This window comes from Oreochromis niloticus, linkage group LG3 (genome assembly GCF_001858045.2).
Source record: "Oreochromis niloticus isolate F11D_XX linkage group LG3, O_niloticus_UMD_NMBU, whole genome shotgun sequence".
NCBI classification, from domain to species: Eukaryota; Metazoa; Chordata; class Actinopteri; order Cichliformes; family Cichlidae; genus Oreochromis; species Oreochromis niloticus.
In genome coordinates this window covers 3,011,059-3,125,318 of record NC_031967.2, presented here as the reverse complement: position 1 = coordinate 3,125,318, position 114,260 = coordinate 3,011,059, and the positions used below count along the sequence as shown (strand labels likewise).

At 41.4% G+C, this 114,260-nt stretch overlaps 2 protein-coding genes across 11 annotated transcripts; both read left to right on the top strand.

The window, feature by feature from the left end:
• Positions 1–12,307: 12,307 nt before the first annotated feature.
• ehbp1l1a (EH domain binding protein 1-like 1a) lies at positions 12,308–56,589 on the top strand. 10 transcript variants are annotated; one of them, XM_025905517.1, is made up of 30 exons: positions 12,357–12,676; positions 20,128–20,185; positions 20,484–20,579; positions 20,681–20,734; positions 22,112–22,290; positions 22,623–22,768; positions 25,967–26,035; positions 28,224–28,415; positions 30,523–30,585; positions 32,735–32,950; positions 33,067–33,210; positions 33,337–33,495; positions 33,620–33,679; positions 33,761–33,866; positions 36,377–39,468; positions 39,555–39,609; positions 39,814–40,020; positions 42,161–42,487; positions 42,788–44,359; positions 44,596–44,746; positions 49,150–49,316; positions 50,336–50,384; positions 50,489–50,995; positions 51,094–51,121; positions 51,215–51,258; positions 51,378–51,489; positions 51,591–51,690; positions 53,824–53,897; positions 54,905–55,019; positions 55,569–56,589. In XM_025905517.1, the coding sequence occupies exons 1-30, from the start codon at positions 12,573–12,575 to the stop codon at positions 55,660–55,662; spliced, it is 8,340 nt and encodes a 2,779-aa protein (XP_025761302.1). In that variant the 5' UTR covers positions 12,357–12,572; the 3' UTR covers positions 55,663–56,589. The 10 variants fall into 10 exon arrangements, with proteins under 10 accessions (XP_025761304.1, XP_025761302.1, XP_019204518.1 ...); XM_019348973.2 differs by having other exon boundaries at positions 28,170–28,415; XM_019348976.2 differs by lacking the exon at positions 25,967–26,035 and having other exon boundaries at positions 28,170–28,415.
• A 27,510-nt stretch (positions 56,590–84,099) lies between these two features.
• Positions 84,100–112,110, top strand: ache (acetylcholinesterase (Yt blood group)). Its single transcript, XM_003458395.5, has 9 exons — positions 84,100–84,324; positions 97,132–97,658; positions 97,905–98,128; positions 98,226–98,486; positions 100,560–100,782; positions 101,065–101,307; positions 101,752–101,944; positions 102,884–103,053; positions 108,912–112,110. The coding sequence occupies exons 2-9, from the start codon at positions 97,172–97,174 to the stop codon at positions 109,031–109,033; spliced, it is 1,923 nt and encodes a 640-aa protein (XP_003458443.2). The 5' UTR covers positions 84,100–84,324; positions 97,132–97,171; the 3' UTR covers positions 109,034–112,110.
• The last annotated feature ends 2,150 nt before the right edge of the window (positions 112,111–114,260 follow it).

The window sequence follows — 114,260 nt, the reverse complement described above, 5'->3', positions numbered from 1 at the left end:
CTCTGGAGCTGATCACTGGATGCTGCCATTCTTGTTATTCTATGATCCAGGCGGATAGCAGTGTTCCTTTTTCTCCCACGTTTTTCGGGGTCCCCCCATTTCAAAGCGTTTGAGATCTTTTTAGCTGAGCAGCCAATTATTTTCTGCAGTTCTCTCCAATCAACCTTTTAATCAAAGTTCTTTCTCCCTCTGTGCAACGTCTGGAACGACCCATTTTACTCAGCAGGGCTAAAAGCAGCAGGTACAACATCTGCTGCCTTCCTTCCTTAAATAAGGGCCATAATTGACACCCGTTTCCTCTTTCACTGAACGAGTCAGTTACACCCAGTTACAGCATGCATGGCTGTTTAGTCTGTTGGTTGGCCATTACTCTGCTACACCGAGTCATGACTTGTTCCCATGTTGTATCATCCTTTCTGCTAAAATCAGGACTTAAACACATTATTAATGTTAGATTTATTATTTTGCTCATAACTGTACTTTGTTGCTATAATTAAGTAGAATTTTCAGGTACCTGTACTTTAGTTGGGTGGTTATATTTCTTAAATCTGTTTATTTTTACTCCCTGGAGTTTTAAACAAATATCTGTAATTTCTGCTATCGTTTTCAAAACTCGTTTGGCAGACTCGGGCACAACATCGGAACAGTATAGAAAGCGTTTTCTTACTTTAAATGTTTGTTTATTATTATTTAGGTTATTTTTTATTTTGCTTTGGACTGTTGGAGAAGCCAAAGTACCCGGAGAGAAGCCGTGCAGACACAGGAAGAACATGCAAGGCTTAAGCTATGAAGCAACAGTGCTGAGTCACTGTGTCATTATTCCAACCAAGGATAACCAAGCGCCGTTCTCTATAAATGAAAGTTTTTATAGCTGTGATGCACCAACACTGATGTAACTCTACTGGTTATATTAAGTAGAGAAAATACAAAATGACTCCCCTGCTGAATTTGTGAGTCTGCTCACTTATGAATGAACAGCCTCTAATTAATGGAGAGGTTTCCTGGCTGCCACTTGGCAATTGGAAGGTTGAGCTCTCTTCACAGATTTCTCTATAGGGCTGAGGTCTGGAGACTGGCTAGGCCACTCTATGACCTTCATGTGCTTATTTTTTATCCACTCCTTTGCTGTCTTGGTGGTCATGCTGGAAGACCCATCTTCAGTGCTGTGGCTGAGGCAAGGAGGTAGGAATTCACATCAATCCTCAATCTAATCAACAGTACGCAGTGCAAGAGTTGCACGCTTTGCACGTTTAGAGGAAAATGTCAATCATACATATTTAATCTCTGTAATATTCTGGATATTTATAACTGAGCTATTTGTATATATTAGAGTTTTCTATTATATTTTAACTTTGTAATATATTTGACTATTTAATTTATTTCAGTCTGTTATTGTTCTTATTCTGAGCAACTGTAACCACATAACTTCCTTAGGGAATAATAAAGTGTTCTTATCTCATCCAAGATTTCCCGATAAACAGTCCCACCCACTGGTCTCTGTGCGGTGAACTTATCTTGTATCCTTAACAGAAAACAGGATGGTGTTCTTTGGGTCACGTGCAGCATTTCTGTTCCCCAAACGTGGCGAGTTGAGTCGATGCCAAAGCGCTAAACTTTGCTTTCATCTGACCGCATCACTTTCTCTCAAGCTTCTCTGAATTATTTAGATGTTTACTGGCAAACTGAAGTAGCGCCTGTACGTGTCCCCTCTTGAACAGGACATAGTGTTAGCAGTGGTGTTCTTGGTGACTGCCTTTAACAGAATCATTAACAAACGCCTGCTGTGTAGTTTTGGGCTGATCCAGCACCATCATCATCCTCACCCTGCATTCAGTATCAGCTGTGTCAGCCGACCTCCTTTAGCGTTGCCCCTGAGCTCCCTGCACCACCACCCTGCAGCTGCACCACAGACCACAGCCCGCCACACATACAAATCAACTGTTATACAATGTGTTTTTTATTTTCCGGATTTTGGTAAATATTTATTTTCTTACCATTAAAATGAAACTACCACAATAATTAAATACTATTTATTTCTTTTTTAGTGAGCAAACTTACAAATTCAGCAGGAATCAAATAATTATTACAGTGAACTTGTTCGTGTCACTTGTTCCACATGTTACATCCAAAATGGAATAAATTTATTGTTCACCTCAAAATTCCACAGACAACATCCCATAGCGACAAAGTGAAAAACTTCTTACAGAGTGATGAAAAATAAAAAGCAAAAATATAACATGTGCATATGTATTTACAGAGTTTGCTGAATACTTTGTTGAAGCATTATTATTTAAAAAAAACTGCAGATTTGTAACTCCATAATTAACCTTAGTGTGTGAAGAAAACTCCTGTTTCCATGAACAAACTGGACCCTATTAGAATTTAGTCTTTTCACATCACTGGAGCACAATTGTTAAACTTGTCTGTTAACTGGACAGTTGGTGGTTTTATCTCTGATGCTGCAGTCTGCATGCCAAAGTATCCTCGGGCAAGATGCAAAACCCTGAGTTTGTCACGGTGCTTCTGTCCTCTCAGGTTGATTTGCTGCTTTCTTTCTTTCTCTCCTCTTGTCACTCCATCTCTCCTCTCTTTAGTGAGTGTGGGAGTAGTTTAGTTTTGGTACAGAAGTGGGACTTTTCTGAGTTTTCTGCCTTCTGACAGTGCTCAGGCAGGCAGGGTGGGATGATGGAGAAAGCAACACAGACAAAGGAAAACACAGGGCTTAAGTACAGAGGGAGCAATCAGGGAATGGGAGACAGGAGGGAAACATAGCTGGGACAAATCAGGCCTAACGAGACAAGGGAAGCAAAACCTGACACATTAACATAAGACATGGACCTTCAAAGTAAAACAGGAAACATAACACAGAGATGCGGACTTGACACGGGGATACAGCAGACAGGGGAGACAGCAACTATGGATCACAGACAGAAAACCAGAACACCAAAACTGTTACAAAAACCACATAGAGAACCTAAACATAGAGTAATCCAATAACCCATATGACAAAGAAAGCTAGAATATAATGAATTTGTGGTGTTGAACTTCAACAGATAACAAACAAAACAAAATCAAAGAACCAAAAACACAAAACACTGGGTCGACGACCCAGGCAGCCTAACACCTGGCGGTTTATCCTGCAGAGGAGAGGTGCATCCAGGCTCCCATGCCTGTTGACAGAGGCGCCGCACCCGTGCTGTCCGTCCTGATAATCAGGTGGAACCCTGCAGTCGAGGCAGAAAGTGCCAAAGCGCAGTTTTGTCATATCCTATACGACCCGGCATGGGGTTATAATGAGCCACCTGGAAAATCATTTCAGCTTTTTTTTTTTTTTTTTGCAGCTTCTGACATCAACAGCTGGGTGTGGGCTTCCTGTGTGTGGGTGTCATGACTCAAGTCACAGTCAGACCACTTTATGTCCATACTGAGCGCAACACAATCATTTCATGTCCCTGCCAGTTGTGAACACACCCCTACACACAGCCCCATTAACCTACTGAACCCGGGCCAATCAGTTCTCAGACTCAAGGGATGCGCAGGCACTAACGCAGCCTTCAGTGTAAACGCTTTATCCATGTATTTCATTTCCACCGTGCCCATACACACACCTGAGCTTTACCCACTCTGCCTCAAGGGAGGCAGGGACACTCCCAAAAGGGCTTAACAATCTGGGACTGTCCACCATTTGATCTGAGAACTGAAGAAGCTTCTCAGATGAAACGTCTTCAAGAAACTTATAGAAGTCCAGTCGCTTTTCTTTCCAAGCTGCTTAGATTACCATGACCTGGATGAGAACCTTCACAGACATGATTGGATGAGGGTTACCAGCCCTGCCCTGACCCCTGAACCCGCTGCCCCATCCCTCCTCTGCACTCGAGCCACAAACCACACCCTGACACATGGGTTTTGTGTTTTATTATAAAATAGACTTTATGACAAGTATGTTATCATAAATGACTTTAATGAGGAACAACATGGTGATCAAGTGGAATAATCATTAAAGAACACTCAATGGATTTTCTTCTTTTGAACATTTGGGAAACAGAATATTGAAAACGCCACTAGTAGTTTCTACAACCAATAAGGGGAATCCTGGCACTGTCACCTTTTGTTCAGGAGGAGGTTAACATGTTGGTAACTTTAACATAGACACAGGACACAAACCCCAGTCTTTACTTCAAAAGTTGTGTATACATTTTGTCAGTCAAAGAACATATAACTGTTTAGTTTGAAGACTTGTTTACATTTTGGATGAATGTCCCTTTAGTGAAGCAGCTGAAAGGTGCAGGCTGGTTTTCTTGGAGTTGGAACAGAGGGCTGTTGCGTTCGCTCCTGCTATGGCCGTATTTGTAGACTCCTGAAACTGAGCTGGTGCCAAGCTGGTCAGCTCTCACCTCTCCTTAGCAGCACATGCTCATACCCAGCTGTGCATCCATGATTTAGATCTACATTATTTTGCTGGAGACTGTCATCTTAAACAGCACTACTGCTTACCTTTTCCATACCTAACACACTGTTTTTTGCTGCCCACATAAAGAAGAGGCCACTCACTCAGTCACTCGAAAACAAAATATAAAATCTGGACGTGTCAGCATGACACAGTGTAGAATAAATATGCCAACATGATACACTTAGAGCAAGATAAATGTTTTTGTTGTTGTTTTTATTACTAGACAAAAAGACTCATGGAAACATTTTAAGGTAAAGCTGAGTTCAGCTGACTCAATGCTGAGAGCCTCCTTTGTCCTTTTCCTGCAGTCATGAGATCAGTGTTGAGCTGTGCTGTGGCTGTGAGACGCACAGATGACTGATGGTCATGCCAGCCTTCTGATGGGCATTCGGAGCTGGGTCAAGCACAGGATTAAATACCACAGCCAACTGTTGTTCCCGATTTAGGATCCACAGAGACAGCATGTCAACTACAGACAATCCTGCAGCTCCCATTGACTTTAGAGTCTTAATAGTTTTAAAAATCTTTAATGCTTTTGGTTTCCTGCTTCCAACTTTAATGCCTGGATTCCTTCCTCTCTTGTCCCACATTTCCAGGATGTACACAGTAGAGAATTTAGGAGCTAAAGAGCAGGATTTTCAGTTCTATCTTTCTGTAACATATTGTGCTGTCTAGAGTTGATGTAACTGAGACTGAAATGTAAACTGCTGCATCATGTCAACAAGGACGGTTCGATGTTTTGTAACCGTAATATTTTAGTGCGTGCTTCTGACAGACAGCTCACAGGTGTCTGGCTTAGCCAGGCTACATTTACAAAGGTCACAGGCAGGAGTGCAGCAGGATCTGATTGCTTTGACCTCTACTACAAGTTTCCAAGTTTATGTTATGATCAGTTTGAGCTCGAATTCTTCGATGTTTTTTAGTGAGCTCCTATTGAACAGTAGAACTTTAAAATAATACAAATAATACTGAAATGTGGAAACCATTAGATTCAGCTCTATGCGCCAGGCTGTGGTATGATTCTGTATGTGGTTGTACCAGAGTACTGACACTTCACCAAAGCACTGGAAAAATAGCAGCTACAGTTAGGTTCACAAGTTTTAGAAAAATGACACACTTCCTTTAATTTAACTTTGAATTAAACAATCAAGATGTGTTTGAAGAGAACGTTTAGCTTTGATAACAAAGATTTAAATTGTTACATAATTGTTACATTAACTGTTTAGGAATTACAGCCCACTTCAGGGGATCAAAAGTAAGTAGGCAAACTTGCATGAAAATTCCTCGCTGTCAAAGACTGTAAATATCATGGACATCAGCTGTAATTCCTCCCTTCTGATGTTCTGCCAGATGTTTACTTCAGCCTTCGTTGGGTTTTGCTTGTGGGTCTCTCAGTTATGTTTTCAGTAAATTAAAAACTCTGAGATCAGCTGAGTGACATTTCCATTTAAAAAAAAGAGAGAAAAAAAAATCAATTTTCTGTCCACTGAGAACCTCTTTGGTTGCTCTTGCAGTATACTTTGGGTCATTAGGATACTTCTATCTTCGACTGGCAGTCATGCCATAACATTGCCTCCACTATGATTCACAGATAATGTTGTGTGCTTTAGATTTTGAGCTTCTCTTTTCCTTTTTGATATTTAATATTTTCCTTTGGTGCAAGTTCATTTTGGTTTCATCTGTCTTAAGAAGTTCTTTGCAGGCCTGGGCAAACTTTTCTAGATGTTTTTAAAAGTCGTATCTGGCCTTTTTGTTCTTAAGTGGAACCAGTGGCTTAAACCTTGTTGCAAACTCTCTGTTTCCATTTGTGAAGATGTCTCTTGATTGTAGACAATGATGGGCCTACCTCTTTTAGATATGTTGTGAAGGGTTATTCTTAACCAAGGACACAATTCAGCAGTCATCTATTTAGTTGTCTTTTGTGATTTTCAGGCTGTTTGGTGTGGCTGAGCTAGGCAGTGCTACCATTCTTTTTATGAATGAACACATCTTTGTTAAATCTCCTTTACTTGCTGTGACATTTCTTTCGTCTTAAGTGAAAAGACACCAAATACAAGTTCAGTTAACACTTTATAATACAGATCTTTGATCCATTAAACTAACGAGGGAACAGGCATCACATGGCTATTAGACTAAATTTACTTGTCAGTCAATTGTCCTGTTCCCCGTGAACCTGTGAAAAATGGAGGCTATGTAAAAATAGTTATAATTCTTAAAGAGTTAATGCAACACTTTAGTTAAACCCCTTGAATTTAAGCTAAAGTCTGCACTTGATTCACATCTTTATTTTTTTGTTTTAAAATACACTGCAGTGGAAATGACAAAATGATGTCACTGTGCAAAGAACTCTGGACGTAACTGTAGCTGATGAATGTACAGGTGGATCCAAAGGTCACACAACACAGAATCAAATCTACAGTTTTATTGCACAGATGAAGGTGAAAAGAAAAAAGGTTTGTTCCAATCACAGAGGAATCCTGGGACCACGAAGAAATGATGGTGAGTGGGTAGGCGGTATATCAAGACAGAGTTTTCCAGGGGAGCAGGACAGGTAAGTTTCTTCTAAAGAGAGCAATTCATTATAGTAGAGTCAAACTGACTCACAACTGACTGGTGTGAAGACTGACTGCCTGCACTGGGGAATATTGAAAAAAGTAAGAACAAGCTGAATGAATTCTATGCAAAGTAGTTGGATTGTTTATGGACCTGCAGGTAGATTTGCTGGAACAACGCAGAGGCCTTCAGTGCCAAATGCTCTGTTCCCGTCTTCTTTAGCTTCATCAGTATACAGACAGAAACCTTGGCTGATTAGGTCCCACACCCGCTTTCACACCTTGGCGCATGTGATTAGAGGATCACCAGGGGGTCCTTTGTCCCTCTTTGGGGGGATACTCCCACTGGGTTTAAATCTGGGACTCTCGGCCATTTGACCTTAGAACTGAAGAAGCTTCTCGGATGAGAGGTGAAACGTCTTCAAGCAACTTAAAGAAGTCCAGACGCTTTTCTTTGCAAACTCCTTTGACTATACAGACAGAAATATAATCACTAGAGAAAATCCCTTCTACATGTTATTACATGTTAGTTTCCCCACTTTCTTCCCTGTGTTAGCACCTTATAATCTCTTTCACAGGCAGTAGTAAAAGGAGCTATAGCCTCTTTGTTTCCCAGCGGTGGAACTAAGGATATAATTATCAAATGATCAGTCACACTATGATACCCTGCAGTCAGGGGTGCTGCCATGGGTGTGGGACCTATGAAACCTTCGATACCCAACAGCTAGACTCAAAACAACTAGTAGCTCAGTGTTTCAAAATTTAAAAGAGACAACGGCTATCACAACTGGAGATCGATGACGTTCAACACAAATGCTACGACAAGGGAGAGCCAGGACATCAGGTCAGGAGGAAGATATCTTCACCCCCACCTGAGATTGGGTACCAAGTACGAGAACAGCCGACCTGAAAAACAGGATCACGGAGAAGCAGGAAACCTGGACCATCCGTGGCCGATTACCAAGACTACGTGAAGAACCCTCTGAAGGTCTGCTAGAAGAAGTGAAGGCAGCATTACGGACAATTCCTACTGTGACCATCACTGAAACCAACCAGTTGATCTACACTATGGAGACGCTTGGCTATAAGATGAACTACCAACTATGAACTATGCTACCAAGATCAAAGTAGCATAGAGGGACATTAGCCAACTATTAGAGCTGCAGAAAGATGTGATGAAGATTTGGTGTCTAAGAAGTACAGCAAGCTGTACTGAGCTGAGGCGTTGGAAACTGCCAAGCAAAGACTCACAGCATTGGCCAACTGCTTGAAGAGGGACACCAGAGAGATACAAGGCAGGAGAATAAACCAGATGTACTCCACTGAACCATCCAGGATGGTTACTTTTATTGGCAGGGTAGCAATACGAGAACATCTGTGCGGAGTACGGCCGTAGCAATAGCTGTAGCTGTATCGAATGAAAGCAGCATCAGAAAAAAGGAACACGAAAAGCTAGAGAAGTGCCACGGGCTGAGAGAGGATTTCGAGAAGATGTGGATGGTGAAGGCAACAGTGGTACTAGTGGCAATCGGAACAGTTGGTGCAGTGACGCCCAAGCTGGGCGAGTGGCTCCAGGAGATCCCAGGAACAACACCTCCGTCCAGAAGACGCAGTCGTAGGAACAGCTAAGATGGACCCTCAAGCTCCCCGTCCCTGGTAGAGGACCCGAGCCTGAAGGATAGACCGCCCGCAGTGCCCACTACTTTAATTTTACAAATCTTGCCAACCCTAAAAACACAACATTCTTAAAAAATGAATCAATACATTTCTTATAGAATTTAGGAATTTTTTTTAATCATTATTATTATTATTTTTAACATTGATTGGTACCTTACACCAAATACAAATTCAACCCTCTTTACATGTTTACATGCTGTAGTGCCATATTTTGGGAGCATTTCAAGTTGCTATGCAATAAAATACAACCATTATATCCCACATTTTAATAATATGTATGTATTAAGTCCATAGTAACTACATAAAGTGCTAAAATGGGCAAAAAAACACAAAGAAATTGAAAATTGTTTTGGTTTTTTTACTCATTATTCCAGTTAAAGAAATGTCAAAGATCCCTCAAAACTGTAAATGCAAATGTAAATTCACAGTAAACAGCAATAACAGCTGTGGGACTTTACAGGTTATTATTCTCTTGCTTATAGCAGCAAGCCTCTGTAACACAACACATGCAGACGGATTATATTGACTCGCTGTTCATTTCCTATTCATTACTGTAACACACTTTAGGCAGAAGAGCATTTTTAAATATTATCCGCATATATTTGGATAGTGTTTTTATAATTTACCTCTACAAAGCTTTATGGTGTATTTAGTTTGTGTTTAGTTCATCAGATTAAGAAAACATACTCCTCTGTTTGACCTGGGACATGCAGGGTGACGTGCTCTAAAACTCCTGTGGTACAGCTGTGTACTGTGGGTGTGGAAAAGAATGATCATTGTACTGTCTGATAATATCTACATGTAGTGAGAAAAGCAGGGGTTCCAGCCAGTTTCCTCATGCAACTCTGAAACAAAGGTCAAACTAAGACTATTCACATGTAACACATTCCTCTCTGTAATGTGTTACATGTTTGGATCTAGATAAGAGCACATTTAGAAACCAACCTATTATCAAGATGGGTTAAATGGATACCATGGTCAGCTGTGTCAACTCAAACTGTGCAGTCAGCTTTTGCCTGATCTTAAAGCTTTGGTGTTATTATTGTTCTGTTTACAGTAAAAAGCGGTAAAAAGCCACTGCACAGACCCAGAAACCAGTGGAGCGTTTGTACAGTAATCTATTTTCTGGCGCTAACCCTTGTCCAGATTGTGGGAACAGTGGTCTAAGCAGAGATTCTCAGACATCCCTCTCTGCAGCCATGTTTTCCAGCTCTTCTGGTGGGACCCTGAGACATTTTTAAGGTGGGCAACATAATCTGTCCACTGTGTCCTGGGTCTAGTGTCTCCTCCCAGTTGCACATGCCCAAAACACCTAACCTAGATGGCATCCAAGAGGCATCCTGATCAGATATTTTTTTGTTGTGGAACATAAGGATAAGTGGAAAAGGATGGATGGATGGATGGATGGATGGATGGGTGGATGGATGGATGGATGGATGGATGGATGGATGGATGGATGGATGGATGGATGGATGGATGGAAGTGCAGTGGTTCTAGTCTGAGACTCTCCTAAATGGCCAAGCTCTTCACCCTATCTGAGGTTACTGGAGGCCTTACTGGTCCGATCCATGATTGCCACTAAAGTGGGGCCTTACTCTCCCAGTGTAGTGATTTGGGTCTCCTGGATTTGGAAAACAGGAAGTCATGATACATTTGACATAAAAATATAAAAATATAATAAGGTGAAAATCCCCTAGTCGAAGTTTTTCTTCAAATGTTTTAACAAATGAGAAAGTATGTTACTTTCAGCTCTCAAATGTATTTTCTTTTTAATAATTTACAAATATTATCATTCTTTAGACTCTGCATGTAAAAATATAAAAGGCTAATGCCTCTGTGTGTGTCTCAGAAGCTGCATTACATCCTTCATGTGCTAGCAACAGATTATAAATAGACTGACACCTAAAGTGGAAAAGTCCCCCCAGCTGAGGGGGGCTCATGACAGAGGGAAAGGTTTCCTGCCAGACTCACAGTTAGTTTCTGTTTTACATTTACTCCTTGATAAAGTCTCTCAACACAGATCATGCAGACTTACTAATCATCGTTTGGCTCCACTAATTGCTGCTTGAGTATAGGCCTGCATCGGGATTTTCACAGGTCTTATTATATTAGATAAGAAACCTACAGCAGTCTGTCATCTAAGTAACCTCCAGTGACATCGTTCTGTTTACTTCTACAGCAGAAATACTGTCATCTCTTTCATGCTTTGTCAATTAAAGCTAAAACATCTGAACAACAGCAACAATGTTATTATCATCAGATTATCCTCCAGGATATGAAGCTACTGCATGTGTGACATGTTAAATTAATCCGAGCTATGTCAAGGCACCCATAGTTATAACTGTAGTGAAACAGGAAGTTTAATAGGGTTAGAAACAGCTTTCATTAAATAACACATCTCCAAATTATATAAGTTACACTACCAGTCAAAGGTTTGGACACACCTTCTCATTTAATGGTTTTTCTTTATTTAAGATACTTACGATAGATAGTAGATACAAACTGAAGAACTCAAATATATGAAGCAAGATATTATGTAGCAAAACAGATTAATAAATATCTCTAAATGTGTTTTATATTTTAGATTCCACCCTTTGCTTTGTTGACAGTGCTGCAAACCCTCAGCTTTCTCTCAGTGAGCTTCATGATGTCGTCACCTGACATGTTTCACCTCACAGGTGAGCCTGTCAGGGCTCATCTGTGGAGTTTCTTTCCTTCTTAATGGTGTTGGGACCATCAGCTGTGTTGTGCTTTGAATGTGTCCCCAAGTGCAGACACAAAAACCATCAAGACTACGATGAAACTGTCTCACATGAGGACGCCCCAGGAAAGACCAAGAGTCCCCTCTGCTGCTGAGGACACAATCATCAGAACCATCATGGCTACCACAGCATCCTGCAGCATCATCCCATCCAGTTTGTGTTTAGTTGGACCATCATTTATTTTCCAACAGCACAATGACCCCAAACACACCTCCAGGCTGTGTGAGGGCTGTTTGACCAAGAAGGAGAGTGATGGAGTGCTGACCTGATGGCCTGGCCTCCACAGTCACCTGACCTAAACCCAGTGGAGATGGTTTGGGATGAGATGGAGCGCAGAGTGAAGGCAAAGGACCAACAAGTGCTCAGCATCTCTGGGAACTCCTTCAAGACTGTTGGAAACCATTTCAGGTGACGACCTCATGAAGCTCATGGAGAGAAGGCCAAGAGTGAGCAAAGCAGGAATCAAAGCAAAGGATCTGAAATATAAAACATGTTTTGAGTTATTTCACACTTTTTTGTTTACTACAGAATTCCACATGTGTCCATTCATAGTTTTGATGCCTTCAGTGAGAATCTACAATGCAAACATTCATGAAAATAAAGAAAAAACATTAAATAAAAAGGTGTGTCCAAACTTTTTACTGGCAGTGTGATTAGCAGTGAAACCACAGTGTAAATACTGGGTGGGGCTTTTCTGTGTGGTTTGGCTGCTCTCCCTGTGACGGTCTCCTTTGACTTCCTCTTACTTATTTATTAATTTGCGCCAAAATATCGGCATTCTAATGGAAAATGCATCATTATTTTTGTTAAAACTTTTGTTTTAAATACTCACGATGAGATTTAAACTGTAAACTTCCTCCTTTTTGGAGGATGGGTGGAAGTTGGAAGAGACATCTGATTTTATTTTGAAAGTCCCAATCACGAGCGTTCCGGTTTGTCCGCGTTAACTTTACGATATGTGACGGGAGTATCTGTTTTGTACCGTGTCTACGGAGCGAGCACTGGTGAGGATCAGTCATCGAGGCAGGTGGAGTCTCCCATCCACTCCCCGGTGAAGGAACACGGAAGAGGGGACACACCTTCCCTCCGTGTAATTTAGCTTTAGCGTGCGTGACGGGATCGAGCCCGACCATGACTTCGGTTTGGAAACGGCTCCAGCGGGTAGGAAAGAAAGCGTCTAAATTCCAGTTTGCGGCTTCGTTTCAAGAGCTGATTATAGAATGTACAAATAAATGGTGAGTGATTTAATACTTCTATTTGTCAATATTTGATAAGTGTATATTTGTTGTGCACCCCCGGCACTCCTCCGTGGCGTGTTGTCTGAACGTTAAAGAGACTGACAGAGAAAGTGATGCCAAACTCCGGTCAGACGTGAACTTCTCTTTTCAGCGAGTAAAACTTGTGAAACTAAGTGTATCATTCACACTCAGGTCACACGAGCTGGTGTATTTATCAGTGCGCGTTAACGTCTTATTGACAGACTTAATACAATTACTCCATGTAATTACAGGTCGTCGGTACAATTCTTCAAGTTTTAATGTTCAGAAAAAATAAATGCTAAAAGCTTTGTTTTGCTGCAGAGAGATCCCGCCCCATTACTTCCGTGTTTGTTTTCTTGTTATACTGTAAGAGAACTGTAATTGTTACCATGTGGCATCCTAATAACCATGGCAACGGGTCAAGCTGACTCCAAAAAACTGTCGTGGCTGTGGGAGTGAGTGGTGGTGCAGTTGAGTGTCACCGCTGGTGTCACGTGTGCAGGTGGCAGGATGAAGCATCTACGCCATCATCATTGGCTGAAAGTAGATTTTAGGACACTGAGGTCATGGATAAAAACTTCTTATAAGAAGTTTGAGGCCAGGCCCAGGTCTGCAATAATTGTTGGGAGGAGTTAAAAATATGAGGAAACCTTTTTATGAAGTCAAACAGTCATTTGTGCCTATTTCTGCATTTTAGCTAGTTCCAGTATAGCAGCGCTCCAGATTCAAACACTTTCCCTGTGTTTTTGTGGCACGCTCATAATGTGATCCTGAGTGAGTGCTGGGCCACCACCAGCTGACTTTACACTAACTGGTCACATTTTGTGAGGCTGGGTTCTAAAATAAATCAGCCACTTTAATCACACTCTGGATCTCTGACATGTGGCATACAAAGTGCACATTTAAGAGTATTTTGTCTGTTTATTTCTTGATAAAATGTAAATTTACAATAAAGATTAGACAGCCTGGGGAATACATTTCATTACAGTATCTTTTGGAAGCTGCTGTAACATAATTCCTCATTGCTACTCTCTCCAATACGCCCCTCCCTGAGCCTGGTTCTGCCGGAGGTTTCTTCCTGTTAAAAGGGAGTTTTTCCTTCCCACTGTCGCCAAAGTGCTTGCTCATAGGGGGTCATATGATTGTTGTGTACTGTGGTCCCTCTGTGAAAGAAAGCCTCCAATCAGAAGCAGTTTACTCCATGCTATAACTCTCAAACGTGCACCTTGAGATGAAGTGGCATCTCACTAATTTAGAAGACCTTCATTTACCCAGGAAAAATAGTTTGTTGCTCTATTAAAAAGTCCTCTGTAAAGCTGTGACATCTCACTATCATCATTGATTGAAGAAAATAAGAACAACCCCAGGGTTACTCGTCAGCACTGGTTGACAAAAGAGTCAGTGCTTTGTTGAACAGAGTATTCCTTTTACCTTAACTAGTATTGAATTCACTAATTTCTTTACTAATAACATTTTAACAATTAGAGAAAAAAATAACTTAGCACCAGATATATAATATCTACAGCTACTTTCAATACTATTTATATTAATTTAGTCTTTGTCTCTGATTGATCCTACTGCATCAGCCTCAGTAATCACTTCCTCCAAATCATCATGTGTCTATTAAAACCAACCAGTAAGTAGTGCAGAGCTTAGATGCAGCTACTGGGTGTGGGGATTAGCCCAGTACTAACTGCCTGAAAAGCCCCTGAATGTCTACCCTTGTTCCTCTGACAGAGCCGGTACAGGCCCAGCTGTCATCAGCCCCGTTTGCTAACAGATTGGTGCACTTGGTAACTAACTGGGTTAAATGTAGTGTCCTGGAAGACTGAGCCCCAAGGGCTGGATTAACCTGTAAGAGTTATTCATGCTAATGTAGATTAATACTCAGGTTTTTACAGTTCCCTTTATAAAGGCCATGCCCACAATTTAAACCATTTAATGAAGGATATTTTATTAAAGCAATATATTAGGAGCAAAACAAAAGCAGAACCAAATAATACTAATCAGAAAATAACAATCAAATCACCTCAGTTATATGTGTCTAATTAACCCACTGTAAGCTAATGCTGAGCTTGTTCTGATCCTTGTGAAGAAGGAGGTTAGAGAGAATGGCCACACCCAGTTTCATACCTGCTCATCCTTTCTTCCCCCTTTTTACGTCACATCTTCTAAGATAACGTCTGGTCTCACCTCTGGAATCACCCACCGCCCACCCATACCTCATCATCCTCTCTCTGTCTGTCCGACTTTTCACAAAACAGGATTTAAAACAAACTTTAAATGTTAAAATTGCTTCATTACAGTTTCCTCTTTTCTATGTTATTCTTATGGAATGCCGGGGCTGACATAATTAATTAATTAAATACACCATTAAATAATTAATTAAATGTGTCATAAATATTTATTTAATTATTATTTCCAATTTTAATCAATTATTTAATGGTGTATTTAATTCATTCATTATGTCAGTCCTGGTATTCCATATATTCTTACCATAGAAAGTTTCATTACATGAACATTCAGTCGCATATTTGTCCTTATGTTCCATTAGTTTATACAATCTCTCTATCATGATCTTATTCTTACATGAACATCCATTTCAGCTTAATCCCTTTTAATCCAGTTACAGGAATACTTTCTTTTACTGGTTTTCTTTAAAACTGATCACAATATACTCAATACAATTTCTTTTATTCAGTCATACATTTATAAAGTCAGACATTCACTTAGATTAGTGGCTCCTTGGTGTCACACACACACACACACACACACACACACACACACACACACACACACACACACACTCACTGATTATATATATATATATATGTATATATATATATATAGATATAGGCAATTAAGAATTAAGCAAAAACAAATATGAATTATGGTTGTGTATCCTTAAAAAAACATTTTAAAGGCTTTTTAAAAAGTTCTTAAAAAGCCTTCACTTCATCCAAAAATGAGAGTCCTGACAGGGACTAGAAAGAGAGAGCAGATTTCTCCTGTTTTGGCTTCCCTTCATTGGCTTCCTGTTAAATCCAGAATTGAATTCAAAATCCTGCTCCTCACATACAAGGTCTTAAATAATCAGGCCCCATCTTATCTTAATGACCTTGTAGTACCATATCACCCTATTAGAGCACTTCGCTCTTGCACTGCAGGCCTACTTGTTGTTCCTAGAGTATTTAAAAGTAGAATGGGAGGCAGAGCCTTCAGTTTTCAGGCCCCTCTTCTGTGGAACCAGCTTCCAGTTTGGATTCAGGAGACAGACACTATCTCTACTTTCAAGATTAGGCTTCAAACTTTCCTTTTTGCTAAAGCATATAGTTAGGGCTGGACCAGGTGACCCTGAATCCTCCCTTAGTTACACTGGAATAGGCCTAGGCTGCAAGGGCTGGCTTGCTTTTGTCCTGTCTCCTTCCTTTCACCTCCAACTAGTCCTGGCAGAGAGCTGTCCCTCCCTGAGCCTGGTTCTGCTGAAGGGTTCTTCCTGTTAAAAGGGAGTTTGTTTCCTTCCCACTGTTGCTATTTAGTGTCATCTAACTTAATTATAGGGTGTTGTAGGGTCTTTACCTTACAATATAAAGTTCCTGGCCACTGTTAAAAATAATGATTGAATTGTAACATCAGCATGTAGTGGTGCACAAATCCAAATAATAGAATCTTTGAGTGAGTCTACCAGTGAGAGATGGGGCCTTAAATTAACCCAAAAAGCCAACTGGCTCAGTCACTAAAAGTTTTCTTTTGTTTTGTTACATGGCTGGTTAAGGACGCTTCTCTCATTATTCCATGACAAATTAATCAGATCAGATATTTGGATCTGATCCCAGATGTTGAACTTGAGTTTGGTATCTTTGAACCAGAATTCTCAGTATGAGAATAAAGGAATATAAAGGAATACGTTATTAGGATGATGATTGCCAAATTCTTTAAGAAAAACTACAATATTTTGCCAAGTGAAGAAAATTCTTTAGGAGGTCGATTTATAATTGACTTGACGAGCCAGAGACATCTTCATGAATGAACCATCAGTCCCAATTAGCCTCTTCCAGAAAACATCTAAAAGCTTGGTATTTGCTCTGTATTTCTCTCCTCTTCAACAGATTGGATGATTAGTCTGGTTTTCAGTGTTCAGGACAAACTTGTTCCTCTTGACCATTTCCAGTTTATGTATACAGAGGAAATTGTCCTTAGCTTTAGAGCTGCTGTCTTAGTTTTGGCATGTAGGAGTTCCTTTAATTCCACTGGCATTAGTCATTGTTCAGTTAGCGTCAACATGTGTTTTCACTCCTCTGGCCCCGGCTTGTATTTTGGCCTGCCTTCCTTTCACACTATTTATGCTTTGTGGTATTTTAGAGAGATTTGTCACATGTTGCATGCTCTGTACTGGGGTCAGTGGTGTCTGTTAAGGCAGTGTTACTGGATATCCTATGACAGTACACTGTAAAAGGTAATTATCATGTAATCTCGTCCTTTGTTTTTGGGCTCTGAAGGAATCATTGAGGTGTGAGTGCCTGAGGTGCTTTTAAGCATCCTTATTTTGTCCCATGGGATTTTCTTTTCTGGATTTCATGCCAAGAGAATTAGCTCAAAGCCCATATTCATGGTGAACAATAAAAACACACAAATCAAGTTTATTACTGAAGTAAATTAAATGCCAAAACTAACACGGTGACACACCAACTCAAATTAGGATTCCTAACTACTATCACAGGTACAGTATAAACCAGTGTGACTAGTTGTGTTGTGAGTTTTAAAGTAATGAACCATAACTTTGATTTGAAATGTTACAATGTTTATTTGCATCACATAATTTCAGCGTTCTGTAAACACACATAAGTGACAGACATGAGCTTCTGCATGATTTCAGCCACAGTCGGGCCAAAGGTTTTGACACCACGACTAAAACGAAACTTTTATTTCTTTGCCAGCAAAAAGTTTTTGAAACTTTTGAATTATAATAAATTATAATAATTCTATAATAATACATTTCTTCTTCTTCTTCTTTTCATTATTATTATTATTGTTATTATTGTTATTATCATTGTTATTATTTACATTAAAAACTGAAGCAGCAAAGTGTAAAAAAACAACTTTGTGTCACTGCTAAAATGTTTGCTCATGTCTGTAGGATATAGGACAAAGATGCAGCCAGTTCACACTGTCACACTGCCTAATTTGCAACAAGAGGCTGTTAACAACATACTTCACTTTGACCTCCAACTAAAATGATCTCAATAAATGGAATAAACTGCTGTATTTTATAGCCAGATTCATCATATAAACGCCCACATTTCTGCACTGATTCGGCTTTGACGAAAACTATTTTGATCATAACTAATAGAAAAGATTCCCAGAACTACAAATTGAAGTAGAAAGTTGTCATAAAGCATAACCAAATTGCTCTAAATCAAATAAAAAATACAAGGAATAAATGGAGCATAAAACTGTTGAACAGTTGCCCAAATTATCAACTAACAGCTGCTTTTGGTACGAGACTGTGAGCAACGAGTGAGAATGAAAGCAACGGACAGAGAACAGAAATGGACAACACGCTTTACAGAGCTTAGAGCAGCACCTGCTGCACTATTTATAACAGACATGTTTCTGTGCTGACCTATAAATGTACAGGCCTGTGGTGGTTAGTAACTCAGTGTAGAGACACAAACATGCCTGAAACAAAACATTTACAGGTACCAGCAATGATGTATAAAATGCGGTGTTACAATGTAACCATATTAGAGGATGCTTTACAGTTTGAGGAGCATTTTATCACACAGTCTAGCTGATCCATATTTAAAACATTCTTCTGATAGACTCGTACAATGATTGTGATGCCACAGAAATGACAAGCTTAAATGATTCCCCCACACCTACGCATGTGTCTTACCCCAGGCTGTAGAAGCGATGGGCCAGCATGAAAACTGAAAGGAACATGGAAGTGCCTTAAACCTAAAAACATCCTTTTTAAGTATACCAAACCCACCTAACCGTAACCCATAGATGTGAACCTGAACCTTGACCTTGTGAACTCTTTTCTGATGAGTTTACAGGCTTAGTCACTCACTGAGGGGTGAGGGGGGTAGCTCAGGTGGTAGAGCAGGTCACTTACTAACTGGAAGGTTGATGGTTCAATCCTGCTCCAGTCTGCATGCCAAATCCTTGGGCAAGATATTAACCCCATGTTACTCTGTGATGCATGAATGTTAGGTAGGAAACAGCGTAGAAAAAAGTCCTTGTGTGAATGAGTGAGTCTGCAGGTTGTTTAAAGTGCTCTGTAAGAACCAGTCCACTCAAAGGAGACACTCTCCCACACCATGCCTGTTCAACTTTGGGAACGGGTGGTATTCATTGGGTGTGAAGTCCAGACTGTAGGCTGGGTGATGAAGTTTCAACCAAAGTTTTGTGACAGTTTGACGGGCGACGTGTGGATGGACGATGTGTGGACGCGCGGTGTCGTGGACAGTGCTTATGCACAGTGTAGAGCTGTGATTTGGGACCGAAAGGGGGTTTTGTTGATTGACTTTCTGCCTGTTGGGACCACAGTAAATGCTGACAGGTGCTGTGAAACACTGGAAAAACTCAGAAGGGCATTTCAGAACTGGAGAAGAGGAATGCTGAGCAAGGGCGTAAGCATTCTCCACGACACCGCGCGTCCACACGTCGCTCTGTTCCAAGACTTTGGTTGAAACTTCATCACCCACCCAGTCTACAGTCCGGACTTCACCTGTTCCCAAAGTTGAAAGAACACTTGTCCAGAAGGCGATTCTGCGGTGGCGGCGGTGAGAAGCTATGACATGGGCACAGCATCTACAACAATGCATCAATCGAAATGACGATTATGTAGAAAAATAAACAAGTCTTCAAGCTCTAAAATGATGTAAATATTATGGAAAATAAACTGTTGTTTGTATTTCTAATAGGAGTCCTTACTTTTGGGATTGCCCTCGTATGTTTCCGTTTCTTGTCCATTTAGGTTCCCCTTTTGTCTTTGTCCTCTGTGTTGCTCTGTGTGTTTGGCATGTATGTGTGTGTGTCTTTGTGTGTTTTACACAAGGTCTGACCAAATCGTAGATGCCATCATCATCGTTGCCACACAGATTGCAATGAAACGGGCAAAACATGTCAGTGTTTCTGCTCACAACAGAGTCAGTGTCTACTGTAAAAACATAGATTTCACATACAGCCTGGGACTTGTTACCCACATGAAACTGAAGAGACATTTACACTAAAAAATCTGCAGTCTGGCTGAAGTGAAAGTAAAACTTCATAAACTGGTGAACTTGTTTATCTGTGTGTATGATATTGTTGCACAGTCTGTGTTGAAAAAGGATGTTAATTGTTACTGTAATGTACTCACTGTGTGCTGCTAGAAACAGTAAAATACAGTATATTACAATATACGCTCTGCTGTTATTCAGGCAACCGGACAAACTGAGAGTGGTGTGGATCAGAAGGAGCAGACGTCACAGCACAAAGGTAATAAAAGGAGAAACAAACGAGCGTCTTTACAAAGCAGTCAAAGGAGCTGGTTGTGCCAGCGGTACATGAGAGCAAAATCTGACCTGTCATAATGTACAACCAGTGTTTCTAAGGGAGCATCTGACAAATAGTGTAGTTTTTACATTGGGATTAGTCATTACTAAATATTTCAACCTATCACATTAAAGCTAGCAATTAAAACATACCACATTTTCCACTTTGGACTGATATAATCCACTTTAGTAATTTGCAGCCTTTTCTTGATGCTTCTTGTTTCTGTTCTGCGTTCTGTCAGCTGCACAGCTGGCAGCCAGGAATTCAGAACCCCTACAGAGGCTTGGTGATCTGGCAGGTTCCAGAGAGTCTAGATATCACGGTCACACTCTTCAAGGTACGGAGACTGTGCAGCTGCAGCTGATTAATTATATGGATTATAGATGGGGAATATAATATGTCATTTAGTCATTCAGCTAATTATTTATGTATTGACAGGAACCAACTGCAGAGGAGTTTGAAGACAAAGAATGGACTTTTGTCATTGAGAATGTAAGTCTGATCTATTTGTGCCAGCCTTCATATTGTGGTATGATCATAAACACTTGAAACTTGACTACCTGGCTAATAGGACATAGAGGTGTTCTGTGGCAATGACACGGGACGGCACGGCACATCTTTAAAACCTTGAATTTGCACATGTAGCTGTGGTCAGACTGTGTCCAGCACAGCGCTGTACTTTCTGACACAATGGAGCAACAACAAACTACGCCAAATTAGAAGATGCTCTCACCATAGCTAGCCGTTATGAGTAGCAATGGCAAGATGATTATGTGGCTATCTAGTACCGAAATGATGGGACGAGAAAAGTAGGAAGTAGAAACTGAACAGTTTAGGATCCAAAGCACACCGAATCACCTATCAACGATGGCGGGGGCAGAGGGAGTTGGGCGTGTCTATGTCAGATGACGTCTGGGATTCAGTCCTTACTTTGGCAAACTCCACATCGCTCTGCGCCCGCTACTCGTTATTGCAATTCAAAGTAGTGCACAGGGCCCACTTCTCTAAATCCAAATTAGCTACAGTCTATCCTAGCTTAGACCCTCGCTGTAACAGGTGCAGGTCTGATGATGCCAGTCTTACCCACATGTTTTGGACCTGCCCTGGCAAATTTTTGCGAGGAGGTTTTCTTCACTCTGAACAAGACTACGGGCCTGAAACTGGCTCTCAACCCCCTACTTGCTCTCTTTGGTACAGTGGGTGAGGATGATAAGTATATTACCGGGGCGATATAGTTATTAATATACTGATGAGGTGGAAGGCCGCTGCCCCACCCACCCATGTTCAGTGGCTGATCTCATGTCGTGTCTCAGTCTCAGATCCACGGCTCCATCCAGAACCAAAAGGGCACATTTGGTCAAATCTGGGGTCTTTTTTCAGACAAACTTCTCTAACCTTCAGTTTCAGGATGTTCCTGCTGACTAACTGGTTTGCTTATTCCATAGAGGTCTGATGTGTGTCTGTGTTAATGGGAATGTGAAGCTCAGTGGTGTTGCAGCTAACTTCTGTGGGGTTTGTAAGGAAAGGGTTTGTTAGTGTTAATCGGCCCTCCTGGGTTGTGGTTTTTTGTTAATTTTTTGTTTGTTTTCTGTTTTTTCTTCCCCTTATTTTCTAACATGAGAAGCTCTGTTTTATATTCAATGTAACCAGTTTTTGTGTTTCCCCTTTTTCTTTTCTTTTTTTCGTAAACTGTATCCATAATCACTCAAAAAAATACTTAGAGTAAAAAGATGGCGGGGGCAGTGTTACGGCATGTCATACTGTATGTGGTTAGCCCTCGAGATGTGTTGTTGTTGAGTGGGGACTAATTATCTTTGGGATTAATGAATGTGTGTGTATTCAAACTTGAACTCTATTTTTTGTAATCAGGAGACAAAAGGATGTAAAAAAGTGCTGGCGTCAGCTGATGTCAATATGAAGAAGTATGCAAGTGCCACACCAGCCCAGTACGATTTAACACTGACGCTCAAACCACTCTCTGTGAAAGTGGTGGAAGCCACACTGAAACTCAACCTGTCTTGCATCTTTCTCAGGGAAGGCAAGGCCACGTAAGTCAACTCAAGAAGCATTTTTATTTATTATTTTTTATGATGTTCCAGGAGCAGTGAAGAGTACTTTTCTCTGTAGATTTCCAACCAAATCTCCAAGTTTTTGAGGTTTTACTGGGTGGATTATGGCCATATGTGGTCTGTAAAAATCTCTTTGGTTAAATTTGTATCAGGACATTTGAGCACAGCACGCTCAGATCAGCAATTTCTGTAACATCTAGTGTGACATCAGCACCTTTGCATTGAATCTAAAACTTTCTGTTAGGTATGTGACAATATTAGTGGAGCTGGATAAAGGTAGTGATGTCTGCTGATCTGTTCTTTTATCACAGGGACGAGGACATGCAGAGTTTGGCCAGTCTTATGAGCATAAAACAGAACGATATCGGTAATCTGGATGACTTTAATGACAGTGATGATGAAGTCAGCGAAGAGAGAAGGTCAAACTTTGGAACAGGACAAATGACTTATGTTACAGGTAAGACTTGTGGGGATACCTGTGCACTGATTCAACCAGGCTAAAAATGACAGAAGACAAAATACTCAACTTTTAGGTAAAAGCAAAGCCTGGAAGACACACAATGTCTTTTTGTTTATCTGTATCACACATTTAGTAGGTGATTACAAGTAGTAAATGTAATGATGAGGCCCAGATATGACGGCTAGATAACAGGGTTATATCATCTCCAAAAGTTCAGGTTCTGTGTTTGCTGCATATGGGACTGCATGGATATGTACTGGTCAGAGTGCTGGTACATGTTCACCACCAGAAGTACCTTCGAAAGGCTTGACAGCATCAGAACTAGATGATGAGACAATGAAATAGGGTGGTCTGGTCTGATGAATTAGGATAAATACCTGAGGTAATCTTAGATAGGTCTACAAGTGCTTTTAGTTTTTGTAATTATTTCAGCTGCAAGAGTCAATGCATGCCTGCACTTTTTAGGTTTTAAAATTTGCAGCAAGAAATATTGGATTTAAAGTGCAAATATCTATCTAAAAAGACAAAGATAACCTGAGTAAATATAAAATTCAGTTTTTAAATGATGAATCATTTATTAACAGAAGAAAACTATGGAGATCTACCTGCCCTGTGTGAACAAGTAGTTACTCCAATTTAGGTCTGGGCGATATGGCCTAAAATCTATATCGCGGTATAATTTGAAACATGTGCGGTAACGATATATATGGCGATATTTTCTTTTCTTCTGTATACCATATTTTCCGCACTTCAAAATGCTTTAATTTTCTCAAAAATCAACAGTGCGCCTTATAGTCCGGTGCGCCTTATGTATGAATCCTTGTTGTGCTTACTGATCTCGAACTGATTTTATGTGGTACACAGCGCTCAAAAATCTGTCAAAAATGTACGACTTTGGTAAGCCACGAAGCCGCACCGCTTGATGGATTGTCGGAGCATTACGGCTACTGTAGTCAGGAGCCTCGCGGAGTAATCTGGGTCCTAAACTTCGTCTGCTTCAGGTCCCAAAGTCAAACGAACACTGCAGCATCACTGAGAGTTAAAAACTGTCTGAATTCTTTCATCCTTAATAAAATGATCAGCGTTGCTGCTTTACCAGGTGTAACAATTAAGTTTAACATCCAGGCATCCATGAAAACAGAATTTATTACATTTAATGGAGTTAGAAGTTAGCAGGAAGTTAGCTCGCTAGTTTCCACCTAACCATGATATAGCATGTTCAGACAGAGATTTCTGAAACATTCAAACGTACAGCTCTGCTATCACTTCCAACATAAATGAAGACAGAAAACTAAACAGCAGTGACGTTTGTAGGTTACTGAAGTTGGGCTAGCTGGTATATAATGATGTGCTACGTGATCGCTAGCTACACAGCTATGTTAGCATAGCATAAACACAGTGAAGCTGGAGGATGAACGCTAACTTTTTTCCACTCGATAAAAGTTAACGTGAGGGTTCCCGATGGTTAGAGACAAATGCAATCACCTGGCAGGATGCTGTAAACGGACCAAACTTGAGTCAGGAGAACAACTGAGATAATCCATCCACAATACGAGGTTCGTCATTAATATACTGCAACAACATGGGAAAAGAGCAGCTGCCAGAGGATTCCGCATTAATGAATCAATGGTAGGGAAGTGGAGGAAGCGCAGATTTTGGCTTTCTTCATATTCCAAAACGTGCTTTGTCTCTTCGCTGTTACTGCCGCCCGGCATAATTTGCAGATGATATTGCATGTAGCCGCTGTGATGCTTTCGGCCAAAACAGGCGCAGCTTGATGACACCATCAACATGCGCTATCGCAGTAGAGCAGTACTCCCTACTCACATTATTAAATGTTGAATTCAATGTGATTGACAAGATATCGTGGCAGTCGGGCCTAATTACTGTCAGACCTACGAATCAAGAAATCACTTGACTAGAACCTGCGTGACAAAGTGATGCTGACTAAATAAAAGCAGGATTTCATGCCACGATTGAAAGAAACTGGAAAACAGCTGAGCAACGTAGTCATTGACTTCTATCAGTCTGGAAAGTGTTTGGGACTCCAGCCAACCAACAGAGGTGATCCTTCTCTGGAGTGGCCGGCCTATAACAACAATATTACTCTAAGTGCACAATCACGGCTCATTCAGGTGGCCTTAAAAGATCCAGAACAGCATCTAAAGAACTGCAGGCCTCACCTGCATCAGGAGAACTCAAGAACTCAAAGGCTCGTCTCGCATTAGCCAACAAACTACTTGATGACCTCCAAGACTTTTAAGAAAATATTCTCTGACCTGATGACACAAAAGATTAACTTTTTGGAAGGTTTGACTACAAAAACTAACACTATATTTAATAAAAAGAACATGATACCAACAACAGACATGGAGGTGGTGCTGGGATGGTCTGGAGCTGCTTTCCTGCTTCAGGACCAGCAGAGATTACTATGATTGATGGAACCATGAATCCAGAAAATCAGAGAATCTCCAGTCAGCAGTTCAGGGCAGGAAACTCCAGCACACTGGGATTATGCAGCAGGACTATGATCTGAAAAACACACCAGCAAGTCCACCTCTGAATGACTAAAACAATCTGCTAAAAGTCTGAACTCTGCAAGGAAGTGAGCCAAAATTCCTCCACAGCGATGTGAAAGACTCATTTCCAGTTATTGCAAACACTTGATTGTAGTTCTTGCTGCCAAGTGTGGCACAACCAGTTATTAGGTTTGGAGGCAGTTAGTCACAGTTAATTCAAGATTTAATTAGGCAGCAATTACTTTTTAACAGAAGGCCAGGTAGATTTGGATGGCTTTGTTCCAATAATGAAATCGTAACTTTGTTGTATTGCACTGTATTTTGTATTTATTCTCCTTATCTTTGGCTGATATTAAAATTTGCTTGATTTGTAACAACAAATCTGAAAAAACTAAGAGATCTGGAAAAGGGCACATATTTTTTCATGGCACTTCCAAACAGATTTGTTCTGTTTCTGGTAGATATGGAATCAAGGCCACATGAATGAAGCGTTTTAGAAACTGTTTTTAGCTTAGACTCGTGTTGGAGGGAGGAAATTATGCCCCTTCTCTCTATTCTGTTTCTATTTGAACTTATTTTCCTTAAATGTTGCTGCTTCCTTTTTGGTTTCCTATATAAAATGTGCTTTCCATTCTTTTAATCTCTCTGCCTGCTGTTTTCTTTCTTCATAAAAAAGCCTCTGCTTCCTCCACTGAAAGAGTTCATGATCTGGCCTGGAGGCCTGTAGTTGAATCAGGCCCCACAGGTAATTCTAACTTCTGTGAATTTATTACAATTTCTCTTCCTCCTTTCAGTTCCTCTCTTCCATTTTCCACACTCACATATGTTTTCTTAAAAATAACACAAAAACCCACTTTCATATCTGCATCTGTGACTTTCCTTTAACCCTCTAAACCAGGGTGTCAAACTCCAGTCCTCGAGGGCGGGTGTCCTGAAACTTTTTCATGTGTCCCTGCTGCAACACACCTGAGTACGGTTAGTAGGTCATTAGCAAGACTCTCTATTCAATTCAGTTTTATTTATACAGCGCCAAATCACAACAACAGTCGCCTCAGACACTTTATACTGACTGTAAGGTAGATCCTACAATAATACATACAGAGAAAAACCCAACAATCATATGACCCCTTATGAGCAAGCACTTTGGCGACAGTGGGAAGGAAAAACTCCCTTTTAACAGGAAGAAACCTCCGGCAGAACCAGGCTCAGGGAGGGGCGGGGCCATCTGCTGCGACCAGTTGGGGTGAGAGAAGGAAGACAGGATAAAGACATGCTGTGGAAGAGAGACAGAGGTTAATAACAGGTATGATTCAATGCAGAGAGATCTATTAACACATAGTGAATGAAGAAGAAACACCCAGTGCATCATGGGAATCCCCCAGCAGCCTACACCTATTTCAGCATAACTGAGGGAGGATTCAGGGTCACCTGGTCCAGCCCTAACTATATGCTTTAGCAAAAAGGAAAGTTTGAAGCCTAATCTTGAAAGTAGAGATAGTGTCTGTCTCCTGAATCCAAACTGGAAGCTGGTTCCACAGAAGAGGGGCCTGAAAACTGAAGGCTCTGCCTCCCATTCTACTTTTAAATACTCTAGGAACAACAAGTAGGCCTGCAGTGTGAGAGCGAAGTGCTCTAATAGGGTGATATGGTACTACAAGGTCATTAAGATAAGATGGGGCCTGATTATTTAAGACCTTGTATGTGAGGAGCAGGATTTTGAATCCTGGATTTAACAGGAAGCCAATGAAGGGAAGCCAAAACAGGAGAAATCTGCTCTCTCTTTCTAGTCCCTGTCAGGACTCTTGCTGCAGCATTTTGGATCAGCTGAAGGCTTTTCAGGGAGTTTTTAGGACATCCTGATAATAATGAATTACAGTAGTCCAGCCTGGAAGTAATAAATGCATGAACTAGTTTTTCACTCTGAGACAGGACATTTCTAATTTTAGAGATGTTACTCGAGAACTTGACTGCATGCTGAGGTGGCGACCCCTAACCCTACTCAATTAAATTTAAATAAATGTAAGTTTTTGAAAAAATGTACAACTAAAAGTACTTTTATTGCACCATGTTCATTCACTCATGAGCTGCTGTAAAATGAATCAAATGGCTGAACTGCCACCTCAGCATGCAGCCAAGTTCTACAGAGTCTTGCAAATGACCTAATAATTTTATTCCGATGTGTTGCAGCAGGGACACATGGAAAAGTTTCAGGACAGCGGCCCTCGAGGACTGGAGTTTGACACCCCTGATCTAAAGCCTAACCTGTCGCCGTGCATTTTCCAATGTTTTTTTCTAAACATATGTAACTCCTGAAGCATTTGCTGAAATGAAAAAATTCATTTGCTTCCTAAAAGCAGTGACTTTGTGCTTTTCAGTTTTATTAGGTACATTACGGTAATCCCAGGCATGGTGTTGCATTAAAGTTTGGTTGAGAGAAGAGAGAGCGAGTGAGTGTGATGGAGCTCTGCAGAAAACAGACATTTTATTGGCATTTGGTTCTTTTTTTGTGTTTTTTTAAAACATTGTTTTGTTTTTGTTGTTTTCTGTGTTATTTGACAAGCTCTGGATGTGGCGCCTTGCCTGGGAGGACCATAGTGACCCTAATATCACTGAAAAGCACAGAGTTGCTGCTTTTAGAAATCATTACAATTTTTTGATTGGGCCACTGGAACAAGAGTTATATTAGTTTGACCTAAAGGTTTGGCCTAAAACTGATTTGATGGGTTAAAATCAGTGTCCAACATGACCTTTTTATTTGTTAGAGCCAGTCATTATTTTTTTTTTATTTCTGCTTGTTCTCTGTTTCCTTCTGACCTTTATTTCATTTCTTTATTTTCCGTCTTCTCCCTTATCCCTGTGCATTCGTATCTTTCACTCAGTGACCTCAGAGACTGATTGGAAAAGGTCTTCTGGCATTTCTTCCACCTTTTCAGCACCATCGTATCCTCTCCTGTCACTGCCAGTCCCTGATCCATCTGCTCCATCGTTCTTATTGCAAACCCACGCACAACCGCCAAGCACTACCCAGCCAGCTCGGCCCTCTCCCGATGCCTACTCATTGCCAGCCTTTACACACTCTCACCTTCCTGTACTCCCCAAAATCTTCCAGCACACTGTTGGATCAGGTACTCGTCAACAGATGTTACTAATTTTGTGTGCTTGCCTTTCTTCTCTTTGACCCTGAGAGCCCATTTTTAAAGAGATTATCTGCATTTGATTTAATGCATCAATGCATCTGTTGCATCAGTTGCAGAGCTGAAGCACTTTCTGTTAAAGGAGTGTATTTTCATGGATTTACACCTATTCTTAGTAAAGTTAGGATGAAACTACAACTCGCCATATCAAGTTGATATTTCTTACTCATTATATCCTGTTGTGATGCTGGAAGTCATTGTTATAGCTACAGGGAGTGCAGAATTATTAGGCAAATGAATATTTTGTCCACATCATCCTCTTCATGCATGTTGTCTTACTCCAAGCTGTATAGGCTCGAAAGCCTACTACCAATTAAGCATATTAGGTGATGTGCATCTCTGTAATGAGAAGGGGTGTGGTCTAATGACATCAACACCCTATATCAGGTGTGCATAATTATTAGGCAACTTCCTTTCCTTTGGCAAAATGGGTCAAAAGAAGGACTTGACGGGCTCAGAAAAGTCAAAAATAGTGAGATATCTTGCAGAGGGATGCAGCAGTCTTAAAATTGCAAAGCTTCTGAAGCGTGATCATCGAACAATCAAGCGTTTCATTCAAAATAGTCAACAGGGTGGCAAGAAGCGTGTGGAAAAACCAAGGCGCAAAATAACTGCCCATGAACTGAGAAAAGTCAAGCGTGCAGCTGCCAAGATGCCACTTGCCACCAGTTTGGCCATATTTCAGAGCTGCAACATCACTGGAGTGCCCAAAAGCACAAGGTGTGCAATACTCAGAGACATGGCCAAGGTAAGAAAGGCTGAAAGACGACCACCACTGAACAAGACACACAAGCTGAAACGTCAAGACTGGGCCAAGAAATATCTCAAGACTGATTTTTCTAAGGTTTTATGGACTGATGAAATGAGAGTGAGTCTTGATGGGCCAGATGGATGGGCCCGTGGCTGGATTGGTAAAGGGCAGAGAGCTCCAGTCCGACTCAGACGCCAGCAAGGTGGAGGTGGAGTACTGGTTTGGGCTGGTATCATCAAAGATGAGCTTGTGGGGCCTTTTCGGGTTGAGGATGGAGTCAAGCTCAACTCCCAGTCCTACTGCCAGTTTCTGGAAGACACCTTCTTCAAGCAGTGGTACAGGAAGAAGTCTGCATCCTTCAAGAAAAACATGATTTTCATGCAGGACAATGCTCCATCACACGCGTCCAAGTACTCCACAGCGTGGCTGGCAAGAAAGGGTATAAAAGAAGAAAAACTAATGACATGGCCTCCTTGTTCACCTGATCTGAACCCCATTGAGAACCTGTGGTCCATCATCAAATGTGAGATTTACAAGGAGGGAAACCAGTACACCTCTCTGAACAGTGTCTGGGAGGCTGTGGTTGCTGCTGCACGCAATGTTGATGGTGAACAGATCAAAACACTGACAGAATCCATGGATGGCAGGCTTTTGAGTGTCCTTGCAAAGAAAGGTGGCTATATTGGTCGCTGATTTGTTTTTGTTTTGTTTTTGAATGTCAGAAATGTATATTTGTGAATGTGGAGATGTTATATTGGTTTCACTGGTAAAAATAAATAATTGAAATGGGTATATATTTGTTTTTTGTTAAGTTGCCTAATAATTATGCACAGTAATAGTCACCTGCACACACAGATATCCCCCTAAAATAGCTAAAACTAAAAACTACTTCCAAAAACATTCAGCTGTGATATTAATGAGTTTTTTGGGTTTATTGAGAACATGGTTGTTGTTCAGTAATAAAATTATTCCTCAAAAATACAACTTGCCTAATAATTCTGCACTCCCTGTAATGTTGCAATAACTGAAGCTGAAAACTCCCAACTTTAGGCTACTCCTGCCATCAAACTCATCTCCACTGCACGCTCTCCTTCACCTCTCATGTGCATTTTCATAAACGCAGATTCAGTCAGTATTTAATCCTGTCTTCTGGTTGTAGTGCAGTTAACAGTCTGCATATTCTCACTTGCTCTCATTATTTGTCTTTTGTCTTCACACTGCTTTCTTTGCTCTTCTGATTCTGGCGCTTCCTGGACATGTTCTGCTGGCGTCTCGTGGACATTTCAGCTCCTCAAAGGCCCCAAAGCTTCCATTTTGGCTCCTCTTCAACTGAAGGCTTGAAGGCCCAAGGTTTCCTCTCTTTAATTTCTTCACAATTCCCCTTTAACCTCTGATCCATCTTTCTATCTCCCTCAATCCTCGAATTCCTTGGAAACACGTTTGTTTTTTACAAAACAAACCTCTTTGCAAGGAATCCCATTCTACTCTGTTCTTATTGACATTAGAGCAGATGCATCATGTATAATGGTATTTATATATTTAGGCTAATGCTGCACTTCAGGGAAAAACATCCATTTAAGCAAACATACCATAAAATGTATAAAGGAAATAAAATCTGATAAAACCAGGTAAACTAAAGGTGGGCCCACACAGGAAGTGATACTTTGCTCTGTCGCTTTAGTTGGTGGCTAGCAGCTGATGTTCCTGTCTTAGGTTGCCTGGGTAACCATTTCATGGATGTGCTGTCCTATCCAACCAATGCTATCCTGGAAATCTTGGTAGTTGCTTCTTGTCTTGGAATTGAGAAAGGCTTAACTCAGGACCTCCTGCTCCTCCCCACGCCCACTATTAGACACTTACATGGAGAAACCTTCTGAATACAAGCTCTCTCTCACACACACACACACACACACACACACACACACACACACACACACACAGACACACACTATTGTGGTTGACTGATGCCTCTAACCATATGCATTATTAGCTCTGTATGCTGCTCGGTAACATTCGATATTTATTGCTCACTGTAACTGATGCTCATGTTGGTTGGTGCTGTGGTTTCCCTGCTGTGTTGATTCTTTTTTCAGCAGGTGATCGAGCAGATTTTCAGTTTCTTTCTATCTTTTCTCCCTCGTCTTTCTCTTTCCTGTCGCCCGGTCCTGTACGTTCTGATTGTAATAAAAAATATAAATAATAAAAATTGAACAAACTATGACAGTCAAGTGGACCAGCATAGCAAAAGCCGTAGTGGTCCACTTGGGAAAATAAATTTGTTGGGCATTTTTCTTGGCTGGACGGGACAGGCAGGAGTCCCAAAAACCTAAAAAGTGTTTTAAATATCTCCGTCCAGAATTTACCGAGACGAGGACGAGATCTATAGCCTACACATGGGATTTAAATCAGGATAGATCTCAGCAGTTTCTCTTTGCACACAGGGATGATGAACGAACTCTTCTCAGAACTGATTCCCATGTGTCATCCTTCAGTCGCCATCCAAGGTCCTCTGTTATATTGTTGAGCAGAGTCTTTGGTGTTTGATGTGAGAAATCGATCAGGTTAGATCGAGCAAAATGTCTAATCTGAAGATACTTAAAATCTGGTTACCTGTGAGACCGTACCGTTGTTCCAGCTGGGTAAATGAAGCAAAGACTGAAGGGAACAAAATAGGGGGATTTATCTTTGTTAGTTTGCCAAAGGAGATGAGTATAATGGTTTTATAGATGATAGAAAGCATTCACTAAACCTACATTTAGAAAGGCTGTAATGTAAATAATCCCATTCTACCTGGTGGAAAGCTTTCTATGCATTGAGAGACAGGATAATCTGTCTGAGAGAGGGAGGCCTGCACAATATTCCAAATAAAGAGTCCATGTCTTCCTATGATAAAACCAGTTTGGTCCTGAGATGTGATAGAGGGAAGCCGAGCATGTTGGTAGGTGGTTAAAGTGCTTTATAAATAAAGTTGACCCATCGCTTCACAGGCTGTTCCTGTCTCAGTGGCCTCTGGCCCCACGGCACTGCTGGTCACTTCCTGTGTGGACCCATCATTACAAGCATAGTTTACATATTGAGAATGAGCTAAATTATTATTTTGACTCTCATTCAGCATTTGGGTACAAGACTTACTGATCTGAATGTATTTTGATAACAGATCAATAAATTAAGCATTGCCAGAGCTCTGATGTCATAGCTTTGAAAACAACAGTAGAATAAATACTTTCATATGTTAAATACAAAAACTAAATCTAACCTGGAAAAGTTGTAAAACTGCTGCCAAATGTAGTGTTTTACACAAAGTAGTGTGTCATGCAGCAGATGTTGTATGTAGTATTCTGCATGCACAGGTAAGCTTACCTGGTTTCCTTAGTATATTTTCACATGTGAAAAGTTTGCTGTCTTGATTATCACAATGATGCAGCGATAACTGTCTTTTCTTTTCTTTTCTTTTCTTTTCTTTTCTTTTCTTTTCTTTTCTTTTCTTTTCTTTCCTCAGCCTGTCCTAGTGCACGTACAGAGCAGAGTGGTCCTTCTTTTTCCTCTGTTTCCTCCTCATCATCCTCAGCTCTACTCAGCTCTTTCCCTATACCTCCACCACGTCCTGCTCTCAAAGCCTGCTCCACCTCTGAAAAGCTTGCCCCACCTCTGCTAGAGTCTGATATGGGGTCTGCCCATATCAGACCTACAAGTCTCCCGTTTTCCCCAGAGTCAGGTAAAGGCACAGAGATGAAAGTGTAGACCAAGCAGATATTTTCCACGCCCTTTACTTTGCCTTTACCTGTGGTTTTTCCTTACTCTGTCCTCCCATGTTTTCCCCTTTGTTTCCAGCTTCCTGGCAGACTGAATGGAGGCCTCCTAAATCTCAGGTCCCTCTAGCACAGCTTGCCCACTCTCCCACGTCTCTGCATCCCTTTGTCAGTGATCCTGGACAAGCTGCACTTCTGCAGAAAAAGCAGAGACTAGAGATGCCATGTAATTCTGCTCTACTTTAAACCCAGCTCCAGTACTCTGCCATGTTGATCAGAGGCTGCTTGCTGTACTTCTGTCTCTTTCATTCATTTGTCTCGGTTTTTCCCTTCTTGTTTTCTTTCCTATCAGCTTCATCTTCTCCGCCCACTGCTCAGCCTTTAGATGAGAAACCCAGCGGAGGGTCTGGATATGTTTCTTTTTGGAAACCTCAGGTCACATCTGCATTAGAGACCCCCTCACCTTCTCTGCATCTTTCCTCTTCTCTTTCAGTCTGTGAACATGATGCAGGTACATGCACATGGTTAGGTTCAGCACAGACAAGAGTGTAGCCACTATGCTAGCGTGATGGCACATGAACCTCGTTTTTTAGCTTGATTTGTAAAATCGTATCTTTGCTTTTCCTTCTTATTAGAGTTCAAAAGACAGCTGAGCACTCTGAATGAAGAGGATAACCAGTGCACGGCACCCACAGGTAAGCATCAAGTCAGCATTCAGTGGGGTAAGGCCTACAGCACTGACTGCATGGCTAACTTTCTGAACTGTATGTTATTAGCCTCTAACCCTGGAGGCCGAGCCAGCCAAAGGTCAGAGCAGGTCAGAGCTTCAGAGAGGAAAAGAGATACAGCGTTTGGACTGGACACTGCCAAAGCATTAGCGGGGTAAGTTGGCCCTGCAGGCTGCTTGAGTTTGGCACTTCTAAACATTTGCTGTGTTTTCATGATTGTTTAGCAATAATCCACGTTCCCATATCGCAACATTTTTGCTTATGGTTCTATCAAACTGTAGTTTCGAGAGTACTTCATTCGTGTAGTTATCTTTTTTTAATTGGCCTATAAAAATGAAAAGCCTTTACACTTTATTCTCTTGCAATTCTGAGCCACTTTATTTGAAGCTGCTGTGTTTAGAACATTGTCTGGAAGTTATGTTCTCTCCGTTTGTGCTTTGTCAGAACTTTTAATTGGATTTGCATTTTTTAACAAAGTCAAAGTGAAACAAATCTGAGTAGTGAGGTGGGCAAAGATTGTGTTTGTGTGACCAACAAATCCCCAAGTTTTCACTGTAACAAAATGACATGCTAGCATGCTACGCAACAGTTTCACTGCTGTCCATGTGAGACAAATTTAGGAAACACAAAAAGTGAATTTTGAAAAAACAACGATCATGCTCGTGGTCTCACCGCACAACTGAGATTTGGCTTTTTGGCTTGGAGACGATGTATTCGTCAAATAAACCTGCTGAATGCTACTCAGAGACTCAGCTCACATGAGCAGCGATCTTCAACAGGAAATTTTGCTCAGCTAAAAACACACATTTAGTTTATTTTCTGCAAGTATTCAACTTTACAAGTGCAGGAAGTCAAAACAGGACTTACTTTAAGTGATTTAAAAATAGCACCTGAACTGTAAATAGTTACACAAGAAGATGATTTTGGTGGGGAATATAAAAAAAGTATTTATTTATTTTTTTATTACATAATGTTTAATGTGACTCAGGAAGTGTTGCTTTTAATAAATGATAATAGTGTCATAATTGTAAGAAGAAGATGTATTTACTGAGCAACAAAACAGCCTCGAGATCAAGAGAATAAATAAATGAAATAAATACAAAAATACTTCAAAGCTGTCCAAATGGTGAGCTCAAGCAGACAGGAATTTGTGCAGCTTGATGCAATTTTTTATTACAATATATAAAAACCACCCCATGCCATTTCAATCCCCAAAAAAATCACAGAATGTGTGGCATGCTTTGAAAAGATGGACGCATCGGAGAGCAACATGGAGTTTGGATCTTGCCCAAAGATATTTGGCGTACAGACTGGAGCAGCCTGGGATCAAACCTCTAACCTTCCTTAACCTTAGTAGATGACCTGCTCTACCTCAGAGCAGCTACATCCACCTCAAGGAAACGGTCAACAGCATCCACATTTCTTTAGTAAGGTTTCTGTCAAGTCGAGTTATGGCTGATATATTGTCTCTAACCAAGCTGCAAAGAAGTCATACCCTTTCCCATCAAGGCTGCTGAGATCATATTCTGAAATTCAAGTCCATCAACCATCATCTCAACAGAACAGGGTTGGAAAGTTATGGGAAGGTCAGACCAATCAGATTTTAGATCTGATCTGATTTTGCTGTTGCTTTGAAAACAGTGTTTGAGTTCCCTTTGTGATGTTTCTGGGTGAATTTTTGAAACTTCTGCTTTTTGATTCTGTTTTTAGAAATGTGAATTGTGAAATGTGGCACTCAGTTCCTGACAGGCCACTATTTGTGATTGCTAGTCCCTTGCTTTGCATTGTGATGCAGTGATGTGATACATTGTTACAGCTAAACACCAGCTGGCAAAATTGTTATTTGTAGTTTGTAGTTTGTATCAGTTGTGTAGTTTTGAACTTTTTGTGGTTGCTAAAGTTATAAAGTAAGTTAAAGTTAGAAAGGAGAGAGAGTGTTGCTAAAGGAGCTGAGATCACTGAAGTCACTTTCAGAGTCACTGGTTGCCATTATGTCAGATTATGGTATTAGTGGTATGGTGGAAACAGTGAGAGCAGCTAAGTGTAAGTGAGTGTGATACCTGACCTCTGCTCTGGATGCCATTAATTATGCTCTTTTTCTGAGATGAGCTTCAGTTGTTGTTATTGTCACATGTCCAGCAATAGTGATGTTACTGAACAACACTGGTTGCAGCTAAAAGCACTGAATATAAAGCAAAAATGAAAATAAATAAAAAAGTAATCAAAGACTACACATTGCAACAAAGTCAGAACAAATGACCAAAACTGTTGCACAGTCGCTGTGGAATCATCTAGGCAAAGTGTTGTGACTTGGTGCTTTGTTTGTGGGGTGCAGTTCTTGAGTGTGGTGTCTTAGTACTGAAAGGACTGTTTGTTGTGACAAATGACCATGCATGACATTATGAAGTTATTAAAGGACCAAAGAATAGTAGTAATGCTTTATTAAAGCATGCTATTTTTAAAAAAGGATTTTTAACATGATTGTATATCTACTTCACAGTGACCCTAACCCTGTACACGACTTCCACTGTATTAGTATGAAGATAACCTGAATTGCATTGATCTTTGATAAAATGATCTAATACATTTATTATATTATTGTGGCATCCTCCTCCTTCACTTTGTAGAGTATTGACTGTGACTTTGTATTTACCTTCTCTTTAGTGATGAAAACATGGTTTTACTTCAGTCCACATGTTCGATTGGCGCTACAAAACCACTATTCCAAACCCAAGTTAAAAACACTGAACAGCAACCACAAAAACCTCCAAATAATAACACCATTCAATGGGAAGAGCTACCAAAAATGACTACAGAAAATTATCCTGCAGACAGGATCATTCTGTGGGAAGAGCTACCAAAGGTGACTACAGAGGAAATTAGAAAAGCACCACAGAAAGACAGTGAGACGATGAAAGAAATGGCTGACACGCACCCATCGTTCACCTGTGCATCCATGTTGAGCACTGCTGGGGATAAAATGGAGACAAATAGAAAAGCTGGGATACTGTTGCCTGGCCCAACCATCAGCAGCACATTTGGATTTCCTGCTACTTCTAAACAAACAACTGAATCCCTTTTGCACAATGAATCTACTTGGAAAAAGTCATCAAAAGAATTTGAAATTGCAACCACAGAACTTGGTCTTCACCCAGAAGGACACGTATATCTAGAAATAGATAAAAACGTTTCCCAGCCTAGTGCACGATTTGTGCAAAGTTGTGTGACGCCTGAAACTGGCTATAAACAGGTTAATTTTTTGGAAACCTGTTCCAGATTGACAAACATTGCTGGCATGCCATCCAAAATGCCACTAGATGATGAAAAACAGTGGCGTGTTGATCGAAAGCTAATCTGGAAGAAACAATCTCAAATACAGGGAATATTACCACCATCTTCATTAGATGAGAATGAAAGTGAGAAGAAGGAAATGGTTTCACTGGCACGCTCTTGCCCCAGGAAGGCTAGAAATCCAGGATTCCCATCTGTATCTCAATACAGTTATGCTTTTCTTCCAAAAAGTCCAGTGGATATAAATCACTTTGGTCCAGATGTATCTGGCTCAGAATCTGTTGTTGACAACAGATCAAAGATATCACAAGAAGAATTTAGTGCCTTGACTGAAAAAGAAGTGTTACTAGGAGAGAAGGATGGAATTGAAAAACTGGGAGTTTTGACGCCAACATGTCCAGAGAATTCCTCAGTAACAGACATCACCGTGATTCCACAATCTACTATGGTAAATTGTGGATTGGCTAAAAACAGCATTTTAGGTTCTTGTCCAAAAATCTCTCTAATTGAAGGCATTCCCTCATTATTGGAGAATCCTTTCAGTAAAAATTGGATAACAGATTATAAACCTTTAGCTGTAAAACAAGCAAAACCCAACATAGTAATGACTGAATATAGCCTTGACCATGGTGAAATGAAGGTAATGTCAACTTTTGCCTCGATTTGTCCAAAAGAAGCTTCTGTCCCAGGATTTCCATCTGTTTTTGCACCGACAGTAATCTGTAATGAGTCTAGAATGCTCAGTCTCCTTCCATCTTCCCCCACTGTCTCCAGTATAGCTGGTTTTCCATCATTGCAGAAAGCTGACAGCAAAAACTGGAACACCATTCATCAGCCATTGTGGGAGAAGCCGACTGAAAAGGAGCTCGTGTTAGTAATGGAGCTCGATAAAATACCTAAAAACATGAATGGAATTGTTTCTCTTGCACAAAGTTGCTCAAGGAATTCGTGCATCTTTGGGTTTCCCTCTGTGCCAAATCCCAGATTGTATAATGTTGCAGATATGACAGATATGCTCAGTCTTTCATACTCATGCCCCAAACTGTCACAAATAGCCGGATTTCCATCATCTTATGATTTAAAAGACTGGATAATAAACAAGGAACCACTGTTTGAACCAAGAATAAAAGAAAAGCAGATGGACAGAGAGAGCAAAATGAAAAGCAATGAGAGAGTAATGAAATTGATGGTTTTCCTTGTACCAACTTGTCCCAAAGTTTCAAGTATTCCTGGTTTCCCATCTGTTCCATGTCCCAGAATTCATGGCCTGAATATGGTCAACCTCCTTCCTTTGTGTCCAGTAATTTCTACTGTACCTGGATTTTCATCAATTGAATCACATCTGAACGTGGGATGGCCATCTGAAACGGATTTATTGATGCACAGACCACAAAGGAATACTCATCTTAGCATAATCGGCTCACCAGTGATCATAGACAAACCAAGCCACATGCTTCCTTTAGTTCCATCTTGTACAAGATCATCATTGATTCCAGGCTTTCCTACTGTCACTAAATACAATATCCTAAGTCTCCTACCTGCTTGCCCGCAAGTATCAAGTTTGCCAGGGTTTGCCTCACTCAAGGTGGACTTAAAATCCCAGTGGCTTTTAGATCCATATACTTTGCGTAAAAATCCAAAGGAGACAGTTTTTCTTAAAGATGTTCCAAATCAAAATGCAGAGATTATGCATTTAATGGCCCCAGCTTGCCCAGAAAACTCCAGAATCCCTGGATTCCAGTCTGCACCCCATTACAATTCCAACATTAAATCCAGAATAAGTTTTGTACCTTATTGCCCCAGTGCTTCAAGTATCAAGGGATTTGCATCCATGACTCCAGTACCAAGCACAGGTTGGCTAAGTGAAACAAACACAATTTTGTCAAGGCCTCAGAAGAAAATGGCAGAAATGTTTGTGGTACTTACACAACAGGACAAGTCGGATTCCTTCAACATAAATATGATAGCACAAGTGGGATCTTGCCCCAAAAAAGCCAGAGCATCCGGTTTTCCGTCTGCTCAAATTACAAACAAATCACCAAATATGGTCAGCCTCAACTCTTCTGCTCCATGTGTTTCATGCATCCCAGGTTTTCCATCAGCCAGAAGGCATAGTGCTGAATCTATGAACATACAAACCGTGGCCACATTCAACAAGATCTTGTTGAAAAACCTACACAATAAAAGAAATAGCATTGCAGAGTTTCCTGCAAAACAAGACCATAAACAAGATGAAATTAAGAACATGGCAGCAATGGCTCCATCGTGTCCAAAACTCACTCAAATTCCTGGGTTCCCCAGTATTTTGCAATTGAATCCAATTGCAAAAACAATGCCTGTGCCACCTGCAACTAAGAAGCAGAACTTGCAAGAATTACCTCATGCAGAGTCATATCTCAAAGACACAGGAAATCCTGGTGTTTCCTTTGCATCTGGTAGCCGTCCAAGCACAGAACTTTCATATGGTGAGACATTTGTAATGTTAATATAAAGCTCGGATTTATCTTTCTTTGCCTTATATTTTAATCTATTTGATTTTTCTTTTAAACAGAGGAGAAACTTAAAATTGGTGCCAAGCAAAACATAGATGTTAATGTAGATAATAGGTAAGTGGACGTGCCCAGTGCTCTTTTTGGGTTTTTTGCATTTAGTGTTTGCCTAACATGTACTGCTTGGGCCAGCAAATGGTATATTTAGATTGCATGGTAAACTGACCACAAATATGACGTTGAATTTCATGATATTATAATTTTAGTGCTAATTAAGTTTTAACGACCAAGCTTTAAAATCCTTTATATTCGGGTCCTCAGAGAATCTCAAATAGAGAGGACAGCAGGAGAGGAAGACCTAACGGTGAAGAAACCATTGGAAAGATCTGAGCTGGTGGGAATCTTAGGTTGGGAACTATTGGAAGCTGAAGGAACAATAACAGAAAAAAAAGGAGAATCCTCTCTATCAGAAAAGGAAAAAGATATCTCTGGATTAGTGGGTGCTATTGTGGGTGTTTTCCACAAAGGGTAAGTGTAAGTTCAGAACAATTGCATTAAGCATGGGTTGCTTATTAATAATCCTAGACAGAGTCTCATATTTCAGCGTCCAGTTTATTCTATACTTGTAACATGCTTTGTGTAGTTGTAGTTCTGACACGACGCACATGACACAAACTGTTTGTGCTCACGGTGCAGTTTTCACTTTATCTTTATGTGCCACAGGCTGGCTCTTTTAGTCAGCCTCGTCCACGTTGGTCAACCCCTTGGTTAAATCCAGCATTGTGAAAAAGCAAGCAGTGCTGAACTGGTCTAGGAGTTTGTCGACCTGGGACATGGGGTAAGCTGGGGAATGGTTGAATTTGGTACGTTGGGCTCCAACTCATCTCGATCCTTAACCGAGCTCACCAGAGAAGCAGTTTCAGCCTCTCTCCATTCTTTTAGGAGGTTGAGGTGGTGTATTTGTGTGGCTTCACCCCTGTCTGACCGCACCACTTCATAGTCAATATCAACCACTCCCTGTTTGACCACCGAGGGTCTTTGCCACTTGGTGAGTAATTGTGAGCTTGATGAAGGGAGCAATACAAAATCTCCTGGTGAAAAATGTCTTGGCCTAGTCCCTCTCTTGTACAGCCACTGCTGATGTTACTGGGCAGGGGGAAGATTCTCCTGTGAAAACTGGACTAAAGCCTTGCTCTCAGGTCCAGGATGTATCTAATTTTATTTTTCCCTGGGTGAGACCTTCATCCCATTTTTCTTTAATTAGGTCCAACACTCCCTGTGGGTTCCTGCCAAACACCAACTGAAAGGGAGAAAAATTCAGTGGAGGCCTGGGCCACCTGCTGCACTGCAAAAAAAGGAGGATCTAGCCAGTGATACCCATTACTTTCATTCTTATCTTGACTTCGTTGACTTGTCTTGTTCATCCAATCCACCAGCTTGTCAGTGTCAGGGTGGTAGACGCTGGTCTTAAAAGATTTATCAGGCCAGAAGACATTCTGGGCAGGATGCACTAGGCAGACCACTTTTTTGGCTTTATTCAATAGATAAAGTTAAGAGTGACAGGAAAGCAGAGAGAGGGGAAGATATGTGGCAAAACGCCACGGGTCGGATTTAAACCAAGGCCAGCAGCTTTCAGCTGTACGGCATATGGCCGCATGCTTATCCCAGTGAGCTAAAGTGGCACTGAGAGAAAACCATTCATCACTTGATCAAAGCTGAGTGTAGTATCTTCACGAGACTGCTCTAGTGGAAAATCTTCCATGGAGGGAATCACTGGAAGACCCCGTTGTTTCCATCTCGCTAGAGTCTGCATGATCTTGCATTATCGCTGTGCTGTGCCTTGAGGCAACTGTTGTTCTGATATGGCACTATATAAATAAAATTTAATTGAATTAAACTGACATGTCACCCCTACAGACACCCATTAGCTTTCTAAATTCATTCAAATCTGCTCCCAGCATTAAGGGGTGTGAAAGTCGGGAGCTAACCACAGCCTTAAGTCTGTGCATTTAATTCACCGGCACTATGGGATATTAATGGATATCCACATTCTTGATTTCCACCCACTCTGCTTCCAACAACGCCCCCGGTCAGCACAAGGTTTGGTGGACCAGGGTCTGCGTGCAGCTCGAATCCACCATAGCCCAATGTGTACTCCCATAACACCTTACTGCAGCCCTTTATGTCACTCTTGGACTGGGGGAGGGTGTCGGAGGGCCGATGATGTAGAAGGCCTGTCCTGCTCGCTCAGCTACCGGCGCCACTGTAACATACTCTGTCTAGTCGTAGTCCCGACATGCCATTTGTGCTTCTGATGCAGTTTTCACTTTATTTGACACTGTACCAGTATGCACAGGCGACATTGTCACTCTGACTCCACCTCCACGCCAGGTCCAGGTTAACCAGCCTCACATGGCGCTGACCCCTGAACCCACTCCACCACCCCTCCCCTGAACTCAAGCCACAGAAAACACCCCACCACAATATTAAACTCCCTTAGTGTTCAAATGCGTAGTTTTAAGTGAAGTGAAAACTTTACTAGACTGCATTTGCATGGGAATGCATCGCCAATATTTACTGGTTTCTGTAATGAGCTACATGCTGATAGATAAGACAAATTATACATAGTTCCAGTTTTCATTCACTCATATATGAATTCATTTCTCAGTTACGAAACTGTAGCATCAATCTTGGGGCCATCAAACTCTGCATTAGCTGAAGTTGATCACCAACCCAAGCCTCTCTCTTCTTTGGATGCAACAATGACCCCTTCGGATGAGTTTTTTCAAGTCTTTACAAATTGCACCACTCCCATCGAGGGCAGGTTTGAGGCTTCTCTCGGCCATACCACGGAGCATACAGAGGAAAGATTACTCACAGGGAAGGTTGCTGTTCATACACCAGTGTGCACTGAAGGTTTACTTCCAAGGCAGCAGACTGAGGTAGAACAGGATGAGGTTAGAGTGGTGTTGTCTTCTTGTCAGCTGGAAAAAGGGTGAGTGCTGGTTGCATGGTGTGTACATTTTTGATTTATTTATTTCGCTTATGAGTGCTTACTGCTCAGGATGCTTGTGATGGTAAAGTCAGCCAGTACTGACACTGGAATATGGAACTGCAATATTGGTCGCTTTGTATATTAAGGTTAACCTTTGTTTCCTGTTCGTGCAGCTTTGTTCTAATGACTTGTTGTGTATCAGGATTTGGTTTGTCTTAATAGGTGGTTGCATGCACAGTAGAAATATGTGACAAAATTAAGAACAGATGCTTCTGAAGTTTGTCCTTTGTTTTTCTTAAGCCCTGAACAAATAAGCATGGAAGAAAATAATGCTACCTCCCAGAAGCCCACATCAAATGAGACACTAACAGATGCCACTAAAGATAGAGAAGTCAACTTGGATGTTGTCTTGGAAGAAGCCTCACGTGATCAAAACGTTAGTTCAGATGGACCACAAGGTGACAGTTCAGTACCGCAGCAAGGGAGGAAGCCAAAAAGAAGAAAAGTTCAAGACCCGCCACAGAAAGAGTGTGACAGTGAAAACGCAGTTCCTAAACGTCCTCTTAGAAAGAAAGATAGTTTAACCCGAGACCACAAACCAAAATTTAAGGGTGTATCTGTCAAGTGCCTTCCTGAAGTTGTCCCAGTGGAGTCATTAAACAAGGATGCTAATGCAGAAGTAATATCTACACAACCTGCCACCTACCCAAGCCCACTCAAAACAACTGACAATATCATCCCAAAGCCAGAGCTTTGTGAGAAAACTGGCACTATTTCAATCATTAAGAAGATACATCTTCCTTCAACTGAGACTGACAAGAGAATTACGCCACAGAATGTAAATGTTACAGTTACGAATTCTGATAAACCAGTCCACTTTGATAAAGCAGCAGTTGGTGATAGGCAAGAACTAAGTCAACCAGCAATAACTTGTGATGCATCTATTGATGCACTTAATATTAAAACTCCTCAGAAGTCAGAGGATGCACCCGTGACTGCAGAAACTGAAAGCTTAACACAAACAACTTATTCTATCCCAAAGCCTTGTATGAATATACATTCCAGTGGCACTTTTTCAGATACAGAGAGAGCCTCTAAAGCTTATAATGGAGAACAGGCACATTCAGCAAAGCATGGTAACCCTTCACACATTTCTTCAACAGCTAAAGAACTGTCAGTGGTGGAACATAATAAAGACCTTCCTCTTCTTTCCCCAGTTTACCAAGCAGAAGTAGTGGCTGGTGTACACTTAAGGAAAAGCAGATTAACCAATGAGGAAAATGTTCAAGCAGAGGATAATAATTCTTCAGAATCGCCAGTGAAACTCTCATGTTTGCCAGTGCCGAAACCAAGAGTAAAGAAACGTCTTAGTGATTTTTTCCCAGACGACACTGAAATCTCAGATAGTTCAGCTGTCACCAACAAGGAATCAAAGGAAGGCCCACCATCACTGGATTCAAGTACGATATCTGAATTAGGTTTTGTGACAGTTCATCAAGAATATGACAATACATTACAATTGGAAAAGGAAGTTCTAGCAGCAATGCAAGAAGAGTTTAGTCAGTCAGGTGGAGATGATACAGAGCAGGCTCTCGGTGAGACCACTGAAGGCTGGACTTTTACAGAGGAACACGTTTTTACAGATCCCTGTGAGAAGGCTGTAGAGGCGGTAACTGAACAGTATGTAGAGAAAGTCCAGGAAGCAAAGACCGATAGGCACCTTGCAAGTACTGTTGCTTCTCAGGATGACTGGCTGCATCTAGACGATAATAAAGAGAGTGAACAAATGGAAATTGACCTAAAAAAGGAAAAGAGAGATGAAGAGTTGGACTTTGGCTTTGTGTCTGTCACTGCAGGTTGTTCAGAGTTCAGGTAAGATTAGTCAGTACGGATTACGATGTGTGAGGGGGTAAATTATAACTTGGATATGTATATATTTTTCTTTCTCTTTATACATTAAAGTTTGCATCCCTTAAAAAAATGAAACTAAACTCAAAAATGATGTTAAATTAGCAACATGGTCTGGAAACTTAACTAATAAATCATTTCTTTTACAATAAACAAACGTACATTTTTATAATTTGCTTTGTATTTGTGTGTATTTCCAGGCAAAAGGAAACACGAGAAGAATTATCAGGTCAGCCTGTACTGATGCCTCGTAATAAGAAGCGTTTGAGTTGTTCTTCCTTAGATGAAGGCAAGTCACAAGTTGTTGCCCTTGAGCAGGACAGGAAACCAACAACATCTGCATCTCAGGAGGTATATTTAAGCTTACTTATCTGTATATTTATATATGAACAATTGATCAAATAACTGTGTGTAACAAATTTCTTGGAGTGAAGAAATATTATCTGAATTCTTTTGAAATTTACACAATCCATCTTGCTGGGTTTGAAGGTGTGCACCTTTGACTAAACTACAACCAGTAGTCGAGCCAGTCATGAGGTAGTGGAAATAATGTTTTGGTCCCGTGCTGAATTTAAAATTTTGCTCATTTGAAATAATCAGTCTCAAATTTTTATGGTTTGTTTCTAATGGAGAGAGAAAGAATACCAACCAAAAATATTAGAAGTTGATCTGTATGCCATTGAAATAAATATTTGATCCCCTACAACCCTGCTCTTCCACTTCAACCTCACCACCACGATAGACAAGTCCCAAGAGCTGCCAAAAGATGTCAAGGACAAGATTGTAGACCTGCAGCTTAGTGATGAGGTGATAACGGTTTGTGTGGTTTATTCAGAAATGGAAGAAATATAAAATGACCCTCAATTTGTTTTGGTCTGGAGCTCCATGGGATCAACTAGACCGGCTGTGTTTGGCAGAATAGAGATGCTGTATATAACCCCAAGAACACAATCCCACAGTTAAGCATGGAGGTGAAAATATTATGACTCTGTATTTGGGCAAGCTCTAAAGGATGGACGACTAGATTTACCAGAGGACTAAGCAGGTTGTTGTGGATAAAATAAAGGGGTCTACCACAGGCTGGCAAGGGCAAGGTTGATAACTGAGGACACCTTTGGTACTCTGGCTCTGCAGTGGTCAATGCACATTGTGTCATTGGCTCAGGTAATACAGATGCCTATTCTCTTCTGCTTATCCAATATATTGTCCCGGGGCGACAGGTTGCACAGGGGTAACACATAGAGACAAAGAACCACTCACACCTATGGTTAATCATCAATTAACCTAACCTCACTAACTGGGTGGCTTTGGACTGTGGGAGGAAGCTGGAGAGAACCTGCACAAACACAGTGAGAACATGGAGACTCCCCACAGAAAGTCCCTGGACTGATCATGAAGTTGAACTCGGGACCTTCTTGCTGTGAGCCAGTAGTGCTAACCACTGCACCACTGTGCTGACCTGTGCAGGAAACAGATTGACAAAAATATTCAGTACTCAGTTCACTAAGTCGAAGGAACTTAGTGACTCTAAGAAGGAGGAACTGCAGATTTAAAGTGGGAGACCTGTCACCATTAGATGGGAGGAAACTTGTTAAGATGCTCAGTAATAACCAAGGAACCACTAAACTTCAGGCCCTTTTTAACAGTCAGACGAGATTAAGAATGAGCTTCTTGGCCAAAATGATAAGACTTATATTTGGAGGCGTAAAGGTGAGGCTTTTTAACCGAAGAGCACTGTTTTTCTGCCAGTGGGACTGGTACACTACACAAAATGGATGTAAACATTAAGGAGGAGAATTACCTTCAAATGCTTCAACTTTACCGCAATTCAGCACGTACATAGGTATCACTTGGACACAGTTGGGTGTTCCAATAGTGATCTCAAACATGTGTCAAAACTGGTTTTGAGATAGAAAAAGCAAACTAACTTTAAGATGATGTCCCGTAGGAAAATGCTTAGTCATCTGCATTTAACCCATTCACTCAGTGAAGCAGTGGACAGGATGAATCTACCAATCAGGAGCAGTGTGTAGAGATGCTACCTTGTTCAAGAGTACCTCAGGGTAGCCGTTCGGTGGATTTGAACCCCTGACCGTCTGATCACTGGGTGAACACCGGTCCTACTGAGTTATCCCTGCCCCCTGACTTCAACCCTACTGAAAAGTTGTTGACTACACTTAAAAGCTCTGTCTGTGCCAGGAAGCTGACCAAATTAACTCTACAAATTCTGACAAGAAGAGTGGCCAAATATTCAGTTAGAATTATGCCAGAAGCTTGTTGATGATTATAAACCATCAACCAAGCTAAAAGACCTTTAGCCAACTATTAGTGGGAGTGTATGTACACCCAACCTATTCAAATGGTGGCCTAGTAGCGACCTCCAAGTGCCGCTGTCCATGGTGCTGCCAGAAACAAAGTAAAAAAGAGAAAAACATGTTTTTAAAGCCTTCAGTAATTCCAACAGAAATTCCTGCAGCTTAGTGTAATATTCTACCCACAATGCAGTGTGTTGATCAATTTGATCAATCAATCAATTAAACCTTTATTTGTCACCTGCAAAGTTTGCACCTGCAGTGAAATTAGACCCACCTGACCATACATACATAGCACAGACATCACATGGGAAGACAGGTCGGAGACAGGTAGTAATTTGGGAAAACAGCGAAATGTACAATACACTGGGCAAATGGAGGAGGGAAAAAGAGAGACCTCTACTCATACTGGGCATACTGGGCTCCTTGTGGGAGGTCAGCATGAGAACAGAAAACAAAAAACACTCCTCTGCACAGAGAGCACATACATCTCCACATCACAACACCATGAAGCACATGACAAGCAACGGCGGTGGGTAAGGGGGCGAGAGGTGAGCCGATGTAGACACAGCCATCTTGCCCTGCAGCTTTTCTTCCAGCACTGGGCCCAGACCTGCCGTCTGACTTCGGCCTTGGAGATAAGCGTTCAAAGGCGTTTGGAGTCAAGGATGGGGGTGCGTAGGATGGGAACGAAGAGTCTAAACACAGTCTGTTATCAAGGAGGACGTTTTTGTTGTTCAGCTCCAGCCTTGAGACCGCAGCTGGCGCCGGTATTGTAGCCGTATGAAATGAAGGTGGTTTCCTTTAGTGCGAACAACTGCATGTCAATTTTACAGTCGATCTAAATGTCCGTCACTGGTCTCTCAATCTCCCGTTGCTGGCTTTAACAGCTAAAGAACTGGCTTTAATCTTTAAAGCCAGCTCTCACCCTAAACCGTTATCATGGTTCCAAAAAGGTAGATGTCTTCCATGTCCTCGATTGACAGTCCGGCCAGGCACACGACCCTCCACGCTCTCCCGAACCCAGGCTTCTTGTTGAGAAGAGGGTGTCAAATGCATTCAGGGACCAAATCCATAATTCCTGTTTTAGGTTTTAGAGAAGCTGGTTTTAGTGCTGACACACACCAGTTCCCTGACGTTAAGAAAGTAGAAGCTTTGAATCAAGCTTTTCACACATGAACTCTGTTAAAATCAGCTCTTGTTGCTCACTGACTGACAGTACTCTTCATCTTTGCCTTTGGCTTGCACTGACTCATCTTATAAGTCAAAATTCACTTTCCTGGTTCAGAAAAAAAACGGTAACGTCTCCCTTTAGGAACGTCAGGGTAACTGTATCCTACATATACCGGTAAACATAATGTGGCATGTCTAACAAGCCACGCCCAATCACAGGTGTAGATTTAGAAAAAAACCTCTTCCCTCAGTGTGTAGCTGCAGATGTTGTATTTATGTGTTATGTGCACTGATAGCTTTGATAGAGTTGATAGCACTATTTTAATTCTGTTAAGTACTCTTTAAGATGTGCTGGGTCTGATGTCATCAAAATATTTATTTTATTTTGAAAGGAAAATATCACTAATAGTGTGTATTACTTTTATTCACTTGAGCCAGGTATGATCAAAATGCTTATTTTCGTGTGAGTTATGACCAGATTTAAAAGAGAAACATTGAAAGAACATTACTTGTTTATCATTACTACTAAACATTCCACAGTCGAGTGTTAGTGGTATTATAACATAGCAAAAGTGATTGAGAATGACGTGCATACTGCACAGAGGTCGCCAACTTTCTGCAGAGTCAATCACAACAGACGTCCAAACTTCATGCAGCCTTCAGATTAGCTTAAGAACAGTGTGTAGAGAGCGTGATGAAATAGGTTTCAGTTGGTGAGCGCTGCATCCTTGCCTTGCATCACCAAGTGCAATGCAAAGCATTTGATGCGGTGGTGTAAAGCATGGCACCACTGGACTCTAGAGTGGAGTGGAGATGTGTTCTTTTAAGTCACATTTCTCCGTCTGACAATCTGATGGACGACTCTGGGTTTGCTGTTTGCCAGGTTGCCCAGAGGAAATGAAGCTGTCATAACTGCAAGGGGCTGACATCCTATTAAAACCGATGAATTAAGAATGGGATGTTATGGTGAAATGCATGTGGAGGCAGATGAGCAAATACTTTTGGCAATTTGTATACTGGAGAAAATCACAAATAAATTAATTCTTTAATTAATCAATGACACAGTAGCCTCGACGTATCTATAAAACAGGTTCTGACTCTATAGTAAATAAATTTGACCCTTAAAAATGGGGGCTGTGTCTGAAAAAGCTTTAAACTCCTTAACGTTTAATGCACATTAAACCTATTCAATTAAAAATGTGAAATTCTGCACTTTATGTCAAAGTTTGTATCACTATAATTTCAAAATATTCTTGTTGTGTTTTCTAGAATCCACCGGGAAGTCCTACCTTAGTTACGTCAAGTCAGTCGCTACTGGAGTGGTGTCAGGAGATCACAAAGAATCACAAGGGAGTGAAGATTACCAATTTCAGCACTTCCTGGAGGAACGGCCTCGCGTTTTGTGCCATCTTACACCACTTCCACCCAGAAAAGATGTAAGAAACAGTTGCCACATCGCCCTTACTGGATAGACTGTGGACTGCTAGTTTAATTTTTAGCTTGACTATAAGCAGTGACAGCTATTGTGTGCAGCTTTCCAGGTGTTCACTGGCCAAATGTTTAGCTTCTTCTCTGTGTCTCTTAATGCTAATTGTATATTTAAAATGTAGTGCTTTGATTGTTATGTAGTCAGCCAATACTATACTTGGTTGGTTAACCATCACCAGTTTGTTCCCATTTACCTGTGGGATTCCCAGGTACTTGTAACCGTGCTCAGTGTCTGGAATGTTGCTTTCAATTAGTACAATAGAGTTCCAGTTCTTTCTAGTTTGGCTTCTTTATCATTTTAGTTCAGCAGTAAAGCTGCTTTTGCGTTTAGTTTTGCCTTGGTAAGTCTGCACTTTGGGTCCTCCATTCTGCCCTCTTCATACAGTCCACAACAGTCACAGTCAGCTTCTTTGGACCCAGTGCTGTTCAACTTTTCACGCTTGATACTCTTTCTTGAATGTCTGCCTCTGTGATAGTTACTGGACTTTGTTCAGGGAGGTTGCTGTGGTCTGCTCTTAGCTCCTCTAGTCACTGAGCATTGTTGTTATGGGTTGCATCCTTCTCCCATATCCTCTTAGCATTCCACATCCCTTGTCCACTCATGGCTTCTATTTCCACAACACTGTGGAAAAAAATTAATTCTACTAGTCTATATGAAACTGATGTAACTAAATCTAAGGATGGCATGTGCCAACACACTACAGAGTATCTACCTAAACTTTGCTCCAGTAGAGACTCATTATCTAGTTGTACTTAAGCGTTACTGCAGCACAGTCTCAACTTAGACGCAACGTGTAGTTTTATGCTTGATTTTACATTTGTTTTACACATTGGTTTTTTGGTTTGCTTTCTTGGCGAGGTTTTCCTTGAAAAATAATCTTTGTCATTGCACTTACTGGTTAATTAAAGGTTCAATGAAAACTTAAGATATAAATATAGTACGTTGCCCTGTTTTGTCTTTTTCTAGTAATTTTGAAATGTTGGATCCATATGACATCAAGCAAAACAACAAGAAGGTGATTAACAATTTCCTATATTCTTCTGAAATTACAAGTACTGATTACTTAATATTTGGGAAGTCCTTATAATGTCCTTGTATCTCTGTCTGAACATGTTGCAGGCTTTTAATGGCTTTGCTGAACTGGGAATTTCAAGGTTGATGGAGCCTTCAGACATGGTCATGCTTGCAGTGCCTGACCGCCTCATTGTCATGACCTACCTTAACCAGATCCGCACGTATTTCACTGGCCAGGAGCTCAGTGTGCTTCACATAGACAAAGACACCAGTGAGTCCAGTTATGCTGTAGCAGGGGACCGGGAGGCCCAAGACGACCCCGAGGCAACTGTTCGCTACTGCGCCCAGAGACTCCAGGAGGAGGGTATAAGTCTTGAGACTAATGGGAGTGTAAGCACCGCAGAGAAGGACAGTAAAGCCAGCAGGGACGTGGTCCCGCCTCCCAGAACCAAACGCTTGCAGGTTGCTGGGGCAGCTCAGTCTCCAGTGGCACCGCCACGGACTCATTTTATGTTCAAGTCTGGCTTCTCTCATGTCAGAGATGCTGACCTGGTTAAGAAGCGTCGGTCACAGCGCAGGAGCGGGTCAGTAGAAGAAGGAGACATGTCAGTGGTATGTTACCTTGTGTTGCCTCCCCTGATTTGTTTATTCCTTTGAAATGTCATTTTTCTCTTATCTACATTGTGTGTGGATGTTGTTTGTCTCTGCAGGCTGAAGCCCAAAGGAAGTCAGACACTGGTTAGTTCTCTTTGACTTAAACAAAAAGCAACAACAGAACTTGGATATAATGATTAACGATTGGTTGCTCATTTTTACATTGTTTCCATGCAGAGAGAATGGATGCTGCGTTAAAGGACAGAAGACCCGAGGGCCAGGTGAGCCAACAGCTGCTTTATTGTAATTTGTAAAGTGCGTCAGGAAGTCTGTGGAGAATCTTTTCTTTTCCTCTCATCGTCTGCAGAGTGAGTAATTATGTGTTCATTGTTGTATCTAGGACCCGAGCGAGTACGTGTTGAATCAAATGGAAGCCTTGGAAGCAGAAAAAAATCACATTGATAACAGAGCAGGTGTGGTGGAGAGGAAACTCAGACAGTTGCTGGAAACAGGTAAAATACCCGTTCTACCTACCCACCATGTTCTAATCTAAGAAGGAGAATAAATAAGACGATAACCAAGACGGGAAGTTAATGATGATTTTACCCGACAGGCAGTGACAAGGAGGAGGAGGAGAGGTTGATTCAGGAATGGTTCACATTGGTTAACAAGAAAAATGCTTTAATCCGGAGGCAGGACCATCTACAGCTGCTGTAAGACACACACACACACACACACACACACACACACACACACACACTGAAGGTTACAAATATGCATATATTTTACTCATATTCATATTTGATGTGTCACTCTGATGGATGCATCAGAGGATATTTGACGTGCCTGACTGAAGCAGCCAGGTTCAAACCACCAACCTCTCTGATTAGTAGGTGACCTGCTCTAAGTCCTGAGCTGTAACTTCCCCTAAAATAACGGGACGGTACAGACAGCCAGGAGGCAATAGATCTCATTTGTGAGAACTTTAAAGTTCATTCATAATCAGTAGGCCATGTTATTGTGAAAACTCCAGAATAGCTACTAAACAGACCATGTGATGTTAGTGTTTTCCAATTGCTTCTTCTTCAAATAGATCCCCAAATACTATGCAGAGTTTATATTTAAATACACGTTCCATTCCTACTTGCAACACTATAAAAAACATCAGTTTAATTGTGGTTGTCTCTGTGGAGCATGTGCTGCCAGATTTATGCTCTTGCTTTGGTAGTTGCTTGCTTATGCCAAAGATTTGAGCTTTTCTCTGTCAGCAGTTAAAATCTTTGCTTGCGGGGTGCTGTGAGATGCGACTGACACATTTGTCAACACTCTGACATTTTGTCTGACAAATTTGTCCTTTTTTGCATCGATTAATTACTAATTTATCAACAAGGTTTGTGCTCATGTTCAAACACTAACAACATGACCAAACGTCTATTTTAGGATGAGTTTCATACACTGTACAGAGTCTTGAGCCACCCCTCATTCTTTCATATTTTGCTGGGAAAATAGGAACTTAGTGCAGTGATTTGTTGAAATGTGCAAGAATACATAGAATCACAGCGTATAAGGCAAAAAAACTGAGTTTGTACAAATTTAACAAGGTTGAAAGTCAATATTTTGTATAACCACCTTCATTCTACAACACAGCTTGAACTCTCTTACACAACGTTTCATGTAGTTTCTTTCAATAGTCTTCAGGATTAGTATGTACGACATGCAAACCTCATGTTTGGTTGTATCTGTTCTGTTCTCGGTCAAGATTATCCCACACTGCTTCTATAATAATAAGGTCCAAGCTCTGCGTAGGCCAAACCATGACTGATAGTGTGGTTTTTCTATCAGGTATGCTTTTACTGCACTCACAGTGTGTTTAATGAAGCTGTTGTCAGCCAGATGCTTTCCACATTGCTGCTGCAGATAGGCTGGCTACAGCTCAGGAGGTAGGTGGTGGTTCAATCCCCGGCTCCCCCTAGTCTGCAGGCCAAATGTCATTGGGGGAGATATTAACCCTAAGTTGCTCTCGCCTTGAGGCGACTGTTGTTGTGATTTGGCGCTATATAAATAAAATTGAATTGAATGAATGTGTGTGAATGTTAGTTAGTGAGCACTTAAAATCATAGAAAGTGAATGTGGCGTGTATTAAGTGCTTTGAGTACTCCAGCAGAGTAGAAGAGTGCTATATAAGAATCAGTCCATTTACCAGATTAATTGTGACTAGCTCTAAAGCAGCACTTACTGAACGTGGCCCTAAACTATGTCAGAGAGTTCTTGTGTAATTTGGGCACATTTGGTCATTTCTTGTAGCAACCCCCTCATGTTAAAAAAGTAGATAAAAACATTGAAATGATGTGGTTGTTTTATTTTATTTTTTTTAGCATTTTCCTTTTTTCTCACTACTTTAAGTGATTCTTTACATTCTCTACTTGTAAAAATGTTGCTGACTTGCTTCATGTACACCAATCAGGCATAACATTATGCACATTGGCACGTTTCTACTCTGAGCACTCAAAGTGCTTTTTACTGCATGCCACCTTCACCCATTTCATACAGTGCTTTTCTGTATGGCTTTAAACGTGTTCACACACACACCCACCCACACACACACACACACACACACACACACACACACACACACCCACACACACACACACAGCTTGGGTTTTGGTATTTTGCCTGATACCTTGTGCACTGGAGGAGCAGGGGATTAAACTACTGACCCCTCTATTAGCAGATGGTGGAGTGGTCAACACTGTCATAACTGGCTGGGGGTTCCCACCTAAGAGAAAGCTAAATGAAATACAAATATTGGCGTGTCATAAATCATTTCCATCTGTTCTGATTAACAGGCTTGAAGAACAAGACTTGGAACGAAGATTTGAGCTGTTAAACAAGGAGCTGAGGGACATGATGACAATTGAAGGTATGACTTTCTAACAGTCGGTATTAAACGGTTTCATATTCCCATAATGTAGTTTAATGGTCAAAGTGTAGTTTTGCAGACAGGTCAATTGTTAAAACCTCGATTAGGTTTAATTTAGCTTCTGAGATGTGTCAGTAGAGCTAAGAAATGGGAAGACAAAACCCTACTGCTCAGCTGCTGTTTGGTGTGCCGCGTACATGTAGCGGCAGCCGAAATACAAAATACATACAGTACAACTAATCAGCTGCTGCTGAGATTTTGTCTTAACCACCGACTCAGCCTGTCAGTAAACGTTTTCTTTCACTTGGCAGGAGGAAATGTTTTCACAGCCCACCTCAACAAAACCGGGACAAAAAAGCAAAAAGTTTCATTTTAAATCACATCAAACTCATCAGTAACTTTGGCTGTACAAATAAAAAACAAAACATGTTTCATTTCAAACAGCTTCTTGTGACCTTTGACATTAGCTCCCTCACTTTTTCAACAAACAGTGACAAATTAAATTCAGTCGGTATAAAAAAGAAGAAGCATTCAGTGAGTTCAGTACTCGTCACGTGTTTTCCACGGCACATCTGTTCAAAACAGAGCTGCAGGTTCATTGAGTCGACAACAGCAGAATGGCCACAACCCTCTAATGACTCATCCTCTCACTCCACACAGAGCCAGAAGTCGCTCAGTGTCTGTGTCACCTGAAATATTACCCGTGTAGCGATGTCCCTGCACAGACATCAACTACATTCACCGTGAAACTAGATATTCCTTTGTCAGACTTCCTTTTTGGCTTGACTTTTTATGAGTATTGCCACTTGATATCCTGATATGTGGAACTTGCTTTGTAGTACAGGGTCCTGATTTTACATGTTTACTGATACCTGGAGTCCAGGTCTCTGTTGCTGACTTTGTCTATACAGAAAAAATGTAAAAAGCAGCTCGTTACTGTTGATGAAAATGTCCTTGTTTCCTCCCTAAACTGTTCTCTGCCCCACCTCTGTGTCTCTGTGCTGCAGAGTGGCAGAAGACTCAGGCCCATAAACACAGAGAGCAGCTGCTGCTCCAGGAGCTGGTGTCACTGGTGAATCAGAGGGATGAACTGGTCCACAGTATAGATGCCAAGGAAAGAGGGTGAGACACGTGAGACGCACATGATAAACTATTCCTAGGCTACACTCAGATTCAGCTAAAAAGTGAATTTCTGTATGAAACATCACAACGAGCCTGGAAGCAAATCATGGTTTCATATTCAACTTTCAAACACTATTTCCATCTTTTTTGCACTTTTAATTGAACCTCTTGGCTCAGTAATAAGACGGTGATAACGTCAGTAGTTCCGGAACAAATTTACTAGTTTTTAATGAGGAATTTACTCTTGTTTAACTAACCTCCTCTATCTGTTTGTAAATGGTAAATGGCCTGGGGTCAGAGTGCCTTAGAAGGTCTCAGCCAATCATGCACATTCATACAAGCACAACCTTCCAATTAGAAGATGACCTGCTCTTCTAAGCTACTATCACCTCACTCATGCCCCTCTCTGTCGGTCTGTCCAACCTTCACAGTCACTACCCTAAATAACTGAACGACACTTTAAAAGAAAAATTGACATCCGCACTTTTCCCAGCACAAAAATGCGTGCAGGCAGCTTGTAACCGTCTTCTTCTCTCTTCTGGTCCTCAGAGCTGTGGAGGAGGATGAGCGTCTGGAGCGTGGCCTGGAGCAGCGCAGGAGGAAGTATGCTAAACAACAGAAAGAGAAGTGTGTGATGCAGTGACCACCGCAAACTTCCAAATGTTGGGTCAAGGCAGTTTTCTCTCCTCTGTCACCTGCTATCAGAATGAATGGTGTGGTTTTAGGTCAGCAGTAAGTGCACATTCACACTGAATCTGAGAAGGTTCAGGCAATACAGAATTTACATTAAAGTTTGGCTTGAGTGGAAGTTTTGGTCTGCTTTCCATTTTTAATGTCTCAAAGTGTCCCATTAGGAACCCTTTTGTTACCTGATATATGCACTAGTTAAACCTCATAAACTGGTTGTAATGATGCAAAGTGGGTTTGAGTGTGGAAATGTTTGTAAAGCCTGGAATAGCTAGCTTACACTATGGCTGATCGATAGATCCTAGAAAGCTACAGCAGCACAAAGCCAACAGCCTTACAACATAACAAAAAGCATCCTTGTTCTTTTTCCAGTGTGGGTCCGTTTTATTTAAAGTTAATGGTTTCGAGCTGAATTCGGTGTAACGGGTGATTTCGAACAGCTTTGAACAAAAAACACAAGAAAAGTCAAGGTGAGAATTTGACAAATTTAGGTGCTACTGATTGGACCTGAGTAGCATTTACGGAAATGTAACTGAAACAGTGTGTCTCCCTGTTGAAATGTGAATAATGTCACTGTCTCCCTCTGCTCAGCGTGTCAAAGTTTGTATTTAAGTGTCTCAGAGGTTTCATCTTGTGTGTGAACGTTTGCAGTTCTCTGTCCATCGTTTGTGTGTACTGCAGCTTACATGTTGCCAAAAGCAGTGCCTTTTATAAAGTTTTATTAACACCTGTTACATTTGAAATATTTGTAAAGACTGGAAAATACAAAAAGCTTAAATACATCTACACATTTTATGCAATTTTGAATGTGTTTTAAACTGTGGGGTTATATTTGCCATTCTTCCATAGAAATTCAAAGTCAATAAACCTTCCTGACACAAAACTGCTTTTGTTACTTTGTTCTCACTTTATTCTTCTTCTTGTTGTATTAGCAACAAAAAGTAGAACACTGCTGAGGATTTTACAAAGACTTGTTTGTTCAAAACAAAAAGGGTATTAACGAGATGGTTTTCAGAATATCAAACAGTTGTACGCGGATGCATGTATAGTTGTATGATTACAGTGTAAAACCTCATTGAAAGGGTCCTGAACAATAACATGCAGTATGTGTCATCTTCATCACGTGATTGAACACCATAGAGTGACCTGCTACTTCCATTCTGTCAAAATGACCCTTTCACATACAAACATTAAGACTGTTGTGTGGCCATTTTACAGATAATGTGAGGAACCCAAAGCTGTAAATACACATATTAATATGATAATATGTAATAATGAGATATATCAAACCTAAAGGACATGCTTTTGTGTACGTGTCATTATTAAAGTGTTTATGATAGTTATTTGTACGTTCATCAGACACTTTCCTGTCACAGTTTGGCTGAGATGCTGACTGTGTGGCGTGAGGAGGTGGACCCAAGTGCAGAGAGACAAAACCTGACGTAACAAAAAACGAGCCGTTTATTAAGGCTGGCAAAACTAAACCTAATCTGGGTGAACTAAGGCTAAACATAAAAAATCATGGGACAGGAACAAGAACATAGAAACCTGACATGAAGACCTGGCATGAATTCAAAACCCTGGACACAGATGATTGGGCGAGGAATGAATGGAAACACACAGGAAGTGATCAGGGGAAGTGGAAACACATGGGGAAACAGCTGATTAGAACGCACATAATAACGGCACAGGGGAAGTGAAACTAAACACACTGAACATGGGATACCAGACCTCTTCAAAATAAAACAGGAAACATAAAGCATGCAGACATGAAACACATGAAGGGTGAGGGAGACTTAAACACAGGGGCGAAGACACCGGGAGAATCTAAGAAACAATGAACTATAACGGAAACCTAAGCATAATAGAAATGAACTTAAATAACCCGAAGAACTTAAACATAAACCATAAACAATCAAATATATTAAATTTCAAAATGCTGGGTCAAATGCTCCGGGGTCATGACACTTTTAAAACACGTCTTAAAACCCATTTTTATTCTTTGGCTTTTGACCTCAGTGAGACTTAGTTTCTCTTGTAATTAAATTAGTTATTAAATAACTATTTAATTACTTTACTTTTTTCTTTTATTTGGCTTTTATTTATATCTTATGTAATGTTGTTATTTAGTTCCAATGTACAGCACTTTGCATCAGCTGTGGTTTTAAAGTGCTTTATAAATAAAGATGATGATGATGATGGTGACTTTCCCTTTTTACCCCTCAGCTGTAAAAGGCTGAAGGGTCACCCCACCAGGCAGGCGGTGTGGTTTGGGAATCTGACAACTTGATAACGAGACAATGTCTCAAAATCTTGTGAACATAAGAAATCAAGAAAGATGTCACCCGTTCATTTCCTATGGCGGTCACTTTTGACTGGGAAAACCACAGATGTAACAAGGTTGACTAAAACACTCAAAGCTCAATGAAAGGTGGTGCTCATCACTTTTATATGTTCAAGTGCATAGTGTGGAGGATGTTATAAGGCCTTCAGGCAATCAGATGTAAAATACATTATTTTTGAGTGTTTTAAGTTGTAAATCAGTTTGATTTCACAGGAAGAATTTCTGGCACAACTTCACCTCCTTCTGAGGTGCAGGGAGAGGATGAAAACATTCACAATGCAGGAACTCCAGCAACACTTAAGGGAAGATGAACAACTTTACGGACTGACCAATGTGTTTCGGCTTGTGGCCTTCATCAGGGACATAGTAAAACATTGTAGAAGTTTGCTTAAATACAGGACAGGAAACAGAAAAAAATTCAAATTAACCAATCACATCTTCATAGATAGATCAGCTGACATATAACAGGTAGGTATTGGTTAATTGGTTAAGTCACGCCCAAGTAACTACTATGATGATATTTATGTCTCTAAAATGATCTACTGGAGTAGATCATTAATGATGAGGACAGGAGGGAGGAGACATAATCCCCACCTGTCTCAAAACATGTGTGAAATACACAAGAAGAATACTATGAATATACCAAAAACAAAAACAAAAGTGAAATGATTACAAAGGACAGCATTTAATAAAAAAGGAGGACAAAACAAGAGGACGTCATCACGTGGAAACACATTTGTTAAAAGGTCCTTATTTATGTCTCTAAAACGTAGACTTAAGATGAGATGTGTAGAATGCTACTCCTTCTTTTGCTGATAAAATAAAAAACAATAAAAAAATAAACAGTCCCCATGCGAGAAGAATTTAACTGGTAAAAAAGAATAAAAACATAAAAAATTAAAAACGTTGAGTTCACAAAAACTCATTGATAGAAAAATCCTCATTCATACCTCAAGGGTGCAGACTCTTAAAACAGAATATCCAAAATGCTTAAGTGTTGCTGGAGTTCCTGCATTGTAAATCGGTCAGATTTGACAGAAACGCCACAGGAAGGTAAATCCAACAGCACTGGAACCACTTCCTGAACCAGCATGACTTCAAATGACTTTCTGGATTTCTCGACACACACTCTGAAAGCTTGGCACATCACTAGTGGCATCCCATTCTTAACCCGTAGGGTTTAATATAATGTCAGCTCACCCTTTACATCTATAACATCCTCCAATCTTCTAAGAAGGCTTTCCATGAGTGTATTTATGGGAATCTTTTGACATTTGTCCTGAAGTGACCCTCACCAACTACAAATGCCAGAGCCCCCCTTTGTTTCTGTAATTTGAGATCATCACATTTTTTATTTTACAATTTTTATATGTTATTAGCACAAAAGAGCACCTTTTTATTTAAATGGTTTTATTTTGCGTTGTGAATTATTGCTTAATGTCCATTTTTGTTTGGTAAAGGTCCAGTGTTGACTACAGAAAGAGGGTGACAGTATAGTCATTTGCAAAAAACCTTTGTCTGCAACTGATGGTTAAAAATGGTTCAAATAAAACATTTCAATTCTGATATTTTGTATTCAAAGTAGAAAATAAACACTGAGTGGTTGATTTGAATGAGTGTAGCAGTTAAGCACTATATGGCTGAAAATAACATTAGTTTTAGGAGGTTATTTAAACATATCATGATATTTATCGTGTATTGTGATATAGTCAAAAAATATTGTGATATTAGATTTTCCTCATATCGTCTAACCCCACCTCGAGGTGACTCTTGTTGTGATTTGGCACTAAATAAAATTGTAATGAATGAGGAGAAATAAATGCAACACAGGGGAAACGCAGTGGTTACCGCACAGCAACAATGTCCTGGCTCCCATCTGTGTGGAATTTACATGTTCGCTCTGTCTGTGTCGTTGTGTTAGCCCTGTGATAGATTGGTGACCTGTCCAGTGTGTACTCCATCTACTGCCCAATGGCAACTGGGATATGCTCCAGCCCTCATTACTATGTAGGTTGTTACACTTATTACATTCATTGAGTTTCACATGTGGGTCATATCACATCATATCACACATAAGCATGCAAGAGACAAGTAATGGCTAAATAAACTTGTTACTTGATCATTGGCCATATCACCTGCAGGTGGCTCGTAAATCACATTACGCTCTGCTTCGGCGAAAAGTCCAGTTCACCATTAACGTTTTATAATTATTTGATATCAAAGCCTGAATGGCATTTTATATTTTTTAAATTTCAATGAAAGTAAGACTGAAGTCATTGTGTTCAGTGGTGTGTGTGCTGCTCCTCTCTTGGACCTGGAGCCCCTGCAGCCATATGCTAAACCAACACTGACTAACCATGGTGTCAAACTGTGATTTATTCCTGATACGTAGATAAAATCCATTATTAAAGCTAGTTTTTATCATTTGAGACTTTATCCAAGCTCAAATCCACCTTCACTGTGAAACGTTTCATTTATGCTTCTGTCACAGTGCCTCTGGACTACTGTACTGTGCTCTATTCTGACCTTTGAGAAGATTCCCTTACTGTTTGTCCAAAATGCTGCAGCTTATCTTTTAACTTGCAAACACGAGTACATTTGTCCCGTCCTCGGCTCCCTTCACTGGCTTCCTGTTTGTTTAAGGATCCATTTAAAGATTTATTTATTATTTGTTTCTAAAACCTTAAATGTATCAGTATCACCATATATATATCTGAGCTGCTAAGTCCATACCTTCCCTCAAGATTGCTGCAGTTTTCTATTGCAGTTTTTGCACACTTGCACTTTATGTGTTGATGATCTGTTATATGGTCTTGGAGGAACGTTGTCGTGCTTCACTGTGCACTGTACCACTGCATGTGGTTGAAATGACAATAAAGCCACTTGACTTGACTTGATTGCTAGATCCATTACCAGCTGCTCCTGCCGTCCCTGAAACTTAACTGAAAAGGCTCAATTGCCTGGTTTTCAGCTATCGCTCCCAAATTGTGAAGTGATCTCTCTGCCTATGCAACCCTATAGCACGTCAGAGGGTACACTGTGTCCATTCCACACTTTGCCACTCCAAAGTGTGAAATGGGCATGCAGGCAGAAGTTGCGTTACCAGCAGGGGGAGATAATATATTTAAAGCCAAGAAGTTGTTAGTGAGCAAAAAAGGTATGAAGTACATTCTAGAGTACTTAATCCCCAGAAATAATATGTATTTACATGTAAATCTGTTAATAATGTGTGTTTAAACTCTTGATTATTTTCATGTTGACTTAAACAACATCACCCTCTGCTGTTACTGCAGCTTCTGCATGCGTATGCATTTCACGCTTTGAAGAGGCAAAAGCTTCGTGTTAGGATGGCCTGAAACTAATAAAAACTCAACTAAAATGAAACAATTTCAAACAATAAAAACTCAAAACAAAGAATCCGACTCTGTAAACTCACTGATTATAAAACACGAAACGATAAAAACAATGCTCCCGGGCCTCTTTTAATGCTAATGTTACTCGTAATAAATGTAGCCTTTTTGTAGCTTTGGAGGCCAGGCTCAGTGAACTGGAGTTAGACTGTGCACTCTTGAAAATAAACCAGTATGGCCAGTAGCCAGGACCCTGTAACTGCTGCAGGGAAAGCAGCTTAACCCAGTAAGCTGTCCCTCAGCAGGTTGGGAACCCTGGCTAACTAGATGACTGTGAAGAGGAAGTGCAGCCTGAAACTGAAGCCATCAGTATGTGAACCAACCTGTTTCAAACAGAATCGTCACAGACAATGAATCTGTCCCACTTCCAAAACTGAGGCTATTATTTCTAAAAATATGGTCAAATGTATTTATTTAATACTCTTTCTGTGACACAATATAAACTTCTGAGATATTTTCAAGTGAGAATGTTGATGTGTAAACTTCAAATATCTTACTAAGAGCTTTATGTTATTACTCAGATTTTCATCAGATTTAATGTTCAGTTCAATTCCACTATGTGACTTTTACATTCACTTATATAACTTACAAATTTGAATAATTTCCTCTGGAATTAATAAAGCATTATGTTCAGTGTAGATGATGAAACAGTGCATTATTTCACTATTGGGCTACTTTAAAATGTCAAAATGTAAATAAGCTGCCTCATTGTTTTAATCCCACTGTTGATCTTGTCTTAGTTTATGGAGTAGAAACTCTATATTTAAAGTATTCCCCGAACACCTTCTTTGTTTGACAATTTACATTTACATCAATGGATTACACAGCACTGTAGCACAATGTATATGACTGCAATTAAATGCACCAAACATAGGGAAAAATAATACATTATAAAGATCTGGATAATTATAATGTAGCGTTAAATAAGCATACGTAATATTTAAGTTCATCTCACGGTCCCTCAGTCGTCTTTGGCTTCTGCTCCAGTTTTTTTATTCTGTCGCATGCTTGTTTCTCTCTCTCTCCTCCTTATTGTGTGTGTTCATGGGGAGTACTCATCGTGGGTCAGTGGAGGTCACTACTTAAGGTAGTGGCTGACGATCAGTGTTTGCTGATCGTCAGCCACTATGCTGCATGCACTTTGCTGCATAGTTGTAATCCTGGCTCCTGTTACGCTGTGTGTTTGTTCTGCTGCTGCAGCTTGTGGATTTTTGGCCCTCTGTGCCCTTTGAACAGGTTCCTCTACTTGTACCCTGACTCCGAGAGAGTGAGGACTGTACATGTTGGATGTTTGGAACCCGTCCTGTGTCATTTTTCTTGTTGTCTCTCCCCAGCAGAACACAAGTATGATGTCAGACATTAGGAGCTGCTGCCAATCAAGCTTGCCCTCGAAGAATGAATTGTTGTGGACTAACTTGACCTGGGAAACATGGAACATGGGGTGAATGTGCATGGATGCTGGAAGATTGAGTCTGACTACTGAAGGGTTCATGATGGAATTGGTCTTGTATGGGCCAATAAAATGAGGGGTGAACTTACAGGAGAGGGCCTTCAGAGTAAGCTCGACCTCATGTTCTGAAAACAGTGAGAGTTGATACCATAAGGAGGCTTCAGGCCTGTAGCAGAGGAGGTGAGTGAGTTATGAGCATACTCATAACAGGTTCAAGATAGGTGGACCAAGTTGCCGGGTTGTGTGTGGTGATGCAACGGAGGGTGGCCTCCAGTTCCTGATTAAGCTGTTCTGTCAGACCGTTGGTTTGTGGATGATAACCTGAGCTGAGGCAGGGTTTAGCTCCAAGAGCGGTGCAGAAAGCCTTCCACACCTGAGAAGTAAATGGGGGACCCCTACCAGACACTATTTCCACTCGGACACCATGCAATCTGAATACTTGTTCCACTAGAATTCTGGATTCGTTGAGATGAATGGTTTTGAGCTTAGGTCTTTACAAAATCTACTTAAGCGGTGGGACAGAACTGCACTTCATTGCTCCTTTGCACGTTCCACAAGGAGAGACTTTATTGCTGGACTCACACTTACAGGTGTGGGATGACACCAGAGAGTCAAAGGCCCACCGGAGTGTTTTGCTTATTATTTTCCATGATTTGGACCCATTTTTCCTTTCATGTAATCCTATTGTTTTTTATTGTGTATGTAAGTGATTATTCATGTTGAGATTAACAGGTTGTGTTGACCTTGAAAAAAATGCAAGTCAGGTTCATCAAACCAAATTCTCTGAGTGTTTATTGGTCATCCACTTTGCTTTAAACTGAATACGCTAACACAGGACTATCAAAATAAAACAGGAAACGAGACATGATAGATGAATGGACACGTGAGTTTGATGCAGTGACTCAGGGAATGAGAACACAGAGACAAGACTAGACAATGAGGGAGGGAGAATATAATCACAGAGAACTGAAGGCAACAGAAACACTCTCTAAACATGTCGAAAGAAAAACTAAGAACCGAAACTAAATGATCAAAAGAAAACACTAAAGTACAAGAAAACCAAAGATACATCAATCAAAGAGTATTACGCAGCTTAGCGTACTATTACACCCAAACACAGAACAGTCCAAAACATAACATGACAGTCAAAGGATGTTAACAACAAGACTGTAGTAAGTTTTAAAGGTACATTTACATTTTTGGACCTAGTTGCAACTACTTGCATGTATGTGTGTGTATGTTGGAATGAATGTCTGATTATGTGTCTGTTTATGTGTCATCTTTGGAAACTTATCTTTGTTCCAGTAGTTTGAGTTTTGCTCTTGTGATTCTTTCTTTTGCAATTAAGGAATGTAAGGCCTCCCTAAACTCATACTAACTGTATTAGTTTTCTGTATTAGTTATTACTTCTTAATATCTTTGAGTTTTCATTATTTATAGTCCAATTATTTCCAGTTCTTGGTTCTTGATTACATAATTCCCTTTCATGTCCGGTATGTTGCTAGTCCCACCTCTGTGTCTTGTCATCAGTGTCCCCATGGTTGTTTACCTCCGGTCTTCCCAGTCTGTGTGCTTTCTCTGTCTTGTCGAGTTAATCCGTTTGTAGTCCTGTCTCTCTGTTTTCTCTCTACCTGTTCCCATGTTCATCTCTCTGTGTTTCCTCCTTTTCGTCTCCACAGTCAGTCATGTCTCCATGCCCGTTTATTCCCAGTCACAGTTTCAAGTCACACCTTACGTTTAATCAGCACTTTGTAAATACAGATACTATTTTATTTTATGTTTTTATTTTTAACAATTTTTATGCCACAACCCTGTTTGTGCTGGTGCAACATGTTAAAAAATCTGACCCAATGAATCCTATGGACAGTTTTCTAACATGGGCGCACGTGTCCACACCCTTGTGTGAATCCACTTAGCTGAACACATCTATAGTGTATACTGTGTGGAGTCTCTGGGGGTCGCTGTTGTCTTGTTATAGACTAAAGGCCTCCCAGCAGATGTTTAAACAGTAAAAACCTCTGGACTATATCTGGGTGTGGGTGTGACCTCCAGAGTGATGATTTCAGTTTTACTGCTTAGCACGATGCAGATCAACCATGGCTAAATAAGACGTTACACCATATTTTGCTATAGCTGTATCGTACCTTTCATGTAAATATGCAGTGCTTTATCCAGCAAAGTCAGTTAAAGGACTTATTATTTAACTTAAAAATAGCAGTGAATATAGATAAAATATCTTTTGATTAAAAAGCAGAAATACCAGTTTAGATCATACATACATATATATCCTAGCGCCTGCCAAGGTTTATTTTCAGATGTAATAAACTGTGACAGGCACAGATAAAAAGATTTTGTAGAAAAATAAAGAGAACAGAACAGAGAATAAAGGAAATAATAAATGTGATGTGCACATAGGTTATGTTGTGCAGAGTTTTGTTCTTACACAGCAGATATGAGAGGAAAGGAGAGAGTGGAGAAGGGGAAAGGGAAAGATTGATGTGTTATGCCTAGTCAGTGTTGCTGCAGTTGCAATTAGATAATAGGTCTGGATCAGCAGCACATGGCCGGCTCAACACCATTAAAGATTAGCCTGAGAAAGCTGTTTCACTGCCTGCTTATTGTAGACCTTTCCATGGTCACTTGGCTTTCTGTATCTCATCTGTAAACCTATTACCTCGTATACATTAAGCTTTTCATGTGTGAATTATGACAACCTCAATCAGGATTTTTTCTCAAGTACTTTTATTCATCTTTAGGCACGAAAGGAAGATTTTTAAACTTCATTTTTTAAACGTACTTTTCAAAGAGTTTTTTTTACACTTAGGTGGACAACACTGGCTGACCAGTGGGTGGCAGGTATGGAGTGACACATCAGTGTCCAGTGTAGTGGTTTATGTACAAATATACCATCAACACTGACACAAGTACAAGAAGCTGAACACAGCAGTGGCATTTTTTCTATAATAGAAATCAAATATTCTCCCATATCTGCTGCAGAAGTTCCCATAAATGTGGACCTTGTAGGCTGCTTTGCTTTCACTCTTCTGTCCAGTTCATCCCAAACCAGCTGGATGGGGTTTAAGTCTGGAGACTGTGCTGGACACTCCATGTTTTCAAGCTCACCATCTTGTTCTTTCTTCCTGAGGTAGTTCTGGCAGAGCTTGGACTGATGTTTTGGGTCATTATCTTGCTGTAGGATGAACCCCTGACAGACTAGATCCATACCAGAGGGTTGTGCATCGCGCTGCAGAATGCTGGAACTTCCCCTTAAATCCAGTGTATTATGGATCATGCCACCAAAACAAAACAAATTATTCTTTACACAGTAAGTTTATAGAGGTTTTACACTGAACAAAACAAAAAAGCATAGAATCATCACTTTCTTGTGATAGAGGGTTAGTGTGTGCCATTTATCCCAAAGTCTATGCTGTCAGGGGTCTTTGGGCCCTTGGTTGGGTCTCTCAAGGCAAACTGCTGATGGATGAGGGTGGGCTAACGAGCAGCGATTCAGGTGTTCTGTCACCTCTCTGGTAGAGACGGACCCTGAGGTTGAGAGATACAGGCTAGATATACACTGTGTGCACAATTATTAGGCAAGTGAGTATTTTGGCTATACCAAATTTTTTATGCATATTTCCCAACTGCAAGCTATATAAACTTTGGGTGCCTATTGGATTTAAGGATATCAGGTGATGTGTATTTGTGTAATGGTGTGCATCATTTTTAGGCAGCTTCTCTTCCTTGGGCAAAATGGGCAAAAAAAGAGATTTAAAGGACTCTGAAAATTCAAAAATTGTAAAAGGTCTTTCAGAGGGATGCAGCACTCTTGAAATTGCTAAGATATTAGGGCGTGACCACAGAACCATCAAACCTTTTGTTGCAAATAACAAACAGAGTCGCAAGAAACATATTGAGAGAAAAAGACACAAATTAAGTCCCAAAGATTTGAGAAGAATCAAACATGAAGCTGCCAGGAACCCATTGTCCTCCAGTGCTGCAGAACTCCAGAACTGCAACCTACCCAGAGTGTCCAGAAGTACGAGGTGTTCAGTGCTTAGAGACATGGCCAGGAGAAGGAAGGCTGACATGGAAAGAGACTGCGGTCTGCCTTGAAGGGATTCTGGCAAACCGTCAGGCGACTCAGGAAGGGGAAAGTGGTGCTTTACTCACGTATGCAGCTGCTGACTTCAACCGAGGGTATAGTTTGGTAGATGAGATCCACCATAAGTTTATTAAGACTCTGAATGTTGTAGGGCTGTCCTGATTTTATCCTGATTATACTGAATGTGAAGAAGAAGCATTCAGTGTATCATGGGAATTCCCTAGGACTCTCTCTCTCTCTATGCACATATTTGTGTATTCCAAAGGTGGTGGTGTGTTCTGGGTGTGGTTAGTGTTCTTGACACACCTGCAGGCCAACCTCTACCAACCACTTGGACTTGACTATCCATATAGTTAAGTCCAATAGCTGCAATAGCTACACCCTTTTTGCACATGTTCTTCCTTTTTCAGCTATTTATTAATAAGTGACTTTTATGTATATATATGCATGTATATATTGTGCTATTCTTACTTAGTGTATTGTCTGTCTTTGTTACTGTTTGTTTATACTGGAGCACTGTAACCAAAAATAATTTCCCCAAGGGATCAATAAAGCATTCTGATTCTGATATTGCCTTGGACTTTGTCACCTCCACACTCCCAAGGTAACACCACCATACTCTCCATTATTTAATTATTTTTTGGCCTTTTTTCAACTTCATTGAATAGACACAGTGTAGAGAGGGCAGAAAACGGGAGCAGAGAGAGAAGGGAAGACATGTGGCAAAGGGTTCGAACCCGGGCTGGCCGCTTTCAGTCGTATGGGATGTGGTCGCCCACTTAATGCACTGAGCTAAGCCCACCATACTCCCCATTATTGATTGAATTTCTAAAGCTGTGCATTTTGTACCCCTCCCTAAGTTGCCCTCAGTTCTAAAGGCTCTTCAGTTTTGAAAGCCTAGAATAGAGTTTCTTCTGGTTTTGACTAACAGACTAATGCACAGACTAAGAGACGCAGTCAGCAGATGGAGGCAGCCTTCTGAGGCATCACAGGCACTAACCACTCTACCTGCAGCTCACAGTAAACTTAGACTGAGTATTTGTACAGTTTCACGACTTTCTAGCACTTTGTGTCACAGTCCGGGTGAGTGGCTGGAAAATTCCAGCAGAGTTCCTGATTCACCGGTAGCCACCTGTGGGCTTGGCTATCATTTCCTCAGACCTGTTTAACTCACCTTGAGCTGGTCTGAGGCAATCAAGCCTCGGCTACTTAAGACCCATGTTGACATCCTCTCACCGCCAGTTTGTCAACTAACCCACGTTGGTCGCCGGCTCTCACACTCCATGTTATTGTCTCTCACTTTGTACTTATCTTGTTCTCTTGTGCTAGAGTTTCCTGGTTTCATACCTCAGACTCTTGCTCACCACTTAGACTTCAGGTTAAACTCACTGTCTCTCTCATTCCATCACCTGGAAAGCTCTCAGCGTCTCGCCTGAGATGTGCTGCCATCGTTGCTCGTTGGATCCCTGGGAACTCCGGTCAGCCATCTGTCTCCGCTCAGCTCACCCGGACTTACATCACCTTCCCTCAAAGCCTTCCTCACTCCACCTGCAAATAAGCCATCCTTTGTGTTAAACTAACATTCACCTGGAGTCATTTGCTGGAATCACGCTAACTCCTCGTCCTCTCTCCTCAGTGCAACTGCTAAACATTCCCTGCCACGACCCGGTTCATCTCTCTAGACCAGGTCCCCTCATCCCGTAACCAGTCCATGTTCGCTGCATTCCCTTGCCAAGTTGTTAACATGTTGTGTTGCCACGTTGTTACGATGAATGATTCCTCTGTGTCTCGCATCAAGCCAAATAAAGTTTGATAAAAACTCCGCACTGGGTTTCTGCACTTGGGTTCAGTTTTGATGCTGGCCTTCAGCCCCCTTTGACACTTTGTTTTTACATTTTCACTCTACTTCAGGAAATCAGCCACTCCCCTTTCTAGCCCCAAAGTGTGAAGTTATGGTTCTATCTGTTAAACAGCATCTGCAACTCTTGGCAGTCCAGCAGATTGACTCTGTTATGGACTGTGGAGCAGAAAAAATGTCTTGCTGACAACCATTTACTAGTTATAGACCAGACCAATTGTTTCCACGTTTCAGTGGCTATTTTGAGGGTGACTCTGTCATTATAACTTCCACTGTCCATCTCAAACTTCACCCCATCCTTTGCATCGTCTTTTCTCATGCCTCCTTCACTACATCAATGAATCTTTGTTATCCTCCATGACAGCTCCATTTTCAGTATCTTTTGCGTAATATAGCCAGAAGCTTCCCCAGAATATGAATACCCATCTATCTTCCATTTCTCCCAGTTGAACATTGTTCACTCTCGTCGTCTGGCTTTCAGGCTCAGTGCTGTGACAAAGTCAAAGTCCCAACTATTGTTTAGTGCCAGTTTCGTGATCAACCAGTGATGTCTTTAGTTTCTTTATTTTAAAAAGTGGATTGACAACAGCAGTGTCCAGGCCTAAAGAAACTAGAACGATGGTACAGATGGTGAGGAACAGGCAGCATCATCTCTGGTACTGTGGGATTCTCGGGGTTTCTCTGCTCAGACACAGCATACTCAGAGACTGGCTGCATATCAGGACTCTCAGACTTGGGCTATACCACAGGACGGCCAGGATCCCTAGGATAGTCGGTCTCAGGAAACTCTGGTTACTCTGGATGCTCAGGATCACTGCAGAGGAGATACTGCAGAAGTGAACACCGCTCTATGGACAATCCCGCTACCAGTATTACTAAAACCAGTCACTGAAAAATTTGTAATGGTACTGGGTCTATGACCCAGCGTTTTGGTTTCTTAGGCTTTTTCTGGCATTGTTTAGGTTGCTAGTTTAATCATTTTCTTTTCTAGTTCTTTTAATTATTTCCTGCTAAGGTTATATTTATAGTTCTTATATTTAGGTTTGTTACTGTTCCTCTCTTGCATTCCACATTTCATTTCTAGTCTTCATGTTCGTTTATTGTTTATACATCTGTTTTCTGTGTTTCCTGTCTGTCTCCCCAGTTGGCTATGTTCTCATGTCCAGTGTCATATCTGCATCTTAGTGTGTGTTTTGCTTCCTCCCTGTTTCATTATGTTAGATCTCTCCCAGCCGTGTTTCCCGTGTGTTTCCACTCCCCTTGTTACGCCTCTGTCTTCCTCTGCCCATTGTTTTTTTGTGCTCCCTCCAAGCTGGGAGATCAAAAAGACTGTTTCATACAAGCACTGTTTCTATGCAGAAGTACTTTCTATCTAACACTGACACATATTCATACTCTGATGGAAGCATCAGAGCAACTTGGGGTTAGTATCTTATCCGAGGATTTTTGGCATGTAGACAGAGTAGCCAGGAATCAAATCGCCAAGCTTCCGACTAGTAGGGGACCTGTGCTACCTCCTGAGAATAAGACATAATCCTGTGCACAAGAGAACTGTTCTAAAAATGAGCTAAAATAACTGTAATACATAAACCTCACAAGTCTAATGTTTAGGTAAATCCAACCTCAGATGAACAACAATACTATGTAAACTGAAAGATTATGAAATTAACAGCAACATTTTTCCACATTTAGCTCAAAACCCCACAAAAACATGTTTTTGAGCCAAAAATATTGCTGTTAATTTCATCTTGTTTCAGTTTACAAACGGCGCCCCATACAGTACTACATGTCAACAGAATAATCACAAAAGTAGAAGAACCAACTACACCCTTACTCCTTCCATAGTAATTGAAAGCAAAAGTGGCATTCAGCTGCTGATAATGAAATGGAGTACCGGTGTGAGCAACTATTTAAATGTCAGTCCAAGTTTTTGTGCATATTTGTGTGGTGACACAATGCCACACAATGGAGGAAAGACATCAGCAGAGATCTTAGAGAAGAAACTATTGTTGTCCATCAATCTGTGAAGGATATTTCCAACCAATCTGAGCATGTTAAAGTCCATGACGGTATAATCATAAAAGGACTGAAACAGTATGCCATGTTTGAAAGGGTTTTCAGGAGAAAGTGCATTCTCTATAAAAAGCTTAGGTTTGCAAAATTTTATCTGTGCAAACACAAGATGTCTGGAAGAATATCCTCTGTGCAGACAAGACCAAAACTACAATTTTTGGGTGTGGCGGGGCGTGGCCTGTGGTGCCGTGCAGGGAAGGCGGACGCACCTGCATGGCATCCGCAATCACGCCCTGCTTCTGCAGCATCTTTGTCAATACAGTTTTTTCAAGGTAAACAGCACAGCAACACCTGCTACACAGAAGCTGTAGCTCTGATTGTTCATGTTTTTCATAACCTGTCAGTCTGCTAGGTTACAGGCAGACAAATAGACTCAAATAATAAATGTATGCTTAGGTTGTTTAGCAAGCGGATAAACGGTTGTATGCAGTAGTAGGGGATGGTAGTGAACACTGTCTGCACTTTAGATCAAACCATATTGATTATGTAATTTACAACCAGTTGTGCTGCAGTGTCTCCTTAATTCTCTGAGAGCCACTGTGCTGAGGCAGACACTATAATTGAGAGAGTGAGGGAGAGGGAGGGAGATGAAGAGGAAGAGAAGGACAGAATTAGATCAATTCAGTAAATTCTAGTGTGTTGTGTGTGAGTCACTGGTGCATCTGTGTGGTCGATGGTGCATCTCTGTATGTTGTATTGTATTTTTCATAGAAAATGTGAAACAAAATAAAGCTTTTTCTGGGAGACTACAGCACAGGTTCAAGCACTGTTATTGAGAAGGGACTGGCTTTGCACTGGCCACTGGTATCGCACTAGACTTAGTCATTTAGAATCAGCAAATCAATCATACTCTCACATAAAAACCACATGTCTGATGAATAATTTCATTTGGAAAACAGAAAGGGAAAAAAGAGAGTCAGACATATTGATACTTAAAAAAGCAGCAATGGGCGATCAGACAGGGTGCAGATATGTATGACTGTGTCTCTGGCTGCAGATGACATCATCTGTAGACAGAAGGAGAAGAACAAGGCGATGATACAAATGGAACCAAAGATTTGACAGTGATGGCTCAACTCAGGGACACGATTATTTGTAATGTAATCATGAGAAATTAGAAGGTGGAGCTCAATAATTTTTGAGCTGCCTTGTGTTCAGAGAAGAAGCTGCTTTGAACAGACTGGCAGTTACATCCAGGACAGAGGCCACCTGACTTTCAAGGACATACCCGATGCCTTACATCGCCACATGAGGGGTATGTTTGTGTGTATATGAGTACATGCTTGTTAATGTGTGTGTGTGTGTGAGAGAGAGAGAGAGATTGAGAGAGAGATTGAGAGAGAAAGAGATACATCATGTGGAGAGGAAAAAGGTGAAGCAGGTCAAATTCGAGGCACTTAAGTTGATTAAACTGTCTTTGCCACAGTACCTTCTCTCCTCTATTGCTTTCTTACTTCTACACTCTCTTCTCATTTCCTTCTCGCTGCTCTCCTTTCTGCAAGAGATTGCAGCTATACACAAACCTTTCTGACCAAAAGCATCAGAATTATGACTCTTGTTGAAGCTCAGATGGAAGGCCCGATGGAAAGTTATTGTTTTTCATGTAGTTTAAGCTAAAGACAGACATTGTACTGCTCTTTGCTGCTTGCTGAACCTCAAACTCAATAAAGAACCCATCATTAATACCCCCAGAATATTTTTTTTTTATATTTATAAAGATAAATGGAAGAAGAAAGAACAAAATGTTTAGGTTTTTTACATTATTATACGATGTGAAAACACTGATTGTTGCAATATTTCATCAGAGGCTAGGATTTAGTTAGGTTTGAAGCCTGTATTTTCCATGATGAAAATCCAGGCACTTACCATATTTTTCTGACCATAAGGCGCACCAGATTATAAGGCGCATTAAGCGAAACAAAACAGTCTGATAAGTCAAACTTTACTCAACTCATTCTTCTTGCTTCCTCCACTTCCCTACCATTGATTCATTAATGTTGAATTCTCCTGCAGCTGCTCTATTCCCATGTTGTTGCAGTATATTAATGACTGACCTCGTATTGTGGATGGATTATCTCAGTTGTTCTCCTGACTGAAGTTTGGTCCGTTTACAGCATCCTGCCAGGCGATTGCATTTGTCCCTAACCATCGGGAACCCTCACGTTAACTTTTATCGAGCGGAAAAAAGTTAGCGTTCATCCTCCAGCTTCACTGTGTTTATGCTATGCTAACATAGCTGTGTCGCTAGTGATCACGTAGCACATCATTATATACCAGCTAGCCCAACTTCAGTAACCCTACAAACGTCACTGCTGTTTAGTTTTCTGTCTTCATTTATGTTGGAAGTGATAGCAGAGCTGTACGTTTTAAGTTTTCAGAAATCTCTCAGTCAGAACATGACTGAAAAGATCATTTTATTACAGATGAAAGAATTTAGACAGTTTGTAACTCTCAGTGATGCTGCAGTGTTCGTTTGACTTTGGGACCTGAAGCGGACAGAGTTTAGGACCCAAATTACTCCACGAACCTCCTGACTACGGTAGCCCTAACGCTCCAACAATCCATCAAGCGGTGCGGCTTTGTAGCTTACCAAATGTGGCAGGATGAATGTTATGTCTCGGTTCAACCCACTTTCGGCCTGGCGTATTAGGGGGGCGCTAGTATAAATAGTGGCCATTTGAGCATTCCTGGATCGCTTACCTGTGATCTCCTTTTTGGTCACCTGACTTCCCTTGGTGTTGCAGAGATCATCTGCGGGTTACCCTTCTGAAGCCTCCATCGCAGCTGGTCGTAGCTGTAGAAGCCTCCTATGAGCCACTCTGCTCATGATTCATGACGCTGTTTACTCGGAAGTGTGGGCCTTAGTTTTACACAACGCTACGCTAACTGAAGTGCTGCTGCTTTGCTTTATCCATCTGTTCCCGTTGCGAGGTTACTTTTCCTGCTGCTGCCAGCTTTTAAAGTGGACGTCGGCGTGGACAGCAGCCATATGCATGCCGGTTATGGGAGTCGGCTGGCGTGCATATTGATTGACTGGATGATTAACTTATAGTCGGGCAGACGGCAAGTTGGAGCAATACGGCGATTCCGTTTGCTCCAGATTTTAAAGTTTTATCCAGATTGTATGTTGTTTTTCTGTTGTTTTGATTTGCAGTTTAGATTTTTGTTACGCCACTGGTGGGAGGCCCTTTTTCTAGCTGCAGATCACCAGTGTGGTCCTGCAGTTGGGTTATCCCCCAGCACTACATATTAGTTTTGTTGTAATATATTAAAATTTTCTTTGTTTCTTTTATTCAGATGCGGAGTGCCGACGTGGAGGAGACTAGGGTGCCTTGGTGGGATCCTTTGAGTGTACACACCTGCCTTGTTTAGTTTATTAGTGTGAGTGTGTGATAGTGTGCTGCACTTGTGTCTTGGTGTGTTTTCTTCTTTTTTTTTGAGTTTGTGCGTGGCATCCCTGCCCCTCCACTGGTAAGCCTCAGCTCTGAATACCTTTTTTAAGCATATTTGTACATTGATATTTATGATTGTGCTTTTATACGTTGTTTTAAATAATCATTAATAAATTGTTAAACTGTTTTATCATTGAACCTCATCTCTGTACTGAGTATAGTGAACCTAAGTGCCTTTTTAGTGATTTAGTGTTACTTCCAGTATTCTCTGGGTGAAATTCCCAGGGTGGCGTTGTCTTTTAAACTGTGAAGAGTATTTACTTTATTCCCACCTTGTGCTGCCACACAAAGTTGTACTAAAACATTTTTTGACAGATTTTTGAGCGACGTGTACCACATAAAATCGGTTCGAGGTCAGTAAGCACAACCAGAATTCATACATAAGGCGCAGCGGATTATAAAGCGCACTGTGGAGGTATGGTACAGACGGCAGGTTTAAGCCGGTCAACTGAAACTACCTCCTGCCGAACCCCGAAGTCCAAAACGAAGTTCTTGTGGCCCGGCTTAATAACTCTATATAGGCTGTCATAAAGCGGACGCAAGGGGGGTTGATGAGCATCGTGCCTGACAAAAACAAACTGAGAGGAGTCCAATGATCTCGGAACAAAAACGTCAGGCATACAGTGGTGCACGGGGCCCTGAACAGAAAAGGGACCCCCCAGGGGGTGGGAAGACAACACAGAGGTATCGAAACATGGGGGGGGCTCTCAGGCAGAAACTCCCCAGGTACACGGAGGGGCTGACCAAGCACCAGCTCAGCTGGAGAAACCCCGGGCGCAGAGAAAATTGGCGCCCAAGATAGGCACAGAGCTAGCAGCAGCGACAAAGTTCCATTGGAAATCCCGACCATGGAAGCTAACAGTCACCAACCTTTCTCCAAACGTTGCGATAGGACAGCCATTAGCTGCTATAAGCCACAGCCCGTGGTCTGCCGCTAACCTGTCCGCTGGGGCCGGCGGAATTAGGCTCTTCTGCGAGCTGGAGTCCACCAGAAACCACCTCCCGGAGCATGAGTCTTCAATGAAGAGCAGCCTCTCCGTATTGCTAGCGACCGCGGCCACTATGGCGCTGGCGGCCCCGTCTTCCTGGGCCGGAAAAGAGCAGGGTGGAAGGCAGTGACGCGCTCTGGCGCCAAAAAGCTGATGATGGTAAATGGCCTGTATTTATATAGCGCTTTAACAGTCCCTAAGGACCCCAAAGCGCTTTACATATCCAGTCATCCACCCATTCACACACACATTCACACACTGGTGATGGCAAGTGGTGATGATAGAAGCAGAAGTCTTTCCAGCGGTGTCGTCATGTAGCTATTCCCGGGAGGTGGAGGTGCTGTCGGCGGGTCCATAGCTAGGGTTTGGAAGGTGCGGGAAGCCAGAAGGATGCAGTCCGCTTCTTCCGCCAGGGAGTGGTAATCCCTCGCTGCCAGAAACGGGGAGTTGGCAATGCCAGTCCTCACGGCCACAGGCAGCTGTCGGAGGAAGAGATGGATGAAGAGTCCTCCGATCCGAGCAAGGTCAACATGCTTTCCATCAGTTCAAGAGCCGTGCCCCCACGCAGGCCTGAGAGGGAGAGAAGCTTCTCGGCTCGCTCCGCATCAGAGAGGGTGTATCGCCGCAGCAGCAACTCCTTCAGGGCGACATATTTCCCGTGTGCGGGTGGGTCCTGGAGGATGGTCATTGCACGGCGGGTGGCTAGCGGGTTGAGCGAGGCCACCACATATTGAAACTTCGTGTCGTCATCCGAGATGCCGTGAAGAGCGAACTGAGCCTCCACGTGCACGAACCACGATGGGGCATGGTGGAGCCAAAAGTCCGGCAACTGAAGCGCCACGGCGAGTGTAGCCGCGGCAGGAGGCAGAGGGCTTGCCGGTGCATCCACGGCGAGGCCAGCGTCATCCATGGCCTGTGACATGTCCAAATTTAGGGTCACCAATGTGGAGGTACGGTACAGACGACACAGGAGCTGTAACTTTCTATTCCGACTTTATTCATCTCCACACTACAACTGGACACATTGTGCCAAAAACCAGCAGAACCCCTCCTTCCAACCTGGGTGCGAGTGGAGCCCTCTGGTGGGCCACCTCAGCACTGTCAATTTTTGAGAAAATTAAAGGATTTTAAGTGCGCCTTTAAGTGCGGAAAATACGGTAAGTTGATTATTTTCAGTTATGAAAATACAGGCCCCTCTGTGAATTGAAGTCCCTTTGCAAGTTGGGCAGGATTCAAAGGGGCTATCTTATCATGGTGATGGGTTTTGTGTGTCCCAGGGATCCCAGAAGCTATGTTGTTAGATGGCTTTTGCCATCTAATAACAAAGCATAGCTTTTGGCAAATTGGTCCTAGGTGAGGGAGTAGACAAAGAGTGATTCAGAAGACCTTTATGAGTATAAAAAGAAGAGAACAGTTCATCCTAGCTGGGACAGGGTTACTGAACCAGGCCTGGGGAGGGTGCTGGAGGGAGAGCGCCTAGTGGGCAAGCCTTTCCCATGGGGTCTGGCCGGGCACAGCCCAAAAAGGAGCAGTGGCCCCGCCCTCCTGTAGGCGCACCACCTCCAAGAAGCGCATCAGAGGAGGGTGCAGTGTGTGCTGGATGGCAGCTAAGGGTGTAGACCCTGGGAGATCGATCCCCAGCTACCATTTCTGGGAAATGGAATGTCACCTCTCTGGTGAGGAAGGAGGCTAAATATAGTCAGGATCACCTCAATGCATGGCTTGGGCTCTGTTCCAGTCTGGAGTTGCCCTCTGTGAGACGAAGTGGACTGGCCTTGGCTCCCCTTCCAGTGAGACCTGGAAGGGCATGATCAGGAGGAACCGCCTGCCTGATGTGAACCTGAGCGGGTATCCATAAGTGCCTGTGGTGCCACGACACCCAAGATCGCAGGTCGTTCTACAAAATCGATCACCCTGTCCCCAGATCCTCCTCCTTTAATGAGCTTTTCACAAGAAAAAAAACTTGGATTTTCTGTTTCTTACAGAAACATGGCAGAGGGATGACGAGTTTATTCACATAACTGTGCCCTTTTGGCTGTTCCTGTCTGGGCGGCTGAAGAACTCTACCTTAGAGATCTAAGGCTCTCTTTAAATGAAATCGTGAAAAATGTCAGATCAGAATATTTTTCTACACTCATATAAAAAAACAAGAGAAATCCCACAGTTTTGTTTGACAAAATTAGTGCTTTAAACATGCCGTTGTGGAACCAAAGCTCAAAAAACCCAACTTGGATCCAACATTACATCAAAATAATAGACCTATTTCCAAACTCCCTTTTATGTAAAAACTTTTTGAGAAGCCAGTTGCTGCACACTTTACAGCCTACTTGGATAAACATAACATCTATGACCATTTCCAATCTGGTTTTCTTAAAATGCATTCCACTGAAACATCACTACTTAAAGTTACCAGTGATATTATGAAGTCAGCAGATTCTGGAGAATACAGTCCTGGTCTTAGGTTAGACCTCTCCTCAGCTTTTGACACAGTTAATCATACATCCTGACTGAGAGATCTGGTTGGCACGTCCGGCTCTGTTATTCATTGGTTTCCATCCTACATAAGTGTCAGGAGTTTTAGTGTGTATGCAAACCAGATCATGTCTGAATGTACAGAGCTGCTATATGGAGTTCCTCAAGGCTCCATGCTGGGACCTATTCTGTTTTAAATATACATTCTTCCTTTAGGCCAGATGATACATCAGTTCATCTATGTTTCTTCTTTTTGCCGAAGATATTTAGCTATAATGCTCAATTAAGGCTTCCTAAGTTCACAAACTCTGCACTTTGATTGACTGCTTAACAAATATTTGGCAATGGTTGAACAACAACTACTCACAGCTAAACCCAGACAAAACTGAAACTTTGAATATTGCACTGGGCAGAGCAATATCTGGCATTAAACACCACCTGGGTTATTCAGGTCTCTCGCAGAAGTGTAGCCTCAGAAATTTAGGCGTTATTTTTGACGAAGCTTCCTTGACTTAAAATGGAGTAAGAACCTTCTTTTTTCATTTGAGGACATCTCAAAAATTAGATCAATTGTTTCAGCAAGTGAACTTGAGATGATAATTCATGCTTTTGTCTCTATAAGACTGGACTACTGTAATGGTCTGTTTACTTGTTTAAAACAAGAAAGGGCTGGCTCATCTCCAGGTTTTCCAAAACTCTGCAGCGAGACTACTGACTCGCTCAAACAGAGAAACTCATGGAACAGCCTGGTGGAGGTGGCTAGGGAGAGGGAGGTCTGGGTTTCTCTGCTTAGGCAGCTGCCCCTGTGACCCGGCCCCAGGTAAGTGGAAGAAAATGCATGGATGGATTTTCAGTTATGTAACTTGTGGTAAATATACGTACACAGAAACTTTAAACCTCCTGCTATTATCCGGGGGTTTGTTGCATGAACAGAAAATTACCAAGCTGTAAAGAGGCAACAGCTGGCTTTTATTGGCACAGAAGACAACTTTCCTAACAAACATCCCACAGCTGCAGCAGAAGTCACGCTTAGAATGAGAGGAATGTTGGTCTGACACTGATTGTTTGCAAACAATGTACATTGACCGACATTACGTAATCGTTCTGTGAGCTACCTTTTGAAATATTGATACATATTTAGGAGAAAGGGTAGTTTTATGGAGTTAACAATGTTATTATTATAACAGTATGCATGCACTGGATGGCTGGCTTTGCAAAGGATCTTCCCTGTGATGTGAATATGTACTTAATGTAAAAATAGAACAGTTGGTTGTGTTTTATTACAAACACTAACAAGACAATATTTTGAAAAACTATCCAACCACTTCATTAGAACTAATTTAAACTGGCAAGTTGTGTATAATAAAATGTATTTGCATTCATGCATTTTTTCTTGCATTTATATAACTTTTTTCCAGTCTCACTCAAAGTGCTTTAGACCACAACCTACCAGAATAATTAAACCTAAAATGCATGTCTGCGGACTGTGGGAGGCAAAGCACACAGTGGGTTTCTTTGTATGTTGGCTGGAGGTCTGGAAATCAAGACAAGAAAAGTTTTTTTTTTCATTTGATCATAAACAATGCAATTAATGTTTATTGTACAAAGACCATCCACATGTAATTACTACTGTGTTTGACTATTTTCTATGTACATTAAAGTAAAACCTACGAGTATCCTACTGGTCAATTGATTGTTAATTTATTATGCAAATTTGTGGAAAAGTGGAAATGTGTCTGATGCTGAGTTGAACAAATACACACAGAAACACATACCAGACAATATATTCCTCAACTTTGTGTGCAAGTTACAGACATATGTCACAGGAGAGCTAAAGTCAAAGTTAATGCCGTCTGGGATGAGTGTCTGGTTGTTTTTAACATTTTAACATTTATTATTTAGTATTATAGGCTCAAATGTATTAACATTAACTTACAACGAGACAGTTACAGTCATTCACGCCTCTCTGTCTGTGTTGTTGCAGTGTTGGCAATGATGTCAGTGTTTTTAATTATATTGCCAAAGAAAACCATGTATAATATGAAAAGTGAACCACCTACTCTGATCTCATTAATAAACATATAGAGGGGCTTGGAACAGCCTGAAGACAATCTCAGGACAAAAAACAACCCCCCAGGCTGCAGGAGACTTGGGGTGGGTGAATGACCTAAATAAATATTTTAATAGGTTTGATCAACCACCCACCCCTCCCTCAGCATCGTCCCCCCTGCTGCAATCTCCGTCATCTTCAGGGGCTGCTGGTCTTTTATCTCAGGACTTCACACCTCTCAGCTCCCAGGCATCACACCCACCCCCAGCTTCTGTGGACTCCAACTTACATCCCCCTCCCCCAAAATCCACTCTACTTCTATCTCAGCACTTCAAGTGAGGAACGAGCTTCGCAAGATCAAGGTGCGGAAGGCTGCAGGTCCAGATGGCATCAGCTCCAGGCTCCTGAGGTGCTACCCAGATGAACTGTGTGACATCCTAGGATATCTGTTCAACCTGAGCCTGTCACTGGGGAAAGTACCACAGCTGTGGAAGACAGCTGTGGTAGCATTGTCCTGCATGAAAATCATGTTTTTCTTGAAGGATGCAGACTTCTTCCTGTACCACTGCTTGAAGAAGGTGTCTTCCAGAAACTGGCAGTAGGACTGGGAGTTGAGCTTGACGCCATCCTCAACCCGAAAAGGCCCCACAAGCTCATCTTTGATGATACCAGCCCAAACCAGTACTCCACCTCCACCTTGCTGGCGTCTGAGTCGGACTGGAGCTCTCTGCCCTTTACCAATCCAGCCACGGGCCCATCCATCTGGCCCATCAAGACTCACTCTCATTTCATCAGTCCATAAAACCTTAGAAAAATCAGTCTTGAGATATTTCTTGGCCCAGTCTTGACGTTTCAGCTTGTGTGTCTTGTTCAGTGGTGGTCGTCTTTCAGCCTTTCTTACCTTGGCCATGTCTCTGAGTATTGCACACCTTGTGCTTTTGGGCACTCCAGTGATGTTGCAGCTCTGAAATATGGCCAAACTGGTGGCAAGTGGCATCTTGGCAGCTGCACGCTTGACTTTTCTCAGTTCATGGGCAGTTATTTTGCGCCTTGGTTTTTCCACACGCTTCTTGCGACCCTGTTGACTATTTTGAATGAAACGCTTGATTGTTCGATGATCACGCTTCAGAAGCTTTGCAATTTTAAGACTGCTGCTCCATCAACTCCCCACGCTGCCACCTACAGAAGTTCTCTGACGACTCTGCCATAGTCGGCCTCATCACAGGTGAGGACGACTCAGAGTACAGACAGTGGACTCTGGACTTTGTGGACTGGTGCCAGCAGAACCACCTGCTGATCAACGAAAACCAAGGAGTTGGTGGAGGATTTCCGGAGACGTAGACCCACCACACTGACACCGGTGAACATCCAGGGAGTGGACATGGAGATAGTGGACTCATATAGGTACCTGGGTGTTCACCTGAATAATAAACTGGACTGGAGCCACAACACTGATGCTCTGTACAGGAAGGGTCAGAGCAGACTCTACCTGCTGAGGCGGCTGAGGTCATTTGGAGTCCAGGGAGCGCTTTTAAAGACCTTCTATGACTCTGTCATTTTTTACAGTGTGGTATGTTGGAGCAGCGGTTTATCGGCAGCTGAGAGGAAGAGGTTGGATAAACTCATCAGGAAGGCCAGCTCTGTTCTGGGATGCACCCTGGACCTAGTGCAGGTGGTGGGAGACAGAAGGACTCTGGCCAAAATAACATCTCTGATGGACAGAGTCTCCCACCTCATGCATGTAAATGTTGCTGAACTGCAGAGCTCCTTCAGTGACAGACTGCTGCATCCTCGATGCATGAAGGAGCATTTCCGCAGGTCCTTCCTCCCTGCAGCTGTCAGACTGTACAATCAGAACTGCTCCCGACAAACATAGATGTTTACATCAGTGCTGTAACAACTTCTACTGTTATAACTGCACATTACTTTTCTCAGCTTATATATACACTAACTTATTGGAAGTTACATGTCTACTTTTTAATGCACAGGTACAATACACAATCTGCACTTTTTTAATTATTGTAAATATTCTTAACTATTTAAACATCTTTCAGTATCCTGCTCTGTTTGCACACTCTCTGTATGCTAATTTTAACAACTGTACTCTGCTCTGGTAACTATTGTCCATGATGTAAATATGTCAAAGTTGTGTTTTTTGTTTTCTGTTCTGCGTCCTGTTCTTTTTGTATGTGTTTTGTTTTGTTTTTTGTTTTTTGCTGCTGATACAACCAAATCTCCCCTTGTGGGACAATTAAAGGATTATTCTATTCTATTCTATTCTATTCTATTCTATTCTATTAAAATGACATTAATATTATATACTATCTATACCACTTTTGTTACATTTTACCTAGTGTATAAAAACTCATCTTCATACTTGTCTCTCATTATAAACTCTACTACATGCTTTTAAGTTTTGGTGACAGACATAGTCTGACAGTATAAACTCCTCACATTTTAATTATAGCGCACCATTTCACAACAACAGTTGCTTCAAGCTGCTAGTGTAAGATATAGGCCCTCGTATAGTGCATCTCTAGCATCTCCAGGGTAGAAAGAGTGTAGTGTCGTGTAGACTGGGAAACAGTCCAGTCCCATCCTGCCAAGACTGGCTATAAGGAATGAGGTTAAATTTATGGTCCCACAAATGTGTCCGCCTGTGTAGACTTTTTGGTTGGACCGAGGCGGAGAGGGGTTTTCACCCATCCAAGATGTTCTTCCATGCAGTCCTCCAACATAATGTTCACTGGGAACAGGAAAACCGTGAAAAAAAACTTCAATGATAAAAAATGACAGTATGAAAATCACAAAAAGTGATTGCACTGGCACTTTTCCACTTTTTACCACTGGTTTCACTTGAATGCTTTGTATGCATTGACTGTTACTGCGATGAAACACATCTGGGTCTTTCCCAACCAAGACCAGGGAGGTCTAGCAGCTGCTTCAAGAGAACATCGCCTTCAGGTCTGGTGACAGGGCCCTCTACAGCATGGCATGGACCAACCTAAAGAGAGGCTAAGAGGGACTACAAGAGGAGGACTGAGGAGCATCTACAATAAAGACTACCTAGGAGACCATCAGCTGGTCCTCTACCCTCTCTTGAACTCCACCTTTCAAGAGATTCCTTACACCCCATCATAGTTTGTTCCAGACTGGAGAACATTTCTATCCGATAGCCATCAGGGCATCACACACCACCCAGCACCATATGTAATAGTTGTTATGATGTACAATAATCCCACACATGTGTGTTCTCATGTAATAGTGTTATAATTTAGCTCTCCTTTGTGACTGGCAGACAGAGCGACAACAGCACAACCAAGAGTGGCCACAGACTGGTTGTAACACATGCTTTGTACACTGCCTCCCTCTGAGAACAGAGCTCACTGCAGGCAGATGGGCAGTCCCTGAATGTGCTCTCTGTGCTCGACCATAGAATCAGCTTTAGGGTGGCGTCCCCAGAAAGGAAGGCCTCTAGGTCTCTATGTAGACTGCTGCCCTCACAATATGGATAAGTGGCAGAAAAGGGATCAATGCAATCGATCGATAGATTGACGGATGTTAAACAATCAGACTGCCAAGGATCATCAATATGAAGAAGCATTTGGGGACAGTAGGCAGAAAGATAGATAGAGAGACAAAGACAAAACACTAACTATGACTCAGACTGGCTTTTTAAGTAGCCCAGTTTCTGCTACAGTAGGCGTCTCAATTTTTCGTCTCATAACGTGGTAAAAACATGTGGTTGGTGAAAGTAGAATATGTGATAGAGCTCTTATATTGGATTTCATTAGATTTCACAGGTATAGATAGCAAAGCGCCTGGTGAGTGTATATTTACAAAAACAATGGTATATATCATTTCCTGCTTTTATCACTTGCCATGGAAACAGAAGCTGGGTGGTCCTTCCAAGGACCTTGCTGTGAGTTTTTATTGGTGTGAAAGCAGAAAGAATAACAAAATTTAATGAAAATACAAGGAAATAATATTTACATTAATCTGCAGCTACACTTCCAGCTTGATGCGTAGGGTACAGTATGTAGCCCTGAGTTCTTTGGTCTCATACTGCACAGACACTTTATTTTAGATGTGTCTAATTTGGCACCATATGTGCTTTTTTCCATCGGGGAGTAGTTTGACAGCACCACAGGTGCTCTCGCGAGAGTAACTGTCAGCTCCATGTTTACAAGCGGTATTTATTAGGAGCAGTCTCCCCCTACTGTCAGTGCTTTACGGTCTAACCGACCGAGTGTGTCCGTGAACTCGCCGCTGTTTCAATGCGTTATTATCGACATTTCGTTTTTCACAGCCTCCGCTTTTCTTCGGGGTAATTATCGCTGTCCTGGCAGAGCAAGGAAGGAAGGAAAGAAAGAAGGCACCAAGTCGTCGCCTCGGGTTTTCTTCGAAGGAATAGGCGGGTAAGACCGAAAAACTGATGCCGTTCTTAAGCTATTATTATTCAGTGAGCCACTTGACAGCTGACACGAAGAGGCAGCGCTATATTAAAACATAACAATGAAGAATTTCTGCGGTCTGTATGCGTCTTTGATTTTTGACACTGCTGGCCTCAAACTCGAGGAATAAGTAAAGCAGTGTTTGTGTTGGACGATTGATGTTATTCCGTTTAATCATCGCTACATCAAAGGTGGTCATGGTTACAGGCCTTTTTTTTTTTTTTTCGCTCCACAACACCGGTACCGGGTTAAACTGTGTGCTGTTTATGCGGTTCTCCAACACGCGTAGCGCGTCAGGCCAAACTCAGTGTTACATACTGACAATTTAAGGCTCCCTTGTCTGTAAGCAGAACTACAGAGCTCGGGAAATATGGCAGGATATCATCTGTCCGGATTCGTGGCTCATATTGTGGCACATATGTAAGACAAAATTCTACTGTAAATTTGTTTGGTTTGCAGAACCCTTTCTGTAAAAGTGCGTCTGTTCAGGTATGATGGTGTTTTTAGGACATTCCTGATACAAAATGCTTCTTTTTCTTTTCATTATATGTACAGCACTTTAACACGGTAACATTTTAACCTGTGGCAATGTTGTTGCTTGATAATATTAATTCCTTTTAGCAAATGTATTTGACAGCATGTAGATTCATATGTGGTCAAAGCAGTGGCTGAAACAGCAGCACTGGTCGAAACACAGGCTCAGTGCACTTCATAAAACAGTCACGACTTCTGATCTATTGATTTGTATTTATGGGCACAGATTAATCCGTTATCTGGGCACAGATGAACGACAACAGAGACCACAGTTCAGTTCATACATGTGACAGATTTTTACATTTTACATATATTATTCTCTAATACACTATTAGTAAGATTTTAAATGAAATATTATTAATACACACTAAAAACAACTTGTTTAGATTTTCGTACAGTAAATTCTCATTTAGGTTTAGGCATTAAAATACTTGGCTAGGATTAAAAAATATCACACACTGTTTTAGTTTCTTTCCAGGGTGTTGCATTCACATCCAAAGAGTTTATACAATGTATCTGCTGCAGAAATGTTATATTCTTCCTATGAAGTCATGCTGACTGTAACAAATTCATGTTTTTCATCACATTTCAAGGCTGTTTCTCCCCATTCTAAACTGGTTGTGGTATGATGGCAGAAACTAAACTGTACAGGGACAGATGTTGATCTTGTGACCAACAGAGGCCCAGACAGACCGTCATATTATTGCCATAATCAGTCATGAGAAGGCGAGTTAGCCGAGTTTTGATTAGGAGGTGCCTGCTAGAAATTGTGTTCATATATAGCAAGCTGATTATTTACTCCCCCTGTTATCATTTTCTCCTTACAATTTGATGCTAAATTATAAGAGGCTACATCACTTTTTCAGGATATCTGCATAATGTGATTTGTGTGGCTAACGGCCGTACTGGAGGATTTGGATAAACATGATGTGATAGGCTGATCCTGCACTAATGCACTGAAGCTTCCACAAGTTGAATTTCTTTCAGCTTTAAGCACAAAGCTATAGATCCATAATTCAGATTGGTAACATGTGGCGGCACCACATTCAAAGTGAAAGAGAAGCGAGAGCACTAAAGCCTGAAACCAAGCCAGTCCTGCCTTAATGAATATCTGCAGTTAAAAACAAAGCAACCATTTTCTCCTGCCTCTCTGTATCTGCAGGTCTCTGTAGCTTGAATGTATTTCTTTTCCAAGTCATAACAGTAAAAGCTATTTTGGCAGCAGACAGCACTCAGTCCTTATACATTGTCAGTGGGATGATTGCCAAAGTTTAATCACCACTGCAGGTTTTACTGAATGTGTTCATTTAATAAAACTTGCATGTGCATGCAGTTTTATCACACAAGCTAATATCTGTAAGTGAATTCTGGCTCTGCACATTTCTGGCGGGGTTGCTATGCTGCTTTGCTAATTTGGCGAGCACTGTACTCAGGCTGCGCTCTTGCTTAAGCCAAACTGAAGATTTCTTTATCTCTGGTACCTGTGAGAAAGATAAACCCTGCCACTGCTGTGAAAGACAGTTATTTAATGCAAGTGGATTTATATTTCATTTGAGTGGGTGACTTGAGTGGAGTGTCACTATCCCCACTGTGGGGGACGTTTGGGGTAGAAAAAAACCTGAACTTTAGAGGAAGATATGTAAACCTTTGCTACGGAGCATGCTTTTGTTCGTGGAGCATCAGGCTGTGCAGCAGTGTTGCTAGTTTCCTTTTGTTTGCTCATCATTGCATTTTGAATGTGTGAATTATTATAAAACTATTAATAGTAATATATATATATAATTATTAATAAGTTATTTCTAGGTGTTCCAGTTTTTCTATTCAACACAGACGATGCTTGTGCACTATGTTAAATACTAATTCTAGTCTTTTGTGTAATTTCATGTTAAAAGAATAATAATTCTATGATTTTACCCCTTATTAGACTTATTATTAGAGCTTGTTTGGACTGTGTGTTTTTTATACATTGCGACTTGCTTTGTTTTCTGAAATCTCTTTGAAATCATTTAAACTGTCACCTCATAAATTATTATTGTGCTATCTACTGTACAATATAAAGCGCCTTGAGGCGACTTTTGTTGTGATTTGGCGCTATATAAATAAAATTGAATTGAATTGAATTGAATAAATATTCCATCTGGTGAAGTATTTTGATATCATATTTATTATTTAAGCAGAAAGGTTATATTCTCCTCGTAGCATTTATCTTGAAGCTCTACTGTTTATTGTTAACATATTAAAAACCGGTTTTGCCAGTAACCTGTACAGCCTGTGTGTGTGCCGAGTGCTGAGACAGGAAAATGCAGTTTCCTGTGGGAGTGGACGACGCTTTGATAGATACTGTGCAGCCATCCTCGGGAGCAGGGATGTCTTTTAATCATAAAAAGAACCACAGCTTCGTCTGTAATGATGTAAAACCACAGTTAAGACATAAAGAGTCATGTTTTTGTGTGTAACTAGCAGGCGATTTCTGCCAGGCCTGCAGGGCTTTTTCTAAACCTTTTCTCTGTATTTTGTGGTCACGTGAACAAAATCCTGTCACGGTACAGATTTGGTGACACATTACATGCAGGCAGTGAACGTTTAAGATGACACAGAAGAGAAACACAAATGGAGACGAATGAATAAATGGTTATAATATATGCGAAAGTTTAAAGAATATATAGATTTGTAATATAGATCTTAATAACTGCTGTATGTGTAAAAATCTTTGTGCCAAATTTTATTAGGATTGTGTCACCAGTTATGGAGACATAGGAGGTACATACTCACACAGGACACCCCCCCCCCCCCCCCCCCCCCCCAATAATAGCAATGAAAAAAACAATTTGTTATCATAGTTTAGCATCAAGCCAATCAGACTGGTCAGTTAAGTAGCAGAGGGGGTTGTTAATCAGTTTCAGCTGCTAGTTTCAGTTTGGCTAGGGTTGGTGTCACTATTGGTAGCATAATGTGATACATGGACCCTACAGACGTTGCACAGTCACCCCAACTCATCCAGGACGGCACATCAACACGTGCAATTTTCAGAAAGTCAGCAATTACTGTAGGAGAGCTGGCCAGGGCCGTAAAAGTTCCTGAACTCATCATAAGAAATATAAGAAACAGACTTCATGAGGGCTGCCTGAGGGACTGAAGTCTTCTAGTGGGCCCTGTGCTCACTGCCTGGTACTGTGGGACCCGATTATCTGTGGCATTTGCCATAGAATACCAGAACTGGCAGGTCCACCACTGGTACCCTGACCACTGCGAAAGGGCCTGGAGAAGCTGTGGGAAACACTATTGGGCTGACATCCTTGGACCCTACGCTGGTGCGGCGGATCCTTGGTTCCTCCTGGTACTCAGCGTTGCCCAGCCTCACGTGGCCAGACTCTGCAGGCAGTTCCTGGAGGATGAAGAAACCGACACCACTGACTGGCCCTCATGCTCCTCTGACCCAAATCCAACAGAACATCTCTGATTGCTGCCCCGAACTCAGTGATGTTCTGCTCCAGATCTGGGCGGAGGTCCCCCAGGACACCATCCGTCGTCTCATTGGGAGTGTCCCCTGATGTTGTCAGGCATGTCGGGGCCATGCAAACCTGCTGAGTATCATTTTAAGTTGCTGCAATGAAATTTCTTTTGATTTCATTTTTCGACGCATCTTTCAGTTCAGCCCTGCAACAGTGTCAGTACCAACAGCCTCAGTGTTGCCTCCTCCAGCTGACACACAACTTCACACACAACTGCTGCAGACAGAGAGGCCCACAGCTCCTCCCCCCACTGACAGCTGATGTAGTTATCGTGCATAACATTCAGAGCTCAGTAAAACTCTCATTTCAACCACACTGAAATATTAAACAGTTATCAAAATGTTAACCTAGCCGGCACACACATGAACATTAGCTGTTTAGCATGAGGAATAGCCACAGTAGCCATCTGTTATCATTAACATCGTGGCCAGCGAACTGCAATTAGATAAAAGACGAATAATTACAGAGTGTGGATTAGCAGGCAGGTTGGTGGCTGTGCAGAGCAGAGAGGAGACTGTAGCTGGGCTGGACATAGAGTCCAGAGTGTGGAGAAGTAATCAGAGCAAATAAAGAGTAAAGACGGGCTGAGGGCAGATGTGCACAAGATGATAAACTTGAACTTTTCTACTTTTTACAATAACGTATTTAAATGTGTTTCTGATTTTGCAGATTTTGCAGGTCAGCTGTCTCTGTCTGTGCTGGCATTATCAAAATTTGTAAAACAAAATAAAAAAAACCCTCTCAACTTAATCTTAAATACTGTTTTTTAAATATAACTCTAAGTTAACAAGATATATTTTCCGAGGTGTCACTTCTTTGCTATTACTCCTGTTGTTGTGGGATGGGGGTCAAAATTTTCTCCTGTGCTACTGAAAATGGTATCAACCGTTTTCCTGGGTATTTGTACTGAGTTTGGATTTGTGGTATTGTGACACCCCTACAGTCCCACACATGTACCACAGAACATCTAGATCCTGCTTACAGTTGCTAAACGTGCTTCGATAGAGCAAAATGAACATTGTTTTTGACTAACTAGAAAAGTGTCAGATTTCATACAGCAAAGACACTTATGAGATTGTGTTTACACGTTTACATAGTGGTGCGCTCACTATGAATAGCCACAGCCATGACTAACAGTTGCACATAGGAGTATTTCTATACATGCACTATTGTAAGTGGAAAGTCAGTGCACCTGTTTCTGTGGTGGAAAAACAATCATGTAAGTGAGGCTTAAATAACACTGAATTATGGATGTACACACTAGGAACAGGCGTTTGATATTTACAGGAAACTGTTTAAATACTCATCAAAAATCAGTGCCCTGCAACTCCTCTCAGCTGACTTGGCTCGATGTGCTGGTGACTTACTTACAGTCTTATTGTATCACTTTTTAAATAAAATAAGTGGGACATAGTGTGAAGACAGTCATTTCTCATTTAGAGCTAGTGATAGAGCGCAATAATACACAACAAACACCTGCTGTTTTGTCAGGTACAGATGTTACACCCTGGACAGGTCGCCAGTCTGACCACACTATACCACGAGCTGTATAACTAAGTTTATTGGTTGAGTAATCTCTTGTTTTCTAATTTTTATCATCTTTTCTCCTTATCCTCCCTCTGTGCACTGGAGACTCTTTTCCGTCTGATTATAGAGTTTTTCATAAATTGATTTTAGTAAACTAATTATTTTCAGTATTCCTCAATAATATCAGGACTGATTTATTTATTGATTTTCATTGATATTAGGTTCCTCCTTCTCCAGTGTTTTATCCTGAGAGTCATGAGCCATAACTTGAACCCACCCCCAGTGAAACCAATCCTTCTGTCAACCTTATGCACAAATTCCTCAGTCTAATTTGAGAGGTGACACACGTTCTCCCCGCCCATGGCCTGGCCCCACTCTCAGTGTGTTTCTCTACCCTTCTTCACCCCACTGGAACCACTCTTTCCACCATCACATTTTTATCTTTGTTTTTTCCGTCACTTGTCTTCACAAGTAATTCCAAGGTGAGGTAGTGCTGATGTGGTGGAGCGATATCTCAAAGAGTATAATTGCAGAATTTATATTTGATCTGTTTCAGTGTAAAATCATCCCCGCTCACTTTATTGTTCAGTCCTCCTGAAATTCCACAGTGGAACAAAAGGAAGTAACTGAGCTGCACACACAACACTTTGCACTACACATCATAGTCACATGACCACGCACATATTCATTTTTTGTATCTAACACGGACACATACACACTCACACTGGGATGGGTGCGTAGGACAAAACTTGGGCTTCAGGATGTTTTGACATGTAGAATGGAGGAGCTAGGAATTGTACTACAGACCTTCTGATTCGTAGACAAATTATGTGGTTGTGGAGGTAGATGGTCCACGGTGTGTACCATCGCAGTTGTTACTTGATTGGGTTAGTACTCCATGTTTTGCCCAGTGACAGCTGCACAAACCTGAGGAGAATGAATAATTAAGAAAATGGATAGATGAAGAAAAGGAACGACACAAAACAGTGATTACTAGTTAGCATCCAAATTATAGAGAAACTACAGGAAGTAATGAACAGTGAAGCCGACATACTGGGTATAGAGCTGGAGGCAGGACATGAATTTCTGCACAGCATGCTGAGATGTTTTCACCTAATAGTTCTTTTAAAATCACAAATTTTGTGTTAATTTTTATATTTTATGCCTGTTGAACTGTGTTATCAATAATTTTCATAGATACTATTAAAGAAATGGAAACAAATTACATTCTTTTTGTAACAGTCTGCTTGTAGCAGGGTGCCTTAAAACACAATTTAAATGTGGTTTTTTTTGCAGTTGTCTGCTGTTTTTAAACACAACATTCAGCCTCTGATGTTAGGTGATTTTTTTTTATACATCTGAAATATTCACAGCACAGTGTGAAACGGCTTAATGCTGAAATAAATGCTGGAGAACAGTTGTTCAAGACAAGAAAGTCTGTCTCCTTGGAAGGGAAATACAAAGAAATGAAGGGTGACTCGAGACTTTTGCACAGTGGTGTAAATAAAACTAGTTTTAGCATTAGCTCTAAAAGACACCACATGTGTCATAAACACATTTTCAGAATTAAATTTATAATCATACGATCAAACGCGCAGGAGCGGAAAATGTGTGGAAAAAAACTCAACACTAGAATTGTAATGTAATTAAAACACAAGAATCCATTGTTATGCAGACGATCACAGATTTACTTGCCACTGAAACGTAGATCTGTGAGTCGTCTGAGGGGTTTGCTGGATTGTTTGGAGGAATTTAAGAGGAACCTTGGAGTGATTTTTGACTCTAATCTAACGTTTGATAAACAGATCAATACTGTAGTGAAGACCAGTTTCTTTCATCTTCTTGCTAAAGTGAAGCCATTTCTCTGTTTCAGAGCTGTTCATGTTAGCCTGTCATCAGTTAGCCGACTGCAGCTGGTCCAAAACGCTGCTGCACGGTTACTAACTGGGAAGTGAGACCACATATCTCCCATACTGGCATCCTTACACTGGCTGCCAGTTAGGTTTTGAATTAATTTTAAGATTTTATTATTTGTTTTTGAGGCGTTGCACAGGTTAGCACCCTCACACCTTTCTGATCTGTTAAATTGGTCCACTCCTGCAAGATCACTGAGGTCTGTGGATCAGATGCTCCTGGCTGTCCGAGGTCTGCTGTGACTGCTCCCTCACATCAGGACCTCCCCAACACTTTCAAAACCCACTTTTATTCTTTGGCTTTTAAATCAGAATCAGTTGGTACTGCTTTTATTTATCTTATTTCTCACTCAGATCTTCTAATTTTATGATTCTTGTTTCTTAACTTTTACCATATCTTCCTTTGTTTTTATCTCTTTTGATAATCTTAAATGTACAGCACCTTGGTCAATGTGCTATATGAATAAATTTGACAACCTTGGGACCCTGACACGTTTTATGTTTACTTTAGTAAAACTCATAGTATCGTATAACCCCGTTAGAGCACTTCGTCTTAGTTGTGGCTTCCGGGTTTTTAAAAGTAGAGTCTCTTCTGCAGAAACCAGCTGCCAGTCAGGATTCGAGAGACAGGCATCCTCTCTACTTTTATACTTCTCTTTTTGCTAAAGCATATAGTTGGGTTGGATCAGGTGACCCTGAATCCTCCCTTAGCGATGCTGCAATAGGTCCAGGCTGCAGATGACTGTGCACTGAGTGTTTCTTCTTCACTCACTCTGTGTTTATACACCATTCTGCATTTAATCATTAGTTATTATTAATCTCTGTCTCTCTTCCACGCTGCGCCTTTTGTTCCGTCTTCCTCCCTTCACCCCAAACCGGTCACGGCAGATGGTCGCCCCTCCCTGAGTCTGGTTTTCCCAGAGCTTTTCTTCCTCCTCACTCAGAGGGGATCGAGTGATGGTTGGGGTTCTCTCTGCATTATTATTGGGTCTTTACCTTACAGTATAAAGTGCCCTGAGGTGACTGTTGTTGTGATTTGGTGTTTTATATATAAAATTGAGATGAATAGTTGTGCTACAGTGGCTGGACACAGTTGCCACACACCAGTCAGGCTGGAGACAGAAACTTAGACTGTAAGGAATAGAGGATATCTGTCACACAGGTGGAGGAGTGGGGCGATACTTGAGTGCATGAATACTATTTCTGAGCACTCTTCCTCAGTATAAAGAAAGAAGTGTCACCTTTCACTTGAACCCAGTCACCTGCAATAAAAGGTGCAGGGCTGCATCAGTTACACAGAAACCACCAAAAATGAGGCCTGGGCTCAAAATGCTACCATCGTATCACTTTGAGCAGCTTTAAATGAAAGCATTTGTTGAAACTGTTACAGTACAGGATGTGTTGTTACATTTTTAAAATAATTAAACATTAATACAACAAACTAGCTACATTTGTTGTCAAGCTCTAGGTTAGCTGAAGTCGTTTGGCACCAGGTGAACTGACCCGGGTGAGCGGTACAACCAGGGCGGGTTGCCAGGTTTCCATTTTTGCGATATGAAGCACAATAAAAAGTCTTTGAGTTTATCAAACTTAATGTTCTCTGACCATTAGAAACCAATATCCTCTTTCCATTCTAATTCCACAAATTCCTGAATGCTATTTTCACAAATGGTTATTAAGTTTCTAGCTATGAGGAGATGCATTTTCTAGTATAAACCCAGAGCCCCATTAATCCAGCAGACGGTGTGGCATTTACTAGGGTTTTACTTTGATGCCTTTTTATAGTGGCCCGTGTGACCAAACACCTGTCTCAGCCTTTGTGGCTTAGCTATGAGAGTCTTCAAATGTCTGTGTGGAGATAGAAAATAACTTTCCCTCCATCACAGTGGAAACTTGGTGTGACTGAGCTGGAAAGACATGAGGAACACGTGTAAGTTTGAAAACACAGACTTTAGTCGTGATCCTGCAGGAGGACTTGCCTACAGCAGCACAGTAAAGACTAAAAATGTAAAAAAAAGATTGTATAATCTACAGTAAAAATAACATTGTTGACCCTCTAGAGTTGATGGATGCACCGGTATGTACATATCACTTACTCATTTAAGATGATGTAGCAGCCAAACACACCCTGCTGAGTCTGTGCTCAGTTCAAACTACAAACCACTTTCTAATTTGTGTCGGGTCACTTTTAATGCTGTAAAAATGTTTTTTAAGGACAGAGTAAAAGAACCTGTGACTTCTCCTCACCTGTCAGTGGAAAAATGCACCACAATAGCCAATCACAAGATCATATGGGAACACGTTTCATTTGGTGGCTCAGGAAGAAAAGAGGACGTTGTGGGAGTGGCTTCAAAATCAAGAACGGTGATTTTAATAGTGAGTCTTTAGATCTGAGAGATTTTTGATTTCGTGTGTTTAGAGTGCATAGTTATTGTGTTATGTAGTCATTGTTTGCTAAATTTCTTTATAAAAAATCCCTAAAAATGTTGTTTATTCTTTCAGGGTCATACACTGTGCTCACAGGAAAGTCTTTGTTTTCTTTATTTTTAACTGGTTAGCTAGAAATTTGTTACCATGTTCAAAATTGTGCAAGCGGTAGATGACAAGAAATAAAAGAGCTTTTTGAGTTTTCTGACAAGAGTTTAACTTTGAAATGAGTTCAAACTTCTGGGTTTATGGTTGATTAATAAGGTCGAGTGGATGATTGCTGCTGCTCGCCCTCCCCAGCCACCTAGGATTTTCTAGTTTACACCACAGATGTATTTACTACAAATCTCGGATGAGTTGGACTCCCGGTGACTTTCACCTCACGCTCAAGGCCAGACGTCAAGTTTTCTGAAAATCTAATGAATGACATCATTTGAGAAGGTGGTGATATAGGATTTTCAAATTGATATAATAGCTGTGTGTACTCGGAGGCTGAGGGGTAGCACCAGCAGTTGACAGTATTTGTCATTTATATCCTACAACTGTAAAGCAGGCTGGGTTTGGAGGTTGCCAGGAGAACAGTACTGGTCTGACTGCATTGTGCCAAGTGTAAGGTTTGGTGGTGGGGGATTATGCTGTGCGGTTGTTTTTTAGGAGTCGGGCTTGGCCTCTTAGTTCCAGTGGAGGGAACTCTTAATGCTTCAGCATACCAAGACATTTGGGACGATTTCATGCTCCCAGATTTGTGGGAAAAGTTTGAGGATGGCCCTTTGTATTGCAACATGTGTTTGTACCTCAGGTGGTAGAGCAGGTCACCGACTACCCAGCCTTTCAATCTGCATGTCAAGTATCCTCGGACATGATAGTAACCTCATGTTGCTGTCTGATGGTTTAACTTTATTATGACACTCCTTGCAGGTTCGATGTGTCATATTAAGTACATAAATAAACTTTTTTATCATTATTAAATATTTTATTTTGTCCCATTTAGCACCTTGAGCAAACTGTTGTTGTGCTTTAGTGCTATATAAATAAAAACTGAACTGAATCCTTTTAAAAAGAAAAATCCAAAATAAGTTCATATGTTTGAAATCTCCCCTGTGGGTGGATTCTGCCAGACCTGTAGTGCTGTTTCAAAATTTTCATTCAGCGTTTAAGGTGATCCAGATTTTGGTGACCATTAAGTTACGTACAAGTGACATATGTTGAATAATGTTCATGCAAAGGTTTGTTCCAATTAGCCCGTCCTTTAACGAGGAGATCCATATATTCATATATATGCTAAGGTCATATAGTGAGATGTGGTGGAATAGTTTGTAATGTTTCTAAGGCTACGTCCACACGTACACGGGTATTTTTGAAAACACAGATTTTTCTATGTTTGAGCCTTTCGTCAACACGTAAACGGCGTTTTGGGTCACTGAAAACAGAGATTCTTAAAAACTCAGTTTTTACGTTTACGTGTGGACGAGGAAAACAGAGGTTTAGTCACACGATGTCAAAGGTGTGCGCCGTTTTTGACGTGACGCTGTGCGCCACGTTATTGTTTACACGAGATTAATTTCTACAATGGTGGATAGAGACAAAATACTGTTGCTGGTAATCTGACTATCTGCAGTTTTTACACACTCACATATGCACACACAGTTACTGTCCCTCCATTTAGAAAGACAGAGGTCAGAGTCGGACGCGGCTTCTACATTCAACACAGACGCTCTCACAACCCAAATCCCAACGTTGATTTTGAATAAATTTAATTTGTAAAATATTAAATTTATGTATGCTCTATGCACTTTGTTCATTCCTAAGTTGTGAGTCTACACAACAGCCAAACTACCGTCTTTAGTTATTAACATTTGAAATGCACGTGTGGACGGGATTTTAAAAAAACCGAAAACGGAAAATCTCCGTTTTCAGAACTACCCGTGTACGTGTGGACGTAGCCTAAATCTTTTATTTTATTGCATTTGATTCTACTGGGTGTCGGTTGTATCCGGGGAGGAGAAAGAGTTCCCCCTCATCACTCCTCACTTAGCTTACACTTGATTTGAATGCTGTATCTTGTTTTTCACATGTTAATGTGGACTGCTCTTAATTAACTGTGTCTGTAATTCTAATTTAGCAGACTGTTAGTAGACCAGTGGAACATTTTCACAAAATCTTGTTCCCAATATTGTTTTTATGTCTTTATAATATTAGCACAGAAACCCACCAAACCCAACCAGCATCATTATAGTGGCAGTTACAGATCTTCTTATCCTGGAGCTGTAAAATATATTAATGTTTGCTACCAACTAAGTTTAATTACATTCAGTCCTTCACCAAAAACATGATATACACTTCTTACTATATTGATATTCACCTTATTCATAGACACATTTATCCTGCAAATTTTAGCCACTATTAAACATAAGCAGATTTGAAATATTAGCTTTTTAATCTGCTGTAACAGAACAAAAAGCTTTATATTCTGGTGAAGCTCGGACTCTGTCAGGCTGCTGTTGTCTCTGTGTTGTGTTGAATATTTAATAAGCCTTTTCTCAGAAGCTGCAGCAGGACAACACATCGACGCTGGCCATGCTGCACACTGATAAACTACACCTGGACGTGTACACGCACTGAGAAAGTCTCACATAGGTTAACTAGTTGCTAAAGATAGAGCATTCAATCCACCCTTGAGATGATTATTCATTTTATTGCATATGATTCTATTTGATTCTGTCCTATCAAATCTTCAATCCACACTGGTGAAACTTCCATACTTCTAGTGTCTTTTCTCATCTCATTTCTCCCTCCTGCCTGTTCTCCGTCCTCTCCTGTACTGTAATCACATTACTCTCTCCCTGTCTTCTCTGTAGATCTGAGCGTACACAGAGCATACCCTGCCATCCTTGTCTGATGAAAGAGTCACGACGTCTGCTTCAGATACACAGACCATATTCGCATACAAAGATGCAGCCCACTGTGGTTCCTCTCTTCTCCTCGATCTTCCTCCTGTCTTTCATCATCCCAGTCTGCTTCTCCCAGAACGATGGAGACCTGGTTGTTCAGACACGTACCGGTCGAGTTCGAGGCATCCGCCAGCTGGTGCCGGATCAAAGCTACATAACTGCTTTTCTGGGCATCCCCTTTGCTGAGCCCCCATTGGGGAACCGCCGCTTCCGTCCTGCGGAACCCAAACGTCCGTGGACTGGAGTGCTCGAAGCCAAGGAATACCCCAACGCGTGCTATCAGTATGTGGACACAGCATTCCCAGGCTTCCAGGGCAGTGAGATGTGGAATCCTAACAGAGAGATGAATGAGGACTGCCTCTACCTCAATGTCTGGGTGCCCTCCTCACCCAGACCTCACAACCTCACTGTCATGGTGTGGATCTATGGTGGAGGTACTTAAGAATTCACAAAACATACTGGGAATATCACTCCTATTGTCACTGGAGCACTGGGTTAGCCGTTCCTGATATATTCCATTAGAACATTGATCGTCTGTCAGATTATTCTTTATGTAGAAGGATTGAGGATATTACGCTGGGAATTCAAATCATTAAACTGCTTGAATAACAGTGATGAATTGTTGTAGTACGCTCTAATATTGTAGGTTAATGCTGTGTTGTGATATTTCACGTTTCCAGGGTTCTACAGTGGATCTTCTTCTCTGGATGTGTATGATGGTCGTTACCTAGCTCACAGCGAGACAGTCATTGTGGTTTCGATGAACTACCGGATCGGTGCTTTCGGCTTCCTGGCTCTGCACGGCTCCTCCGAGGCTCCTGGGAATGTCGGCCTCCTTGACCAGAGGATGGCGCTGCAGTGGGTACAAGACAACATCCATTTCTTTGGTGGAAACCCTAAACAGGTGTGTTTCTCTGTGCTTTATTTGTCTAGCCTCTTTTACACTAGAATTCATATGAGCCTGTTTTGATTCAGTTTTCTATTTGTTCTCTGTGAAACAGGTGACGATCTTTGGCGAGAGTGCTGGTGGAGCTTCAGTAGGATTCCACCTGTTGTCTCCAGACAGCCGGCCCACTTTCACTAGAGCCATCCTCCAGAGTGGGGTCCCCAACTCCCCCTGGGCCTCAGTGAGTCCCGCTGAAGCCCGCAGACGTGCCACACAGCTAGCAAAGTTCGTCGGTTGCAACGGAGGCAATGACACTGAGATAATAGACTGTCTGCGCAGTAAAAGTCCACAGCAGCTTATTGATCATGAGTGGCAGGTAATTTACACAAATTCTGCTTGACTTTTCATGTTGTTTGCAACGTGGACGAGAGACTTATTTTCAGTTTGATGTTTTTTAAATCCAAACAACTGGCTTTTTGGTGCAATGACATGGTTTATTACCTGTGCTTCCTACTAAGTGCACAATATGTTGTTAAGGATCAAAATCAGACTGGACTCAAACACTAGACTCTCTCAAACAGTTCAGGGTTGCAGAAATCCACACCGATATAGATTCTTCTTTCCCAAGAACACAAAACAGCTCACTGCTCTCCAGCACGGGCTTCTCCAACCAAAGGGATGTAGTTACTAAGTTTTTCTCATTCAAAGGCAAGTTGCACAAATATGGTTATAAGGAGCCGTGCTTCAGTAACTGAAGACCGAAGCTCAGCCACTTCCTTAAATATTTGCTCCAAATAGGTCATCAAAGACGTGTTTGTGATTACCAGAAGGTGGGAACCTGGACTGAGTCCTGCCACTGCACAAATACCTACACACACACACACACACACACACACACACACACACACACACACACACACACACACACACACACACCAGGATACAAGAAAGGAGAGGTAGACAGAAATGGGAGGTCAGACTAACGAGGACAGAGGAACCATGACGGGATGTATCAGTCAGGGCTGCCCGCGATTATTTCAGCAGCTCTCACAGCGCTGTGGCCAAACCTCCTGTTCCAGTCTTCAGTCCTCACCTGCTCAAATCTGCCCACCCTGCTAACTCGTCCCACAGAAAATTAAAATAATGAAACACATGAATTTGAAAATAATCAAATGTATTTTTAAAATGACTCAATAGGACTGTTAGAATAAAAATCACATAAATAAAAATATTAGTTACACAAATTAAAGTGCTATTAGTATTTAAATACAAAATAATGTGCAAATAGGAAACTAATTTGCTTTCTAGTCCAAAATAACAAGTTAACCCTATAATGCCACGTGCATCATATTTGATACATGAGTTTCTGAGACCTCTGTCTCAACAACATGATCAATACTTCCCATAATTTCAAAATGTTATGGACAAAACTCTTTTTTTTGTCCAAAGTTAGCATTGGGCATTTTTGGCAACCTTTAGTTAACAACAATGTATTAAATGCGATACAAAAAATATATATAATAAATTCTACACAACGTTATATAGTAAAAAAAAACTGTGGATTTTGTTTTAAGGGTTAATAAACATCTCAGTTCCCAAAAAATCTGAATTTTCTGGCTATTTTTTGATGGGTTGGGTCTTAGAGGGTTAACAAAGTTTACAGATGATTCAGTTCATGGATTCATAATTACACTGAACATGTTCATCAGGATCATTTACCAACAAAGACCGTTGCTCATCACATATTTGGTTATAGATCATAGTTTCTCAGATGGTTTAGTGTTCAGCACCAAATAAACTAATTATATTATTATTGATATAATCCAATCCACAGATTAACTACCTAACGTTAGGTGGAAGAGGTTTACTACAGTATTAAAGTGTGATACAGTGTGGCTGCTCCTGTTTAATGATTTACTATCACGTTTCATCCTGAGACGTGTCTGACAGCTAACGTAAACATTACTGTAAAAACATTCATATAAACAACGTGTCAATGCAACCCACTAACTTCACAAAACGGACCCATTCAGAGTGGATTCAATTCAATTCAATTCAATTTTATTTATATAGCGCCAAATCACAACAAAAGTCGCCTCAAGGCGCTTTATATAGTGGACATCGCAGCTCCAGGGTGCCGGCGTTTTAAATGCTCGTGCACTGCGTTAGTGCTGTCGTGGAAGGAAAGCTCCGCTTTGCACAGTCTGCATTTCACTTTGTTTGCTGTTACATGCTTTCACATTTTTTAACATCTCCCCGTCACCAAATCTTTATAATTCGATCATGTTGACGAATCATTGCAGCCCCAGTACCAGTATAAAAAAGTCACATAAAAGGAGTTGCATGGTTCTGGAGTAGGAAGTAGCACTTCTTGGTGTTTTTATTCTTTTTTTTGTGCCAAGTTGGCGTTGTTATTTCACTGTCCCATGTGGGTTTGTCATCCATGCAGGTCCTGCCATGGTCTGCTCTGTTCCGATTTTCATTTGTGCCTGTTGTGGATGGTGAGTTTCTGCCTGACACTCCTGAGGCCATGCTCAACTCAGGGAACTTTAAAGACACACAGATTCTCCTCGGGGTTAATCAGAATGAAGGCTCCTACTTCCTGCTGTATGGAGCACCAGGCTTCAGCAAGGACAACGACAGTCTGATCTCCAGAGAGGACTTCCTGGAAAGTGAGGTTCTCCAAAATTATGTTTATAATAAAGTTCTGTGTCGGCTAGAATGGAATCTGGTCCTGTCTGCAAAAAGAAAGCAAAAACAACACAATGCTACGGTAGAGTAGAAAAGCACTATATATGAATATATATATATATATATATATATATGTATATGAATGTAACTGAGCAGAGAGAATTGTAGAAATCCATCCAAAAAATACAAGTTAATTCTACTTCAGGTTATTACTTCACAGTTTTACTTCTATCTTGTTAAAAACTTCAGCGTCACTCTTCCAGGTGTTAGGTTGAGCGTACCTCATGCTAATGATATCGGCCTGGAAGCAGTGGTGCTGCAGTACACCGACTGGATGGATGAGAATAATGAGATAAAAAACCGTGATGCCATGGATGACATTGTCGGTGACCACAACGTCATCTGCCCGCTGGCCCACTTCGCTCGCTCCTATGCACAACACAATGCCCTCAAGGCTAACGTGGGTGGGATGAACTTTGGTGGGGTGAACAGTGGAAACTCACAAGGTAGGACACCCGAGTACCAGTGTGGTCTGTTCAGATCTAGAAGTGTATATATATGTCCCATACCTAGACACGCTCAAGCTACCGTTTGAATGACCTGCTTTGTGTTGATAGAACAATTTGGTACAATACTTAAATGGAATTGTGCGTTAAATTTCACGTTTTCACTTTTTAATGCAGATGATAGCTATTTAAAATATGCTATAATGTGCTTGACAACTTCACAACAATTTAATCTGCATTTGTCATGTAAGTAAAACTGATACTCTGAAGATAGATCAGTAAAATATTCCAGTTGGAAAACTGATTTATTGATTTATTTTTTGCCTGTCCTTGGAAAAGATTAAAACATATCTGTAGTTTCAGAGTAAAAATGAAATAATAATGATGATTAATTATTTATAATTGTAATTTTCATGCATTTTCTTCCTCCATTTATTTCTTAAGGAGGGGTCTATCTTTACCTTTTCGATCACCGGGCATCCAATCTGGCCTGGCCAGAATGGATGGGTGTGATCCATGGCTATGAGATTGAATTTGTTTTCGGCCTGCCGCTGGTGAAGAGACTCAACTACACCCGAGATGAGGAGAAGCTAAGCCGACGCATGATGAAATATTGGGCCAACTTTGCTCGGACTGGGTGAGGCCACAAAGTGGGAATAAAAAAACTACCTATGGAATTAGGGTCTATGTCCACGTCCAGGCTTTTTTATGCAAATGCACCTCAGCAGCCATGTTTTTCAGTCAAAATAAATAATGCAGGAAAAGCTGTATGAGTAAGCAGCCCTTTAAATTCCTGTGGAACTGCAGGTTAATGAGTCTTGACATGACTTTGGAGGCACAGAGAGCTTCTCCTGACAGTTAACCCTCATTCTCCTTGGCTTAAAGGAAAGGCTTTAATAAGTAAATGTTAATGCTGTGAGGTACACAGTGGGGGAAATTAAATTATTTGACCTCCTTTTGAAATTGTATCCAGTTACAAAGAATTGAGAAAGCTACAATTTGTTTTATTAGTAGCATAAATTGTCAGCAAAAGCAGAACATTCTGTAACAGTTACAAATTCATGTGCATTTTAGTGAGTGATCAATATTTAATCTGCTTGGAAGACATAATTCAGTACTTGGTGGAATGACAGGAGCAAGAAACACTGTCAGACATTTCTTGTATTCAATTCGATTCAGTTTTATTTACACAGCGCCAAATCAAAACAACAGTCGCCTCAAGGCGCTTTATACTGTAAGGTAGACCCTACAATAATACATACAGAGAAAAAAACAACAATCAACTGTAGCTGTGTGGTGCTATCCATTTTCATTTAGGGATCCTTAGTAAGCACGTACATGTTTGAGCGTGAAACAACACAAATTTGATTATCTGAATATGTTTCTCATTGAGCAACATGGCTGTTCTGCACCATGCTGCAAGAATGGAACATCAAGTGGTGATGTACTACGAGTACTGACATCAACTGCAAGCAGAATTGTTGTGAATCTAAGAGTTAGTTTGGAGATAATTTTACTGCTTTTTCATTTGAATTAATTGTATTTGTAATATCCTTTCTTGTTCTGTCTGTATCAGAAATCCCAATGACGTGCAGGGAGATAGAGGGAAACGCTGGCCTGTGTTTACCGTCAGCGAGCAAAAACATGTTGGCCTCAACACCGAATCACTCAAGATTCACAAAGGTTTGCGGAACCAGATGTGCGCATTCTGGAATCGCTTCCTGCCACGCCTTCTCAATATTACTGGTAAATACTATTTAATATTACTTCATCTCTACACTTGAAATCTGTATTGAATGCAGGTCTTCACGTATATTCCTCTTAGAATTATGACACTTCTCACTGGATGCATGATACACGAATTGTTCGAAAGTGGAGTTGTAGCAGCTTGTGCCAGTTTGTTGTTTTGTTTTTCTTAAATAAGTGCAGCTCCTCCTGATTGGTATCAGATGGTTGACTCCGCCCTTGGAGACTGTTTCACTTCCTGATTTTAAACCTCCTGCATAGATTTTTCACTGTTTTTCGGGTTATTACTGCTGCTGATTTCAGACTATGAAATTATTTCATCATATCTTTATATGTAACCCCGATTTTTTTGAAAATTTGGGACATTGTATAAAATGTAAATTTAAGAGAAGAATGGAGCGACATTAAAATCTAATGACCCCTAGTAGAAACTCTATCAAACTGAAGAGAAGAAAATAAAGCAGTTTTCAAATTGATGATAGCAACACATCATAACAAAGTGGGAGAGGACCACGTTTACCATTGTGTAGCATCAACCATTGGGGTGGCTGTGGCTGAGGAGGTAGTAAAGTTGGTGGTTTAAAGCACTTTGACGGCTCAAGTAGAGTAAAAAGTACTATTTACGGACCAGTCCATTTACCAGTTCATTCCCTCTGTACTGAACGACACTCTGAGGAGAGCAGTTGCTGGACTTTGGGAGAGGAAAGCTCTTCCATTGATGTCTGGTACTGGATTCTAGCTGCTAAACAGTAAAAAGCGACATTTTACTATTTTGTGAAAAACATTAGCTCTGTTTGAATTTGATTGCACCAATACATATCAAGAGTAAGAAACACTAACTCTAAAGGCTTAGAAAGTAAGAGCTTCTAAAAATAGAACAGCTTGAAGATCATTTTGCAACTAATTAGGTTAACTGGCACCAGGACAGTAACATGACTGGATATTAAAAGGCAGACGGAATTTCTCAGAAGTAAAGATGGGAAATGTTCTCAAAGCTTTTTCTGTCACGTGACAGTGAAATGGAGCTTCGCCAGTCTGCAGAAAGCTGCATCTGCAGATTGTGGAAGAGTATAGACTTAATAGTCCTCAATGTAAAATTGCAAAGACTTGGATATCTTATTACTTACAGTATATAATGTCCTTAAAAGATCATGGGAGAAATCTCTGTGCACAAGGGACAAGGCTGAAAATCAATATTGGATACTGATCAGGTGGGACTGCATTAAAAAAAACAGACATGATTCTGATATTTATCCAGAAATCACAGTATGTAAAAGGAGTTTACCATGCCATCCACAAATGCAGGTTAAACCTCTGTCATAGAAGAACGAAGCCATATGTGACCACGATCGAGAAAACCTGCTGTCTGGGCTAAAACTAATCTAATATGGACTGGGGGAACATGGAGAACTGTGGTCAGATGAATCAAAATTTCAAATTTGTTTAGAAAACATGGACCCTGCATCTCTTGACTAAGGAGGCAAGGAAGTATCTGGTTTGTTTAGCATGGATTTGGTATGTTGCACATCTGGTAAAAGCTCTATCAATGCTAAAAGGTATATACAGCATTTAGAGCAAATAAACCCAGTTTGGTCCTGTCCCAACTTCAAGATGCATTGCTGTCATCGAATTTAAAATGACCTTATTTTTTCTTTCTAAAATGTTACTCATGTTCTCATTTTAAGCATTTGATATATTTTGTGTTCTATAATTGAGACAGGGATAAGTCTTTAAAAGCTGTGAGTGCACAGGAATTCAAGATAGTGGAACACTGAAACATGGCGGGAATCTCTGCTGGAAAAGCACTGAAACAGACGGAGAGGGAGATTAGTTGCGAATGGGGAAGGAGCTATACTGAGGAAAGGACAAAGGACACAGGTTTGACAAGAGACGTTGAATGCGGGGTGTATGCGCATGGATGTAGGGAGTCTAGGTTTAATTGCAGTGGGACTGATGATGGTTTCTAATTAATATAGTTCAATGTAGCCTGGAATGATGTGCAAGAGAGTGATTTGAGGGGAACGTCTTTGGCAGAAAGCAATACCTTTTGTCCTGGTACATACTTGGGAGTCGGTGTCCGATCGACAACCATGTTGATCGATGGCCCTTAGCACTGCCTCCTGAGTTGGGATCCAAATGCGTCAACAGCGCTGTAAGTGGTGTTGGAAGGAATGGTGAGATCAACTTTGGCTTCTGGGATCGGGTGATTGCTAACCTAGGGAAGCTTCAAAGGGCGAGAGACCAGTTGCAGATGAGGTAAGTAAATTATGCGCATACTCAACCCAAGTGAGATATGAAGACCAGGTTGCTGGGTTTTGTGTGGTGACACAGCAAAGAGTTGATTCCAGTTCTTGATTTAGCCTCTCCATCTAATCATTGGATTGCACGGATGTATCCGGTGCTGACGCTGACTTTGGCTCCCAGGACGGTGCAGACGGTCTTCCAGACTAGGAAGGGGACTGCGGGCCTATGTCACAGACAATTTGCATGGGGATACCATGGAGCCTGAAAACATGATCTACAAGGTGGCTGGAAGTTTTGTAGGCAGAAGAAACCCACTCTGTTGGTGGCAGGAAGAATGGTAACGAGCAGTGGTGAATCAGTATTGGTGACAGCTGGTGCGACAGAGTGTTGGGTTTGACGTGTCGAGAACCTGGGCCATATGAAATAGAGAAATTAAAGTGGCCGAAGAACAAAGACCAATGGGCTTGGCAGGCATTGAGCCTCTTGGCAGTTCTCAGGTTGTTTTCATAGTTATACTGTTATACTGTAGTTAAACTGTAAAGGGTTGTTATCTATCCTTTAACAGTGGCGAGATTCTTCTAAAGCAGGGATGGCCAACTCCAGGCTTCGAGAGCTGGTGTCCTGCAGGTTTTAGACATGTCCTTGATGTATCACAGCTGATTTAAATGGCTAAATTACCTCCTCAACATGTCTTGAAGTTCTCCAGAGGCCTGGTAATGAACTAATCATTTGGTGTGTTGATCCAGGGTGATATCTAAAACCTGCAGGACACTGGCTCTTGAGGCCTGGAGTTGGCCACCCCTGTTCTAAAGCTAACTTGACTGCCAACAACTCCCAGTCACCCACGTCATAATTTCGCTCTGCTGGAGCAAGGCGATGTGAGAAGAAGGAGCAAGGCTGTAGTTTATCTTGGGACCCTAAACGTTGTGAGATTTTTGTCCCCAATTCTGAATCTCTAAATCTGAGATGTCTACTTCTACAGTGAACGGCTTGGTGATGTCGTGGTGGATTAGCACAGGTCCAGAAGTGAATAGGTGTTTTAGCTTAATGAAGACTGCTTCGGTTTCAGAGGACCAGATGAATGGGATCTTGGTGGAGGTGAGGTGGGTGACTTGTGCAGCTTCCGAACGAAGCAATGGTAGAAGTTGGTGAACCTGAGGAACCGCTCACAGCTTGAATCTTTGCCAGGTCAGTGTTCACCTGTCCTCCTGTCAGGATATAACTGAGAAAGATAACTAAGGAACAGCCAAACTCACGTTTCTGCTTTGACAAATAACCGGTTTTCCAGGAGGCGTTGCAGTACTGAACAGACATGGACTCTGTGCTCCTCTGGAGAAAATCGGGATGTCGTCTAGGTAAACAAATACAAAAATATTCAGGAAATCCCTCAACACATTGTTTACTAATGGCTGGAAGACATTAGTGAAACCAAATGGCAAAACAAGATACTCAAAATATCCCAGGGTTGTACTGAATGCAGTCTTCCATTCGTTTCCCTCCCGGATGCAGAGCGGATGGTATGCATTGCGTAAATAATATGTTTAGTGAAGATGGTGGCCCCATGAATGGGTTCAAGGGCAGAGGGTACTTGTTTTTTACAGTGATCTCATTCAAACATCGAAAGTTTATACAGGTACTGTGTCTTATCCTTCTTGGCAAAAAAAAAAACCAACCTGCACCTACCGGGGAGGAAGACGGGTGGATGATGCCGGCTGCCAAGGACTCTTGGATATATTTCTGTTGCCTCCCGTTTGGGCCAAGACAAGTCTGCTATAAGGCAACGGGGCACTGGGAAGGAGGTCAATGGTGCAGTCACAAGGTCTGTGGGGTGGAATGGATAACGCTTTAGTCTCACTGAAGACCTCCTGAAGGTCTCGATATTCCTGGGGAATAGAGAAGAGATCCAGTGGAGAAGAAGCTACAGGAGCTGTTCCTGGGGTTCCTCAGGGTACAGCTAAAGTTAGACAGTTAGTGAGGCAGAATAAACTCAACCTGTAATCTTTCGTAACCATAGATAACTGAGGATTAGAGGTGTTTCAGGGAAGGCAAAGGAAAGAATGAGTGTTTCCCAATGGTTTCCAGATGTGACTATGCATACCGGTTCGGTTTGGTGAGTGATAAATGCAAAAACCTGATTATTGAGTGTGGTGGTGAGTATTGGTGGGTCAAGTGGAACGAACAGCAGGTTTAACTGTTTGGCCAGCTCTGTGTTGATTAGGTTCGGCTCCGACCCAGAGTCGACGAGGGCATGAAGGCAATGAATAACCTGATTAAAATTATGTATCATTGGTAATACTAAACGAGGCTTGGAGTTAGTCAGGGATCCGCCCACCTGTATCCCTGAAATTAACAGCAGGTGGAATCTTTTGGTCGAACCGGTCAGTTTGCGAGGAAATGATCGGACGCTCCATAATAAAGGATTCACGGGAGCGAAACCGCCTTTCTCTCTCTTCCGGAGAGAGCCAGTAAGTGGCCAATCTGCATGGGCTCAGAGGGAGGTTTAGAGGATGACAAAGTGGTAGCTGAAGTGGAAGTTGACACCGGAAGTGGAATAGCAGACACGGAAATTGGAAATGAGCAGAGCAAAGCCTTTTTTTGTAGCTTCTTTTTGGCCTCTCTCTCTCAGTATTATGTCGATTCTCAGTGAGAGAGAGACCAGGTCCTCAAAGCATGTGTACATCCTCTGAACAGTTTAATAGGAAACCCCCCCCACACCGGCCCAGAAGGGGGAAGAGGCCCAGGTGCTAGAGTTTAGATGCAAAGCGGGGCTGGAGCTATGCTGCGGAAAGGTAAATACTGAATTTGCAGTATGGGGATCTGGGGAGGCTAGCCAGGTGAGCGTCCAAGCGGTGTGAGATCGAGTGAGGTTCCAACCTTTTGTTTCCAGGCATCCAATAGTGATGGTGGGCAGTGAATAGTTTAATTTCCACAAGGCAGGTTGCAGAGGTTTACAGTGGGTTTTGCCTTGGAGAACAGTGTCCAGGTAAGTAAGGTGTCGAGTCATGGCAGAGTAACTGAAGGCACAAGGAGATCAAGTTAAGCACATAAAGATCCAAAGCAATGAGGTCTGGTTACCACCATGCGGTAGCACACACAAGCAGGTAGTATAAAAACACCAGACGCTCACCTGGATCATGACAGAGTCTTGACCTTACAATATAAAGTGCCTTGAGGAGGCTGTTGTTGTGATTAGGAGTTATATAAACTGAATTGAAGTGGGAAAGAAGTCACCCCTGGCCACTCTTAATGAAGAGCCACTGTGCTGCTGGGGGGACATCATTCAACTCGTGGTTGGGCCGAAGCCCCCTGGGCTTGTTCTTCAGTCACCAGCATTTTAATGAACTCTGATATTTCAACACCAAAATACTCCACATCCACCATCCTTTTCTCAACCAACTTGCTCTAATCTCACTGAAACTTAAAGGACAATCAGTGGCCTTGACATCAGCAGTGTATGTGCATGAAATTCTAAAGCAGGTATGGTCTTCAAGCTACGGCTGCCACAAACGATTATTTTGATAGTCGACGTAATCATAACTAGTCCACAAATCGTGGCAGCCCTACTTCAGGCTCAACTGCTAACCGTTTTTCTGTCTCTGTGTTTCTTCTCTCAGACAACATAGATGAGGCAGAGCGTCAGTGGAAGGTGGAGTTTCACCGCTGGTCTTCCTACATGATGCACTGGAAGAGTCAGTTTGACCACTACAGCAAGCAGGAGCGCTGCACTGACCTCTGAGCGACTCGGCGAGGAGACGACGGAGAGAAGAGCGGCGAGCGAGCCGTGGCTGTTTTCCTCCATAGTCCCTGAGTCAAGGCTGACATCTTTTTGTTGTTCTTTTGGTTCACAGCATACACAAGCAGAGGCACTGTTGTCATTTATTTATATTATTTATAATATTTATTGTTTTGTTTTTTTATTTGTGTATGTGTGTCTGTGGAACTTAAGGGCTGTGGAGTAAAACTTGTCATTGGAGGAGTAAAGATGCGTCATTACCTCGAATGTATGTGCGTAACTATGTGTGCGTCTCAGAAACCCCCCAGTTTGACTCAGATAACTTAACTGACCCGTCACACTGCTCCACTCTGGATTTACTGTAACCTCACTCGTCTTTGTGGTCATCTCCTCACTTTTTTGCTTTCTGAGGATTTCTTCTTTCCAACATATCAGTTGTACTTTTGGTCTCATCACTGTTTTGTTTCTCTTTTATTTATTCAGTTATTTTTTTATTAATACTGTTACAACCACTACTCCCATTACCTGTACTGGTCTTGCTTTGTTTGTGTGTATCTCCTGTGGTAAGCCATATACTATTTTGCATTTATCTAACTGTTGCTGTGTGTGAAAATATCAGATTCCTCACATTTTACTCAATGTTAAAACTGCTGTATTCTAGTTTGATGTGAGATGTAGATAGTATATTACATTCAGACCAACTGACTGGTGCCTAACTCGCATTATATTACAAGTTCACTCAGTTTCACAGTTGAATGGAAACAGAAATGAGTCCCTTTGATGTTTATGGGTCCTCTTGAGCGTCGCCTGTCTGTGAAGGAGCGTCGGTGCTCAGTTCTTCTAAATGTTCAGCTGTCCTGTGAGGGTCGATGCTTCTGCACTGAATTGTGCATGTGTGCGTGGCATCCACCCAGTGTTTGTCGCAGGTGTGCCATTCTCATGTGTGAGACAGTAAGCTCGATCTTTTATGTCTTTTCCTCCTTCCATCTTAGCATTTCCCCCTCCTTTTTTCTATCCCTCATTCTGTTTGTCTTACACCACAACAACCCTTCATCCAGTCCCTCCCTCTGCTTTCTGCCTCTCCATCTTCCTTCCCTTTTATTGTCCTCTCCACTCTAGTTGTCATCCTCATCTCTAATAAACCTCCACCCACCCTCATTTCTTTCCTACTCTCTTCCTTTATCCATTATTCCTGCCTCTCCCTTAGGCCTCTGTTTTCCACTTTTCCATTCCTTGTTTGTTTCCTTTCGCTCCCTCCTCCTTTTATTTTTTCCTTATTCATCATCTGCCCTATCTGTCCCTCCTTCCTTGTCGGCTCTGTTACATCACTCTTTCCCATCCTCCCGTGCGTTCTGTCCCTGCTCCCTCTCCCATCCCCCTTCCTTGGTGCTCCTGCTTTGTTGTTAGTCTAATGGAGGTAGAGTAATTCACTCAGCTGCAGGATAATGTGACAGAGTACTGGCTCAGCCTCTGGCCTGCTGGCCGACAGTGCCTGGTGAACGGAGAGGTGGAGAAGTGATGGGAAAATGACAAGACAGAGAAATGCACTCCTATGTAACAAAAGTAATACAGATATGCACTGATTTGAAAACTCATAGTGTCCGACTCAGATGTGCATTTTGTTACATCCAGGGCCATAAAAAGACATTTGCATGTTCAATCCTGTGATTTGGTTGCAAACGCTCATTTGTAGCAGCATTCACCTGCATTTGAAAACAAATCAAGAAAAAGACTTTTAACCTTTAACTTGATGCTCACAATTTTCCTGTTTCTGGGTGCTTATGTGAGCCGCCTCTTACTCTTACTTAATGACACTCCAGGACAATAATCTTACATTTGCATATCTTATGCACAAAGAAGTTGGAGCCTGCATTGTTCCCTGTGTTGTAAGCATGTTATACTGAAGAATCAAGACAGTTTACTCAGATTACAACCTTGTTTGCATAGGATCCAGATATCATTTTTCCCCTTATCTTTGTTAAGATTTGTTCCCTCATAAGTTATCATTATGTCTGCAGAGGATTAGTGTAGCAGTTAATGATTCACTTTACATCCAGTTGTCTTGTTTATACAAGACCTGTGATACGAGCTTGTTCACCTGGCAGGTTGTTATTCATCCATATTTTCTGCACACTAAATAACTTGTGAATATCTATTAAAGGATAAGTAATATTTGCATTCAAATCTAATCTATTATATTCTACATTAAAAAGTATAATCGTACAAGACTTTGGGGCAACTGTACCTGAGGTATGAGTCATTTGTCTGTGTCTACCACCCATATCACTGTGTGTGTGTGTGTGTGTGTGTGTGTTATCACTGTACTTCTGTCAGCCTTTCTTACATTTCCATTTGAGTATTGTGAGGGAACTGAAGCGACGCTCTGATTAGCTGTTGGCTGCCCCAGCACAGTGTCCCCGTTGGCATGTAAAGCTCCTATTTGTGGCTCAGAGTCGTGTAGTCTAGCTTTAAAAAGAACTAAATATGACAAAAAAAGTATTGTACATGTGTAAAATACCAGTAAAGAGTGCATGTTTGAAAGGCCATGTGACTGACACCTCCTCCCTCCAGCTCCTCTCAGACAGAGAGATCCTGCTTAAGCCACACCTCAACTGCTTGCACTTCTATCGAGTCCTTGTGCATGTCCAGAAGCCCATCATCTGCAGTATATCCTACCAAACTTGGACTGTTATATTCTGTGAAATTTGTACTTTCAATAAGCCTATTATCCAGTATCTCATGTAAGGTACGTTTGATGTTAGCAATAACAGAAATGCATCAGTAAAGGAATATATTTGATATTTAACGCAGTGAAAATAAAATGTGATAAAACAGCAACGATGAGGGACAGAGTCGTTTTAAAAGCAATATTTATTCAAAGTATGAACTTAATATGAGTGCCGATGACTATTTTCTTGTATAAACTGTTTGTTTTCAGTCCTCTGCCTCATCGTTGTTTGTTTCAGTCACTAGTACTGTAAGTGTTGAAGGCTTCTGTAGCTTCCCAGTATGTCTCTGTGTATGACAAATGCTGACTTTATTAAGCTATAGCAACAGAAATAAAGGGAGCCTGCTGTCGATCTCAAGTTTTTTATTGAATCTCAGCACGTACCGACAGACACCGGTTTTCGTCTCGGTCTGGACTAATAAAAGTGTGATGGATGAAGATTTTTAGGCTGCAGCACTGAAACAGGCACACTTTAGAATAAGACCGTGCAGAACACGACTACCAAACATTTCAGTCGTTTGATTATCGCTGGACTTTTAATCATTTAGGGGAGCCTCCTTTCTCAACATCAGTCATATGCAAATCACTGTGAGCCAGCCTTGCTGCTCCAACAGTAGCTTAGCTGGTTTTCAGTTAACTGACGAGTCTTGTCAGAAGTTATTTGAATAGTACTGTCGCCTAGAAATGAGAATAAAATCCACCAGTTATTGTGGAACAATAAAGAGACCACAGTCTTGAAGTCATTCATTCTGGTTTTTATTAACATCAAAGTTAATGAATGTGTGAATGCAAACACATTGTGTGCAAACGTTTCACAGCTACTCTGTCATTTGCTGAAATATATGAACACACAGTTTAATACTGACCGCTCAGCGTCTCCCAAGCCTGAGCTGGTACAGTTCATTAAAACCAGCCTTAATCTGCCGGCAGGTTTATCATAGAGGACCTGCAGTACAGGACAAGGTAAACACTTCTGTGATGCTGCTTTCAAACACATTTATCCTTTGAACAAGAAATTGGTTTTGAATTATCACTTTAAACCGTCTGGGACTGAACTGAATGAGAACTAATAAAGTTTGGTAAAACTGACATACAAAATAATGACGCTAACAGAAACAAAGCTTTCTGGAGTTGAAATATGGAAAATGGAGTTCGACTGTGTACTATCAGGACATGTGGATTAACTGCCTGGGTGGTTCTGGTGGATTAATATTAATGTCAAAATAACAGTTTGTAAACATGAGATGCTGGACTGTGAAACACAGGAGTCAACTTTTCTAAATAATAAAGTACATTCATCCAAATAAGACCAAAATAACAAATGTGTTTGTTTGATTGCGTTTGTGGTGAACAGCAGAATTTTTCTATATATCCTGAATTATTCATTCACCCATTTAAAGTGAACAGGAATGTTGTCAAAATGCTAAAATCATCTTTCAGGGAAATCTGACACCAAAATCTTAGAGAGCACTGAAAATAATCCAATAATTTTCTTTCAGTTCTTTGATGCCTGCAGCACCAGCAGAGGGCAGCAAACCCGGTTTCTTACTTACACCAAAATAATTCACATGAAATCAGTCTCAAATATGAGGAAACTTGCCTTATGCCTTTTTAAAAGGTTCCATGTGATAAAATACTACGCTATAGTATAGCAGATCACATGTAACGGAGAAAAAAAAAAGAAGGACCGTGAATAAGAAAAACAATATTTACAAACAATATGACCTAAATGGTAAATTTAGGTCATATTCAGATAGATTAACAGCAGTTTTAGTGGTCAGTAAGCCACTAAAACTGCTGTCAATCTGAATAAAAGCAGCCTTGGGAGACCATCTGGAGGGGGAGCAAAAGAAGGTAAGATATGTTCTTATTGCTCCTTATCTGTTCACCACTGATATCATAAAGTCTGCTCCATACAAGTTCTGGCACAGAGAGGCAGCAGGTGATGCATTGCTCACACTGCTATGTAAGAATTAAGTATGAGTAACCATTTTATGGATGTTTCCTGTAACTTAGTGAGGCGATGAGGAACAATGAGCTACACCTTGAAGACAGACTCTGAGAGGGATGATCAAGCTGTTCCGAGAACTCAAAAACAACGCAGTTTAAGCATCTCCGGGTCCGATTCACGAGTGATGGAGAAGGGACCGGGAGATTGACAGACAGATTGGTGCTGCGGATGCAGTGATATGGATGCTCTACCGGTCCATCGTGGTGAAGAAAAAGCTGAGCGTAAAAGTGAAACTCTATATTTACCAGTCGATGTACGTCCCTACTCTCACCCATAGTCACGAGCTGTGGACAGTGACCAAAAGAACAAGATACAAGCGGCAGAAATGGGCTTCCTCTTAAGGGTGGCTGGCCTCTCCCTTAGAGAGTGAGGATGAGGGTGAGGAGTTCGACCATGAGGGAGGGGCTCAGAGTAGAGCTGCTGCTCCTCCACATTGAAAGGAGCCAGGTGAGGTGGTTCGGGCATCTGACAAGGTGCCTCCTAGGTGAGGT

Excerpts from the sequence above, each read along its gene's own strand:
- ache (XM_003458395.5), top strand. The coding sequence starts at position 97,172 with ATGAAAGAGTCACGACGTCTGCTTCAGATACACAGACCATATTCGCAT. Across the intron at positions 101,308-101,751 it reads GAACAGTGGAAACTCACAAG|GAGGGGTCTATCTTTACCTT; the intron begins GTAGGACACCCG and ends TTATTTCTTAAG. Across the intron at positions 101,945-102,883 it reads GCCAACTTTGCTCGGACTGG|AAATCCCAATGACGTGCAGG; the intron begins GTGAGGCCACAA and ends TGTCTGTATCAG.
- ehbp1l1a (XM_019348973.2), top strand. The coding sequence starts at position 12,573 with ATGACTTCGGTTTGGAAACGGCTCCAGCGGGTAGGAAAGAAAGCGTCT. Across the intron at positions 22,291-22,622 it reads CTCAGGGAAGGCAAGGCCAC|GGACGAGGACATGCAGAGTT; the intron begins GTAAGTCAACTC and ends CTTTTATCACAG. Across the intron at positions 50,996-51,093 it reads AAGAAGGAGACATGTCAGTG|GCTGAAGCCCAAAGGAAGTC; the intron begins GTATGTTACCTT and ends TTGTCTCTGCAG.